This window comes from Rhinoraja longicauda, chromosome 24 (genome assembly GCF_053455715.1).
Source record: "Rhinoraja longicauda isolate Sanriku21f chromosome 24, sRhiLon1.1, whole genome shotgun sequence".
In the NCBI taxonomy this organism is placed as follows: Eukaryota; Metazoa; Chordata; class Chondrichthyes; order Rajiformes; family Arhynchobatidae; genus Rhinoraja; species Rhinoraja longicauda.
The window spans coordinates 32,955,077-33,098,177 of NC_135976.1; the positions used below are offsets into that span (position 1 = coordinate 32,955,077).

General features: G+C 49.0%; 1 protein-coding gene across 1 annotated transcript; it reads right to left on the minus strand.

The window, feature by feature from the left end:
- Positions 1–3,897: 3,897 nt before the first annotated feature.
- LOC144605595 (solute carrier family 45 member 3) lies at positions 3,898–94,042 on the minus strand. The gene is made up of 6 exons (XM_078421030.1): positions 93,956–94,042; positions 22,264–22,700; positions 17,831–18,652; positions 14,410–14,675; positions 10,040–10,564; positions 3,898–7,804 (listed from the first exon to the last, which is right to left on the minus strand). The coding sequence occupies exons 2-5, from the start codon at positions 22,421–22,423 to the stop codon at positions 10,094–10,096; spliced, it is 1,719 nt and encodes a 572-aa protein (XP_078277156.1). The 5' UTR covers positions 22,424–22,700; positions 93,956–94,042; the 3' UTR covers positions 3,898–7,804; positions 10,040–10,093.
- Positions 94,043–143,101: the final 49,059 nt, after the last annotated feature.

Genomic DNA, 143,101 nt, shown 5'->3' on the forward strand with positions numbered 1-143,101 from the left:
CATCTGTTCTTGGAGCAGAATTAGGCCATTCTGCCCATCATGTCTACTCCATTCTATCAATTCGGCCCATCAAGTCTACTCGCTCAATCAGGTCTAGTCTATTCAATCATGGCTGATCTATCTTTCCTTCTCGGCCCCATTCTCCTGCCTTCTACCCATAACCTCTGACACCTGTACTATTCTATCAATCTCCGCTTTAAAAATACTCAATGACGTGGCCTCCACAGCCGTCTGTGGCAATGAATTCCACAGATTCACCACCCTCTGACTAAAGAAATCCCCCCTCATCCCCTTTCTAAAGGTACGTCCTTTAATTCTGAGGCCGTGCCCTCTGGTCCTAGACTCTCCCACTAGTGGAAACTTCCTCTCCACATCCACTCTATCCAGGCCTTTCACTATTCTGTAAGTTTCAATGAGGTCCCCCCCTCATCCTTCTAAACTTCAGCGAGTACAGGCCCAGTGCCGACAAACGCTCATCATTCGTTAACCCACTCATTCCTGGGAGGGGGATGAATTCAACAGGTAGCAGTGTACTTTCGCCTGGACTGTTCAGCAGGAATTGTTTCCCATGATAAGTTTTCCATGAAGACTTCAAGTGCTGCAATTGAGTTTGTAATCGCTTCGATTGATTGGTTGTAAGATAGTTTAGTTTAGTTTATTGCCGCATGTGCCCAGGAGATGAATATGAATGTCTTTAGTCCGAGGGTGGTGAATCTGTGGGATCCATTGCCACAGAAGGCTGTGGAGGCCAAGTCAATGGATATTTTTATGGCAGAGATAGATTCTTGATTAGTACGGGTGTCAGGGGGTATGGGGAGAAGGCAGGAGAATGGGGTTGTGAGGAAAAGATAAATCAGCCACGATTGAATGGCGGAGTCGACTCGATAGGCCGAATGGCCTAATTCTGCTCCTGGAATTTATGAGCAAGATGGTTGTTGAAGTTAAACTTCATTTGTCTGATGCCTGGAGCCGCCACTAGGGGGCGGACATATGCAACCTATTTATTTTAGTCAATGACCATCCATCCATCCATCATCCGCACAGCCAGGTAGGTTCATGTTGCAGGTATTTTAAAATAGAGAACCCACACCACCCTGGCCATGCTCTCATTTCACCCCTGCCATCGGGAAGAAGATACAGGAGCCTGAAAACTGTAATGTCCCAAGTTCAGGAACAGCTTCTTGCCTCTAGCCATCAAACTATGAAACACAATGAATCCCAAATAAACTCCGAGCTATATCGACCTGGGAGTATTATTTTTGACGCTGAACTATTGATCAGCCATGATCACATTAAATGGTGGTGCTGGCTCGAAGGGCCGAATGGCCTACTCCTGCACCTATTGTCTATTATTTGTTTGTGTGTGTGTGTGTGTGTGTGTGTGTAAATACACATATACATACAGAATATATAATATATATGCTGAACTGTTTTTCTTATTTACTATGGTTTTGACAGACTACTGTGTTTACATACCTGTTGTGCTGCTGCAAGTAAGAATTTTATTGTTCCGTTTCGGGGCAGATGACAATAAAACACTCTTGAACAGCTTCTTCCCAGGAACCACCGACCAACATTCACCTCAGCAACTGTGACCTTCTTCTTTGGACTGTGTTTAAAATGTCGCTTTAACTCGTTTTCCTTTCAGGGCCAATACAGAGGTATACCTGCAGGTGAGGCACATTTGCCCAATGCACTCTTAATTCTCAATGTGCACCTGGTTAATCCCAATGCCGCAAGGGGCTGAGAACTTTGTTGTAAGGGGTGAACTTGGAAAGGGCGGCACAGTGGCACAGCGGTCGTTGCTGCCTCACAGCGCCAGGGACCCGGGTTCAATCCTGACTGTGGGTGCTGTCTGCACGGAGTTTGTACGTTCTCTCCGAGACCGTGTGGGTTTCCTCCCACATCTGATGGACATGCGGGTTTGTAGGTCAATTGGCTTCGGTAAATTGCCCCGAGTCTGTTAGATGCAGAACTGGGATGAACGGGTGATCGTTGATCGGTGAGCCGAAGGGTCTGTTTCCTCACTGTGTCTCTGAACTAAACTCAACTACTGGAAGTTTGGGATTTCTGGCTCCTGTACCGTGGTGAGTTCACGGGAAGAGCATCCCTCTGGTATGACGCTGTGGACATTTGAAATGTTCGATCTCTTTGCAAACTTGGTGAAAGTATCTTGTTGCGCAGTGATGCAAAAGAAAATGATTTCAGCAAAGTATAAGAACGTTTATTTGATTGGATAAATTATACAAGATGTGGGTAACACCTTTTGAAGGTTACAAAGGGGAGCTTCAACTTTGATACAGGTGGGTTACCTGGGGCTTGGTGCCAGGTAACAACACACAAAGCATCTTAAAGTGACGATCACATACATCCCTGTTAGACTTTCATCAACACATTCTGAAATTGAGCACTGGTGCAGGAGACAGGCAGAGCAGAGGGACTTGGCGTCTCAGGGCAACTCACAAGCTTCAGAAGGGAAGTGCGAGGCTGGGTCGGGCAAAGAGAGGAGTGAAGATATCACAGAAGAGAGATAGAGAGAGATACACAGGGGAAGAGAGAGGGAGGCAGGGAGAGAGGCAGGGATAGAGAGATAGGCAGGGATGGAGATTGAGACAGAGAGTCTGAAGAAGGGTCTTGACCAGAAACGTCACCTATTCCTTTTCTCCAGAGATGCTACCTGTCCCACTGAGTTACTCCAGCATTTTGTAGAGACAGACAGAGACAGACAGAGAGACAGACAGAGAGAGATAGACAGAGAGAGACAGACAGAGAGAGACAGACAGAGAGAGAGACAGACAGAGAGAGAGAGAGAGACAGACAGAGAGACACAGACAGAGAGAGACAGACAGAGAGAGAGAGAGAGAGAGACAGACAGAGAGAGAGAGAGAGACAGACAGAGAGACACAGACAGAGAGAGATAGACAGAGAGAGACAGACAGAGAGAGACAGACAGAGAGAGACAGACAGAGAGAGAGACAGACAGAGAGAGAGAGAGAGACAGACAGAGAGACACAGACAGAGAGAGACAGACAGAGAGAGAGAGAGAGAGAGACAGACAGAGAGAGAGAGAGACAGAGAGACAGACAGAGAGAGGGAGAGAGACTGACAGGGTCTTCAATCAGAAATGTATCTCCCCGCAGATGCTGCCTGACCTGTTGGGTGCTTCCAGCAATTCCTGATTTTTTTTCAGTTTTTCAGCATCTGCGTGTTCTTTGTTTTTAGAGACAGGCAGAGGGCAGGAGGTGCAGGGATTGTCACCTGGCAGGTACCTCTGCCCTCCAGCATCACAGGAGATACCCTGACTCACGCTAATTACCACGCAGGCTTCCAGACCATTCGTTGCTGGGTGCACGGTTTTCCCCGGCATTAAACACCCATGGAATGTTGGCCTTCGTAACAAGAGGAGTTGAGTATAGGAGCAAAGAGGTCCTTCTACAGTTGTACCGGGCCCTGGTGAGACCGCACCTGGAGTACTGTGTGCAGTTTTGGTCTCCAAATTTGAGGAAGGATATTCTTGCTATGGAGGGCGTGCAGCGTAGGTTCACTAGGTTAATTCCCGGAATGGCGGGACTGTCGTATGTTGAAAGGCTGGAGCGATTGGGCTTGTATACACTGGAATTTAGAAGGATGAGGGGGGATCTTATTGAAACATATAAGATAATTAGGGGATTGGACACATTAGAGGCAGATAACATGTTCCCAATGTTGGGGGAGTCCAGAACAAGGGGCCACAGTTTAAGAATAAGGGGTAGGCCATTTAGAACGGAGATGAGGAAGAACTTTTTCAGTCAGAGGGTGGTGAAGGTGTGGAATTCTCTGCCTCAGAAGGCAGTGGAGGCCAGTTCGTTGGATGCTTTCAAGAGAGAGCTGGATAGAGCTCTTAAGGATAGCGGAGTGAGGGGGTATGGGGAGAAGGCAGGAACGGGGTACTGATTGAGAGTGATCAGCCATGATCGCATTGAATGGCGGTGCTGGCTCGAAGGGCTGAATGGCCTACTCCTGCACCTATTGTCTATTGTCTATTGTCTATCCAAAGCCTTTTATCACCAGCCCTTTTCAATGAATGATCAGGAAAGCCTTGAGAATACTCAAATCTCCAAACTCTGAAGCTGTTTATAAGCTACTTTTAAACCCTATCACGTCACAGGTAACAATGAACAAAAACAAAAATCTGCAATTCAACAGGTTTTGAAGCTCTTTTCTTTTTTTTACACAAAATAAAACTTACATTTGAGATGGGGAAATCTAGGAAAAGCTTTCCCCATCCAGCCCAGAGTGGGCCGAGCTACTTTCATTGGCAAAGAGTTGACAATACAATGCTGCCCAGATTATGCCCAATCTTCAAATGTTAGTGTGGAGTGGCACACTGCCCAGCCCGTACCTGAACTCATTGAATAAATATCAAAATATATTAATTGCAATGGAATTAGCAAGAATCTTTGTGAACCTAAAACACTTAGATTCTATAAAAGTGCCGAACTTCATCAAAATTAAAGCAATAGCTATAAATTATATATTAAACTTATCTGTAATATTGCAATGATTACAGTGAGCCTGTGTGTTTTAACAGTTGACTCGTGCAAATCACTAAACAACAGTACAATAAGGTTGCTGAGAAAATAATATCCATCGTCCTTTAACTTGACACCTGACCCATTTTAACCCTTCACGCTGTCATGTCCGTCCCCACCCCCAGCCAGTTTACCCACCCGCATTGAGACAATCTCCAACACTCTCTTGTTTTAAAGCTTTGTTTAGTTTAGAGGTACAGCACAGAAACAGGCCCTTTGGTCCACCGAGTCCACGCCGACCAGCACTATCACACACGGGACCATTTAAACCTTTTTTACCAAAGCCAATTAACCTACGTCTTTGGAGTGCGGGAGGAAAGCAGAGCACCCGGAGAAAACCCACGCAGGTTCGCGGGGAGGACGTGCAAACTCCGTACAGACAGCACTCGTGGTCGGGATCGAACCCGTGCGGTCACAGGGAGAATGTGCTGCAAACTCCGCAGTCAGGATTGAACCCGGGTCTCTGACGCTGTGAGGCAGCAACTCTACCGCTGCGCCCTTTAGCTGGATAGCTGGTCCATTTTACCCCTCTGCTCACACTGTCTTGCCTATTCCAACCCTAGCCAGTCTACCTACTCTCATTAAGACAATCCCTGACACTCCAACACAGCTTTGCTTAAGTCCACTTGAGTACAGCAACTCTTCCTGACCATCGCAGTCCCTTGCTTGTCCAGGAGGGGGCGACATCCTCAGTCCCAGCTGCGGTTGCCAACTTCCCCACTCCCAAATACGGGACAAGGTGTGACGTCACCGCCCCGCGCCCCACGTGACCTCACCCAGCCAGCGACCACGTGCTCCCGGCCCGGGCGGCCGCCATTGGTGGAGCGGGAGCACGTGGCTGTTTGCTGGGTGAGGTCACGTGGGGCGGTGAGGTCATCCTTTGTCCCGTATTTGAGAGTGAGGAAGTTGGCAACCGTACCAATACGGGGACAAGGGCGGTCCCGTACAGGACAAACTAATTTAGCCCAAAAAATGGGATGTCCCGGCTAATACGGGATAGTTGGCAACACTACCTCCAACCTTTCTCCCTTCTCTCCTCTCCCTAATACTGCAGATGATAATCCCCAAACTGAACAGGTCCCTGTTCTAACAATCCACTCCCATGCTAAAGGATTCCCGTTAAACAGTCATTGAATTGAAGAGATCAAGAGTCCAGCGTTCTAAAGCTCATCGTTCACTGGCCCAGTCACCAACGCAAGTCCACCACCGATTTCCCAGCACCCTTGGGTGCAGAGCCTTACCGGATTATCCATTGTAATCATGATACAACGATACACCTTTTAGCGCAGTTTACAGGTACAGCGCGGAAACAGGGTTGGTGTGGACTCGGTGGGCCGAAGGACCCGTTTCCGCAAAGTGGACAATTTCTTTACAATTTTACCAAGCCAATTAACCTACAAACCTGTACGTCTTTAGAGTGTGGGAACAAACCGAAGATCTCGGAGAAAACCCACGAGGGTCATTCATGGGGAGAACGTACAAAGGCCTTAAAGACAGCACCCGTAGTCAGGATCGTACCCCGGTCTCTGGCGCTGTAAGGCAGCAACTCTACCGCTGCGCCACCGTGCCGTACCAACTATTGTCGAGGTATGTACATAGAGTCGCACCTGCCTTTGAGGGAGTCTAACGGAGTGGTGGAGAAGCAACCGTTTCAACACATTTAGGTTAAGACATCGCCTATCCACTGCGTGCACTGGAGAAAGATTTTCTGCCCTGCAAACTCTGCCAAGCACTTCTCGTTGTTGTACGCATTCACCGAACCATCTATCCTGAAAATAAAAACATTCATTGGTCTTTTTAGGATGCGCGTACAGGTTACATTGGCAGAGGGGTGGAGCTTGGGAACAGCTCATCAAAAGGCGGTGGGGAAAATTCATCTTTGGCTGTCAGCACCAAATACCAAGTGCATAGACGTCAATGGAATGAAAGTCAGAGGCGGGTACAACTGATGAGCATTCAGCACCATGAAGTAAAGGTGAGTTTTGCTCACAATGTACCTGAGGGTTGATGACGTTGATGGAGAGTTAAGCTAGATGGCAGGATGAGTAAAGCAAGGTTAATAGATGACGGTTTGGTCCTGCTTTTCATGGTGTGTAGAAAACTGTTGAAAGTGTGGTTGTTGAGGTGTACAAAATCATGAGCGGAAGCGGAGGTGTACAAAATCATGAGAGGAATAGATTGGGTAAAGGCACAGAGTCTTTTGCCCAGAGTTGGGGAATCAAGAACCAGAGGACATAGGTTTAAGGTAAGGGGAGAAAGATTTAGTAGGAACCTGAGGGGTAACCTTTTTTCAACACAAAAAAGGGCGATGCGTATATGGAACGAGCTGCCAGAGGAGGTAGTTAAGGCAGGTACTATCATAACATTTAAGAGACATTTGGACAGGGATAGGATGGATTTAGATGGTTATGAGCCAAGCGTGGGCAGGTGGGACTAGTGTAGATGGGGCACATTGATCGGCGTGGGCAGGCCCGTTTCCATGTTGTATGACCCTTATGAATATGACTGCAATGTTAGTCCAAAACACAAAAACTGTCACCATGGACAATCTCACACCAAATTGGTCCCATAATGGCATGGAATTATGTTTGCACATAATCGGACATTCATGAAGTCAACCTCCGTACCAATACCCATGCTGGATAGCTCACAGCTTCGTACGTACATCAGGCTTGTATGTAGCCAGCAATCTTCAACCCAGAGTAAACTTCTCCAACTAAAGAGATACTTTACAGGCAATGCAATGCAACTTTGACAGATGTACCATTCACACCAGCATTGGCAATGAAAGAGGTGGGGGGGAGGGGGGGGGGGGGGGGGGGGAGGGATGGGATGAAACAGTTGCACAGTCAAAGGTAAAAACACTTGCAGTTGTAACGAGAGACCAAAAGCATCAGGTTGTAAAATGAGAGGACCTTGTGATAGAACACGTTGGGAAAGATTTCCCTGACCCCCGGAGTGTCTTGACATTGGGAAGAGTTGAGATAACGGCCGTTAAAGGAGATATAAGATCAGGTTGGTGCAGAAGCGAGTCTAAGAACACCAACCAGGAGGGCGGAATGAATTTTGACCGGTGTAGCGAGGGTCCTCCACTGACGCCTGGTCCAGAGGACCTCCTTCTGTGCTGTAAACCTCAGGAGCCTTTGCTTCTGCATCAGGTCCTTGGCCAAAGACCATTTCTTCCGCCATGGAGAAAACGAGAACAGCGTCCATTTTCCTGTGGATTCCCTTTCCTTTATATATGGGATATAAATTGTCACTGTAACAAAATATCTCTACAATATAAATACAGTATTCATAGATTTTTAAAACAGTTGACAGGTCAGCAATTTTAACAAAAATAGATTTTTTTTTAAGGCAAAATTATCAATTCTACCAAAAATAATATACCTTTTTTTTCCCCAGGTGAATTATACAATTCTATAATTTAGCGATTGACTTATAGATATAAGGCAGCTAGAAGTGAGTGATATGGACACCAGTTATCACAACGGCAGGATCGACACTGCTGATTTACAGAAACCCAATTTGTGGACAGAACGAGAAGCCGCTCACACCACCAATCTCCTTAGTTGGATGAGGATGATGAGGGCGTCACGGTGGCGCAGCAGTAGAGTTGCTGCCTTACAGCGAATGCAGCGCCGGAGACTCAGGTTCGATCCTGACTACGGGCGCCGTCTGTACGGAGTTTGTACGTTCTCCCCTAGACCTGCGTGGGTTTTCTCCGAGATCTTCGGTTTCCTCCCACACTCTAAAGACGTACAGGTATGTAGGTTAATTGGCTGGGCAAATGTAAAAAAATTGTTCCTAGTGTGTGTAGGATAGTGTTAATGTGCGGGGATCGCTGGGCGGCGCGGACTCGGTGGGCGGAAGGGCCTGTTTCCGCGCTGTATCTCTAAATCTAAAAAAAGTCTAAATGACAAAATTGCCAGCTGAAGAAAGTTATTCGTTTAGTTTAGATTTAGAGATACAGCGCGGAAACTGGCCCATCGGCCCACCGAGTCCGCGCCGACCAGCGATCCCCGCACACTAACACCATTCTACACGCTCCAGGGACAATTTACAATTATACCAAGCCAATTAGCCTACACACCTGTACGTCGTTGGAGCGTGGGAGGAAACCGGAACACCCGGAGAAAACCCACGCAGGTCACAGGGAGAAGGTGCAAACTCAGTCTGTACAGCCAGCACCCGGGCGGGACTCTGGCGGTATAAGACTGCGACTACAGCCGAATCAAATCCTCAGAATATGTTTTGGTCCATTTTCCAAAGTAATTACAGGTTCAAATTTGTAGAGGATGCAGGCAAAACCTCTTCAGACCAGATATTTGCATCTTCCCCTAAACATTAGGCTCAGCAGCTTGAGAGGCCGCAGAAGGGTCCCGGCCTGAAACGTCACTTACCCATGTTCTCCCGAGACGCTGACTGACCCGCTGAGTTACTCCAGCATTTTGTGTCTTTATTTGTAAGCCAGCTACTGCAGTTCCTTGTATCGAGCTTAGAATCCCAACTTATTATATAACATGATTTTACAAAGATGGGATGCTTGAATGGGATCCAAATGTGAATTTGATAAGTGGCAGATCTCTGAGCTTAAAAGCCAAACTTATATAAAATGGTTTTACGGAGGTGAGATATATGAATTAGTCCAAATACCAATTTGATAAAGAATATAGAAACAAAGAACGGCAGATGCTGTTTTTTCCCACAGATATGATGGCAAGGTCCCAAGGAAGGAAGGGTCACGATCTCAAACGTCACCCTTCCTTTTTCTCCAGAAATGCTCCTTGACCCGCTGAGTTCATAAGTTGCAGGGGCAGAATTAGGCCGATCGGTCTACCAAGTCTACTCCGCCTCTCAACCATGGCTGATCTATCTTTCCCTCTCAACCCCATTCTCCTGCCCTCTCCCCGTAACTCTCATACTCCTGCACTTTCCGTCTGCCTTACGAGTTTGAAAAGCCTCAGATGCCTGTGTACCAACAGTCCTTGAAAACTGAACAATGTTCAAGATTTAAAATTCAGATGGAGTTTTAAGACAGGGTGCAAAGTCAGCATTGTCCCGATTAACCCTGTGTTCGAGTTTCATCTGACAATTGTTGTTTCGTTTAGTTTAGTTTAGTTTAGGGATACAGCGCGGAAACAGGCCCTTCGGCCCACCGAGTCCGTGCCGACCAGCGATCCCTGCACACTAACACTGCCCTACACGCACTAGGGACAATTTTTACATTTGTACATTTATACCAAGCCAATTAACCTACAAACCTGTTTGTCTTTGGAGTGCGAGAGGAAAGCGGAGAACTCGGAGAAAACCCACGCAGGTCACGGGGAGAACGTACAAACTCCGTACATACAAGCACCCATAGTCGGGATCGAACCCGGGTCTCTGGCGCTGTGAGGCAGCAACTCTACCGCTGCGCCACCGTGTGTCGTGCTGATAACGTTATGGCCAAAGTCAATATCACTCACCTCCAGCCATTAGATCACCCCCCACAGCGGAAAGACATCAATCCCTTCATCGCCTCACACTAAATACTTCTCTAAATCATTTTTATCAAAAACTACTTTGGTTGCGAAATAAATCGCCACCATCCCAAAGGTAGCAGCAGAGATCATGTAAGCGGTCACTGTCTGTGTAAACTGAACGATGGTGCCCATTAGCAGAGATGGGATAACCTGAGAGAGCAGGAAGGCACTGTCCAGAATGGCTAGATCAAGGCAGATCCCTCTTCCCATCGTGGCCGGTTCCACATCGGCAGAGACCACCACCTCGCACTGGGACCCCCGGCTCTGCGGCCCCGGGCTTCTGTCAATGAGGGGCCCCTTGGGCGGCAAGAGGGGCCCCTTGGGCGGCAAGAGGGACCCGCTTGTGATCAGGCTGCCATTTTGATTGTAGGACTTGTGGTTCAATATTCTGTTCTGAGAAGACGGCTTTTTCTCCGCCTGGCAATTGGCATCTTCGAGTTCGGTAAACTTGTGCTTGCAAAAAAATACCTGTGGGGCGGGGGAGGCAAGCAGAAGAAACTTTCACAGGTCAACGATTTCTGTAATCCGAAGGAATACCTGATTGAACTATTTCAAATTACGAGTGGCACAGTGCAGTTTAGTTTAGGAACGAACTGCAGATGCTGGTTTAAACCGAAGATAGACACCAGGTCTCGACCCGAAACATCACCCATTCCTTCTCTTCAGAGATGCTGCCTGTCCTGCTGAGTTACTCCAGCTTTTTGTGTCTGTCTTTGTGTAGTTTAGTTTAGTTTAGAGATGCAGGGCGGAAACAGGCCCTTCGGCCCACCGAGTCCACACCAGCCAGCGATCCCTGCACACTAACACCATCCTACACACACTAGTGCCAATTGACAATTTTACCAAGCCAATTAACCTACAAACCTGTACGTCTTTGGCGTGTGGGAGGAAACCGGAGCTCCTGGAGAAACCCACACAGGTGATGGGGAGAGCGTGCAAACTCTGTACAGACAGCACCCGTAGTCGGGATCAAACCCGGGTCCCCAGCACTGGAAGGCAGCAACTCTACCGCTGCGCCACCGTGCTGCCGAGAGATAAGGCAAATGGTCAGAATGTTTTACCCCCAGGGTTGACAGGGTGTGACACATGGGGCAGCACAGTGTCACAGTGGTAGAGCCGCTGTCTCATGTGATTTTATACACCTCATCCTCCTGCGCTCCAAGGAATAGAGACCCCGCCTACTCAATCTCGGCCTGTAGCTCAAACCCTCTAATCCTGGCAATATCCTCGTAAATCTTCTCTGTACCCTTTCCAGCTTGACAACATCTTTCTGGTGCAGCGGTGGAGTCGCTGCCTTACAGCGCTTGCAGCGCCAGAGACCCGGGCTCCATCCCAACTACGGGTGCTGTCTGTACGGAGTTTGTACGTTCTCCCCGTCACCTGCGTGGGTTTTTCTCCGGGATCTTCGGTTTCCTCCCACACTCCAAGGACGTGCAGGTTTGTAGGTTAATTGGCTTTGTGTGAATGTAAATTGTCCCTAGTGGGTGCAAGATAGTGTTAATGTGCGGGGATCGCTGGTCGGCGCGGACTCGGTGGGCCGAAATGCCTGTTTCCGTGCTGTATCTCTAAACTAAACTAAACACAAAATTCTACAATGTGGTCTCAAAAAGTCTTGTTCTAGCAACCTGGGATGGTTTCTGTCCACAAGTGTGGTCTGTGTGTGAACTTTCCCCACCGCCTCCCTAGAGTTTTATTTTACTAACAACTCTGGTGTCTGCCGTTTCTTGTGTCTCCACTATTGATATTATCACCACAATACCTTTCAACATCTGCTTATTAAATACCGGCACTTAAGTCAATGTAAAGTGGTACTGACTGCAGCTATTGATCCAGTTGGCAAACCTTCTGCAGTAAATGTAATTAAAGGGCTCTCAGGAAAAGAATGTGCATCAGTTAGTAATATGTACTGAACCATCCTATCACCAACTACAGAGCGGTCCTGAGCCATTATTTACCTCATTGGAGACCCTTGGACTATATTTAATCGGACTTTACTGGACTTTACCTTGCAATAAACATTATTCACTTTATCCTGTATCTGAACACTGTGGACGGATCGATTGTAATTGAAATTGCAGTCCCACCTGCCTGTGTTTGGCCCATATCCCTCGAAACCTGTCCTGTCCAAGCTCGTTCCATACACCCACCACCCTTTTGTGTGTCTCCGCTGACTGTTTTGCACGCAACAAAAGCTTTTTACTGTACTTTGGTACACGTGACATTAAACTAAACTAATCTAAAGTGCTGAACAACGATCTACCTCTTTGGTGACCGTCAGACTACCCTTGATCGGACTTTGCTGGCTCTGCCTTGCACGAAATGTTATTCCCTTATCCTGCATCTGTACACTGTAAATGGCTCGATTGCAATCGTGTATTGTGTTTCTGCTAGCTGGTTAGCACGCAACAAAAAGCTTTTCACTGGACCTCGGTACACGTGACAAAAAACTGAACTCAACTAAAGTATGAACAGAGAACGTCACCGGCTGTAGACACAGAGCTGGAGTAACTCAGCGGAACAGGCAGCATCTCTGGAGAGAAGGAATGGGTGACGTTTCAGGTCAAGACCCTTCGTCAGGGAAGAGGTAAAACTAGAGATTTGGAAGTGTACAATGAGCATGTAAGGTGTGAAAAGGACAGATCAAAGCAGCTCAAGTAGTTCGAAGTCTGTCCTCGGTTCTATTGGGAGGAGTTGGCTGCGCCTAACGGCTGCGGCTCTCTGGCAGTCTGTTGTCTTTTTTTCTTTTTTTTTGTTTGTGTCGGTGTTGGGATGGTTTTTGTTTCTGTTTTTGGCTGTGTATGTGTGGTGGGGGTGTGTGGTGGGGGTGTGGGGTGGGGTGGGGGGGTGGGGCGGGGGGAAACCTTTCTTTTATTAGGTCTCTTCCCCAGGGCGCGGCTCGGCTGCGGGCCTTAACATTGCCGGCGCAGCTCGGCTGCGGGACGTTTCAGTGCCCGGTGCGGCTCGGCTGCGGGCCTTAACATTGCCGGCGCAGCTCGGCTGCGGGACGTTTCAGTGCCCGGTGCGGCTCGGCTGCGGGCCTTAACATTGCCGGCGCAGCTCGGCCGCGGGACGTTTCAGTGCCCGGTGCGGCTCGGCCGCTGGACTTAACATCGCCCGGTGCGGCCGCGGGACGTTTCAGTGCCCGGTGCGGCTCGGCCGCGGGACGTTTCAATGCCCGGTGCGGCTCGGCCGCTGGACTTAACATCGCCCGGTGTGGCCGCGGGACGTTTCAGTGCCCGGTGCGGCTTGGCCGCTGGACTTAACATCGTCAGCGCTGTTCGGCCGCGGGACGTTTCAGTGCCCGGTGCGGCTCGGCCGTTGGACTTAACATCGCCCGGTGTGGCCGCGGGACGTTTCGGTGCCCGGGGCGGCTCGGCCGGGGGGCCTTCCATCCCCTTGCGGGGGCTGTGCGTGTCGTTTGCCTCGGTAGGGGTCGAGCTGCCTGTCCGTGGGTGCGGGGGGAAGAGAGGGGAAGTTTTGTTGCCTCCATCACAGTGAGGGGGTGTTTGGAGTCACTGTGATGGATGTTTGTGTTGGGGTCGGGTGTCCTGTGTTCTTTTCTTTTTTGCTGTATTTTGTGTGACTGCTGAAATTTCGCTCGGTGTTGTGCCGAGTGACAATAAAGTGTTGTTATGTTATGTTATGTTATGTTGTTATGTTATTGAAAATTCATCGACCTGCAACGTTACAGCTTGATTGTAATCATGTATTGTCTTTCCGCTGACTGGTTAGCATGCAAAAGCTTTTCACTGTACCTCAGCACACGAGACACTAATCTAAACTGAACTGAACTAAACTAAACTACATTGAATTAAACTGAACTAAACGTCTTTCAAACCAGTCTGAAGAAGGGTCTCGACCCAAAACGTCACCCGTTCCTTCTCTCCAGAGATGCCGCCTGTCCTGCAGCTTTTTGTGTTTATCTTCGGTTTTTAGTTTATAGTTTAGAGAGCCCACCTGGTCCGCGCCAACCAGTGATCCCCGCGTATTAACACTGCCCTACACACACTAGGAACAATTTTTACATTTACACCAAGCCAATTAACTTACAAACCTGTACGTCTTTGGAGTGTGGGAGGAAACCGAAGATCTCGGAGAAAACCCACGCAGGTCACGGGGAGAACGTACAAACTCCGAACGGACAGCACCCGTAGTCGGGGTGGAACCCGGGTCTCTGGCGCTGCATTCGCTGCAAGGCGGCAGCTCTACCGCCGCGCCGCCGTGACCGCCCAGTTTAAACCAGCATCTGCAGTTCCTTCCCACACATCACCACCGGCTGTGGTGCGGGCTCGGGGTGAATGCTGCCCACTGACCTGTTTCTCCTTGTGGTAAAGGGAGTTGAGAGTGTAGGGCAGGATCTGCAGCGTGGAGTAGGTGAACCCAGTTAAGGCCGACATGGCTGTCACCAGCACCACGCTCTTCGAAAGGCACATGACGATGGCAGTCACGGTGAAGAAGGCAATGCTGGCCAGGTAGACAGCTTTGCTGCCAAACCTGGTCACCAGCCTGTCCATGATTGTGGAGCAGAAGATTGAGAACGCGCACTGCAGGAACAGGCCGATGCTGCCCATCCGTACCCCTGCAGGTGAGAAACAGGAGCGAGGGTCAGACACTGAAAAACGAAAATTAATCTCGGGCATTTGTTCAGTTACAGTACAATCTCCATGGAGAATAGATCAGCCTCCAGTCCTGGTAGTAAGAATGCAGAAGATATTTTTAAAAAAACACAAATAAAGTCATAGAGTCATATAAAGTCATAGAGCATGGAAGCAGGCCCTTCGACCCACCTCCTGACTTGATTGTTTTTGTGTACAGAGTCATAGAGTGAAACAGTGTGGAAACACCAACGCCTTTCAGCACTAGCTTGCCCACACACCGACCAACATGTCCCCTCTCCACTGGTTCCCTCTTGCCTGCCCTTTAGCTCATTTACACTGCAGGGGGTGGTGGTGGAGGCAGAATCAACAGTGGCTTTTGAATATAGAGTCATAGAGTCACACAGCGAGGTGAATCTATGGAATTCTCTGCCTCAGAAAGCAGTGGAGGACAATTCTCTGAATGCATTCAAGAGAGAGCTAGATAGAGCTTTTAAGGATAGCGGAGTCAGGGGGTATGGGGAGAAGGCAGGAACGGGGTACTGATTGAGAATGATCAGCCATGATCACATTGAATGGCGGTGCTGGCTCGAAGGGCCGAATGGCCAACTCCTGCACCTATTGTCTATTGTCTAAACAGGCCCTTCAGTCCAACTTGCCCACTCCGACCAACATGTCCCATCTACACTAGTCCCACCTGCCCATGTTTGCCCCATATTCCTCTAAACCTGCCCCATCCACATACCTGTCCAAATGTTTCTTAAATGTTGGGATCGTATCGGCCTCAACTAGATCCTCTGGCAGCTCGTTCCACACACCCACCACCCTTTTTGAGTAAAAAAGTTACCCCTCAGGTTCCTATTAAATCTTCCCCCCCCCCCTCACCTAAAACCGGTTCTCGATTCTCCTACTCTGGGCAAGAAACTCTGTTTCCACCGATTGCTTACCAGACTTTGCTTTCCCCCCCCATCTCTCTTTCCCTCCTTTTACTCCAATTAGTCTGAAGAAGGATCCCGACCTGAAAAGTCACTGTGACAAGATAGCACGCATCTAAAGCTTTTCACTTCACGTGACATTAAACTAAACTGAACTAAACTAAACCATTCCCTCCCCAGATGCTGCCTGACCCGCTGAGTTCCTCCACCACTTTGTGTTTCGCTCGAGATTTCTTCACATGGCTTTCAGCAGCCCTGGTTAATGTAGGTCCTGGTCAATATTCCCAGACTCAGGGACAGTTTCTTCCCAGCTGTTATCAGGCAACTGAACCATTCTACCACAACCAGAGAGCCGTGCTGAACTACTATCTACCTCATTGGAGAACCTCGGCCTATCTTTGATTGGACCTACCGTGCACTAAACCTTATTCACCTTATTCCCTTTATCACGTACCTGTACACTGTAAATGGCTCGATTATAATCATGTATTGTCTCAGCACGCAACACAAGCTTTTCACTGTACCTCGGTACACGTAACAATAAATAAACTAAAACTAAATATTTCACCTTTCTCCGCCCAGGGGCGGCAGTGAAGAAATTAATGTGTTTGCTCCAAGAACTGAGGGCGACACGGTGGCGCAGCGGTAGAGTTGCTGCCTTACAGCGCTAGAAACCCGGGTTCGATCCTGACTATGGGTGCTGTCTGTACTTTCTCCCCGTGACCTGCGTGGGTTTTCTCTGAGATCTTCAGTTTCCTCCCACACTCCAACGTTTGTAAGTTGATTGCTTTGGTACAAATGTAAAGTTATCCCCAGTGTGTGTGTGTGTTTGTAGGAGAGTGTTAATGTACTGGGATCGCTGGTCTCGGCGCAGACTCGGTGGGCCGAAGGGCCTGTTTCCACGCTGTGTCTCTAAACTAAACTAAATTAAACTAAACTAAATTGTGGTTTTCTCTGGTCCAATGCTGGATCTTGTTATGTGGACTGGCGCCAAAGAAAAATGGCTTACACTCCCCTTTCATGTGAAAAGAACTATCTGAATGCCAAGACCATTAGATTTCAATGCAAGCTGGGACACAATGTGCTGATTGAGTGTTAATTTTCAAAGTGACATTGCACAGACATGTAAAGAAAATTCTGAATGCTAACCTCTTTCAACACACGGGTGGTGAACTGGTATAGCAGTTTTGGGCCCCGTATCTGAGGAAGGATGTGCTGGCATTGGAGAGGGTCCAGAGTAGGGTTGCCAACTGTCCCGTATTAGCCGGGACATCCCGTATTTTGAGCTACATTGGTTAGTCACGTATTAGGCCCGGGGGGGAGGGGTGGTGCGGTGCTGGCCCGGGACGCTGTAGGCCCGGGACAGTGTAGGCCCGGGACAGTGTAGGCCCGGGATAGTGTAGGCCCGGGACAGTGTAGGCCCAGGGGCCACTGTAGATCCAGACAGTGTAGGTCCGGAGGCCCAGGCGCCGCCTAATGGAGGTTACGTAGTAACCCACCTCCCGGCCTGGGCAGCCACCATTGGTGGAGCGGGAGCACGTGGCCGCTGGCTGGGTGAGGTCACGTGGGGCGCGGGGCGGTGACGTCACCTTGTCCCTTATTTGGGAGTGAGATAATTGGCACCCCTAGTCCAGAGGAGGTTTACGAGAATGACACGGGGATGGTTTGGTTAATGTTTGCTGAGCATCTGGTGACACGGGGCCTCTACTCACTGGAGTTTAGACGGATGAGGAGGGGGATCTCATTGAAATTTACCGAACAGTGAAAGGCCTGGATAGAGTGGATGAGGAGAGGATGTTTCCACTAATGGGAGAGTCTTGGACCAGAGGGCATGGCCTCGGAAAGAAAGGATGTACCTTTAGAAGGGGGATGAGGAGGGATTTCTTTTGCCAGAGGTGAGTCTGTGGGATTCATTGCCACAGACGGCTGTGAAGGCCAAGCCAATGGATATTTTGAAGGCGGAGATTGACAGATTCCTGATTAGCAAGGGCGTCAAAGGATATAGGGAGAAGGCAGGAGAATGGGGTTAGGTGGGAAAGATAGATGAGCCATGATTGAATGGCGGAGTAGACTCGATGGGCCAAGTAGCGTAATTCAGCTCCTTTGATTGCCTCACAGCGCCAGAGACCCGGGTTCAATCCTGATTACGGGTAGCATCTGTATGGAGTTTGTACGTTCTCCCTATAGGTGCCGAGACCACCTACCTTCATCGTAGCGCCGCCTGGCGTCACTGCCGGGGTCCGCGTTGGGGACGCCCTGGTAGAGACCTTCGCCCACAAAGTCGGTGTAGAACATCATGAAGGTCATGAGGGCCATCCAGCTGTAGAACTCTGCCACCACCAGGTGGCGTGTCACTTTGGGTATGCGGCAGTACAGGTGGTAGAGCTGGGGGATCAAAGTGCAACAGTTCCTCAGGACCAGTACGGAGTGCCTGGCGCGGAACAGCGCGCTCGTGCTGCAGCAACAGTAGCGGCCCAGAGGCTTGATGACCTCCTTGGGCGAGAGGTCCACCAGCACGTCCGGCCCGCCGCTGTAGATCTCCTCCGACACGAAGAAGGTGGCGAAGATGCACACGACGAAGATGGTGGCCAGAAGCGCGAAGAGGCAGTCCTCGTGCTCGCCGAGGTAGGAGGACAGGAAGGTCTTCCTCCAGTCGATGGCCGTCAGCAGGTAGCCGATGCAGCCACCCAGGCTGATCATGAAGGAGTACATGGAGAAGGCCTGGCGGCACTCCTCGGTGTCGTGGAACAGGTCGGACAGCAGAGCTTCCAGCGGAGTGAAGCAGACCTGGCCACAGAAGTCCAGCATGCAGATGCCCACGATGAGGAAGACGATGTCCATCGGGTAGTCCTTCGGGCAGAAGGCGGTGGCCAGCCGGCTGGCATGGGGGATGATGAAGAGGCTCAGCAGCACACCGAGGCAGAGGCCCCAGATGAAGGGGCGGCGGCGACCATATTTACTGGTCCAGTGGTCACTGGCCGAGCCGATCATTGGAACAAAGATCAACCCCAGCACTGGTCCAATTCCTGAGGAGAAGAGACAAGAGTTTAATCAACACACATCCCAACACAGAACAAAGATTACATGGTGTGTAGGAAAGAACTGCAGATGTTGGCTTAAATCAAAGGTAGACACAAAATGCTCAGCGGGACAGGCAACATCTCTGGACAGAAGGAACAGGTGACGTTTCAGGTCGAGACCCTTCTTCAGACACAACGGCAGAGTTGGTGCCATCAGAGAGATGGAAAAGTTTTGGGTTTTGATTAGTTGAGTTTAGTTTAGTTTATTGTCACGTGTCCCGAGGTACAGTGAAAAGCTTTTAGATTTAGAGTTACAGCACGGAAACAGGCCCTTCGGCCCACCGAGTCCGCGCCGCCCAGCGATCCCCACACATTAACACTATCCTACACACACTAGGGACAATTTTTACATTTACCCAGTCAATTAACCTACAAACCTGCACGTCTTTGGAGTGTAGGAGGAAACCGAAGATCTCGGAGAAAACCCACGCAGGTCACGGGGAGAACGTACAAACTCCGTACAGACGGCGCCCGTAGTCAGGATCGAACCTGTGTCTCCGGCGCTGCATGCGCTCTAAGGCAGCAACTCTACCGCTGCGCCACCGTGCCGCCATTTTGTTGCGTGCTATCCAGTCAGTGGGAAGTCAACACATGATCACCATCCAGCCATTGACAGTGAACGGATACATGATAAGAGAAGAGCGTTTAGTGCGAGGTAAAGCAGCAAATCAAAATAAAGCCATCAAGGATAGTCCAAGGGTCACCAATCAGATACATGGTAGTTTTGGTATACCATTAAAAGGAAACCTAATTCTGATGTGAACCATGGACAAGCCGAACCACCCCCACAAGTAACACATTCTCAAGCTAGGCTGGCACGGTGGAGCAATGGAAGAGCTGCTGCCCCACAGCGCCAGAGGCCCGGGTTCGATCCTGACCATGGGTGCTGTCTGTACGGAGTTTGTACGTTCTCCCCGTGACCCGCGTGGGTTTTCTCCGAAAGATCTTCGGTTTCCTCCCACACTCCAAAGACGTGCGGGTTTGTGGGTTAGTTGGCTTGTTGTAAATGTAAATCGTTCCTGGTGTGAGTAGGATAGTGTGCGGGCATCGCTGGTTGGAGCGGACTCGGTGGGCTGAAGGGCCTGTTCCCGCGCTGTATCTCCGACACTAAACTAAACTACACCGCACTGGTAAAGATAAATACTGTAAGGCTAGAAGTATGGGTAAATGGAGAGGACACATTTGTTGAGAAAAATAGAAATGTTGATCATGCCTGTGGAGGCAGGAAATCAAGTGAGTCAGAGTCAAATGATGCAGGTTTACAGGTCAACAACTTCTATGAAAGGGACTTCACAGAAAAGCAATTGAAATTGTTAACAAAAGCACTTGGTGTTAATTCAAAAGTCATGAAACTGTGCTGTACCTACCTAGATCCGGTCAACTGCAGTTTGGAGATCAGAGCACAGGATCAATACCATAAATCAATGGTTAGAAGCATTAGGATCTGCACAAGAACATGTGATAGAGGCACTGCCTTACAGCGCCAGAAACCCGGGTTCAATCACGATCTTGGCTGCAAATTGTTGTGGACACGGCCCGGTCCATCACGGACACTGACCTCCCAACCATCGAAGGGATCTACAGGAATCGCTGCCTCAAAAAGGCAGCCAGCGTCATCAGAGACCCACACCACCCTGGCCACGCTCTCATTTCTTTTAGGAAGGAGATGAGGAGAAATTTATTTAATCAGAATGGTGGCGAATCTATCGAAAATCTTTGCCACAGAAGACTGTGGAGGCCAAGCCAGTGGATATTCTTAAGGCAGAGATAGACAGATTCATGATTAGTGAGGGTGTCAGAGGTTATGGGGAGAAGGCAGGAGAATGGGGTTAGGAGGGAGAGATAGACAACTCTTGTCTGTGTGGAGTTTGCACGTTCTCCCTGCGACTGCGTGGGTTTCCTCCGGTCTCCTCCCGCACCCCATAGACGTGTGGGTTTGTGGGTTAATTGGCCTCGACAATGTCGTGTAGGGAGTGGATGAGATAGGGGGTGAACACAGAACTAGTGTGAATGAGTAATCAATGGTCAGTCTGGTCCTGGTTGGCATGCTGTCAACGAAAATCTACCGCTGAGCCACTGTGCCTCCCACTTCTACCCCATTGCGGGCATTGCTCTTTGTCTCTGGGACTGATGCGCTCCAGTGCTAAGAACTATATTCTGCACTCTGTGCCTTCCCCTTTGCTCCACCTATCGTACTTATTTCCCTTGCTTGTTTTTACCTGATTTCCACACTGCATCTTCAAAATTAAAACCAAATATAAGCCTGAGTTCTTATATTGCAAAACATCAGATGCTGGAGTCTTGGCCAAAAAGTGCTGGAGTAGCTCAGCGGGTCAGGCAGCGCCTCTGGAGAAAAAGGAATAGGCGACGTTTCGGGTCGGAACCCTGGTTCGTTAGGGGGAGGATGTACAAGGGGTGCCAGGCGTAATGGGGAGAAGGCAGGAGAATGGGGTTAGGAGGGAGAGGCAGATCAGCCATGATTGAATGGGGGAGTAGGCCTGAAGGGCCGAATGGCCTAATTCAGCTCCTATCACTCATGAACTTATGAATAATGTTCCAGCCAACCAAGGCATTCTTGCGTTGCCTAACAACAACTAAACTCACTGCCAACCGGATCTGGCTCTTGAGGTAACTAGCAATTGTTAGTATTAGCTGCTTAGAAAAAGGCCCACAAATTGTTTTTTGGGAAAACAATGTTAAAGTTAGAGGATAATTGGCGACCTTTAGTAACCATAGCAACAATGATGGGAAATATTTGCAAGTTGGCCACAGTTTGAAGACATTTGAACCTAGAGGGTTCCAAGACTAAGTCCGATCAGATTACTGGTAGCCTTACCAAACCAGTCTGTCGTTCAGTCACATCTGAAGGGGCCCATTTGAAGGGGTTCCATCTCGGCTTGCCATTAAAATGATATTGAGCTCTTTTAGTGCTCCAGCTTTTGAATGAGTTCAGCTGAAGGCTGAATGATGGCTTTGTGCTGGGAGGAACCGGTTTTATTGAGAAAGAGGGGAACTGCAAAACGGGAACCCTTCCCTCTGCTGGTTCTCTATGAAGCAAGCCTTCATCAGGAGTTGCTTCACGGGGCAGCACGGTGGCGCAGCGGTAGAGCTGCCGCCCCACAGCGCCAGAGGCCCGGGTTCCATCCCGACTACGGGTGCTGTCTGTACGGAGTTTGTACGTTCTCCCCTGACCCATGTGGGTTTTCTCCGAGATCTTCGGTTTCCTCCCACACTCCAAAGACGTGCAGCTTTGCAGGTTAATTGCCTTGGCGAATATAAAAATTGTCCCTGGTGTGTGTAGGATAGTGTTAATAAGCAAGGATCGGTGGTCGGCGCGGAATCGGTGGGCCGAAGGGCCTGTTTCCGCGCTGTATCTCTAAACTAAACTAAACAGCAACATGACCTCCCAACTTCTAAACTCAATGCTCTACCTGATGAGTTAAACTAAACTAAACTGCAGCGTGACCTCACAACCTCTAAACTCAATGCTCTGCCTGAAAGCCATTTTGAGCACCCCGACCCACCTGCGTTGCGGTTGCCGGAGTTACGGTACTCACCCAGCACCATGGTCATGTACTTTTCTTGGACTCCAGCTTTGAGAAGCAGTGGCGGAACGAAGGTGATTCCAGCGGCCACACAGATCTCCAGGCCACACGTCAGGGTGTTCAGGAGCAACAGCTGAGACTTTTTCTTGTGGGAGAGCTGGGGCCTCTCCATCACGAGGAGACTTCTAGATCGCGTCGGAGACAAAGTGCAGAGTTAAAATCTCCCGGCCCCATTTCACAAATGTCCCACAGTCGCTGGCGCCACAAACGTGGAGAGTTCTTCTCGCGGTTGGCATGGCAGTGAACGGCCCCATGTTCAGGCACTGGAGATCCAAGAAGGTCGGCCGCCCGATCGCTGATGTACACAGTCCATGGTCCCGGCAGAAAAAAAAACTTTTATTCCCCCCCCCCTCCAACCTCAAGAGGTCAGAAGGTTCGTGATGGAATCTCTGTGGGTAAAAAGAAAGAGAAGTTAACTGGTGGTGTTTGCTCCCAGCAGTCGCCCATTCATTATCCATTTACTGTCAAGAGTCAGGAGCATTTTATTTAGACTTTAGACTTTAGACAAGAACAAGACTTTAGACTTTAGAGAGACAGCGCGGAAACAGGCCCTTCGGCCCACCGAGTCCACGCCGACCGGCGATCCCCGCACACGAGCCCGATCCACACATTAGGGACAATTTACAATTTTTTTAACCGAAGCCAATTAACCTGCAAACCTGCATGTCTTTGGAGAGTGGGAGGGAACCGGAGCACCCGGAGAAAACCCACGCAGGTCATAGGAAGAACGGACAAACTCTGCACAGACAATAGCTGTAGTCAGGATCGATAGAGTCAGGCGGTGGTAGAGTTATGCCTCACAGCGCCAGAGACCCTGGTTCGATCCCGACCACGGGTGCTGCCTGTACGGAGTTTGCACGTTCTCCCTGTGACCATGTTCTCCGGGTGCTCCGGTTTCCTCCCACACGCCAAGGACGTGCAGGTTTGAAGGTTTATCTGAGAGCAGAGGATGTGGAGGAGGATGTGGAGAGGGACAAGGCAGAAACCGGCCGTTCGGCCCACCAAGTCCGCGTCGACCAGCGATCGCCCTGATCACTGGCACTATCCCACACACACCAGGGACATTTTACAACTTCTTTTTACCGGGGCCAATTAACCTACAAGACTTTGCGTCTTTGGAGTATGGGAGCACCCAGAGAAAACCCACATGGTCACGGGCAGAACATACAAATTCGTCTACCGAGTCCACACCGACCAGCAATTCCTATCCACTAACACTATCCACACTTTGGGACAATTTACAATTTCAACCAAAGCCAATTAACCTACAAACTTGTACGTCTTTGGAATGCGGGAGGAAACTGGAGCACCCGGAGAAAACCCACGCAGGTCACGGGGAGAACGTGCAAACTCCGTACAGACAGCGCCCGCAGTCAGGATCGAACCCGGATCTCTGGTGCTGTGAGGTGGCAACTCCACCGCTGCGCCACCGTGTTAAACACATTGAACCTAAAAATATTTGACGGTGCTTTTTTACAGCGTAACATGGTCTGACGGGCTGGGTTTCAAGTAATCCTGGTCTCCAGCACAACACCCTTGGAGTCTCAGCCGTACGTACCCCAGCCAGCCACGCAAGACGAAATGATCACTCATCACCACACACTATATAAACCGTGCTCCCAAAGTATCTCGCGTTAATGGCACATCATCGCCTGGCTCCACACATGTAACTCGAGAGGCCGACGCATTCTCAGAATAAATGGGAGAAGCACACAGCCTCAGCGTATTATTGTGATCAAACAGCCAGCTTCCCGTTGCAGCTTTGTGCACTTGCACGTTCTAATCCCCCTCACGTCCTTCAATTTTCCTTCAGATATATATGTCTGCTCTTTAGAACTGGGGCGGCACGGTGGCACAGCGGTAGAGTTGCCGCTTAACAGCGCTAGAGACCCCGGGTTCGATCCTGACCACGGGTGCTGTCTGCACGGAGGTTTAGATTTAGATTTAGAGAGAGAGAGAGATTTAGAGATACAGCGTGGAAACAGGCCCTTCGGCCCACCGAGTCCGCGCCGCCCAGCGATCCCCGCACATTAACACTATCCTACGCACACACTAGGGACAATTTTTACATTTACCCAGTCAATTAACCTACAAACCTGTACGTCTTTGGAGTGTGGGAGGAAACCGAAGATCTCGGAGAAAACCCACGCAGGTCACGGGGAGAACGTACAAACTCCGTACAGACGGCGCCCGTAGTCAGGATGTACTTTACAGGTGTGGAGGTGGCAGGATACCTTTAGACTGCAGAGGTGGAGGTATTTCATTTGAAACTTACCGAATAGTGAACGACCTGGATAGAGTGGATGTGAAGAGGATGTTTCAACCCATGGGGGAGTCTAAGACCAGAGGCCACAGCCTCAGATTAAAAGGACGTATCTTTAGGCTGGAGATGAGAAGGGATTTATTTGGCCAGAGGGAGATGAATCTGTGGAATTCATGGCCACAGACGGTGGTTGAGGGCAGGTCAACGGATATTTGTAAGGCGGAGATTGACAGATTCTTGATTGGTACGGGCGTCAGGGGTTGTGGGGAGAAGGCGGGAGAATGGGGGTGAGAGGGAGAGATCGATCGGCCACGATTGAATGGCGGACTCCATGGGCTGAATGCAGGGTTGCCAACTTCTTCGCTCCCAAATACGGATGTTGGCTGGTGTTTGTACTTTAGTTTAGGGTTACAGCGAGGTGTACCAACTATCTCATTCCAAAATAAGGGACAAGGTGACTTCACCGCCCCGCGCCCCACGTGACCTCACCCAGCCAGCGGCCACGTGCTCCCGCTCCACCAATGGCGGCTGGGCGGGTGTCGTCACGTCTTTGGGAGCGAGGAAGTTGGCAACCCTACTAATACGGGGACAAGGGCGGTCCCGTACGGGACAAACAAATTTAGCCCAAAATACGGGATGTCCCGGCTAATACGGGACAGTTGGCAACCCTCGCTGAATGGCCTAGTTCTGCTTCCATGACGTTAACTTATGAAGATTGTAGGCCCGGACAGTGTAGGCCTGGTGGCCCGGGCCCTGCCTCCCGGCCCGGGAGGCCGCCATTGGTAGTGCGGGAGCACGTGGCCACTGGCTGGGTGAGGTCACGCGGGGCGCGGCGCGGTGACGTCACCTTGTCCCATATTTGGGAATGAGATAGTTGGCACCCCTCGATGCAGCATGGAGACATTCCCATGGGAAAAAAGGTTCTGACTGTCCTCCTTATTTGTGCCCCTCTACAAGGTCTCCTCTCCGCCACCGACCTTCCAAACCTTTTCCTGGCGGGAAACCAGCCTGGGGTCAGAATTAAAGGGCGGCATGGTGGCGCTGCGTGAGAGTTGTTGCCTCACAGCGCCAGAGACCCAGGTTCAATCCTGACCACGGGTACTGCCTGTAAGGACTTTGCACATTCTCCCTGTGACCCCGTGGGTTTTTTCCGGGTGCTCCGGTTTCCTCCCACACTCCAAAGAAGTGCAGGTTTGTAGGTTAATTACCTCTGGTTAAAAATAATGTAGATTGTTCCCAGTGTGTGCGTAGGATAGTGCTAGTGTACCAGGTGATCGCTGGGCGGCATGGACTCGGTGGGCCGAAGGGCCAGTTTCCGCACTGCATCTCTAAACTCTAAAAGCTTTAAACACCCGAGATTCTGGACACAAAGTGCTAGAGTAACTCAGCGGGTCAGGCAGCATCTCTGGATAGAAGGAATGGGTGACTTTCGGGTCGAGACACTTCTCTCTGCTGATCATCTCGAAACACCCTGCGTATTCCAACAAGGCAATGGCAAGAGTATGTATTTAAAATTAAAATATCCTTTCACGAGAAGAATGTTGGGATGGGACCCACCCATGGAATTTTGCTCCAGAAATAAAAACAAACTTTATTTATGACCGGGATGCTATTTTGAGACTGAGAGATTAATCCCGCCAAGCTCGTGGGTCGAGAAGAGCAGTCGAGAGCAGTGGAAATATTCCAAGATTCTCAGTCCACCCGCCCGCCCACCAAGGTACAGTATGAGGTGGGAGGAGACGAGAGGGATTAATGCTGCCGAGACCAAACACAAACTACAAGGCCAAGTACGAAATCATGATGGGGAATAGATCGGGTAGTAGGCTGGGACTCTATTTTTAGTTCAGTTTAGTTTAGTTCAGAGATACAGCATGGAAATAGGCCCTTCGGCCCAACGGCCGCCATTGGTGGAGCGGGAGCAAGTGGCCGCTTGCTGGGTGAGGTCACGTGGGGCGCAGGGCGGTGACGTCACCCTTTGTCCCTTATTTGGGAGTGAGGGAGTTGGCAACCCTATTTGTGATCGACAATGGAACAATTAAATTCTTACTTGCAGCAGCACAACGGGCCTATAAACACAATACACGCAGATAATATGTAATAACCAAAAATTCAATAAATTAATAACCGCAATACTAGTGCGTAAACCCCCCCCCCCCCCAAATTCCTTAGTACAGCCAAAGACAGTCCATGGAGGTTTTAGTTGAGGTTAGTGTTGTGTAGTGTTTCAGAGCCTGATGGGTGGAGGTCATGGTTTTCAGGCTCCTGTACCTTCTTCCCGATGGCAGGAGTGAAATGAGAGCATGACCAGGGTGGTGTGGGTCTCTGATGATGCTGGTCTCCAATGTCCATAACAACACTTTGATGATTATGGTGTGGGAAACACATATTACGATCTGTAATTCTCAAGAGTCAAGAGTGTTTTGTTGTCGAAGATAGGCACAAAAAGCTGGAGTAACTCAACGAGTCAGACGGGCATCTCTGGAAAAGGAATAGGTGGCGTTTCGGGTCGAGACCCTTCTTCAGACTGAGCGTCAGGGGAAAGGGAAGTGCGATGTGGAGAGACGGTGATGTAGAAAGTATAGAACAAATGAATGAAAGATATGCAAAAAAGTAACGATGATAAAGGAAATAGGCCATTGTTAGTTGTGGGCTAGGTGAAAACAAGTCATAGACAATGAGACTCAACAAGACGTCTTTGAAGCTGATGCAACTTGGGCGGAGAGAGACGGAGAGAGAGGGGATGCAAGGGTTACTGAAGTTAGAAAAATCAATAATCATACCACTGAGTTGTAAGCTGCCCAAGCGAAATATGAGGTGCTGTTCCTCCAATTTGCGTTTGGCCTCACTGTGACAAAGGAGGAGGCCATTGGTACCAAAATGGAAGAATGAGGTTCTGACCTGCAGCGTAGAGGACCGACTTAATAAATTTGGAAAAGATTTCACCAGACCACAGCAAGGTTGGCTTTTGCTGGACTAGGGAGTGGAAGGAGGAAGAAAGACAAGCAAATGTCCCAACTCAAGGTACAGTACACCAGTGCACTCAGTGAGCGAGTTATGGCCAATTCTCAGCTCCACCACTAGATGGAGCATCATGTCTCCAGCCATCTCAGGGAAACTTCAAATCACTATCCGACACACACTGGGGACAATTTACAATTATACCAAGCTAATCAGACTACATTTTCACACTTCCGTACCTTTTGCCTAGATGGGAGAGGGGAGAAGAGGGAGTGGCCAGGGTGCGACTAGTCCTTGATTATGCTGCTGTCCTTTCGGAGGCAGCGCGAGGTATGAATGAAGTGAATGGAGTGAATGGGAGGGAGGTTGGCTTGTGTGATGGTCTGGGCTGCGTCCACAATTTGCTGCAATTTCTTGCGGTCGTGGATGGAGCTGTTCCCAAACCATAATAATAATAATAATAATAATAAACTTTATGTCTCATATGTAGGTTGGCACAGGGTCAACGGTACAATGAAATGTATTTGACAAGACAACGGGTCAGCTCAGCAGTAATATTCCAAGGATAAATAAAAAAATTAAAAATGACATTAGTAAGGTAAAAAGACAATATTAAAAATAGTTAAAAAGACAATATTAAAAAATAATCAACATATATGATTTGAAATGTGTTTATAAGTTCAGAAGCCTGATGGCCTGATGGTAGAAACTGTTGTTAATTCTGGTGGTACGCGCAGCCATACTCCTGTATCGTCTGCCTGACGGTAACAAGGAGAACAGCCTGCGTGCTGGGTGGCTGTGGTCCTTGATGATGCTGCGTGCCTTCCGCAGGCACCGCCGGTAGAACATGTCCTGAATGGCCGGGAGACAGTTGCCAGTGATGTGATCTGTTAGGCAACCTTACGTTTTTTTAATAAAGCTTTTAATTACTAAAAATTCAATGAACTGTGGACGGTAAGAGAAACAGTGCAGGATAGGTATCCAAAACTGATAAAGGTGATTGAGCTGGTTACTAAGTGAACAATGAAGATTAGCAGAAAGATTTCAGATGTCGTTTACAGTGTGGCTAATGATTAAGCAGGACTTCAGAGTTTCATTATCATAAACACTTGGTCTTAAATCAGTAAAGTACACACGCACACACCCATCCCAATTCCCAAAGACAAATAAGCAAGACAATTCTGAAACCAATGTTCTTTCAATTAAACTTATTTAATCTCCAACTTCCTTCATTGTCTACATTTCACTATCACAGAGAAGGGCATTCAACCCATCTAGTGTACATACGATCTCATAGAGTAACCCACTCATAAGATCATCACGCTATGACGCTATAACAGGAGCCCAAAGTTCATAAGTTCTAGGAGCAGACAGGCCATTCGGCCCATCAAGTTTACTCCACCATTTAATCAGGGCTGATCTATCTCTCCCCCCTAACCCCATTTCTCCTGCCTTCTCCCCATAACCCCTGACACCCGAACTAATCAAGAATCTATCTATCTCTGCCTTAAATATATCCACTGACTTGGCCTCCACAGCCTTCGGTGGCAAAGAATTCCACAGATTCACCACCCTCTGACGAAATTCCTCCTCATCTCCTTCCTAAAAGAACGACCTTCAAATTCTGAGGCTGTGGCTTCTGGTCCTAGACTCTCCCACTAGTGGAAACATCCTCTCCACATCCACTCTATCCAAGCATTTCACTATTCTGTACGTTTCAATGAGGTCCCCCCCCCTCATTGTTATTTTTTCTCAATAACCTATTCTAATTTTCACACAATGCTGGAGTAACTCAGCGGGTCAGGCAGCATCTCTGGAGAGAAGGAATGGGTGACGTTTCGGGTCGAGACCCTTCTGGTCTGAAGAATGGTCACCCATTCCTTCTCTCCAGAGATGCTGCCTGTCCCGCTGAGTTACTCCAGCATTTTGTGTCCATCTTCTGTTTAAACCAGTATCCTGCACACTTCCCATTTTCAAATTCACTTTCACAATGAGCGACACGGTGGCGCAGCGGTAGAGTTCCTGCCTCACAGCGCCAGGGACCCGGGTTCGATCCTGACCACGGGTGCTATCTGTATGGAGTTTGCACGTTTTCCCCATGACCGCGGGGGGGTTTTCCAGGTGCTCTGGTTTCCTCCCACTCTCCAAAGACGTGCAGGTTTGGAGCTTAATTGGCTTCTTTATATTATCTCTAGTGTAGGATAGAAGTAGTATTTGGGCGATCGTTGGTTGGCATGGACTCGGTGGGCAGAAGGGCCTGTTTCCATGCTGTACCTCTAAACTAAAACCCCTCCCTTCCCCAGATTCCACCACTCGTTAGGTGTAATTTATAGAAGTCAATTAACCTACTAAACTACACAGATAAGGGAGGAAACCGGAGTGCCCGAATAAATTGACATATACCCATCACTCTCTCTATGAAAAGGTTGCCCCTCAGGTCCCCCTCTCACCTTAAAGGTATGTTTAAGCCTTAACCTCAAACCTGTATGGCTCTTAATTCCCCTACTCTGGGTAAAAGACCATGTGCATTCACCCTATCTTTTCCCCTCGTGATTTTATACACCTTGATCTTATAGAGGTGTACAAAATCACGAGAGGAATAGATCGGGTAGATGCACGGAGTCACTTGCCCAGAGTAGGGGGATCGAGGACCAGAAGACGTAGGTTTAAGGTGAAGGGGAAAAGATTTAATAAGTACTTGAGGGGTAACATTTCACCACAGAGGGTGGTGGGTGTATGGGACGAGCTGCCAGAGGAGGTACGAGGCAAGTACTCTCGCAATGTTTCAGAAACAGTTAAGACAGGTACAGGGATAGTACAGGTTCAGAGGGATATGGGCCAAATGCAGGCAGGTGGGACAGGTGTAGGTGGGGCATGTTGGTCAGTGTGGGCAAGTTGGGCCATCGGGCCTGTTTCCACGCTGTATCACTCTATGGCCTCTATAAATGCACCACTCAGGTCTCAGCCTCCTGTGGACCAAGAAATGAAGACCTAGCTTGAGAGAGAATAAACTGAAATATAAATATAATGCTGACAGAGAACAGATAAGCGGTAGAGTTGCTGCCTCACAGCGCCAGAGACCCCGGTTCGATCCCGACTACGGGCGCCGTCTGTACGGAGTTTGTACGTTCCCCCCGTGACCTGCGTGGGTTTTCTCCGAGATCTTCAGTTTCCCACGCTCCAAAGACATACAGGTTTGTAGGTGAATTGGCTTGGTATGAATGGAAATTGTCCCTAGTGTGTGTCGTACAGTGTTAATGTGTGGGTGATCGCTGGTCGGTGCGGACCCAGTGGGCCGAAGAGCCTTGTTTCCACGCTGTAAACGTACACTAAACTAAAATAAAGTAAAACATAAATGTGCACCTCTCAAGAGCAGCTGGTAGAATACTTACCTGAGGCAGAAATCCATGGATTCCAGTCCCAGTTCCGCGAACCAAGAACTAAAATAGCCACGGCAATAAAGCATTGCACTCCTCAGGCAAAGTGAGTTTGGCGCAATGTTATCTATCAGCTGAAGCAAACGTGCTACAGACTGGCGAGGCTATGATAGGATACAAGCCCTTCTCAAATGCAATGCCGAGGCACTGTTATCACTGAAAGGCAACATACAGGTGTAATGAGCAATTAGAAAGGCAAATGGTGTGTTATCCTCTCTGACAAGAGGAAATGAATGCAGGAATGAGGATCTTATTGCGATTATGTAGATCCCTGATGGGGCTACACCTGGAGTACTGCGTGCAGTTTTAGTTTAGTTTAGTTTAGAGATACAGCGCGGAAATAGGCCCTTCGGCCCACCGAGTCCGCGCCGACCAGCCATCCCCGCACACTTTAAACCTACACGATTTACATTTACACCAAGCCAATTAGCCCACAAACCTGTACGTCTTTGGAGTGTGGGAGGAAACTGAAGGTCGTGGAGAAAACCCAAGCTGGTCATGGGAGAAGGTGCAAACACCGCACAAACAGCACCCGTAGTCAGGATCGAACCCGGGTCACCAGCGCTGTGAGGCAGCACCTCTCCCACTGCGCCACCCACTACCCTGGTGGATGTTCAGTCATTGAGTTCATTCACAACTGAGATCTATAGATTTCTGGACATAAATGGGATCAAGGGATGGAGGGAAGACTGCGGGAGGAAATGCCACTGGGTTCAAAGATCAGCAATGATCCTAATAATCGATGAGTAAGAAAATAACTGCAGATGCTGGTACAAATCGAAGGTATTTATTTCACAAAATACAGGAGCAACTCAGCAGGTCAGGCAGCATCTCAGGAGAGAAGGAATGGGTGACGTTTCGGGTCGAGACCCTTCTTGAGACTGAAGGAGGATCTCAACCCGAAACGTCACCCATTCCTTCTCTCCTGAGATGCTGCCTGACCTGCTGAGTTACTCCAGCATTTTGTGAAATAAATACTAATGATTGATGAGGCAGGCTAAATGGGAACATGTGCCTTATGGAACTCACTAAACCAGACAGAAGTAGTACTGTTTTCAGAAGAGAGACACAAAATGCAGGAGTAACTCAGAGGGTCAGGCAGCATCTCTGGAGAGAAGGAATGGGTGACGTTTCTGGTCGAGACCCTTGTTCGTCTGAAACATCACCCATTCCTTCTCTCCAGAGATGCTGCCTGTCCCTCCAGCATTTTGTGTTTATCTTTGGTTTAAACCAGCATCTGTAGTTCTTTCCTACACGGAATTATTTTCAAATGGTAGCATGAAGCAGACTCTGTAATGTTACAGCCATTAGTTTAGTTTAGTTTAGATTAGATTAGATTAGAGATACAGCGCGGAAACAGGGCCTCCAGCTCACCGAGTCCGTGCCGACCAACGACCCCTGTACACCTGATTAGTACGGGTGTCAGAAGTTATGGGGAGAAACCAGGAGAACGGGGTTAGAAGCGAGGGATAGATCAGCCATGGCGGAGTAGACTTGATGGGCCGAATGGCCTAATTCTGCTCCTATCACTTACGGCCAGCATAATGACTGGCACTATCCTACACACTAGATACAATTTACAATTTGTACCAAAGCCAATTAACCTTCAAACCCGCACGTCTTTGGAGTGTGGGAGGAAACCGGAGCACCCGGAGAAAACACATGCAATCACAAGGAGAACGTACAAACTCCGTGCAGACAGCACCTGTGGTCAGGACCGAACCCGGGTCTCTGGCGCTGTGAGGCAGCAACTCTACCACTGCGTCCCAGGATTAAACATTGGCCAGGTGGTGAGGGAAAATTCTGCTGCAGTTCTTTAAAATAGAGTCATGGGATTTTCATAATCAACTTACAAGGAACATTTTTTTTTAAAGTTAGGAGCACTCTTGGATATTTTTCAACATGCGCCACCGTGCCCAGAAGATCAACCGGCACGATGGCGCAGCGGTAGAGTTGCTGCCTTACAGCGAATGCAGCGCCGGAGACTCAGGTTCGATCCCGACTACAGGTGCCGTCTGTACGGAGTTTGTACGTTCTCCCCGTGACCTGCGTGGGTTTTCTCCGAGATCTTCGGTTTCCTCCCACACTCCAAAGACGTACAGGTATGTAGGTTAATTGACTGGGTGAATGTAAAAATTGTCCCTAGTGTGTGTAGGATAGTGTTAATGTGCTGGGCAGTGCGGACTCGGTGGGCCGAAGGGCCTGTTTCCGCGCTGTATCTCTAAATCTAAAAATCTAAAAAATCTAAATCTAAAAGATCAACGTTCAGCGCGGAACCTTGTCAAGGTTCGGAGCACAGAGGTCACACTCAAAGAGCTAAAATGGACCAAACGTAAGCAGCCCAATCCAAGCCCACTTGCCAAAACAAAGTGACCAGTGAATCAATAATGTGTAAGAAAATAACTGCAGATGCTGGTACAAATCGAAGGAAGAAGGGTCTCGACTCGAAACGTCACCCATTCCTTCTCTCCTGAGATGCTGCCTGACATGCTGAGTTGCTCCAGCATTTTGTGAAGTGAATCAATAATGAATTACTCTGCTGCCGACCAAATATGTTATTCCTTCCCTTTTTAGAAAGAAACCACCCCATTAACGCTTTAGAAAACGCTCTTGACAGAGGCACATCACCCCAGGGACTGGAACTAAAGAGGGAGCATCGATTGTGGTTCCATCCGAGTGGCAGTCTTGCATTTGGAAACTTGTATCGTATGAAGTTCCCCGAAGCATAAAAGGTCTTGTCGTCAGACAGGCCGTCATCCTAAGTGCATCGGTCCAAGGCTCGGATTTCAACCTTCTCGACAAGGCCGAGTTTAGTTTAGTCCAGAGATACAGCGTGGAAACACGAGTCCAAGTCCGCCCACCGAGCCCGCGCCGACCAGCGACCCCCACACAATTGACCAGTACACGTGTCAGGGGTTATTGGGAGAAGTCAGGAGAATGGGGTTATGAGGGAGAGATAGATCAGCCATGATTGAATGACAGAGTAGACTGGATGGGCCGAATGGCCTAATTCTTCTCCTATCAATTGCGACCTTATGACTGGCACTAGATACAATTTACCATTTTTACCGAAACCAATTAACCTACAAACCCGCATGCCTTTGGAGTGTGGGAGGAAACCGGAGCACCCGGACAAAACCCACGCAGGTCACGGGGGTGAACGTACAAACTCCGTATAGGCAGCACCCGTGGTCAGGATCGAACCCGGGTCTCTGACGCTGTGAGGCAGCAACTCTACCGCTGCGCCACCGTGCCACCTTTGTATTCTATATATCAGGGCAGAGTGTGGGCTGGGAGGCAGATGTCACGGGGAGTCTTCAAGGAGGTGAGGTAGAAATCCGGGGGGTTTGAGGGAAGGAATTCCAGAGTTTAGTTCGGGGGTCAGGGGTTATGGGGTGAAGGCAGGAGAAGGGGTTGAGAGGGAAAGGTAGACCAGCCATGACTGAATGCCGGAGTAGACTCGATGGGCCGAATGGCCTAATTCTGCTCCTACAACTTTGGGCTCCTGTTATAAGAGTCATAGAGTGTGATACAGTGTGGAAACAGGCCCTTCGGCCTAACTTGCCCACACCGACCAGCATGTCCCAGCTACACTAGTCCCACCTGCCAGAATTTCCCTCCAAACCTGTCCTATCCATGTACCTGTCTAACTGCTTCTTAAATGTTGCAATAGTCCCTGCCTCGACTACTTCCTCTGGCAGCTTGTTCCATACACGCACCACACTTTGTATGAAAAAATTACCCCCTCAGATTCCTATTAAATCCTTTTCCCGTCATTGTTCCGTGAAGGCGTGCCCCAATCATGCAGCGATTAACCCTCGGGATGTTGACGAAGGGTGGAATGGGAGGAGCGTGGAATTGCCAGCGGGATGTGGAAGGTGATGGAGATTGGGGAGGGGCGAGGCAGCAGAGAGACTTCAAAACCAGGGACGGAATCGTGTGTGAAAACTCTGGAGATGGTATTAGCCTTCATGGAGCAACGGAGGGGAAAGATTTAATAAGAATCTGAGGGGTTCACTTTTTCACCCAGAGAGTTGTGAATCTGTGGAATTCTCTGCCACAGAAGGCAGTGGAGGCCAATTCACTGGATGTTTTTAAGAGAGAGTTACATTTAGCTCTTAGGACTAAAGGAATCAAGGGATTATGGGGAAAAAGCAGGAACGAGGTACTGATTCTGGATGATCGGCCGTGATCATGTTGGGCGGTGCTGCCTCGAAGGGCCGAATGGCCTACTCCTGCACCTATTTTCTATTTCCTGTGTGGGGTTATTGTTTACTAGACCAAGTGGACCCGTTGGGCCCAAACCACTCCTGCATTGGTGCAGCACCCTCCCCTCCCCTCCCCCCCTGCCTCCCCCCCACCCTCCCTTCTCCCCCCTCCCTCCCCTCCCCCCTTTCCCTCCCCCCTACTCCATCCCCTCAATCCCCCTTATCCTCCCTCCACCCCCTCCCTCCCCCCTCCCTCCCTAGGAGATAGATTTATACTTTAAAATGTGAATAACTTAAAAAATATAACACCGATTTCAATGAAACCTCTTCCATTAGCACCAAAGGGGCGATGGTGAGTAAGGTGGGCCAAAATTGTTGCACTATCGTGTACTGTTTTGGCTGTAGTTCAGGAACAAACAAACAAACAAACGAGAGTTTTCGTACATAGATAACCTAAATATTCCTGTTTACATATAAATGGGTGTGAAGAAGGGTCTCGACCCAAAACGTCACCCATTCCTTCTCTCCAGAGTTGCTGCCTGCAGTCACTCCAGCTTTTTGTGTCTATCTTCGGTTGAAACCAGCATCAGCAGTTCCTTCCTCTGCACCTACTTTCTATGTTTCTATCGAAGGTAGACACAAAATGCTGGAGTAACCCAGCGGGTCAGGCAGCATCTCAGAAGAGAAGGAATGGGTGACGTTTCGGGTCGAGACCCTTCTTTATGTCTCCATGCTTCCAGTCAGCGAGGGTTGGGGCACTCTCTGTTGAAATGCTGCCTAAGTAAATACCGCACACAGTTCCACATCACGATGATGATAAGAGTGGTTATTTTTTTGAAGCTTACCTCTGGCGGGGAAAGTCCTCTGGTCCTTTAAGGGTCGGAGAGTCAAGGTGCTGGGGCGAGAGGGCAGGATCACGGAGAGGACGGGCGGCACGAACACAAACTGATTCAGATCGCAGCTTCTAATCATCAGACCGACTCTTTCTACTCGCCATTTGAATTCAGGAACTAACTTGTGTGGGAAAGTTATGTAAGATTCTGTGTGTTGCAACATTATCACGCTACCGATAGATGGGACAGGAGAGAGAGAGAGAGAGAGGGGGGAGAGAGAGAGAGGGGGGAGAGGGAGAGGGAGGAGAGAGAGAGGGGGAGGGAGAGAGAGAGAGAGAGAGAGAGGGGGGAGAGATAGAGGGGGGGAGAGAGGGGGGAGAGAGAGGGGGAGAGAGAGAAGGGGGAGAGAGAGGGGAGGAGAGAGAGAGGGGGGGAGAGAGAGGGGGAGAGGGGGAGGGGAGCGGGAGGGGGAGAGGGAAGGAGGGGGAGAGAGAGGAGGGGAGGGGGAGAGAGAGAGGGAGGAGGAGAGGGGGAGAGAGAGAGGGGGGGGAGAGAGAGGGAGAGGGGAGAGAGAGAGAGGGGGGAGAGGGAGGGGGAGAGTGAGAGGGGTGAGAGAGAGAGGGAGGAGAGGGGGAGAGAGAGGGGGGAGAGAAGGAGGGGGAGGGGAGAGAGAGAGAGCGAGGGGGGATAGGGGAGAGAGAGAGGGGGAGAGAGGGATTGAGGGAGAGAGGGGGAGAGAGAGGGGGAAATAGAGAGGGGGAGGAGAGGGGGGAGAAAGAGGGAGGGAGGCACCAACCCACACATATATAAAGGGGCAGGAGGGGTTTATGGAATTCTAGACAAACTCTTGCTCTCTGAAGACGCCCCAGTTTAACACTGACACTGCTGTACCAGATGGAGCCTCTTAATATTAAATGAACTTTAAAATGGACTATTTCCCTCTCTCCCCTATCCCTCTCCCTCTCTCCCTCTCCCCTCCCTTTCACCCCTCTGACTCCCTCTTCCCTCCCTCTCTCTCTCCCCTCCCTCCAACTCCACCCTCCCCTCTTTCCTCTTCCTTTCCCTCTCCCTTGCTCCCCTCTTCCCCACCCTCTCCCCTCCTTCAGTCTCTCTCACCCTCCTTCCCTCCCAACCTCCTTTTCCTTCCCCCTTCCCTATCTCTCCTCTCCCTCTCCCTCTCCTCCCACTCCCCCCCCCCTCTCTCTCACACCACCCTCTCTCCCTTCTCTCATTTCCCTCTTGCTCTCCTCTCCCCCTCTCTCTCCACCCACACCCCCCCCTTCCCTCTCTCCACCACCCCCCCTTCCCTCTCTCTCTCCCCCCCCCCCCCCTTCCCTCCCTTTCCCCCTCCTCACTCTCCCCATTTAACGGGGAGCTTCTCACTTTCAGGCTGCTAAGCTCCACGCTTGTTGGTAACAAGAAAAACTACTGGTCCAAAGAGGAGACAAACCAGAGTCTTTTCGTTTGTTTTTACCTTAGAGATACAGCGCGGAAACAGACCCTTTGGCCCACTGACCGGCACTATCCTACACACACACACACACACACACACACACACACACACACACACACACACACACACACACACACAACACACACGCACGCACACACACACACACACACACACACACACACACACACACACACACACACACACACACACTCGGGAGAATTTACAATATTACCACAGCCAACCAACCTACAAACCTGAACATCTTTGGAGTGCGGGAGGAAACCGGAGCGCCCGTAAGAAAACCCACGCAGGTCACATGGAGAACGTACAGACAGCGCCCCCGTGGTCGGGATCGAACCCGGGTCTCTGGCGCTGTGAGGCAGCGACTCTACCGCTGCGCCACCGTGCCAACCTCAAGAGCGCTTCAGACAACAGTGGAATTTGTACTGGATTGTCACCACCAGCTTTAACACGACTGTCACCACCATGCCCACAGATGAGGTATAATAAACTTTGTAAAGGATTCTATAAAAGCCGACATTCCTCTCACACCAAAACACGCACCGTCAAACTGCACCCTTCGGCTGATGGGAAGAGGCTCTCACGTAGACAGCAGATGCTCAATGACCTGGTTTTGGAACATCGCTGCTCCTATTTCATTTATGCGCCGTGACAAGTGTTGAAATCAAGTTCCCAGGACAATCCTTCCTCCTGACTCGCTGAAACTGTCACTGCCAACGTGGGAGGCGGATTAACTACCTGACGATCCAAGTGCAGCAGCCCTGCCGCCTCCCACCACACCTCCCCACCCATCCCTCCCTCTAACGAGCAGCTTCCTTTAGTTTAGTTTAGTTACAGCACAGAAAAGGAAAAACTTTTTCAGTCAGAGTTGTGAATCTGTGGAATTCTCTGCCTCAGAAGGCAGTGGAGGCCGATTCTCTGGATGCTTTCAAGAGAGAGCTAGATAGAGCTCGTAATGATAGCGGAGTCAGGGGGTATGGGGAGAAGGCAGGAACGGGGCACTGATTGTGAATGATCAGCCATGATCACATTGAATGGCGGTGCTGGATCGAAGGGCCTACTCCTGCACCTATTGTCTATTGTCTATAAAACAGGCCCTTCGGCCCACCGAGTCTGTACCGACTAGCGATCCCTGCACACCAACACTATCCTACACACGCCAGGGACAATTCACAATTTTTAGCGCAGCTGGTGGGGTAGACTTGATGGGCCGAATGGCCTAATTCTGCTCCTGTGACTAACACTATCCTACACACACTAGACACAATGTACAATTTTTACCGAAGCCAATTAGCCTACAAACCTGCAAGTCTCTGGAGTGTGGGAGGAAACCGGAGCACCCGGAGAAAACCCGCACAGGTCACGGGGAGAACGTGCAAACTCCGTGCAGACAGCGCCCGCAGTCAGGATCGAACCCGGGTCTCTGGCGGTATAAGACTGCGGCTGCCCGGCCGAATCTAATCCTCAGAATACGTTTTCGTTCATTTTCAAGAGTGATTTATTTACAGGTTCAAATTTGTAGGGAATGCCGGCAATGCCACTTTAGATCAGATACCTGCATCTTCCCGTAAACATTAGGCTCACCAGCTTACAAGGAAGGAGACACCAAATGCTGGAGTAACTCAGCGGGTCAGGCAGCATCTCGGGAGAGAAGGAATGGGGGACGTTTCGGTGACGCCTTCAAACCTAATCTAGAGGTACGTGTTTTCAAACTTATAAAGCATTAAAAAAAAACATACACACATGCGCACACAGATACACACACACACAGATACACACACAGGCAGAGAGACACACAGGCAGAGAGACACATACACAGGCCCATGTACGTCTGAACCTTACCTATCCATGTACCATTCCAAGACTTTTATTGCATCTGCCTCAACATTGGTTTAGGTGTACTATTATTGCCACCTGTACAATGTGTGTGTGTGTGTGTGTGTGTGTGTGTGTGTGTGTGTGTGTGTGTGTGTGTGTGTGTGTGTGTGTGTGTGTGTGTGTGTGTGTGTGTGTGTGTGTGTGTGTGTGTGTGTGTGGGTGTGTGCATGCGTGCGTGCGTGCGTATGTGGAGCTGTTGCATAAGTTACCTCGCATTGTCCCTGATTTTTCCGAATCTATTTCCTCATTGACTGTACAATCCGGGCAAAGTCAGCATCTTTCCCCAAGGTTATTACTTCACGCGTAACGCACACCATGCAAATATTGCCATTTTCAGTAAGACACATGATTCCATTTGCATGGTCCCATTGATTTCACCTTACATAATTTGCTTACATTACACTAACTGTCCAAGCCGAGACTACATGGGTGGTGCCCTGCATTGTGAATTAGGGAACGTTAAAGGTGCTGTTTCCACTAGTGGGAAAGTCTGGGGCTCGAGGCCACAGCCTCAGATTTAAGGTCATTCCTTTAGGAAGAAGATGAGGAGGAATTTCTTTAGTCAGAGGGTGGTAAATCTGTGGAATTCTTTGCCACAGAAGGCTGTGGAGGCCAAGTCAATTTTCTAGGCAGAGATAGATAGATTCTTGATTAGCATGGGTGTCAGGGGTTATGGGGAGAAGACAGGAGAATGGGGTGAGCAAGGAGAGAAAGATCAGCCATGATAGTATGGCGGAGTGGACTTGATGGACCGAATGGCCTAATTCTGCTCCGATCACTTACGACCTTCTAATGCTACAAGAAACAAAAATTGTAGCTGAAATTTCAGGGCAGAAATGTCCTGAGCCTTTTCAGTAAATTGGAGGCACAGCAGTTAGAGCTGCTGCGTCACAGCACCAAAGACCCGGGTTCGACCCCGACCTCGAGTGCTGTCTGTGCGGAATTTGCACGTTCTCCCTGTGACCGCGTGGGTTTCCTCTCCCACACCTAGGGCTGCCAACTTCCTCACTCCCAAATACGGGACAAAGGGTGACGTCACCGCCCCACGTGACCTCACCCAGCCAGCGGCCACGTGCTCCCGCTCCACCAACGGGAGCACGTGGCCGCTGGCTGGGTGAGGTCACGTGGGGCGCGGGGCGGTGACGTCACCCTTTGTCCCTTACTTGGGAGTGAGGAAGTTGGCAACCCTACTGATACAGGACAAGGGGCAGCCCCGCACGGGACAAAACCATTTAGCCCAAAATACGGGATGTCCCGGCTAATACGGGACAGTTGGCGACCCCTTACCCACATCCCAAAGACACGAGGGTTTGTCGGTTAACTGGCTTCTGTGGGAAGTGTGTCGGGAGTGGATGAGAAGGTGGAATAACACGGAACCAGTGTGAGCGAGTGATCGATGGTTGGCGTGGATTCGGTGGGCCACAGGGCCTGTTTCCCTGGATGTGTCTCTAATAGACTTAAAGATCTGCCTTGGGCTGGCGGTGTATCAAAGAGACAATGAACAAAGGCAAGAACCAACGCAGAACGATGTAAATTAAAAAAAACAATGGAAAGAGACCGTGGACTTGTACAGAAAGGGCAAGCTGACATCACAGGGCTGTACACTTGAGTGCGTTCAAGGTATACAGATCCTTTTCATTTTACAGAATGGAAGCTGGCTCATTTCCAGCACTTATTATTTCGTTTTCAGGTTTGGGATTGTGCGTTCATTGTTGGGAGAAGGATATAGGTGCACAAACAGCCAACAGGATGCGCAGCGGTAGAGTTGCTGCCTTGATGGGCCTAATGGCCTACTTGAAGGTATGTATTCACAAAATGCTGGAGTAACTCAGCAGGTCAGGCAGCATCTCGGGAGAGAAGGAATGGGTGACGTTTCGGGTCAAGACCCTTCTTCAGACTGACCCTACTTGAAGGGCCTAATGGCCTAATTCTACTGACCTTATGAGATATGATAGGGGACAATAGTGATCCGGGACCATTAGGGGAGTCCCCTTTCACCATCCTCCAAAGATGTTGCCTGACCCATACTGCCAAAGTACTCCAGCACTTTGTGTTCTCTGCAAGATTCCAGCATCTGAGGTTCCTGGTTTCTAAACCCTGCCTCGTACGCAAAGCGGCAGAATGGACCCAATTTCAAATCCTTCCAAGAAACTCTAAGCCAAAAGATTGGACCAGTAAACATTCACACTAGCCAAATTGGCCAGTCGTAGATAGCGCGTATTCACCACACATAAATTTAAATTTAACAAAACAAAATCAGCCTATTCAACCTGACGCGGTCAATGCAGATCAGGTCACACCAACCACTCACTCAAATTTATGACTTTAGAGAACGTTAGCGTTGGAAGGCAAAATGTGGCCCGTTTCCACCATTAACAAGAGATATGGTGGCACGGTGGCGCACGGTTGCTGCCTTAGAGGCCCTTCGGCCCAACTTGCCCACACCGGCCAACTTGTCGCAGCTACACTAGTCCCAGCTAGTCCCACGCTTGGTCCATATCCCTCCAAACCTGTCGTAAGCATGTACCTAACTGTTTCTTAAACATTGGGATAGTCCTCCTCTGGCAGCTTGTCCCATGCCCCCACCACCAAGTTAATCTTCACTTTAAAAATACCCATTGGCTTGGCCTCCGCAGCTGCCTGTGGTAATCATTTGCATGAATCTACAACCCTCCTCCTCATTTCTGGAGGCTGAGACCTCTGGCGCTGTAAGGCAGCAACTCTACTGCTGCTCCACCCAAATCTGGTCAAACTGATCTGGTCAAGGGTCCCGACCCGAAACATCACCTGAGTCATAGTCACGCAGCGTGGAAGCAGGCCCTTCGGCCCAACTTGCCCACACCGAACAACACGTCCCAGCTACACTAGTCCCACCTGCCCGCGTTTGGCCCATATCCCTCCAAACCTGTCCCATCCATGCACCTGTCGAACTGTTCCTTAAACGTTTTCTCCAGAGATGCTGTCTGACCCGCTGAGTTCCTGCAGCCTCTTGTGTCTATTTCCTGCACACACCTCGCTGGTACACCAACGCTTTTCCTGAAGGGAACTGCAAGAGGCTTTGGAATAAACGAGAGGACAAACTAAATGCAAGTTATCACTGCGGTCCTTCACCGCGTTGAAGTTTCTATCCATAAATAGGCCGTAGATTCTAAGCTGCCACACCCTGCATCAGTGCTGATAGTGGTATTTAGGCGACCACTAAACATTGGTCGACCGCAGTAAGGGAATTTTTAGCATCGTGCATAATTTACAAGTGAACAAAACAAAAGAACTTTGAGCGGCGCGGTGGCGCAGCGGTAGTGACGCCGCCTTACAGCGCCAGAGACCATGGTTCGATCACGACCATGGGTGCTGTCTGTACGGAGTTTGTACGTTCTCCCTGTGACCGCGTGGGCTTTCTCCGGGTGCTCCGGTTTCCTCCCACACTCCAAAGACGTACAGGTTTGTAGAATAATTATTTAGTCAGAGGGTGGTGCATCTGTGGAATTCTTTGTCAGAGATAGATAGATTCTTGATTAGTGCAGGTGTCAGAGGTTATGGGGAGAAGGCAGGTGAATGGGGTTGGGAGAGAGAGAGATCAGTCATGATTGAATGGCGGAGTAGACTTCATGGGCCAAATGGCCTAATTCTACTCCGATCACTTATGATCTTATGAATTGGCTTTGGTAAAAATTGTAAAATTGTCCCTAGTGTGCAGGATAGTGCTAGTGTATATGTACAGCAAAATGCTGGAGTAACTCAGCGGGCCAGGACAGCATCTCTGGAGAGAAGGAACTGGTGACGGGAGATTGCTGGTCGGCATGGACTCAGTGGGCCGAAGGTAGGGTTGCCAACTGTCCCGTATTAGCCGGGACATCTCGTATTTTGGGCTAAATTGATTTGTCCCATACGGGACCGCCCATGTCCCGTATTAGGCCCGGGGGGGCACTTGTAGGCCCGGACAGTGTAGGTCTGGACACTGTAGGCCCGGACACTGTAGGCCCGGACAGTGTTGGCCCGGACAGTGTTGGCCCGGACAGTGTAGGTCCGAACAGTGTAGGTCCGGACACTAAAGGCCCGGACACTGTAGGTCCGGACAGTGTAAGTCCGGAGGCCCGGGCGCCGCCTAACGGAGGTTGCGTAGCAACCCGCCTCCCGGCCCGGGCGGCCGCCATTGGTGGAATGGGAGCACGTGGCCGCGGGCTGGGTGAGGTCACGTGGGGCGCGGGGCAGTGACGTCACCTTGTCCCTTGTTTGGGAGTGAGATAGTTGGCAACCCCTAGCCGAAGGGCCTGATTCCGCGCTGTGAGTCTAAACTAAACTAAACTAAACTAAACTAAGTAACATAGGGCTCTGTACACAAGTGGAATCAGCCTGTGTGACCTTGAGAGTGGATCCTCTGTCTTTTATCTCCTCACCGAATTATTTAGGCTCTGTTGCTTCGATTGTGACTGGAACTTACTCAGTTTTTAAAAAGTACAATGAGTTTTACACCTCACACTGCCTCGGCAAGGCCAGCAGCACAATCAAGGACCACTCATCTGCACTCAGGTGACGTTTCGGGTCGGGACCATTCTTCAGTTTCTCGGTGGATTGGAGATTCACAACCATGTTAATAATAACCTTTCTCTATTTTTTGAAAATGTTCTCATTTCATTCTCCCTGATCTTAAAATTACAGGTCTGGCGTCTCACGTCAGATTATAATCAAACTCTCCATTCTCTGCAATATACATTTCATTTCCAGGACACAGAACAACACTGTTATTGAATCCGAGCTCAACGCCATCATTATTTTTAAATGATCTATTTACCGGACTCCAGGAGTCATGAGTGTTCCATTGTCATCTACACCAAGAAAGGAATAAAGAAATTCTTCCCGCACTCCAGTTCATATAACAAACAAGTCCTCTGGAGTCTTGGAGACCGGTAAATAGCGTATTAAAACTAATGATCAAGTTGTACAATAATTCAGGACTGTACTGTCATTTGTCAAACGGAATCAAGGGCTTAGGGAGTAGGGTTGCCAACTATCTCACTCCCAAATAAGGGACAAGGTGACGTCACCGCCCCGCGCCCCACATGACCTCACCCAGCCAGCGGCCACGTGCTCCCGCTCCCCCAATGGTGGCCTTCCGGGCCGGGGGGGCGGGTTGCTACGCAACCTCAGTTAGGTGGCGCCCAGGCCTCCACTGTCCGGACCTACATTGTCCGGACCTACACTGTCCGAACCTACAGTGTCTGGACCTACACTGTCTGGACCTACAGTGACCGGACCTACAGTGTCCGGGCCTACAGCATTCGGGCCTACAGCGCCCCCCGGGCCTAATATGGGACAATGGCGGTCCCGTACGGGACAAACCAATTTTGCCCAAATTACGGGATGTCCCGGCTAATACGGGATAGTTGGCAACCCTAATGGGGAGAAAGCAGGAACGGGGTACTGATTTTGGATGATCAGCCACGATCATATTGAATGACGGTGCTGGCTCGAAGGGCCGAATGGCCTACTCCTACACCTGTTTTCTATGTTCTATGTTTCTATATTATGAAGGTCCGTCGACACTTATATAAGTACAGTGCCAGAAACCCGGGTTTGCTCCCGACTACGGGAGGTGTCTGTGTCCAGTTTGTGCGTTCTCCCTGTGACCGCGTGGGTTTTCTTCGGGTGCTCTGGTTTCCTCCCACACTCCAAAGACGTGCAGGTTTGTAGGTTAATTGGCTTGGTATAAAAATAAATTGTCCCTAGTGTGTGTAGGGTGGTGTTAGGGTGCTGGTCGGCGTGGACTCAATGGGCCGAAGGGCCTATTCCCGCGCTGTATCTCTAAACTGAACTAACTGATGAACTCGCCTTCAAGCTGACAACGGTTTGTTAGTCTTTCTCTTTACTTCCCCGCCCTTAATCTTTCTCCCTGCTCATTTCCATCTGAACAATAATTAACTTCTGACACAACTTAATAAGGGTTTTCTAAAGTCCAAATTAACCACTTGAACTACAACGTGGAAGGCAACAGGTGCACGACTTTCCCCGATCCCCATCATTTGTTTACATTTTATTTACTTTAATAATACTACTTATACCTAATTAGTATACAGTACTCAGAAAGGTTTGCCTGAAGCAAACATTATCTGAAGGGGACACAGCAGTAGAGTTGCTGCCTTACAGCGCCAGAGACCCCGGCACGATCACGACTACGGACGCTGTCTGTAGGGAGTTTGTACGTTCCTACCACCCCGACCTACGTGTGCTTTCTCCAGGTGCTCGGGTTTCCTCCCGCACTCCAAGCTCGTGCAGGTTTGTAGGTTAATTGGCTACGGTGACATTTGTAAATTGGCCCTAGTGCGTAGGATAGTGTACGGGGTGATCGCTGATCGGTCGGCCTGAGGGCCTGTTTCCACGCTGTATCTCTAAAGTCTAAACAGTAAAGGGTCCTGACCCGAAACATCACCATTCCACGTTCTCCAGAGTTGGTCATAAGGTCATGAGTGATAGGAGCAGAATTAGGCCATCAAATCTACTCCGCCATTCAATCACGGCTGACCTATCTCTCCCCCCTAACCCCATTCTCCTGTCTTCTCCCCGTAACCCCTGCACCCGTACCAATCAGATGCTGCCTGACCTGCCGAGTTACTCCTGCACTTTGTGTCCTTTTGTGCACTAATCAGCATCTGCAGTTCCTTGTTTCTACATTGTGATAAGTCGGGTCGGCCTTCATCAAACTATAATTAGGCCTCAACACCCGGGCATCTTTATTCTACACCGAGAAAGAGTTGATTAACTCCTGGATAGCACATTGCAATCGTGTTGGGCGGTCACGGTGGCACAGCGGTAAAGTTGCTGCCTTACAGCGAATGCAGAGCTGGGGACCCGGGTTCGATCCTGACTACGGGTGCTGTCTGTACGGAGTTTCCCTGTGACCTGCGTGGGTTTTCTCCGAGATCTTCGGTTTCCTCCCACACTCCAAAGATGTACAAGTTTGTAGATTAATTGGCTTGGTAAATGTAAAAAATGTCCCCAGTGGGTTTCGGATAGTGTTAGTGTGCGGGGATCGCTGGTCGGCGCGGAGCCGATGGGTCCAAAGGGCCTAGTTTCCGCGCTGTATCTCTAAACTGAACTCCCGGAAAGTACATTGCAATCTCACGGGTCTCCAAGGCCGACCCAGAACTCTTGGTAACCCTCTTGTTTTCAGTCTGTGTAAACACCATTAGCAACATGCAGAGGCATTGTTCTATGTTATGTCTTTATTTGACTGAAAATGATGGCAGAATTCCAGTCTGATAGCTTAGAAAAAAAACAGTAAATGGCCACGTTTACAAAATGCAAACACACTGAATGGAGTTACTGGAGACTTCATGATGTGTGACTTAGAACGAGATAAGTAGAACCTAGCCACTCGATGTTTAGTAGGAAAAAAACTGCAGATGCTGGTTAAAGTCGAAGGTAGAAACAAAATGCTGGAGTAACTCAGCGGGTCAGGCAGCATCTCGGGAGAGAAGGAATGGGTGACGTTTCGGGTCGAGACCCTTCTTCAGACTGATGTCAAGGGAGGGGGGGGGGGGGGGGCGGGAGGATGAGGGGTGATCTTATAGAGGTGTGTAAAATCATGAGAGGAATAGATCGAGGACCAGAGGAAATAGTTTTGAGGTGAAGGAGAAAAGATTTAATAGGAATGTGAAGGGGTAACCTTTTTCACAGAGGGTGGTGGGTGTATGGAACAAGCTGCCAGAGGAGTTGAGGCTGGGACTATCCCAACGTTTAAGAAACAGACAGGTTCATTGATAGGAAAGGTTTAGAGGGATATGGGCCAAATGCAAGCAGGTGGGACTGTTGTAGCTGGGACATGTTGGCTGGTGTGGGAACGTTGGGCCGAAAGGCCTATTTCCACGCTGTATCACCATGACTCTAGTACATCAGTGGTTGTGCAGCACTGTGGTGGTGGAAGTGTTCTAGAGAAACAAATCCTCCTTTTAACAGGCTGGACTGAAGAGTGTGAATCAGAGTATCACGGTGGCGCAGCGGTAGAATTACTGCCTTAAAGTGCCAGGAACACGGGTTCCATCCTGATTATGGGTGCTGGCCGTACGGGGTTTGTACATTCTCCCCGCTACCAAGTGGGTTTTCTCCAGGATCACCAGTTTCCTCCCACACTCCAAAGGCGTACAGGTGTGTAAGTTAATTAGCTTGGCAAACTTTAAAACTGCCCCTCGCGTGTGTAGGACAGAGTTAGCGTTCGGGGTGATCGCTGGTCGGTGCAGACTCGGTGGGCCGAAGGGCCTGTTTCCGCCCTGTATCTCCAAACTAAACTAAAGTGGTTGGCGTGGACTGGTAGGGCCGAACGGGCCTGTTTCCGTGCTGTAATTGTTATATGGTTATATGGTTATATGGTTAAAGTAAATTACAGCGAGCTGGCATGAGGAAATGCAAAGCAAGTCTGCTAAAAATACCCGGTGGTCAAACAAACATGCGTCGAAAGGAAATGAGAATTGGTTATTTGGGCAAAACTACCCATTAGGCAACCTGTAATGAACAAGAATGAAAAGGAACACAAACGTAGCAACATGGTTTTGGCAACAGGCCTCTTTGGTACGGGGTACAATTATTCCAGTTTCCTCCACCCCTCTTGGACGTACCTCACGAGAGGAAGACATCCATGGCAGCGCTCTGTTGAACAATCCAACATCTCCAAACCCTGCTCCGTCCCTGAACTCCTGCATCGGTCGGTACTCTCAAATGCCGACCCATTTTCCTTTCTGAATCACCGATCGTCTCCTGCCCCACGCTTACTCTCCACATCACCGTCTATACCTCTCCATTCCCTTATCCCTAGCCAGTCTGGAGAAGGCCCTCGACCCGAAACGTCACCCATTCCTTCTCTCCAGAGATGCTGCCTGTCCCGCTGAGTTACTCCAGCTTTTTGTGTCTACCATCGATAAAGACATAGATCTACGGTTTAAACCAGCATCTGCAGTTCCTTCCTACACACACCGGCCAGCGAGTTGTAGATCATTGTTTGCTGTACAAAAGCAACCCGCCAACTTTGAGGAAGGATATTCTTGCTATTGAGGGCGTGCAGCGTAGGTTAATTCCGGAATGGCGGGACTGCCATATGTTGAAAGACTGGAGCGACTAGGCTTGTATACACTGGAATTTAGAAGGATGAGAGGGGATCTTATCGAAACGTATAAGATTATTAAGGGGTTGGACACGTTAGAGGCAGGAAACATGTTCCCAATGTTGGGGGAGCCCAGAACCAGGGGCCACAGTTTAAGAATAAGGGGTAGGCCATATAGAACGGAGATGAGGAAAAACTTTTTCAGTCAGAGAGTTATGAATCTGTGGAATTCTCTGCCTCAGAAGGCAGTGGAGGCCAATTCTCTGAATGCATTCAAGAGAGAGCTAGATAGAGCTCTTAAGGATAGCGGAGTCAGGGGGTATGGGGAGAAGGCAGGAACGGGGTACTGATTGAGAATGATCAGCCATGATCACATTGAATGGTGGTGCTGGCTCGAAGGGCCGAATGGCCTACTCCTTCACCTATTGTCTATTGTCTATTGCCAACCTCTTCACCAACCTGTCCCAAACCTCTTTCCCCAAAGCCTTCAATCAACATCCACTAATCAATGTAACTTCAGCTAACAGCAAAAAGTCTTCAACAATTCGATGTGTCGCCAATTTCTTTGGAGCACCGGGCGAAAACCCGTGTACAAACTCCATACAACAGCTCCGTAGTCAGGATCAAGCCCGGGCCTCTGGCGTTATTAGGCAGCAACTCTACTGCTGCGCCACCGTGCTGTTGTGGTGAGGCCTGTGGGTGGGAGGATGGTTCAGTTGCCTGGTAACAGCAGAGAAAAAACTGTCCCTGAATCTGGAGGAAGTTCAGAAGTGTTGCACGGATTGTATTGTTGAACCCGGGTTCGATCCTGACCACGAGGGCTGTCTGTACGGAGATGTACGTTCTCCCTGTGGCTGCTCTGGGTCTTCTCCGGGTACTCCGGTTTCCTCCCACATCCCAAACATCTGCAGGTTTGTAGGTTAATTGGCTTCTGTAAAATTGTAAAATGTCCCTAGTATGTAGGATAGTGATCGTGTACGGGGATCGCTGGTTGGCATGGACTCGGTGGGCCGAGTGGCCTGTTTCCACATTGTATCTCTAAACTAAACTAAACTAAACTAAACTACTACTCAGAAGCAGAGGGTTAGACTGGTTTACTTTAGAGATACAGCGTGGAAACAGGCCCTTCGGCCCACGAGTCTGCACCGACCAATGATCCCCGCACATAAACACTATCCTGCACTCTTACGTATATACCAAGCCAATTAACCCAAAACCCCTTATGTCTTTGGAGTGTGGGGGGAACACGAAGATCTGGGAGAAAAACTCACGTAGGTCACGGGGAGAACGTACAAACTCCGCACAGACAGAACCTGTAGTCGGGATGGAACCCGGGTCCCTGGCGCCGTGAGACAGCAACTCTACCGCTGTGCCACCGCGCCGCCCGAGACTGATGGTTAGGGATTGGACCTCATTTAACCAACTGTGCAGGTTTGTTCCAAACAGTCTGCCTCTGTGTATTGGAGACCCAAATATTTAGTTCACACGGTGAGTCTGACGTGGTGCAGAGAGCAGTAAGACTTGCTTCCCCATCTGGACAACATTTCAAGCCCAAAGTGAAATGATCTTAAAGAAGTGCGTTCAGCATTTTATATTTTTTCTGCTCGATGTTTGATCTTGCTGTTTATTCAGTTTCCACATGACTCAACCACGAGCGCCTGTTCTAACTCTTGGCCCTACTTCCTCTTTGAACGAAATTCACCCACAAGAACGACCGTCGACAGAAATCTCTGTTGACAGAGTGACGTCGTTCTCAAAGACAGATGCCCAGGGGTCTTGCACGCGAGGGCCAGATTTTAGTGTCAGAAAATAACTGCAGATGCTGGTACAAATCGATTTATTCACAAAATGCTGGAGTAACTCAGCAGGTCAGGCAGCATCTCGGGAGAGAAGGAATGGGTGACGTTTCGGGTCGAGACCCTTCTTCAGACTGATTTTAGTGACGTGTTGTAGGGAAAGACCAACTCTACTCTCCGTGCAGTACAGTGGTGTGGCGGTAGAGCTACTGTCTCACAGCGCCAGAGACCCGTGTTCGATCCTGACTACGGGCGCTGTCAGTGCGGAGTTTGCACCTTCTCCCCGTGACCTGCGTGGGTTTTCCCCGAGATCTCCGGTTTCCTCCCACACTCCAAAGACGTGCGGGTTTGTAGGTTAATTGGCTTGGTGTAAATGTAAATTGTCCCAAGTGTTGGTGTGCGGGGATCGCTGGTCGGTATGGAATCGGTGGGCCGAAGGGCCTGTTTCCGCGCTGTATCTCTGAACTAAACTACCAGCCGCATGTGTCAGGTCCACCACCGATTATCCAGCACCCTTGGTTTGGTTTAGTTTAGAGATACAGAGCGGAAACAGGCCCTTCGGCCCATCAGGTCCGCGCCGACCAGCGGCCCTCGCTGACTGACACTTGGCGTCTCCGGATTATCTGTTGAGCCGGACCAACAGAAGTCGTAGCCTGAGGAAGCCACGACATTTAGCCCTGGCCGACCACCCATCGCCCGTTCACACCCGTTCCATGTCACCCCACTGTCTCATCCACTCCCTACACACTGGGGGGCAATTCTACAGAGCACCAATTCACCCACAAACCCGCACGTCTTCGGGATGTGGGAGGAAGCCGGAGCACCCGGAGGAAACCCACGCGGTCATGGGGAGAACGTGCAAACTCCACACAGACAGTGCCCGAGGTCAGGATCGAACCCGGGTCTCCGACGCTGTGAGGCAGCGGCTCGACTTACTGTGCCTTTCAGTAGTAGATCAGATTTACAAATCAATATTAGAGCCAAGATTGTTTTATGATTATATATCCCGAAACAGAGCAATTAAATTCTTTCTTGCAGCAGCATAAAATATATCCAAACACATCTTTCCTGTGCTGCAGGTTTGATGACGTTCCTGGCACAGGTACAACAATAACAAGCATTTTGGTTGTATATCTAATGGCTCGTGTTTGTGTTTGCCACATTGATCAGCCGTTGCTGCTTATAGAAGGTGGTTGGCTTTTTGACTGCATCACCCCCGTATATCGGTCTGGCAACCCTGCAAACGGAAACCAGCTGGTGCCTTAAACCCATTGCAAACATAACTTGAACTGAGAGACTAAAACACACCCGGTCAGACCTACTTGGATAAAAATCAGGTCAAACCCCTTGCTGCTAAAACAGTCCCGATACTCCAACCCACCCCATTACGAACGGTGAACTTTTCCTCTGGAATCCTTACGTACAATGTTTAGTTTAGGACCCTATGACTCCACTCCCACCTGCCTGCCTCGGGAGCTGTCTGAATGGAGTTTGCAAGTTTTAGTTTATGGCTTTTCGTTGTTTTTTGTTTGCTTTTAGTTGGGTTTTGCAATACCGCGTGGAAACAGGACATGACTGTTTTCTTCCGGGTGCTTCGGATTCCTTCCACATCTCAGCTTAATTGGCCTCTGTAAATTGCCCCATGTCATAGATTCACACAGCATGCAATGGCCCTTCGGCCCAACTTGCCCACGCCGACCAACATGCCCCTTCTGCACTAGTCAATTTAGTTTTAGCTTTAGAGATGCAGTGCGGAAACAAGCCCTTCAGCCCACCGAGTCCGGGCCGACCAGCGATCCCCACACACTAACACTACCCTACACTACACACACTGGGGACAATTTACACATACACTCAGCAAATTAACCGACATACCTGTACGTCTTTGAGTGTGGGAGGAAACCAAAGATCTCGGAGAAAACCCACGCGGTCACGGGGAGAACGTACAAACACCGTACAGGCAGCGCCCGTAGTCGGGATCGAACCCGGGTCTCTGGCATTGCAAGCGCTGTCAGGCAGCAACTGCGCCAATTTACAGAAGCCAATGAACCTACAAACCAAATGCAGGCCGGTGGGAGAAGTGTTGATTATTTGCCTGATGTAAACGGTCCCTAGGGTATAGAACAGAACCAGTGTTAACGGGTGGTCACTTGTCGGCACGGACTCAGTGGGCCGAAGGGCCTGTTTCCACTCTGTATCTCTAAACCAAACCATAAACCGAACTAAAACCGAAAAATAAAATCCAAACTAAACACCAAGAATGGCAACTGAACCAAAAACAAAACTACAAGTGTTCCTAATTGTGTGTACATTGAGGACATTTATTGATTAAATGGTTGCTCTGGGTGGTGTTAAAGTCACCAGATTTAAGCCAGATTCCTTCCACTGATAGACCAGAAGGGATTCTTGATCAGTACGAGTGCCATGGGGTTACGGGGAGAAGGCAGGAGAATGGGGTTGGGAAGGAGAGAAAGATCAGCCATGATTGAACAGCGGAGTAGACTTGATGGGCCGAATGGCCTCATTCTGCTCTTATCACTTATGACCTTGTGAACCAGGTGGGTTTTAGAATGACAATCTGGTGACTTTGTGGCCTGATCACCCCCCCCACCCCCTTCTCCCCTAACTACTGAACCCCACCCATCCCACCCTCATTTGTTTATTAAATTCTACAGTTTTACTTAATTGCTCCAATTTAAAGTCGTCACGCTGCAGTGTTGCAGTGTAAACTCAGCGCTCCAAACCCATGTAGGTCGTTCAGTAACCTAACTAACTAACACTCCGGTAGCCCAGCAGCATGTGGGGAGACAGGCCCAGTGTCACCACAACAAACCACAAGGCAACAGAGCGATTTAAATTCCTGCAGGTAGACACAAACTCTGGAGTGACTCAGTGGGTCAGGCAGCATCTCAGGAGGGAAGGAATGGGTGACGTTTCGGGTCGAGACCCTCCTTCAGACTGATGTCAGGGGGTCTTGCCACCTCCCCAGACATCAGTCTGAAGAAGGGTCTCGACCCGAAACGTCGCCCATTCCTTCTCTCCCGAGATGCTGCCTGACCCGCTGAGACACTCCAGCATTTTGTGTCTACCTTCGATTTAAACCGGCATCTGCAGTTTTTTTCCCTTAAATTTCTGCCCATGACATTGGATTCTATTATTAATGTTTCTGGAAGAAGCTCGCCAAGTTCGGTTATTGCTGAGTTAAAAAGCAAATCCCAGTAGCTTTATGCAATTCAGATTTTTTTTTAAGATAATCACCACAGGAAAACAGAGAGCTGCCAAGTGGTTAAGTCTTAGACTGCAGTTACACCCAAAATTACATCACTTGTTAATATTTTTTTAACTTAAGGGGCGGCACGGTGGCGCAGCGGTAGAGTTGCTGCCTCACAGCGCCAGAGACCCGGGTGCTTGTCTGTACGTTTGTACGTTCTCCCTGTGTCCTGCGTGGGTTTTTCTCCAGGGATCTCCGGTTTCCTCCCACACTCCAAAGACCTACAGGTTTGTAGGTTAATTGGTTTGGTATAAATGTAAAATGTCCCTAGTGTGTTTAGGGCAGTGTTAATGAGCGGGGATCGCTGGTCGGCGTGGACTCGGTAGATCCACTAACAACACACTTTTGACAGTGCCAATTCCACCTCCTTTCTTCTGATCACTTTTCCTCACCGGTGGCATTCCCGATCACTTTTGGGATTTAATCTGTTCTGCCTTCAAAGCCTTTACCAAAACATTCCCCTTCCCACTCTCTTCCCTCTCGCTCACTCATCTCTGCACTCCCCCTCCCCCCTCCCCCCCTGCCAAATTGTGCTCACCTTGGCCACACTGCTAACTGATCAAATATTTCCATGAGACCATAAGATCACAAACAGCTCAGTCCCATGTGGGGAATGGATAATCTCAATGCACAGTCTGTTGTGCAAGGGAACCAAAAACCGGAGGACTTGGGTTTAAGGTGAGGGGGTGGGGGTGGAAGATTTATTAGGAACCTGAGGGACAACTTTTTTTACACACAAGTTGGTGGGTGCATAGAATGAGCTGCCAGAGGAGGTAGCTAGGGTGGCAAACTGTCCCGTTTTAGCCGGGACATCCCGTATTTTGGGCTAAATTGGTTTGTCCCGTATTAGGCCCGCGGGCTAGGACAGCGTAGGCTAACGGAGTGTGTTCGGGGAGTGGGGCCGAGTGTGTTTGCCTAACGGAGGTTGCGTAGCAACCCGCCTCCCGGCCCGGGCGGCCACCATTGGTGGATTGGGAGTACGTGGCCGCTGGCTGGGTGAGGTCACGTGAGGCGGTGATGTCACCTTATCCCGTATTTGGGAGTGAGATAGTTGGCAACCCCTAGAGGTAGCTGAGGCAGGTACGGTCATAATATTTAAGAGACATTTGGACGGGTGCATGGATAGGAAAGGTTTAGATGGAAGATAGATACAAAATGCTGGAGTAACTCAGCGGGTCAGGCAGCATCTCTGGGTCCCGAAACCGACCCGAAACGTCACCCATTCCTTTTCTCCAGAGATGCTGCCTGACCCGCTGAGTTACTCCAGCATTTTGTGTCAAGATCATAAGCCATTCGGCCCATCGAGTCTGTCCCGCCATTCAATCGTGGCTGACCTATTTTTCCGTCTCAATCCCATTCTCCTGCCTTCTCCCCATAATCTTTGGAGCCCGTACTAATTAAGAACCTACCAGTCTCTCCTTTAAAGATACCCAATGACTTGGCCTCCACTGTCTGAAGAAGGGTCTCGACCGATTTAAACCAGCATCTGCGGTTCTTTCCTACACCCTTGGCCTCCACCGCTGTCTGTGTTTAGAGATACAGCGCAGGAACAGGTCCCTCAGCACCGAGTCCGCGCCAACCAGCAATCACCCGTAGGCTGATTATATCCCACACACGAGAGACAATTCACAGAAGCCGATTAACCTACAAACCTGCACGTCCTTGGGATGTGGGGGGAAACCGGGGCAGGCGGAGAACGTACAAACTCCGTCCATTCAGCACCTGTGGTCAGCATCGAACCCGGGTCTCTGGCGCCGTAGGGCAGCAACTCCACCGTCTGTACAGAGTTTGTACGTTCTCCCCGTGACCTGCGTGGGTTTTCTCTGAGATCTCCCACACTCCAAAGACGTGCAGCTTTGTACGTTGATTGGCTTGGTATAAGTGTAAATTGTCCCTCGTGTGTGTAGGATAGTGTTAGTGTGCGGGGATCGCTGGTCGGCGCGGACCTGGTGTACCGAAGAGCCTGTTTCCGAGCTGTACCTCTAAACTAAACTAAACTAAATACTGACAAACTTGTACTAACATGTTCGATAACTTTTACTGAAAAGGACTTGATTTATATTTAATGTGCTGGAAGGAACTGCAGACCGAAAATAGACACGAAAAGCTGGAGTAACTCAGCGGGTCAGACAGCATCTCTGAAGAGAAGGAGTAGGTGACGTTTTGGGTCGAGACCCTTCTTCAGACCCTTTGTTTTTAAATAGGAATATTTAGGTTACAAACAAAAACCCTACACAGGCAAACATGGAAAATAATAAATAGGTGCAGGAGTAGGCCGTTCGGCCCTTCGGGCCAACACCGCCATTCAATGTGATCATGGCTGATCATCCAAAATCAGTACCCCGTTCCTGCCTTCTCCCCATATCCCTTGATTCCATTAGCCCTAAGAACTAAATCTAACTCTCTCTTGAAAACATCCAGTGAATTGGCCTCCACTGCCTTCTGTAGCAGAGAATTCCACAGATTCACAACTCTCTGGGTGAAAAAGTTTTTCCTCATCTCAGTCCTAAATGGCCTACCCCTTATTAGGAGAAAGTTTATCATGTGCGTAGGATAAATGAGTGGAATTTACTTTAAAATCAGTGGATATGAAATTAGCCTCCACACATGAGACTAATAATCACACTGTTCAGACAGTGCTCAGAATAAGACAGTTCTTATTCACGAGAGATTTTTATTTCCACGGATTTTACCGCTAGCTCATCAGCGGGACTTCGGGAGGGTCAGGAGAGGTCAGGTCAGGGATCATATTGTTCAGGACCAACACGAAATGCTGGAGTAACTTAGCGGGACAGGCTGCATCTCTGGAGAGGAGAAATGGGTGACGTTTTCGGGTCGAGACCCTTCTTCAGGCTGAGAGTCAGGGGAGAGGGAGACACAGAGATATGGAAGGGCAAGGTGTGAAAACACAGATCAAAGGGGGACGATGGTCAGGGCGGATGTAGAATGGATCGTGATTAGCTGAGGGAAAGGTGACCACGAGGCGTACAATCAGTAAAATGTAATCAGGAGGACAGTGAAACTAGTCGGAAAACCAGGATGGGCGATGGAACCGCTCAGGAAACTGATTCAGAAACCGGTGCTATTTTTGTGCGGTGCGTTTCATGGGAAGCGGAAGCTTCGAAATAGAGAGAGGGGAGGGACTGGTGTCTTCCCCCTCCCCATCAGACGGTGGGAGAGGGTCGGGGGAGGAGGGGAGGGTGAGGGGGGGAAGAATTGCAAGAGCTGAGGTTCCTGCTCACAGCAAGCCCACCTTCACCAGTCAGAGTTGCAAACAATACCAGGCAGAGTCGTTCACAGAGAGGGCTTTAGACCACAGTTGGTGGTGAGAGAACAGAAAGGGTTTGAGGAGCAAGAGGTGGCGGTGGGAGAGGGAGAGGGGAGGGGGACGAGGGGGGTGGGGGTGGGGGGGTTGGGGTGGAGGTCTCCAATGAAAGACCAGTGGGTCGATAATCCCGGCACATTTTGAAACGGCCTCAATTAAAGGATTAAGCACCAGCCGCCTTTCAAAGCGATTTCTGAAGAATTATGGATTTCAAGTGAAAGGAAACACAGAAACGTCACCCGCTCCTGGTGATGGCGTTTTGTGCTACGTGGGAACGCGGGTTTAACGGTGGAATCCGGTGCGGAAAATCCATTGTGACAATCGTCAGTGTTGGTGTCACCTTCAGGGATCTGCGGAAATTCTTCCCACAAAATTTGAGCGGCTGAAACAAAAATCCCTTTGAAAACGCTTTGTCCTTTCAGTTCCCTAAATCAAGCACGGCAACAGTGGCTTGGGTTTACTGTGCTGCACGCACACGCACACGCTCACACACACTCACGCACGCACACACTCATACACACACACACACACACGCGCACACTCACGCACACACTCGTGCACCCACATGCACGCGCACACTCACGCACCCACGCGCACATTCACGCACAGACACGCACGCACACTCATACACACACACGCATGCGCATATTCACGCAGTCACGCACGCACACTCATACACACACGCGCACGCGCGCAGACACGCACGCACACACTAATACACACACGCATGCGCACACTCACGCACACACACTCGTGCACACATACCAAAGCCAATTAACCTACAAATCCGCGCGTCTCTGGGATGTGGGAGGAAACCGGAGCACCCGGAGGAAACCCACGCGGTCACAGGGAGGACGTACAAACTCCGTACAGACAGCACCGATGGTCAGGATCACACCTGGGTCTCTGGTGCTGGAAAGCAGCAACTCTACCGCTGCGCCACCGTGCCACTCCAATTTTACTTACAGATAATTAAGCAACCATCTAAACAGGATGAGAAGACACCTGTGAACAAGCCAACCAGACTGAAGCTGAACCAATTATACCCCGGGCCTCAGTTTGTAACGCTGTGCACATTCATAAATGGAAAGCAAAATAAAAATATAAGAGATAAAGTTTTCGTTTTTTCAGTGTCAGCAATGATGGAACAAAATGGTTTCACTGCCAGAGGAGTTGGTTGGCAGTAATAGTGAATTTATAGAGTTATGGAGCCATGCAGCGTAGAAACAGGCCCTTCAGCCCAACTTGCCCATACCAACCAACATGCCCCATCTACACTAGTCCCACCTGTCTGCATTTGGCCCCAATCCCTCCAAACCTATCCTATTCATGAACATTGTGGTAGTCACTGCCTCAACTACCTCCTCTAGCAGCTCGTTCCATACACCCACCGCTCTTTTGTGTAAAAAAAAGCTGCCCCTTAGGTTCCTATTAAATCTTTTCCCCTCACCTCACCTTATATTGAAAGACTGGAGTGACTAGGCTTGTATATACTGGAATTTAGAAGAATGAGAGGGGATCATATCGAAACATATAGGATTATTAAGGGGTTGGACACGTTAGAAGCAGGAAACATGTTCCCAATGTTGGGGAAGTCCAGAACCAGGGGCCACATTTTAAGAATAAGGGGTAGGCCATTTAGAACGGAGATGAGGAAAAACTTTTTCAGTCAGAGAGTTGTGAATCTGTGGAATTCTCTGCCTCAGAAGGCAGTGGAGGCCAAGTCTCTGAATGCATTCAAGAGAGAGCTCGATAGAGCTCTTAAGGATGGCAGAGTCAGGGGTATGGGGAGAAGGCAGGAACGGGGTACTGATTGAGAATGATCAGCCATGATCACATTAAATGGTGGTGCTGGCTCGAAGGGCCGAATGGCCTCCTCCTGCACCTATTGTCTATTGTCTATTCTCTATGCCCTCAAGCTCTTGATTCCACATACTCTGGGCAAAGGACTCTGTGCGGTTACCCGAAGTATTCCCTTCATGATCTTATAAGATCCCCCCTCGTCCTCCTGCGCTCCAAGGAATGAAGTCATAGCCTGTTCAACCTCTCACATTAATTACATTTACAGCTTCGTTAGAAGGAAGGGGCTGTGACCTTTTCCAATGTTGTGGTTCATCTCACTTATCATCTGTGGCGGGGAACAATCAGAGTAGCGACGCTTGTGAATTCAGGCAGGAACTTAAGGACGGTCACGGTGGCGCAGCGGTAGAGTTGCTGCCTTACAGCGAATGCAGCGTCGGAGACCCGGGTTCCATCCCGACTAAGGGCGCTGTCTGTACGGCGTTTGCACGCTCTCCCCGTGACCGCGTGGATTTTGTCCGGGATGTGTATGATAGTGTTAGTGTGTGGGGATCACTGGTCAGTGCGGACTCAGTGGGTCAAAGGGCCTGTTTCCGCACTGCATCTCTAAGCTAAACTAAACTAGACAGACAGCTTGGCATACAGTAACTCCCTCAATTAATGCAGGTTTGCCAATAACAAATTCAGTTACATTTCAATGTTGTAATTAGACTTAGCAGAATTCATTTGTTTTATTTAATCATCTCCACAAATAAAATTACTTTGTTTCGATGGTCGATTTATTTTCATGGTTATTATTCTGAACTTTTGTGACCCCACAAATTTAAGTTAGTTGTAATATTGTCATATGTACCGAGGTACAGCAAAAAGATATGTTTAGCTTGCTATTCAATTAGACCAGATACTACTGTACATAAATATATTTACCACAGAAGGTTGTGGAGGCCAAGTCAATGGATATATTTAAGGCAGAGATAGATAGATTTGTGATTAGTACAGGTGTCAGAGGTTATGGGGAGAAGGCAGGAGAATGGGGTTATGAGGGAGAGATAGATCAGCCATGATTGAATGGCGGAGTAGACTTGATGGGCCGAATTCTGACTACGGGCGCCGTCTGTACCGAGTTTGCACGTTCTCCCTGTGACCTGCGTGGGTTTTCTCCGAGATCTTCGGTTTCCTACCACACTCTAAAGACGTGCAGGTATGTAGGTTAATTGGCTAGGTAAATGTCAAAATTGCCACTAGTGGGTGTAGGATAGTGTTAGTGTGCGGGGATCGCTGGTCGGCGCGGACCCGGTGGGCTGAAAGGGCTTGTCTCCGCGCTGTATTTCTGAACTAAACTAAACTAAACTAAATTAAACTAAGCTCATCATGGAGGTGCTAGCGGCTATAACAGACTAAATCCCCACCAGCAGAGATGACTGCACAGCTTTAGCATTTAGTTTAATTTAGTTTAGTGATGCAGCGCGGAAACAGGCCCTTCGGCCCACTGTGCCCGCACCGACCAGCGATCCCTGCACATTAACACTACCCTACACTAGCTAAAAATTATATTTATAGAGCGCCAATTAACCTACAAACCTGTGCGTCTTTGGAGTGTAGGAGGAAACCGAAGATCTTGGAGAAAACCCATGCAGGTCATGGGGAAAACGTACGAACACCGTACAGACAGCTCCCGTGGTCGGGATCGAACCCGGGTCTCTAGCGCTGCAAGTGCTGTAAGGCAGCAACTCTACTGCTGCGCCACCGTGCCGCATTTCCTGTAATGGGGAGAGCAGAACTACACAATACTCCACTCGTGACTTTAGCCTCCATTAACATCAGCTGAAGTCGACACTCCTGCCAATATTTTGAAGAAAAATCTGGGAGGAAGAAGTTAAAATCTGTGAGGATGTGGAACAAGCTTGTTCAAATAAAGTTCCAGTGGGATTAGAACTATTTGAAAAGTCCCTCCTCAATAAATATTTCCTCTTTCCATGGATATTACCGATGTTAGTCACCAAAACATATTTATTTAGTATGACAAGGATTGATGTGAAGACATATTAAGAGCCAACTACAACATCTGATAAGCGTTGTTTACACACAAGAAAAGGGAGGCTCGGGAGAAATGGCGACACGGAGGCGCAGCGGTAGAGTTGCCGCCATCCAGCGCTCACAGCACCAGAGACCTGGGTTCGATCCCGACCACGGGTGCTGTCTGTACGGAGTTTGTACGTTCTCCCCGTGACCTGCGTGGGTTTTCTCCGAGATCTTCGGTTTCCTCCCACACTCCAAAGACGTTCAGGTTTGCAGGTTAATTGGCTTGGTATAATTGTCCATAGCGTGCGTAGGATAGTGTTAGTGTGCGGGGATCGCTGGTCGCTGGGGACTGGAGTGTGGGAGGAAACCAGAGCACCCGGAGAAAACCTAAGCAGGTCACGGGGAGAACGTACAAACTCCGTGCAGACAGCGCCCGTAGTCAGGATCGAACCCAGGTCTCTGGCACTGTGAGGCAGCAACTCTACCACTACACCACCATCCTCAGGCAGCATTTCCCACACACCCACCACCCTCTGACTAAAAAAGTCGCCCCCTCAGATTTCTGTTAAATCCTGTTCTTCGCACCTTAAACATGTCCTCTTGTTTCTGATTCCCCTATACTGGGCAAAAGGCCCTGTGCACCCACGCTATCAATTCCCCTCATGATTTTATACACCTCTATTAGATCGCCTCTCAGCCTCCTGCGCTCCAAGAAATAAAGTCCTAGTCTGCCCAACTTCTCCCTGGAGCTCAGGTTATGGCAGTATCCTTGTAAATCTTCCCTGCGCTCCATCCGACAATGGCATCCTTCCCACAGCAGGGTGTCCAAAGCTGAACACAGTAGCCCCTTCCAAAGAAGGAGTCTGAAGAAGGGTCTCGAACCGAAACGTCGCCTATTCCTTTTCTCCAGAGATGCTGCCTTTCCCAAGCTGAGTTACTCCAGCATTTTGTGTCTATCTACTGTGTGAACCAGCATCCGCAGTTCCTTCCCACACAGTGCTCCAAATGTGGCCTCACATATGTAAACCAGGTGCTGAGCCAGTTGATTATTGAGCCAGTTTTCCATCAAAGACCTCCTGACTCATTCAATTCCTCTCCAACCACCATCTTGAGTAATCTCCCTCCTCCACCACTGTCTACGTTCTTAAAGGAGCAACCACTTAGCTGGTTATTTCACAAAATGCTGGACTAACTCAGCGGGTCAGGCAGCATCTCAGGAGAGAAGGAATGGGTGACGTTTCGGGTCGAGACCCTTCTTCAGACTGATGTCAGGGGGGGCGGGACAAAGGAAGGATATAGGTGGAGACAGGAAGATAGAGGGAGAACTGGGAAGGGGGAGGGGAAGAGAGGGACAGAGGAACTATCTAAAGTTGGAGAAGTCAATGCTGCCCAAGTGAAATATGAGGTGCTGTTCCTCCAATTTCCGGTGGGCCTCACAATGGCACTGGAGGAGGCCCATGACAGAAAGGTCGGACTGGGAGTGGGAGTGGGAGTGGGAGGGGGAGTTGAAGTGCTCAGCTACCGGGAGATCAGGTTGGTTAAGGTGGACTGAGCGAAGGTGTTGAGCGAAACGATCGCTGAGCCTGCGTTTGGTTTCGCCGATGTAAAGAAGTTGACATCTAGGCTTAGTTTAGTTTAGTTTCGAGTCTCCGGCGCTGTATTTGTTGTAAAGCAGCAACTCTACCGCTACGCCACCGTGCCGTCTCCTGTCACAATCCAAACAGTGTGCACTTCCAGCCTACTGAGCGGAGAAAATCCACTGGGAACATTTTACGGGTTAGGTTTATTATTGTCATGTGTACCGAGGTACAGAGACTCATTGTTCTGCATGCGGTCCTAACCGATCCGACACACCACACTCAGATACAATCAGTCCCAACTCAAGTACAATAGATGAGCTTAGTTTATTGTCATTTGAGGTACAGTAAAAAGCTTTTGTCCAGTCAATAGACAATAGGTGCAGGAGTAGGCCATTCGGCCCTTCGAGCCAGTACCGCCATTCAATGTGATCATGGCTGATCATTCTCAATCAGTACCCCGTTCCTGCTTTCTCCCCATACCCACTGACTCCGCTATCCTTAAGAGCTCTATCTAGCTCTCTCTTGAAAGTCAGTGGAAAGACAATACGATTACAATCGAGCCGTCCACAATGTGTAGATGCGTGACAAAGGGAATAGCGTGAATAATGTTCAGTGCAAGATAACGTCCGGCACGGTGGCGCAGCGGTAGAGTTGCTGCCTTACAGCGAATGCAGCGCCGGAGACGCAGGTTCGATCCTGACTACGGGCGCCGTCTGTACGGTGTTTGTATGTTCTCCCCGGGTTTTCTCCGAGATGTTCGGTTTCCTCCCACACTCCAAAAACGTACAGGTTAGTAGGTTAATTGACTGGGTAAATGTTAAAAAAAAATTGTCCCTAGTGCGTGTAGGATAGTGTTAATGTGCGGGGATCACTGGGCAGTGCGGACTCGATGGGCCGAAGGGCCTGTTTCCGCAGTGTATCTCTAAATCGAAAAAAAATAATCCAGTAAAGTTCAATCAAAGATAGTCGAATAGTCTGAAAATGAGGTAGATGGTATTTCAGGGCTGCTCTCTAGGTGATAGGATGGTCCAGTTGCCTGATAACAGCCGGGAAGAAATTGTCCCTGAATCTGGAGGTGCGCATTTTCACACTTCTGTACCTTTTGCCCGATGAAAGAGGGGAGAAGAGGCTGGTCCTTGGTTATGCTGCTGGCCTAGCCGAGGCAGCGTGAGGTGTAGATGGAGTCAATGGGAGGGAGGTTGGTTTGTGTGATGGTCTGGGCTGCGTTCACAATTCCCTGCAATTCCTTACGGTCTTGGATGGAGCTGTTCCCAAACCGAGCTGTGATGCATCCCGATAAAATGCTTTGTGCGGCGCATCTGTAGAAGTTGGTGAGAGTTGGGGACATAGATAGAGAAAAGGGATTGAATGAGTCAGGAGGTCTTTGATGGAAAACTGGCTCAATAATCAACTGGCTCAGCACCTGGTTTACATCTGTGAGGCCACATTTGGAGCACTGTGTGGGAAGGAACTGTGGATGCTGGTTCACACAGTAGATAGACACAAAATAGATAGAGATACAGAGTGCAGAATCTAGGTCTCAGCACTGCAGTGCATCAGTTTCAGAGACAAAGTCCAATGTCCTCAGTGGGCCAGAGGTAAGTCTGCAGGACATGGATAGGCAACGTTCTGAAGAAGGGTCTCGACCTGAAACGTCGCTTCTAAAACTAAAACAAAAAAGCTAAATATAAGCCTGTGTTCTGGAGAGACAAGGAACTGCAGGTGCTGGAGTCTTGAACGAAAGAAAAAAGTGCTGGAGGAACTGAGCGGGTCAGGCAGCATCTGTGGAGGGAATGGACAGGCGACGTTTTGGATCGAGACCCTTCGTGAGGCTGATGAGAGTGGGGGGGGAAGCTGGAATCCAAGACCGAAGTCTGAAGAAGGGTCCCGACCCTAAAAGTCGCCAATCCGAACCGTCCAGAGATACTGCCTGACCCGCTGAGTTACTCCGGCACTTTGTGTTTCCTCAAAAATCACTGCCACGCTGGCAACAGAAACAGTCATCACTTTTCTAAATAGTTAATTCTCAGCTTGAACCACAAGGGACTGCTGACATTTCATTGGCAGCCTGCATCGTCTAATTCTTAATCTCCCTCAAATTTCTACATTGGATGCTTTCTTTGGTGGGATCAATAGCCAGAAATCTTACTTCTAAAATCCGTGAAGGTAAATTGAGGCAAGAGGGCAGCACGGTGGCGCAGCGGGTAGAGCTGCTGCCTCACAGTGCCAGAGACCCTGGATCGATCCAGACTACGGGTGCTGTCTGTACGGAGTTTGTACGTTCTCCCCGTGACCTGCGTGGGTTTTCTCCGAGATCTTCGGTTTCCTCCCACACTTCAAAGGCGTACAGGTTTGTAGGTTAATTGGCTTGGTATAAGTGTAAAGTTGTCCCTAGTGTGCGAAGGGCAGTGTCAGTGTGCGGGGATCGCTGGTCTGAAGTACTGAGGTACAGTAAAATGCTATTGTTGCGTGCTATCCAGCCAGCGGAAAGACAATACATGATTGCAATCGAGCTGCTTACAGTGCTTAGATACACAATAAGGGAATAACGTTTAGTGCAAGGTAAAGCCAGCAAACTCCGATCAAGGATAGTCTGTGTCGGAAAAAAACTGCAGGTGCTGGTTTAAATCGAAGGTAGACACAAAATGCTAGAGTAACTCAACGGGTCAGGCAGCATCTTGGGAGAGAAGGAATGGGTGACGTTTCGGGTCGAGACCCTTCTTCAGACTGATTAGTCTGAGGGTCACCAATGAGGTGGGTAGTAGTTCATCACAGCTCTCTGGTTGTGGTCGGATGGTTCAGTTGCCTGACAAACAGCTGGGAGGAGAAACTGTCCCTGAATCTGGAGATAGACACAAAATGCTGGAGTAATTCAGCGGGACAGGCAGCATCTCTGGAGAGAAGGAATGGGTGGATGTTTCGCCTCGAGGCCCTTCTGCATCTGGAGGTGTGCGTTTTCACACTTCCTTATCTTTTGACTGATGGGAGATGGGAGAGGAGGAGAGCGGACAGGGTCTTAATAATGTGGCAGCAGGCGGTGACGTTGGGCTTTAAGTGTAGAAGGAATGCTGGCAAAGTTCCTTACTGTAGCACGGGAACAGATGCAGTATCTGCTGGCTAATGAAAGTGCTTGTTCTAACATGCAGCCTAACGCAGAGGGAAGGGAAGCACTATCAATGTGTGTGTGTGTGTGTGTGTGTGTGTGTGTTGTTGTTTTAACACAACTTGATGTATGAAGTGTTAACATGAATCCAGACCTTTAATGCACTGGGAAGACAGACTCAGGCTGCATGAAAGCTTTATCCATGTGTGCCACTTCACTTCAGACAAATACCTCTCCAGTTCAGTGGCTTTGCAAAGAAGCAGAACGCAAGAACCCCAGGTGCACATTTTTAAAGGCCCGTTTGACAAATTCGCAGAGTTTTTAACAGGTGCCGATCATGTCAGCTTATAGAAACATTTTTAACTTTTCCTTTTAGGGACAGAGTGCAGAAAGAGGCACTTCGGCCCACCGCGTCCGCGCCGACCAGCGATCCCCGCACGCAAGCACGGTCCCACACACACCGGGGGCAATGTTTACAGTTCTACCCAGCCCAATGAACCGACAAACTTGCACGTCTTTGGAGTGTGGGGGGAAACTGAACATCTCGGAGAAACCCCACGCAGGTCACGGGGGAGAACGTACAGACAGCACCCGTGGTCAGGATCGAACCTGGGTCCACAGCATTTTGTGTCTATCTTCGGTCTAAACCAGCAGCTACAGTCCCTTCCTGCACATTTTATCAACAAAACCAAACTCAACTAAACAGGGAATATCTCCACCTGCAACTGCGCATTAACCTTATTGGGAAATGTATTGCCTTTCCGTTGTCATGTCTGGACCCGAGCCCAGAAGCTCTCTCACAGCTACACTGTGGGGGCACATTCATCGACGTACTGGAAAAACAAGCTGAGGAAGGCTGGCTGACTCAGAGTGAAAGCGAGACTGTTCCACCTAGCCCAACCGCACATGATTAGAAGTTGTTTGCACTGCACTTCCGAATGCTCGATTGGTGGCGAATGCCATTCGCACTGCTCCTGAACTTGGGGAGGTCAGGGATCAGGGACCTCCAGGGGTCAGGCGGCATCTGGCGTCCTTCCCACAGAGGCTACGATTCCCCCCCCCCCCCCCCCCCCAACCACCTGGCCAACTCTGAAGATAGCCACAAGATGCTGGAGTGTCTCGGCGGGACAGGCAGCGTCTCTGGAGAGAAGGGATGGGTGACATCTCGGGTCGAGACCCTTCTTCAGTCTGAAACGTCACCCATGCCTTCTCTCCAGAGGGTGCTGCCTGTCCCGCTTTCCGTCCCACCTCACTGGCGTTGGGGCATGTGCCGATGGAATGGTTTTGATCGGAGATTTCCAACAGGACCTCATTCAAGACCAACCAGTCTCCACTCTTTCAACGGAGACACAGGGAACTGCAGATGCTGGAATCTTGAGCAAAACACAAAGAGCTGGAGGAACTCAGCGGGTCGGGCAGCGTCCGTGGAGTGAATGGACAGGCAACGTTTCGGATCTGGGCCTAAACTCCTCCAATAGACAATGGACAATAGGTGCAGGAGCAGGCCATTTGGCCCTTCGAGCCAGCACCGCCAAATCTATGAAATCCATAACCATCCTTCTAGATAGAGAAGAACGTGCTCCAATATCTTCCCCCGACTCCCTATACACTGGGATCAGCCAATCTTCCCTGTCCCGCCTGCAACTGGTCCAAAACGCCGCAGCAAGACTCCTGACGGGTACCCGTAAAAGGGACCACATCACCCCGATTCTGGCCTCTCTCCACTGGCTCCCTGTACGGTACAGAATCAACTTCAAGCTCCTCCTATTCACGTATAAAGCCCTAAATGGACATTCCCCCCCCCTACATCAAAAATCTTCTAACCCACCTCTCTAACTCCAGGTCCCTCAGGTCGGCCGACTTGGGGCTACTCACTATCCCGCGGTCTAGGCTTAAGCTCAGGGGTGACCGCGCTTTTGCGGTTGCAGCTCCTAGACTGTGGAACAGCATCCCTCTCCCCATCAGAACTGCCCCCTCCATCGACTCCTTTAAGTCCAGGCTCAAAACCTATCTCTATTCCCTAGCGTTTGAGGCTCATTGAGGAGGCGCTGTGAACTGTTTGTGTGCTACTGTATGTTTCATTTTTTCCTTAGTACCTAATCAGATGTACAGCACTTTGGTCAACGTGGGTTGTTTTTAAATGTGCTATACAAATAAAATTGACTTGACTTGACTTGACTCTAGAAGGTTGTGACATAAACTTTGTTGTCACACTTAATCATATGTTTATCCAGTGCCTGGGGTTCCGCCTTGTTATTTTGTGTGTTGTCCAAGTCTCAATTTTCCACACGTCTCATTGCTGGGGCTTCTGATGGGTTTGTGGCCTTGGAGATCCCAGACTTCTGGGAATTCTGCCCAGTGAGTATGTGCCAGGATAGGCCTGCCCTGGAAACAGCGAGCTCCTCCAATCGGATGGGAAGGAATGGGTTTTTGTTTGAGGAAGAGGCGGGAAAAAATGAGTTATTTCCGATTATCTTGTGCTTTGAAGGCTTTCACTGCATTTTAACTTTTAGCAGAAGATAGAGACGAAATGCTGGAGTGACTCAGCAGGTCAGGCAGCATCTCCGGAGAAGGGGAATAGGTGATGTATCAGATTTAGAGATACAGCGCGGAAACAGGCCCTTCGGCCCACCGAGTCCACACCGACCAGCGATCCCCGCACACTAACCCTAACCCTAACCCTACATACACTAGGATTCAGTTTACATTTTTTATACCAAAGCCAATTAATCTACAAACCTGCGCGTCTTTGGAGTGTGGGAGGAAACAGAAGATTTTGGAGAAAACCCACGCAGGTCACGGGGAGAATGTACAAACTCCGTACAGACAGCGCCCGCAGTCGGGATCGAACCCGGGTCTCTGCCGCTGTGAGGCGGCAACTCTACCGCTGCGCCACCGCGCCAGATCAGAACCCTACGTCAGACTGAAAGCTCGAGGCCAGAACAAAACAGATGACCACAGGAAGGGTCATAAGGGTCCGTTGTTTAACGGCATCAGTCAGAGGGTAGTGAATCGGTGGGATTCATTGCCACAGAAGGCTGTGGAGGCCAAGTCAGTGGATATTTGTAAGGCAGAGATTGATAGATTCATGTTTAGTGAGGGTGTCAGAGGTTATGGGGAGAAGGCAGGAGAATGGGGTTAGGAGGGAGAGATAGGAAAATAACTGCAGATGCTGGTACAAATCGAAGGTATCACAAAATGCTGGAGTAACTCAGCGGGTCAGGCAGCATCTCTGGAGGTTCCTTCTCACCAGAGATGCTGCCTGACCCGCTGAGCTACTCCAGCATTTTGTGATACCAGGAGAGAGTGGTAGATCATCCATGATTGAATGGCGGAGTGGACTTGATGGGCCGAATGGCCTAATTCTACTCCAAAATGTTATGAACTTATGAACTGTGATTTAAAATAAAATCTTTGACATTCCCCAACTTTCTGCCTCTTTGACGGGTAGACAATAGACAACAGATGCAGGAGGAGGCCATTCGGCCCTTCGAGCCTGTACGCACCACCATTCAATGTGATCATGGCTGATCATTCTCAATCAGTACCCCGTTCCTGCCTTCTCCCCATACCCCCTGACTCCGCTATCCTTAAGAGCTCTATCTAGCTCTCTCTTGAATGCATTCAGAGAATTGGCCTCCACTGCCTTCTGAGGCTGAGAATTCCACAGATTTACAACTCTCTGACTGAAGAAGTTTTTCCTCATCTCCGTTCCAAATGGCCTATCCCTTATTAACCATATAACCATATAACAATTACAGCACGGAAACAGGCCAGTTCGGCCCTTCTAGTCCATGCCGAACACTTTCTCCGACCTAGTCCCATCTACCTGCTCTCAGACCATAACCCTCCAATCCCTTCCCATCCATATACCTATCTAATTTACTCTTAAATAATAAAATCGAGCCTGCCTCCACCACTTCCACCGGAAGCTCATTCCATACAGATTCTTAAACCGTGGCCCCTGGTTCTGGACTCCCCCAACATTGGGAACATGTTTCCTGCCTCTAACGTGTCCAACCCCTTAATAATCTTATATGTTTCGATAAGATCCCCTCTCATCCTTCTAAATTCCAGTGTGTACAAGCCCAGCCGCTTGGTAGGAATGGTTGAAAGGGATGTGGGCCAAATGCAAGGCAGGTGGGACTAGCGTAGATTGGGCATCTTGGTCGGCATGGGAAAGTTGGGCCGAAGGGCCTGTGTGACTCTGACTTGTTGAGCCTGTTGGGATGGAGGCTTGGCGATATGGAAGATTCCCATGTGAAGCTTCTGCATTAATGCTGGGCAATAGATATTGCCTTTGGCACTGATGCCTGTGTGTCTTAATTCAGTATAGTTTAGAGATACAGCTAGGAAACAGGCCCTTCAGCCCACCATGCCATGCTGCCCAGCGATCCCTGCACTCCAGCACTATCCTACACACACTAGAGGACAACTTACAATTCTACCGAAGCCAATTAACCTACAAACCTGTACCCCTTTGGAGTACGGGAGGAAATCGGAACACCCGGGAAAAACCCACGCAGGACACGGGGAGAGCGTACAGACACCATACAGGCAGCACCGGTGCTCAGGATCGAACCCGGGTCTCTGCCGCTGTAAGGCAGCAACTCCACCGCCTTTTGTTGTTCCACTCTAACCTAAACGCTGGTCACATCCAGCAGACGGGGGGGGGGGGGGGGGGGGGGGGGATAAAGGCCGTCCCACAGGGTGAGACGGCCTGAAGCATTTGCTGGCAAACAAAGGAATCTCTGAGAGTCGATGTGGAAAGCAGGTCAAAGAGGGGAGCCAATCCTCTGACAAGTGTGTCAGTCACTGAGGGTCAGCGATTAGCTCCAGGCCATAAACACAACCCACTGAGGCACAGTTACTGTTCCCTTCTCCACAGCCACAAACCTTCACAGCCTCACGAGAGCAATAGTTCGGGTAGACGCACACACAGTCTCTTGCCCAGAGTAGGGGAATCGAAAACCAGAGGATGTAAGTTTAAGGTGAGGGGGGGGGGGGAAAGATTCTACAGGAATCCAAGGGGTAACTTTTTCATGCAAAGGGTGGTGGGTGTACAGAACGAGCTGCCGGAGCAGGTAGTTGAGGCAGGGACTATCGCAGCGTATAAGAAACAATTAGACAGGTACATGGATAGGACAGGTTTAGAGGGATATGGGCCAAACACAGGCAGGTGGGACTAGTGTAGCTGGGACATGTTGGCCAGTGTGGGCAAGTTGGGCCGAAGGGCCTGTGTCCACGCTGTACCACTCCACGACTTAATAAAAGCAAATGTTGTGGAGCTTCTACAACACGTTTTAGGGGGAAAAACAAGTGAACCAAACTCCAGACGGCACTGTGACGCAGTGGCAGAGACCCAGGTTCGATCCCGACCTCGGGTGTTGTGCAGGTGTGGAATTTGCACGTTCTCCCGTGACCGCGTGGGTTTCCTCCGGGTGCTCCGGTTTCCTCTCACATCCCAAAGACGTGCGCGTTTTGTAGGTTAGAGTCATAGTCAAACAGTGTGGAAGCAGGCCCTTCGGCCCAACTTGCCCACATTCCCCATCTACACTAGTGCCACCTGCCTGCGTTTGGCCCATGTCCCTCTAAATTTGTCTTATTCATGTACCTGTCTAAGTTAAAGTTATTTGGCTTCTGTAAATTGTCCCGTGTGTGCAGGGAGTGGATGAGAAAGTGGGATAATGTAGAACTTGTGTGAACGGGTGATCGATGATCGGCGTGGACTTGGTGGGCTGAAGGGCCTGTTTCCGTGCTGTAACTACGATTGCCAACTGGCCCATATTAGCCGAGACAATCCTTATTTTGGGCTAAATTAGTTTGTCCCATGCGGGACCACCCTTGTCCCGTAGTAGGCCCGGGGGGGCGCTGTAGGCCCGGACGCTGTAGGTCCGAACACTGTAGGTCCGGACAGTGTAGGCCCGGGTGCTGCCTAACGGAGGTTGCGTAGCAACCTGTCTCCGGACCTACAGTGTCCGGACCTACACTGTCCGGGCCTACACTTTCAAATAGAAGCAGCCACGTCCAGTGTTCATTTATCAACCCAACTCTCCCCGTTGTAGAGAACAATTGGGAGATTATTCTATCTGCTGGCTAAGGAAAGCACGCAGCCACATTGGGAAATGTTATTCCTAAAACATACCGGAGTTTAGTCAAACAAGCTACTCTCAGTCACACAATGTGCACAAAGTTGATTTTGTTAAGAAGGGATAAATTGTTTTTGTGATGCCAGATATTGTTCGTACGATTAGGAACGATCAGGCAGACTTCAGGAGGACCACTGTACCCATACTTCAGAAAGTCGTTTACAACCTGCAACTTATTACAGCAAGTTTCCGTCTAATGTGATGCCATTTATACGACTTGGATGGAAAATTGTACTCGTGTGCTCCTGGATTCACCCGGGCCACGGACTGCAGACTTTGTCGGCCATTGAAGCAGGTTTGTGCGTGGCTGTTTAGCAGCGAGATCAACCAGGTTTGAAGGGACTTCCTTGAAGGTGGCGTCACACGTACATTTTAGGTCATAGGTTGTAGGTGATAAGAGCAGAATTAGGCCATTCGGCCCACCAAGTCTACTCCATCATTCAATCATGGCTGATCGATCTCTCCCTCACAACCCCATTCTCCTGCCTTCTCTCCATAACCCCTGACACCCGTACTAATCAAGAATCAAGAATCTAACTATGTAGGAAAGAACTGCAGATGCTGATTTAAATCGAAGGTAGACACAAAATGCTGGAGAAACTCAGCGGGACAGGCAGCATCTCTGGAGAGAAGGAATGGGTGACGTTTCGGGTCGAGACCCTTCAGTCTGAAGAAGAATCTAACTATCTCTGCTTTAAAATAATCTACATTCTGAAGCCGTGCACTCTGATCCCAGAGGATCCCAGTTTAGTTTATTGTTCAGTGTACCGAAGTATAGTGAAAAGCTTTGATTGCGTGCTATCCAGCCAGCAGAAAGATAATACATGATTACATTACAGTGTATAGATCCATGATAAGCGAATAACGTTTAGGGCAAGGTAAAGCCAATAAAGTCCGATCAAGGATAGTCCGAGGGTCACTCATGAGGTAGATAGTAGTTCAGGACTGCTCTCTGGTTGTGGTAGGATGGTTCAGTTGCCTGATAACAGTTGGGAACAACCTGTCCCTGAATCTGAAGGCGTGCGTTTTCACTAGGGATGCCACTAATGGTGGCCGCCCCGGGCCGGGAGGCGGGTTGTTAAGCAACCTCCGTTAGGTGGAGCCCGGGCCTCCGGGCCTATGCTGTACAGGCCTACAGCGCCCCCCCCCCCCTGGGTCTACAGTGTCCTGGCCTACAGTGTCCGGGCCTACTCCGCCATTCAACCACGGCTGATCTACCTCTCCCTCCTGACCCCATTCCCCCGCCTTCTCCCATAACCCCTGACACCCGTACCCGTGCTGCCTGTGTGGAGTTTGCACATTCTCCCTGAGATGTGTGCTCCGGTTTCCTCCCACATCCCAAAGACGAGTGTGTTTGTAGCTTTGTAACTCTGTCGGCTCCCCATTGTGTATGGTACGCAAAACAAAGAACCTACCCGATCTATTCCTCTCATGATCTTCTACATTATTTGGCTGGTGTAAGCGGGTGATTGCTGGTCGGCGTGGACTCAGAGGGCCTGAGGGCCTGTTTCCATGCCACATCTCCAAAACTAAAACTATCCTCAGAATTGCTTGGAGCAATGTGATCTGGGCAGGGCCTTGTTTCTCCCGTGGGAACCTGATTGTACAAACGGACGGTGTATTTTCTAGTTTGCAACAAAGACTCTGTTGTCAAAATGCCTCAGGAAACCAAATGTCACAGATATTTGAAATCTGAAACAGAGGTTCGTCGAGTTGAGTTGAGTTTAGTTTATTGTCAGGTGCACGAAGTACAGGGAGAAGCTTTTGTCATGTGTGGAGTGTGCGTGTTCTCTCTGTGATCGCATGGGTTTCCTCACACATCCCAATGGCGTGTGGGTTTGTAGGTTAATTGGCCTCCGGTGCGTGGGGAGTGGACGGAGGTGAGAGGTAACGTAGAACTAGTGTGAACGGGTGATCCATGAGCGGCCTGGACTCGGTGGGCCGAAGGTCCCGCATCTTTCAATCAAACAAAAAGCGAATAAATAAACACCATTTCTCAACTTGCATTCAGTTTAGAGTTTCGTTTGGAGATACAGCACGGAAACAGGCCCTTCAGCCCACCGAGACCGTGCCGACCAGCGATCCCCACACACTAACACAATCCGACACACGCTGGGGACAATTTACAATTTCACTGAAACCAATCAACCTACAAACCTGTACGTCTTTGGAGCACGGTGGGGAACCGGAGCACCCGGAGAAAACATTCGCAGGTCACGGGGAGAACGTACAAACTCTGTACGGACAGCGCCTATAGTCAGGATCGAACCTGGGACCCTGGCGCTGTGAGGCAGCAACTCTACCACTGCGCCCACACGTTTCTTGACACATTCACGACGTGTCCATGTGTAATGGAAAACTGTGACTGGGACCGACCGCTCTCTGTGTACATCACCGCGCCCCTCTCTAATAGGGTATCTATCCAGTACTATTACGTTTTCTACCCAGCTACCACACTTTCAATTCACAAATCTTTCTGTGAGCAAAGCCAATGTCCTATTGATTTTAGCCTTTCTGCTGCTTGCCAACTGGGTGTATCGTGAGCAGCAGGTAAATAATTAATATTTGCAATACGATAAAAGGAAGCCGTGAGGACACTGGGGGGATGATCACAAACTACTAATCTAACACTCGGGTCGTTTAACACGTCTGATTAGTGCGCCCTGGCAGGTTCCTCTTCCCTAGAAACAACTGGCACGGTGGCGCAGCGGTAGAGTTGCTGCCTCACAGCGCCAGAGACCCGGCTTCCAACCCGACCACGGGTGCTGTCAGCACAAGGTTTGTACGTTCTTCCCGTGACCGCGCGGGTTTTCTCCGATTTCCGCCCACACTCCAAAGACATACAAGTTTGTCGGTTAAATCGACTTTTGTAAATTGTAAATTGTCCCGGGCGTGTGTAGGATAGTGTTAGTGTGTGGGGATCGCTGGTCGGCGCGGACTCGGTGGGCCGAATGGCCTGTTTCCACGCTGTATCTCAAAACTGAACTAAACAGATCATCTAGTTAAGAAAAGGCAGACTATATTTTGTTTCCAGTTATAGAGTCGTAGACATGTACAGTACGGAACAGGCCCATCAGTCCACCTTAACCAGGCTGACCCAGTGTAATATTGGGCTAGTCCCATTTGCCTGCATTTGCCCCATGGCCCTCATTTCCCTTCCCGAGCCATGTATTTCTACAAACGTCTTTTGAAGTAATAATTGTATCTAAGATAGACACAAAAGGCTGGAGTAACTCAGCGGGACAGGCAGCATCTCTGAGAGAAGGGATGAGTGACGTTTCGGATTGGGACCATTCATCAAACCGAAACGTCACCCATTCCTTCTCTCCAGAGACGCTGCCTGTCCCGCTGAGTTACTCCAGCATTTTGTGTCTGTCTTCGGGGTAAACCAGCATCTGCAGCTCCCTCTGCCACATCATTGTATCTGCTTCAATGACGTTAATCAGTCTCAAGAAGGGTTCTGAGCCGAAACCATGTTCTCCAGGAATGACCCACAGAGTTACTCCAGAATTCCGTGTCTTTCCTTGGAATAAACCACGCACATCCGGCCCTGGTATAGTCAGAGGGTGGTGAATCTGTGGAATTCATTGCCACAGGTGGCTGTGGAGGACAAGTCATGAGGTATTTTTTAAGCACGGTTCTTGATTAGTACGGGTGTAAAAAAAAAGGTTATGGGGAGAAGGCTGGAGAATGGGGTTGAGAGGGAAAGATAGATCAGCCACGATTGAATGGCGGAATGGACTTGATGGGCCGAATGGCCTAATTCTGCTCCTGTCACTTACGACCAATGTTATCCAAGACTCCGAACATCCCGGCCACTCATCACCCGTCTGTCTCCCTGCTGACCTGCAATCAATCTACGTTAAGCTACTCCCCCCCTGGTTTTCATCTCCATCCATGGCCTATCTCCAATCTCCTCAGCAGTATCTACATTCCTCAAATTCTGGAGCCTTGGTCAAATGCCAACAACACTGCAAGCCCAGCTGTCAAAACTAATCACAGCGCTCAAGAATCTTTTTCTGTACTTGTTCATATTTTTATTATCTTGCACGGCAAACGTCTACGGCTCATTCCCAACAGCTATTGAGAAGATTGTGGTGAACTGCATCCCCCAACGACTGTGGTCCATTGTAGAAGCAGATGCTGGTTTACACACGACAAGACACGATAAGTCGTGGAGTGACTCTGTGGGTCAGGCAGCATCTCTGGAGAACATGGACAGGTGACCTTTCGGGTCGGGACCCTTCTTCAGACAGCAGTGGGGCAATTGGGATTGGTCTACACAGTCTCGATGGGCCGAATGGAGTTCATTCCTGTCATAGAATTCACTCAAGATGACGCTACGGCAAGTTTGAAATGTTTCAAGAAAAGCATAAAAATGTTTAAGTGCAGGTCCACTGCTGGTTTTCCGGCACCCTTGGTTCCGTAGGCCTTGCCGGATTATCCGAGATACCGGCCTTGGGAGTCGGCTATGGGGACGGATCTGCCGGCTCCAGCTGGGCCGGAGTTCCAGAGCCTCGGCCGCAGGGGGCAGATTCCACCTGCCGATCGGCCGCGGAAGTCCCGATGAGGTCGAGATCGGCCGCCTCACCCGGCCTATGCGCCACGTTTTCAGGTGGACTTCCGGTGGGGATTTCAAGGTTCAATCCCGACTACGGCTCCTGTCTGTACGGAGTTTGCACGTTCTCCCCCGTGACCTGCGTGGGTTTTCTCCGACATCTTCGGTTTCCTCCCACACTCCAAAGACGTACAGGTTTGTAAGCTAACTGGCTCGGTATAATTGTAAATTGTCCTGAGTGTGTGTAGGATGGTGTTAGTGTGCGGGGATCGCTGGTCGCTGTGGACTCGGTGGGCCGAAGGGCCTGTTTCCGCGCCATATCTCTAAAACTAAAAGAAAACTAAAAAGCTCTCCTGCCTTCCATCGTCTTACAGACTTTCATCCAGTCCTTCTCCATCGCTTCCCATAAACCTTAACATCTTCAAACTTGAACTGAAAGATGCGACATGGAAACAGGCCATTCAGCCCACCGAGTCCATGCCGACCATCGATCACCACCCGTTCACAAAGTAGTTCCATGTTATCCCACTTTCTCAGCCATTCCCCACGCACTAGGGGGCAATTTACAGCGGGCCGATTAACCTACAAACCCGCATGTCTTTGGGATGTGGGAGGAAACCGGAGCACCCGGACGAAACCCACGCAGGTCACAGGGAGAACGTGCAAGCTCCACAGGGACAGCGCCCGTGGCCATGATTGAACCCAGGTCCTCTGGCGCTGTGAGGCAGCAGCTCTACCTACTGCCTCACTGGGCCACCCTTAGTTCAAAGCCTTTCCTCGGTTCTGTTGAAAATACATCGACCTGCAACGTCATGGCTCGATTGTAATCATGCATTGTCTTTCTGCTGACTGGTTAGCATGCAAAAACTTTTCACTCAACCTCGGTAGATGTGACAACCTCGGTAGAATTAAACTGAACTATACAGAAACAAAACTTAAAACGAAACTAAATTGAACTAAACTAAACTAAAACGTCTTTCAAACCAGTCTGAAGAAGGGTTTTTATCCGGTTTTTCGCCTCTCCCAGGAGATCACACGGTTCTTTCGGGTGGGAAGAAGGGCGATAGTGGGAAGGGGGTTGGGGTAGGATCAGCCATGATCGGATTGAATGGCGGGGCGGGCTCGAGGGGCCGGTTGGCCTGCTCCTGCTCCTATTTTCTTGTGTTTTTGTGTTCAATAGACAATAGACAATAGACGTCTCGACCCGAAACGTCACCCATTCCTTCTCTCCAGAGATGCTGCCTGTCCGACCCGCTGAGTTACTCCAGCATTTTGTGTCCATCTTCGGTTTAAACTAGCATCTGCAGTTCCTTCCTACACTAAATGTCTGTCAATCTTCACAGGCTGAGCAGGACTGAGATACTTCTAAATGTCACAAAAACAGTGCCAGGCTAAAGAAGGGCCTTGACCCAAAACACTGCCCGTTCCTTCTCTCCAGAGATGCTGCCTGTCCCGCTGAGTTACACCAGCTTTTTGCATCTGCCTTCGGTTTAAACAAGCATCTGCAGTTCCTTCTTACACAAAACAGTGCAACTGATGGTATCCTGAATTGGAACAGAAATTTCAGGAGATACGTAGCAAGTTCAGCAACATCAAAGATGGAGAGAGAGAAAGTTTAGGTTTCAGATCCATGACCTTCATCAACATTCAGCATTGTCTGGTTGTTTTACAGGCTTCCAGTCTTTGCAGTAGTTTGAACATTTTGTATTCAATTCTATTGATCAATTTTATTTGCAGTCGGTAACATGATTTCATAACAAAACACGTATTCAATAAATCAAGGTCCTTTAGTGTTCACGGAAAGACTGTGAGAATAGACAGGCAATCTGAGCAGGATGTTACCATGACTAGAATTAGTCTGTACAAAGGCTGTTCCTCCATATTTTGTATTTGTGTTATTTTATCAATTGTATATGTGTTATTTTATCAACACTATCCCAAGGTCAATAAAGGATGGGCATTAAATGCTGGTCTATTGGGCACGTCCAGTATTTATCACCCATCTCTCGATAAGACACAAAATGCTGGAGCAACTCAGCGGGACAGGCAGCATCTCTGGAGAGAAGGAATGGGTGACGTTTCGGGTCGAGACCGTTCTTCAAACTGGTTAGAGAAAAGGGAAACAAGAGATGTAGGCAATGATGTAGAGAGATAAAGAACAATGAATGAAAGATATGCAAAAAAGTAACGATGATAAAGGAAACAGGCCGTTGTTAGCTGTTTGTGTAGGAAGGAACCGCAGAGGCTGGTTTGGACAGAAGATCGATATAAAAAGCAGGAGTAACTCAGCGGGACAGGCAGCATCTCTGGAGAGGAGGAATTGGGACCTGAAACGTCACCCATTCCTTCGCTCCAGAGATGCTGCCTGTCCCGCTGAGTTACTCCAGCTTTTTGTGTCTCTCATTGTTAGCTGTTTGTTGGGTGATAACTAGAAGCTGGTGTGACTTGGGTGGGGGAGGGATGGAGAGAGAGGGAATGCCGGGGTTACTTGAAGTTAGAGACATTCATATTCATGGCACTGGGGCGTAAGCTGCCCAAGGGAAATATGAGATCCTGTTCCTCCACTTTGCGATTAGCCTCACTCGGACAATGGAGGAGACCAGGATCACCCATCTCTAATTGATCAAGACAATGATGGTGGGCCTCCTCCTTCAACTGTTGCCATTTAGTCACGTATAGTCTTTCCGCTGACTGGATAGCACGCAACAAAACTTTTTCTCTGTACCTCGGTACTCGTGACAATAAACCAAACAGTGCAAACTCTGCTGAAGGTGGTCCCACACCACTACAGGGGACAGACGTCGAGTAGCGGGGTGGCACGGTGGCGCAGCGGTAGAGTTGCTGCCTCACCGTGCCAGAGAACCCTGGTTCGATCCTGACTGCGGGTGCTGTCTGTGTGGAGTTTGTACGTTCTTCGTGTGACCACGTAGGTTTCCTCTCACATCCCAAAGACGTGCAGGTTTGTAGGTTAATTGGCTTCTGTAAATTGTCCCTCGTGCGTAGGATAGAACTGGTGTACGGGTGATCGCTGGTCGGCACGGACTTGATGGGCAAGAGGGCCTGGTTCAATGTTGTATCTCTAAACTAAACTAACCTAGACTTAGCAACTACCATAGATTTCCAAGTCCATCTGAATACAATACAATACAATACAATATATCTTTATTGTCATTGTACCCAGGGGTACAACGAGATTGGGAATGCGCCTCCCATACGATGCAATAATTTAGGTAATTTAGACAGCAGCAACCCAACGAAACGAACAGTTGTAACAGTTTTGGACAGGGTAAAGTGCAAGTTGATCTATGCGTTGTGGCCATCCGGCTCAGCAGGACCGGTTCATAGCAGCTATGGCCCTGGGGATGAAGCTGTTCCTGAGTCTGGAGGTGCGGGCATAGAAGGCCTTGTATCGTCTGCCCGATGGAAGGAGTTCGAACAGACTGTTGCAGGGGTGTGAAGAGTCTTTGTGGATGCTGGTGGCTTTTCTGAGGCATCGTGTGTTGTAGATGCCCTCCAAGTCTGGTAGCTGTGTTCCGATGGCCCTCTGAGTTCTATGGACTACCCGCTGTAGAGCTTTCCTTTCTGCCTCCGTGCAGCTGAGGTACCACACAGGGATTCCATGCGTTAGGATGCTCTCTATGGTGCAGCGGTAGAAGGTCGTCAGCAACTGATGGGGTAGACCAGACTTTTTCAGTGTTCTTAAGTAGAACAGTCTTTGTTGTGCCTTCTTGACCAGCGCAGCAGTGTTATTGGACCATGTTAGGTCCTCCGAAATGTGAGTGCCCAGAAACTTGAAGCTGGACACTCTCTCCACACTGACCCCGTTGATAGAGATCGGGGCATATTCCCCGTTATGTGACCTACGGAAGTTGATGATCAGCTCCTGGGTCTTGGTGGTATTTAGGGACAGGTTGTTATCCGAGCACCAGTCCGCCAGGTTCTGCACCTCCGCTCTATAGTTTGTTTCATCCCCGTTGGTGATCAGCCCGATCACCGTTGTGTCATCTGCAAACTTGACAATGGTGTTGGTGTCGAATGCAGGAACACAGTCGTGTGTGAAGAGGGAGTAGAGCATGGGGCTCAGAACACAGCCCTGTGGTGTGCCGGTACTCAGGGTGATAGTGGAGGACAGGTGCGGGCCCATTCTCACTGCCTGCGGTCGTTCCAGCAGGAAGTCCAGGATCCAGTCACATAATGACGAGCTAAGGCCTAGCTGGTGGAGTTTGGTGATGAGCTTGGTGGGGATGACCGTGTTGAAGGCGGAGCTATAGTCTATGAATAGCATCCTCACGTACGTGCCCTGTCTCTCTAGGTGAGTCAGGACAGTGTGAAGAGCCAGAGAGATGGCGTCCTCTGTAGATCTATTTGCCCTGTATGCAAATTGATGTGGGTCCAGTGAGTCAGGGATGCTGAATGTACATATGTAACACAGATCATACAGCAGTACAGCACAAAAACAGGCAGTCCAAACTCTCCCTGTTGCTAATAATTCCTAACCCAGGCATCATTCTGGCAAACCTCCTCTCCACCTTTTCCAAAGCCTCCACATCCATTTTGAAATGGGGGGTGACCAGAACTGCATGCAACACTCCAAATGCAGCCTCACCAAAGTCCTATTAAGCTGCACCATGACTTCCTAACTCTTGCACACACTGAAAGCAAGCATACCAGATACCTGGTGTGTGGCATGAAGTGAGGTTTGGGCAGGAACCTGCAGGTAGTGATGTTTCTATGCACCTGAAGTCATACAGCATGGAAACAGGCCCTTTGGCCCATCTCGACCATGAGATGCCTCATCTAAGCAAGTCCACGATTAGTCCACATCCGTCCAAACCTTCCCTATCCATATACCTGTCCAAATTTCTTCCAAATGTTGTTATTCTACCTGCTTCAGCTATTTCTTCTGGCAGTTCGTTCCCTACACCCACCACCTTCGGAGTGAAAAAGTCATCCCTCGGGTTCCGATCAAATCTCTCCCCTCCACCTTGATTGAGGCGGGTACGTTTAAGAAGCATTTGGACAGGCACATGGAGAGGATAAGCTTGGAGGGATGTGGGCTGAACAGGGGCAGGTGGAACTAGTGTAGATGGGGCATGTTGGGCGGTGTGGGCAAGTTGGGCCAAAGGACCAGTTTCTACACTGTATGACTCGATGACTCTATAACACGGGGAGGTGGGATTAAAGTAAATGGGGCATGTTGGTCGGTGGGTGAAGTTGGGCCGAGGGGCTGGTTTCCACACTGTTTACACTCTGTGACCAAAAAAAAACCTTAAAACAACCAGAAACTCGTGGCAAGTTGCAGCTGCTTGTGGACATCATATTGCACTGTGCTGGACGGTGAAATAGTGTGCAGTGTTTATTTGCTGTGCGTCAGGAATGTTTGAGGAGAAGAATCTAATGCACTGTGGTCATGGGAGCAGGGGATGGGGAGGGGGGGGGGGAGGGGGGGAGCGAAGGAAAGGGTTAACGCTGCAAGTTAAAACAAACTGTTGGCATCAACACTTGCAACGCTGACCTTTTCAGTTGGGAGTTGGACTCATCGAAATGATCACGTGAAAGATATGTCTTCTCTAAACCATAGATACGGAACTGGAAATAGTAACGCTGCAGTTCTACAACATTTCAGTCCGACTGGCCTCCCTCCATCTGCTGAAATCTGCCATTCTGGACAAGCAATTTACAAGTCCACTCTTTATTTTTCACAGGATGTAGGGTAGGACCCAACCCAAAGGAAGCAAGTGAAATAAGACACAAAGTGCAGGAGACACTCAAATATAACAGCAGGTAGCGCCAGCCACTGAATCACAACAGAGACCTCACGGTTTTTTTTAAACGTGCAGTTTAGTCCAACTATTTTATCTCACATAAGCCTGGCCCAGCTGTGGAACAGGCAGCTTCACATCACATCATTGCCAACTATGTCCCAACACTGCAGATTGGAACTCTGCAAGCCTAGGCTCGGTTGCGAAATGACAAACGGCAGGACACTAAAGAAAAACATTTAACTACTGCAAATAGGGTTGCCAACTGTCCGTATTAGCCGGGACATCCCGTATTTTGAGGTAAATTGGTTGGTCCCATACGGGACCGCCCTTGTCCCGTATTAGGCCTGGGGGGGGGGGGGGGTGGCGCTGTACGCCCAGACGCTTTAGGCCCAGACGCTGTAGGCCCAGACGCTGTAGGCCCAGACGCTGTAGGCCCAGACGCTGTAGGCCCAGATGCTGTATGTCCCGACAGTTTAGGTCCCAACACTCTAGGTTTCCGACATTTTAGCTCCGGACAGTGTAGGTCCGGACAGTGTAGGTCTGGAGGCCCGGGCGCCACCTCACGGAGGTTGCCTAGCAACCCACTTCCCGGCCCAGGCGGCCGCCATTGGTGGAGCAGGAGCACGTTGCCGCTGGCTGGGTGAGGTCACGTGGGGGCGCGGGGGCGGTGACGTCATCTTGTCCCGTATTTGGGAGTGAGAAAGTTGGCAACCCTACTAATAAGGGACAAGGGCGGTCCCGTATGGAACAAACCAATTTAGCCCAAAATACGGGATGTCCTGGCTAATACGGGACAGTTGGCAACCCTGGTGTCAGGGGTTATGGGGAGGAGGCAGGAGAATGGAGTTGAGAGGGAAAGATAGATCAGCCATGGTTGAGTGCGGAGTAGAGTTGATGGGCCGAATGGCCTAATTCTGCTGCTATCACTTATGACCTTGTGTCCGGGTGATCGATGGTCAGTGTGGTCTCAGTGGGGCGAAAGGTCTGTTTCCACACCAAATCTCTCAACTAAACTAAAGGGGCGATTATTTTTGTTGTCAAGGTTGTGCAAATTGTATTGTGAACAAAAACATTGTGGCGGCACCCGGGGGCTAGGCCACTCCCTTGGTCATTCCACTCGGCACTCAGTGGACGGGAGGGATTAGGTCACTTCCTGGGTCAGTCCCCTTGGGTCAGGTGGTCTGGGACTATAAAGGGTTTGGGTGTGTCGACTCACCTTCTTCTTCTTGAGTGCGGTGCTTGATACTACAGGTAATACAGTTATTAAAGTTATTGATTACTCACCTGGCGTCTGGCCTGATTACCGCGGTGACCGCACCCACTACAACATCATTGCATTTATGGGAGGAATATTGAAAAAAAAGGTTTGCTATCAAAGCAAGGTCTTCCACAATGAAAAGCAAAATATACTGCAGTTGTTTTGAGTCCGTAAGCACAGATACACGGCAGAAAGCACAAGGTTACATTCATCACATCCTGGGTTGAAAACAGCTCTGCCCAAGACCACAAAAAATTGCAGAGTTCATCACGGGACCTCTGTGATACATTGGGCGGCACGGCGGTAGAGTTGCTGCCTCACAGCGCCAGAGTTCCGGGTTCAATCCTGACCGCTGGTGCTGTTTGTACAGCGTTTCAACGTTCTCCCCGTGACCTACGTGGGCTTTCTCCGCTAGTGCTCCGGTTTCCTCCCACACTCCAAAGACGTACAGCTTTGCAGGTTAAGATGCTAACTGCATTTCGTTGTCTCTGTACTTGTACACTGCACAATGACAATAAAGTTTGTATTGTATATTGTATTGTAATCGGCTTGGTATAAATGTAAGTTCTCCCGAGTGTGTGTAGGGTAGCGTTAGTGCGCGGGGATCGCTGGTCGGTGCGGACTCGGTGGGCCGAAGGGCCTGTTTCTGCGCTGTATCTCGGAACTAAACTAAACTAAATTGTGGGTGTAGTCCAGCTTATCACACGGAACCAGAGTCCCCACCATTCACTCCGTCCACACGGACTCAGAAAACCAGTTGACATTATCAAAAGACATTTCCAAACTCAATCCTTCCCCCTTCTCCCCACTGCCATCTGGCAGAACGTACAGAAGCTTGAAAGCGCGCACCACCAGACTCAGGAACGGCTTCTTCCCCTCTGCTATCAGGCTTCTGAACGGCCCTTCCATAAGCGAGGGCACTGTCTGATTCACCTCTACCCCATTGCGGACATTGGACTTTGTCTGTGTATCTGGTGCGCTACAATGTTGAGAACTATATCCTGCTCTCTGAATCTTCCCCTTTGCTCCACCTCTAGTTTGGTTTCATCATTCTACTTATAGAAGCACGGGTGATACAAAGCTCAAAAGCACTTGAATCCGATTAGAGAGATTTCTTATGATTAGAGATAGCTGCACAATCTACCAGTAATACGTTCCTCCTGCACAGGAAGGAGATTAATTTAACCTTGAATTACCGTACATAGGATTATTATTCACAATTGAACAGCAAAGTGCGTTCGTGTGAAGTCTTTAATGCGGTAAATGATCCCAAACTGCTCAATACCACGGCTGGAGATAATGAGAGCTGCTGCCTCGCCGCGCCAGCGACCTGGGTTCGATCCTGACCTCGGGCGCTGGCTGTGTGGAGTTTGCACGTTCTCTCTGCGACCGCGCGGGTTTCCTCGGGGTGCTCCGGTTTCCTCCCACCTCCCAAAGACGTGCGTGCGGGTTTGTAGGTTGATTGACTTCCGGTAAATTGCCCCCCCCCTAGTTTGGAGGGGAGTGGGCGAGAAAGCGAGATTACATGGTTCGATGGTCGGCGTGGACTCTTTGGGCCGGGTCTTGCGCTGTCTGGCTCGATGGTTTTCGATTTCGCTACCCTGGGGGGAATAAAATGGCCACTTTGCCAGCCAATAATGGGCAATTGTGGGCTCTTCCCTTCGCGAGGACATCTGTTGGCGGCCCTGATTTGTTCTGGCCTTTTCTTCGGCACCAATTTCCCTCCCTAGCACCTCTACCTTTCAGTCTGAAAAAGGATTCCAACTGGGGCTGCCAACTTCCTCACTCCCAAATACGGGACAAGGTGACGTCACCGCCCCGCGCCCCCACGTGACCTCACCCAGCCATCGGCCACGTGCTCCCGCCTCACCAACGTCACCCTTTGTCCCTTATTTGGGAGTGAGGAAGTTGGCAACCCCTACTAATACGGGACAAGGGCGGTCCCGTACGGGACAATCTAATTTAGCCCAAAATATCTCAGCTGCACGGAGGCAGAGGGGAAAGCTCTTCAGCGGGTAGTCCATAGAGCTCAGAGGACCATCGGAATACAGCTACCAGCCTTGGAGGGCATCTACAACACACGATGCCTCAGAAAAGCCACCAGCATCCACAAAGACTCTTCACACCCCTGCAACAGTCTGTTCGAACTCCTTCCATCGGGCAGACGATACAAGGCCTTCTACGCCCGCACCTCCAGACTCAGGAACAGCTTCACCCCCAGGGCCATAGCTGCTATGAACCGGTCCTGCTGAGCCGGATGGTCACATCGCACAGTGAACCGGCACAGATCTACTTGCACTTTATTCTGTTTTAAAACTGTTACAATTTGTTTCATTGGGTTGTTTAAATTAATACTGACTAGCTAATTAAATTATTGCATCGTATGGGAGGCGCATTCCCAATCTCGTTGTACCCCTGTACAATGACAATAAAGATATATTGTATTGTATTGGATTTTATTGTCCCGGCTAATACGGGACAGTTGGCAACCCTAGTTCCAACCCTAAACGTCGCCTATTCTTTTTCTCCAGAGACGCTGCCTGACCCGCTGAGTTACTCCAGCACTTTGTGTCTATCTATGTTCTCCAGAGATGCTGCCTGACCCGCTGAGTTACTCCAGCACTCTGTGTCTATCTGCTGCATACATTCAGTTATGTGGCACTGAAAAGGCTTGCATTTATACGAGACTGGGATTTAAAACGTCGCCAATCATTTTAGTGAGGCCGTGATTTAGTTTAGGAAGGAACTGCAGATGCTGGTTTAAAACGAAGATAGACACAAAATGCTGGAGTAACTCAGCAGGACAGGCAGCATCTCTGGAGAGAAGTCTGAAGAAGGGTCTCGACCCGAAACGTCACCCATCTCCTTCTCCCCAGAGATGCTGCCTGTACCGCTGAGTTACTCCAGCAATTTGTGCCTATCCATGGTTCAGTTTAGTTTAGAGATACAGCGCGGAAACAGGCCCTTTGGCCCACCGAGTCCACGCCGACCAGCGATCCCCGCACAATAACACACTATCCTACACACACTAGGGACGATTTACATTAATACCAAGCCAATTAACCTACACATTTGTTTGTCTTTGGAGTGTGGGAGGAAACCGAAGATCTCAAGGAAAACCGATGCAGGTCACGGGGAGAACGTACAAACTCCGTACAGACAGCGCCCGTAGTCAGGATCGAACCCGGGTCGCAGATAGAGCGCAAACATGAATCACAATATTTACCGGAACACGAGCTCTTTATGCTCCGTATATTTCACCTCTCACATAGACCACATCAACAAACCTTTCCCTTCTCAATGTCCTTGCGAACTATGTTCATAGAAACATAGAAAATAGGTGCAGGAGTAGGCCATTCGGCCCTTCGAGCCTGCACCGCCATTCAATATGATCATGGCTGATCATCCAACTCAGTATCCCGTACCTGCCTTCTCTCCATACCCCCTGATCCCTTTAGCCACAAGGGCCACATTTAACTCCCTCTTAAATATAGCCAATGAACTGGCCTCAACTACCTTCTGTGGCAGAGAATTCCACAGATTCACCACTCTCTGTGTGAAAAAAAACTTTCTCATCTCGGTCCTAAAAGACTTCCCCATTATCCTTAAACTGTGACCCCTTGTTCTGGACTTCCCCAACATCGGGAACAATCTTCCTGCATCTAGCCTGTCCAACCCCTTAAGAATTTTGTAAGTTTCTATAAGATCCCCCCTCAATCTTATAAATTCCAGCAAGTACAAGGCGAATGTGTCACAGACCACACCATGGTTCATAACATTTCTTGTGCATTCCCCATTTAAATTATTTGTCGATGTTTTATATTTATAAATGTTTACATAAAATGGAAAAATGTGTTTAGGCGAATGGGAGACACGGCATAACACAGGTGCCTCAACTAAAAAAAGTTAAGTTGTCCATAAGTTCCAGGAGCGGAATTGGGCCATTCAGTCCATCAAGTCGACCCCACCATTCTATCATGGTCGATCTATCTCTCTCTCAACCCCATTCTCCTGCCTTCTCCCCAGAACCCCTGGCTTGGACCAGAGGTGATCGCCTCAGAATTAAAGGACGTTCCTTTAGGAAGGAGATGAGAAGGATTTTTTTTAGTCAGAGGGTGGTGAATCTGTGGAATCCATTGCCATGGAAGGCCGTGGAGGCCAAGTCAATGGATATTTTTAAGGCAGAGATAGATAGATTGTTGATCAAGACTTAGGTATGGGATTAATGAGAGAAGGGAGGAGAATGGGGTTAGGAGAGAGAGAGATAGATCAGCTATGATTTAATAACAGAGTAAACTTGATTTAGATTTAGAGATACAGCACAGAAACAGGCCCTTCGGCCCACCGGGTCCGCGCTGCCCAGCGATCCCCGCACACTAACACTATCCTACACCCACTAGGGATAATTTTTTACATTTGCCCAGCCAATTAACCTACATACTTGTACGTCTTTGGAGTGTGGGAGGAAACCGAAGATCTCGGAGAAAACCCACGCAGGTCACGGGGAGAACGTACAAACTCCTTACAGACGGCGCCCGTAGTCAGGATCGAACCTGAGTCTCCGGCGCTGCATTCGCTGTAAGGTAGCAACTCTACCGCTGCGCCACCACCTATCACTTATGAACATGAACAACCTGACCGATCAAGATTCTGCAAATCTCCGCCTTAACAATGACTTGGCCACGACCTTCTGTGGCAATGAATTCCACAGATTCACCACCCTCCGACGAAAAAAAATCCTTCACATCTCCTTTCTAAAGGTACGTCCTTTCATTCTGAGGCTGTGCCCTCTGGTCCTAGACTCTCCCACTTGTGGAAACATCCTCTCTACATCCACTCAATCCAGGCAAATAGTGTGGTAATGTTCCACAAACAAAGAGTTAACTGACAACTTTCGACTTTTGTTCAAGACTTTGACACAGAAAAAAATCATTGTTTGCTCAAAATTATAATACACATTCCATAAACCAGATAAATTGGCCACAAGTTGAAATTTAATCTGCCAGTGAAATCTGACTCGGCCAGTGTGTTCCAAGTGACTGAAAGTGCCAACATTCAGGAAAACCCCGGGATCCAGTTGTGCCGATCCTGCTCAAAGTTTGCCGATCACGGTCCGGAGGGTGGGCATAGCCTGCCCTGCCCGTCCCCCGAAGACCAGAGAGCGGGAGGTTGGTGGGAGCCGGTGATGACGACGGGCGTAGGGTTGCCAACTTTCTCACTCCCAAATAAGGGACAAAGGGTGACGTCACCGCCCCACGCCCCACCTGACCTCACCCAGCCAGCGGCCAAGTGCTCCCGCTCCGCCAATGGTGGCCGTCCGGGCCGGGAGGCAGGTTGCAAAGCAACCTCTGTTAGGTGGCGCCCGGGCCTCCGGGCCTACATTGTCCGGGCCTACAGTGTCCCCCGGGCCTACAGTGTCCGGGCCTACACTGTCCGGGCCTAAAGCGGCCCCCGGGCCTACAGTGTCCGGGCCTACAGTGTCCGAGCCTACAGTGCCCCCCGGGGCACCATTTACAAAGTCCAGTCCACGTTCCAGGACTAATGAGCGGTGCCCAATCCAGGCGAGCCCCAGGCTTCTGCGGGCCTCCAGCTGTTGCCTTTCTTGGCATGTGGATCGACCAGCGAACCGTCGTCCTTCTCCTCCTCGCCCGTCCACCTTCGTTCCCCGGGGTGGTGGGGGCATCCCACAGCCGAGCTGATACTGGGAGGGAGCGGTGGATGAGTTGGGCCGAAGGGTCTTTAGACTTTGAGACACAGCGCGGGAACAGGCCCTTCAGCCCACCGAGTCCGTGCCAACCAGCAATCACCTCGTACACTGACACTATCCTGCACGCTAGGAACAAAGTTACAATTTTAACGAACCCAATTAACCTACAAACCTGGTATTTATTCACAAAATGCTGGAGTAACTCAGCAGGTCAGGCAGCATCTCGGGAGAGAAGGAATGGGTGACATTTCGGGTCGAGACCCTTCTTCAGACTCAACGAGACCCTTCTGCAGCCCTTCTTCCAACCTACAAACCTGCACGTCTTTGGAGTGTGGGAGGAAACCGGAGCACCCGGAGAAAACCCACGTGATCGCAGTGAGAACTACAGAGACAGCACCCGCAGTCAGGATGGAACCGGGGTCTCTGGCGCTGTGAGGCAGCAACTCTACCGCTGCTCCACTGCTGTTTCCCCATGTCGTGTGGCTCTACACTGCCATGAGAAAGATGCAAGAAATGCAGGAATGATTATTCTGCAAAATATCAGTAAAGTGAGGAGGTGGGAATTCCTGAACAGTGTGAGTCGGGCCTGGCGAGGGATGCACATTGTGACCAGTGAGGGCATGTTTCCATGCAGGCGTATCTGGGCTGCAGCACAAAAGGCAGGCATGTTTGAAAATCTTTGTAGGTGGCATTGCAAGTCAAGGCATACAGCATGAAAATACAACAGTAAATATAGGACTCGTTAGAAAATGGAGGGGGGGGGGGGGGGGGGTAACAACAAGGAACTGCAGATGCTGGAATCTTGAGCAAAGCCCAAATCGCTGGAGGAACTCAGTACGGTGGCGAGGCAGTAGAGTCGCTGCCACACAGCGCCAGAGACCCGGGTTCCATCCTGACTACGGGTGCTGTCTGTACAGAGTTCGTACGTTCTCCCCGTAACCTGCGTAGGTTTCCTCCCGCACTCCAAAGACGTACAGCTTTGTAGGCTAATTGACTTTAGTAAAATTGTAAACTGTTCCCAGTGTGTGTGTGTAGGATGATGCTAGTGTAGGGGGGATCGCTGGTCGGCGCGGGCTCGGTGGGCCGAAGGGCCTGTTTCCACACTGTATCTCTAAGGTCTAAACATTCGAAACTTTACCTATCCATGTACTTCAGGAATGCTGTCTGACCCACTGAGTTACTCCAGCATTTTGCGCCTCTCCTATATAATATCCGTACCTATGTAAAAGCCTCTGAAACTCCTCTATGGTATCTCCCTCCATCACCACCCCAGCTCGTTGTATGCACCCACCACCCTCTGTGCGTATATCACCTACCCCATACATCTCCCTTAAACTTTGCCCCTCGGGCCTTGAAGTAATGCTTTCTGCAAAGATTCTGTATAAATGCAAGTTTCACTTCCGCCTATCCAATCAGAAGGGCACAGTTCCTTTACCGATGCAGGGTCAGGACCCAAAACGTTGCCTGTCCATGTCCTCCAGAGATACTGCCTGACCTCAATGGCCAATGGCTCCTTTCAGTTACTCCAGTGGTTACTCTACCTGTTACAATAAAGACAATGACCGCCAATGGCACACAGGGGCTGGGATGAGCGACGGAGAGAAGGGACGATGTTTGCACTGCGACAATCTGTACAGCACACAAACCTTCTGTGAACAAAGGAGCCTTAGAGTGATACAGTGTGGAAACAGGCCCTTCGGCCCAACTTGCCCACAACGACCAACATGTCCCAGCTGCACCAGTCCCACCTGCCCGCGTTTGGTCCATATCCCTCCAAAACTGTCCTATCCATGTACCTGTCCAACTGTGTCTTAGACTTCTTAAGAAGTTTAAGAAGATTAGTTTAACGCGGCATAATGTTCAGCACGGATATTGTGGGCCAAAGGGCCTGTTCCTGTTTCTGTTTCTGTGGTGTGCTATGTTCTATATCTTCACGATCTTGAGCGTTTAACAGTCATACTGAAGCAACTGTTGTGTAGTTGGAACCGTCCTTACTTAAGCCAGGGCACTGTCCGATTCCCCTCAGTCTGAAAAAGGGTCCCGACCCGAGACGTCACCTATTCCTTTTCTCCACAGATGCTGCCTGACCCGCTGAGTTACTTCAGCGTTTTGCGTTTGTCTACTGCCTGATTCTCCTCTACATCATTGCGGACATTGGACTTTGTCTCTGGAACTGATGCGCTACAATGCTGAGAACTTTATTCTGCACCCTGTGTCTTCCCTTTTGCTCTACCTTTTAATTTAGTTAAGTTTAAAGATACAGCGTGGAGACAGGCCCCTCGGCCCACTAAACCCGCGCCGACCAGTAATGATCCCTTACGCTGGTTCTTTCCGATCCTACATACAAGGGGCGATTTACAGAAGCCAATTAACCTACAATCCAGTGTGCAGAGTTTAGTTTAGTTTAGAGATACAGCCGGGCCCACAAATCCCACCGACCAACAATCATGTGTACACTAGTTCTATCTTGCATTCAAGGGGCAATATACAATTTTACCAATATCAATTAACCTACAAACCTCCAAGTCTATGGAATGTGTATGGGAGGAAACCAGAGCACCCGGAGAAAACCCACCCAGTCACGGGGAGAACGTACAACGTACCCGGGTCACTGGCGCTGTGAGGCAGCAACTCTAACGCTGCCCCTCTGCGCCACTGGATCTACTGTGCTCGAGTTTGACTCGATTGTATTTATTTAAGGTAGATTTGGTGGCTTTGAATGGGGCTGTTCCAGGGAGCGCAGTGCTGCCGGGGCTCATGGGAGTGCCGCACCGGCCCCTCTGTAAAGAAAAGCCAGAATAAACCAGGGAATTTTAACGAGCGGGGAATTTAACAGCGGCCGCTCCGGCACCAGTGGCAGCTCTGGCACCTAAAATATTAGCGCTGCCACACCGGGCTGTTCCCAGATTGCCACAGTCACAAAACCCTGGTACACGTGACAAGAATAAACCTAAACCCAAACCTTCACTGGTTGGAGATGGAGAGGGTGGGGACAGTGACCATTCAGTGTGAAGTAGAGTCCCGACCCGAAACATCATAGAAACATAGAAAATAGGTGCAGGAGGAGGCCATTCGGCCCTTCAAGCCAGCGCCGGCACTCATTGTGATCATGGCTGATCATCCACAATCAGTAACCCGTGCCTGCCTTCTCCCCATATCCCTTGATTCCACTAGCCCCTACAGCTCTATCTAACTTCCACTGGCCCCTAGAACTCCATCTAACATCTCTGGAGAGAAGTAATCACCCATTCCTTCTCTCCAGAGATGCTGCCTGACCCGCTGAGTAACTCCAGCATTTTGTGTCTGTCTTTGGCATTCAATATTATTCCATTTATTTGCTAACCTGGCAGAGTCACCCATTAAAGCACGCAGCAATGACATGGCATAAAAATCTAGTTGGAGACAGATCTCGGTAATACTTACTATTATTTTCACTGTAAACAAAATAAACCTGGTTCAAATACCTAGCTGTTGGCCGGATGCTATTAATAGGAGTGTAATTCTGTGCTAATTCATTTGGTCATAATCATAGTCATAGAGTGATACAGTGGGGAAACAGGCCCTTCGGCCCAACTTGCCCACACCGGCCAACATGTCCCAGCTACACTAGTCCCACCTGCATGTGTTGATATGTCCACATCCCTCCAAAACAGTCTTAAGGATAATGGAGTCAGGGGGTATGGGGAGAAGGCAGGAACGAGGTATTGATTGAGAATGATCAGCCATGATCACATTGAATGGTGGTTCTGGCTCAAAGGGCCGAATGGCCTACACCTGCACCTATTGTCTATTGTCTCTTGTCCTATCCGTGTACCTGTCTAACTGTTTCTTAAATGTTGGAATCGTCCCTGCCTCAACTACCTCCTCTGGCAGCTTGTTCCATACGCCCACCGTCCTTTGTGTGAAAAAGTTGCCCCTTCAGATTCCTGTTAAATCTTTTCCCCTTTACCTTAAACCTATGTCCTCTGGCCCTCGATTCGCCAACTCTGGGAAAGAGACTGTGAGTCTACCCGATCTATTCCTCTCATGGTTTTACACACCTCTGTAAGATCACTCCTCATCCTCCTGCGCTCCAAGGAATAGAGTCCCAGCCCACTCAACCTCCTCCCTGTAGCTCACACCCTCTAGTCCTGGCAACATCCTCGTAAATCTGCATTCGCAGTCTGAAGAAGGGTCTCAACCCAAAACTCCACACATTCCCTTCTCTCCAGAGATGCTGCCTGTCCCGCTGAGTTACTCCAGTATGTTGTGCCTATCTTCGGTTTAAACTAGCATCTGCATTTATTTCCTCACACACACCTCTGTTCCCTCTCCAGCTTAAGAAAGGGGGTGAGGGGGAGGAAGGGGAGGGGGAAGGAAGGGGGTGGGGGGGGAGAGGGGAGAGGATACAGGTTACATACAACCTCAGGAGAACATTAGTAGGAGAATCTCATGAAGTGACTCCAGATAATTTAGCCACAACATAATCTGCCTTCTTTTGTCACTAGCCTCTGAGACCCTTTCCTTTATATAGACATTAATAACCGCGTGTTAAATGATATTCGCTCGCACACCTATTCCCTGCAAGTTTGAAAATAACACAGAGAAAGAAACGGGAAGGAGAAATTAGAGGCGGGAGAGAGAGCGAGGAGAGAGAGGGAGAGGGAGGCAATTTTTAATCAATTTTAAACACCATCTTCATACTATTTCTTTTTTGTGTTGTGGCGAGATTTCAAGCCGGAGAAACCAGTGGGTATTAAGACCAACCCACCCTTTGAACACACAGCCCGTTTCAAATGACTTACAATGGGGTAAGCGTTCAACTTTGTCTTTTAACAAGACTCGCTAGCTTTTGTTTTCAAACAACAGCGTCGCGTTAAAAAAAAAAACACTACACGTTCTTCTCAAAATCCACCCATTCCCACCATCATCGACCCCCTCCCCTCCCCCCCCCCCCCCCCCCACAAACACCCACCCACCACACACACACACACACACACACACCTTCCATCGGAGGCAACAACAAAAAGAAATATAGCTCTCGACAAAAGAAAGTTTTAAGGAAAGTTTGGAGCAAGGCTGGTGGTATCTGGGGCTGGTTTCTTTACATAAATAGAGTGGGGGTGGGAGAGGAGATTAAAAAGGCAAACATGTAGAGGTAGTTAAACATAGAGAGTGTAAAGGCGTACCTGCAACGTGAGGCTGGTCTGTAGGATGTGGGATGTAGGCTGTCTTGTTCATTCACCGCTAGGATGAAACTAATGCCGGGGTGAAATGTAACAGACCGGCGCTTGCGTACAGTACGTACACACACACATAGACACACACACACACACACACACACACAGCCAGAAGGAAGAGGAAGTCGACGAGAAAATTGTCTTCGCCAGCAACTCTTGTCCCTGGCCAGGGAGACTATTCCAAAGGAGAGACTTCGTGGCTTCTCTTGTACTCGCCTCCACCCATGGACTGCCTGCAAATCCTGTCGACATTTAAAAACCTGAAACCCTTTTGAGGAATTAATGGGAGGAAATGTGTAGGGAGGAATTGCAGATGCAGGTTTACACACCGTACACAGTCACACAGAACAAAGTGTAGGAACGAACTGCAGATGTGCAGGAAATAAAACAGAGAGCAGATAGATAGATGCTGGTTTAAATTGAAGGTGGACCCAAAATGCTGGAGTAACTCAGCGGGACAGGCAGCATCTCTGGAGAGAGAAGGAGACTCTGGTGTGCCTACACTATTAGTACCGAGCTACAAAGCTAACACAGACATTTAAACACTGGGTTATTTCACAAAATAAGGCACCGTTTCAGGATTTGACAAAGGGTGTTTATGGAAAAGACCGCCAGCCAGACTGGCTGTAAAGGACACTTTATAAGGAAATTTCCATGGGACAATCTCACAGCACCGGAGACCCGGGTTCGATCCTGACCGCGGCTGCTGCCTGTACGGAGTTTGCACGTCCTCCCCGTGACGGGCCACAGTTTAAGAATAAGGGGTAGTGCCGTTTGGAACGGAGATGAGGAAAAACTTGTTCAGTCAGAGAGTTGTGAATCTGTGGAATTCTCTGCCTCAGGATGCAGTGGAGGCCAATTCTCTGAATGCATTCAAGAGAGAGCTGGATAGAGCTCTTAAGGATAGCGGAGTCAGGGGGTATGGGGAGAAGGCAGGAACGGGGTACTGATTGAGAATGATCAGCCATGATCACATTGGATGGTGGTGTTGGCTCGAAGGGCCGATTGGCCTCCTCCTGCACCACTATTGTCTATTGACCTGCGTGAGTTTTGTCTGAGATCTTCGGTTTCCTCCCACACTCCAAAGACGTGCAGGTTTGCAGGTTAATTGGCTTGGTATAAATGTAAAATTGTCCCTAGTGTATGTGTGGGACAGTGTTAATGTGTGGGGATCGCTGGTCGGTGTGGACTCGGTGGGCCAAAGGGCCTGTTTCCATGCTGTATCTCTGAACTAAACTAAACTAAACTTCAGAGAGAGGAGGAGAACTTCTTCAGGGTAGGCACACCTTGAGTAGATGTCCCTTGCATTCTTTTTTTGCACTCAGCTACCTCTCTGTGTCACCCCGGCCAACTAGAACTATGCTGTGTAATCAACTACTTTTCCACTTACTGAATCATCTGCAAACTTTACAATCTTGCTCTGTAGTCTGGGACATTTATAAACACTGCAAAGATTAATGAACTGGTGTCTTACCCTTGGGAGCTGCACCGTGAAACACTTCCTCGTCTGTAACCCATTCACTCAGCGCCATCTTTAGTTGGCAGTCCCTGAGCCAATTTTGTGTCTTTTACACAAATTCCTCATTAATTTCACCTTACTCAATGAGCCTCCTGTCTGATTCCAGCTTGAATCCTGGTTTGTGATAGATCTGGTATCAGCTTATAATTGTCACATGTACCGAGGTACAGTGAAAAGCTTTGTTTTGCTTGCTGTCGAGGCAAGATCATACCATGCACGACTACAGGCACAAGATGCTGGAGTAACTCAGCGGGCCAGGCAGCATCTCTGGAGAGAAGGAATGGGTGACGTCTCGGGTCGAGACCTTTCTTCAGACTATCTTCGATGTAAACCAGCATCTGTAGTTCCTTCCTACACACCATGCACACCTACATCATGTAGTGCAAAAGAGGAAATAAACTGAGTGTAGAATACAGTGTTACGGCATTAGAGAAAGTGCAGGTTAAAAAAAGTGCAAAGGCCGCAACGAGGTAGATTGGAAGATCGGGCATTCATCCTTGGCAGATGAGAGGTTTATTCAGAGTCTGGTAACAGCGGAGAAGAAGTTTAGTTTAGTCTAGAGTTTAGTTTAGTTTAAAGATACAGCACGGACACAGGCCCTTCGGCCCACTGAGTCCATGCCGACCAGCGATCCCCGTACACGAGCACTATCCTATACACTAGGGACAATTTACAATTTTTTAAACCGATATCTTTGGAGTGTGGGAAGAAACCGGAGCACCCGGTGAAACCCACGCAGTCACGGGGAGACCGTACAAACTCCGTGGTCAGGATCGAACCTGGTTCTCTGGCGCTGTGTGGCAGCAACTCTACCGCTGCCTCACCGTCAGTTGTTCCTAAATCTAGTGGCACGTGCTTTTAATCTTTGGCATCTTCTGCCCGATGGGAGAGGGGAGAGGAGGGAATGACCAGGGTGTTGTTGGTCCTTGATTGTGTTGGCTGCTTTCCCGAGGCAGGGTGAAGTGACGGGGTGGAGGGCAGGCAGGTTTGAGTGATGGAATGGGCGGTGTTCACAACTCCCTGTAATATCTTGCAGTCTTGGGCAGAGCTGCTGCCAAATCAAGCTGTGACACATCTGAACAGAATGCTTTCTCTAGTGCTCCTGCAGAAATCGGTAACGCCAGGAGAGAAGTGCTGGGTTTGCTCAGTTTATTGAGGGAGTCGGGGCACTGGTGAGTCTTGGCCACGGTCTCAATGTGGTTGGACATGAACAAGTTGCAGGTGATATCTACAACTTGAAGATATTCACAACCACACATTGAACTTGAGGTTCTCCATAGTTTAATTAAATATGGTTAAGTAAGTTGTTAAGTTAAGTTAAATTTAGTTTAGTTTGACTTCTCTAACTTCAGATAGACCCTGCTTTCCCTCTCCATCCCCTCCCCCTTCCCAGTTCTCCCACCAGTCTTCCTGTCTCCGACTACATTCTATCTTTGTCCCGCCCCCTCCCCTGACATCAGTCTGAAGAAGGGTCTCGACCCGAAACGTCACCCATTCCTTCTCCCCAGAGATGCTGCCTGACCCGCTGAGTTACTCCAGCTTTTTGTGCCAACCTTTAGTTTGGTTTAGTTTAGTTTGGTTTAATTTAGTTTGGCTTTCCTAGTTTGGCCTGGCTTGGCCTGGCTTGGCTTGGCCTGGCCTGGCTTGGCTTGGCTTGGCTTGGCTTGGCTTGGTCTGGCTTGGCTTGGTTTGGCCTGGCTTGGCTTGGCTTGGCTTGGTTTGGCTTGGCTTGGCTTGGCTTGGCTAGGCCATGCCTGGCCTGGCTTGGCTTGGCTTGGCTTGGCTTGCCTTGCCTTGGCTTGGCTTGGCTTGGCTTGGCTTGGCTTGCCTTGGCTTGCCTTGGCTTGCCTTGGCTTGGCTTGGCTTGGCCTGGCTTGGCTTGGCTTGGTTTATTATGGTCACATACACCAAGGTGCAGTGAAAATCTTTTTGTTGAGTGCTGTGTAGTTAGCGAGAAGACTGTACATTTACAATCGAGCCGTCCACAGGGCACAGATACAGGATAAAGGGAATAGCGTTCAGTGCAAGATAAAGTCCAGTAAAGTCCGTAAAGATATTTCAAACTTAAAGATAAGTTGACCGGGGTGAGACTGGTCCTTGATGATGCTGCTGGCCTTGCCGAGGCAGCGTGAAGCGTAGATGGAGCCAATGGAAGGGAAGTTGCTTTGTACGATGGTCTGGGCTGCTGGCCTTGCCGAGGCAGCGTGAAGCGTAGATGGAGCCGATGGAAGGGAAGTTGCTTTGTACGATGGTCTGGGCTGCATCCACAGCTCTGTGATTTCTCGTGGGGTTGGACGGAGCTGTTCCCAAACGAGGCTGTGATGTGTCCCTGTGTTGGCCTACTTCTGCTCCTGTGTTTTATTTTATCAGACTTGTTTACTTCCACATGAGCCAGCTTGTTTAATCCCACTCCCGCCCATCCCAAATGTTCCTTTTCACCGAGTGTTGAGAGCACCTTCTGAACTCTGTTATTAAGCAGTGATTTATGATTTAATCTCTGGGAAATGTTTATGCACCAGTGTGGGTGTAACTGGGCTGAAGGGAAGCGTTATTCCTCTGTACTTGCATCAGATCTGCTCCCTGTGGATTCAGGATGAGTTGCTACCACTCTGTGGATGCAATCGAGACCCCTACATCATGGTGGCGCAGCGGTAGAGGTGCTGCCCTACAGCGCCAGAGACCCACATTTCGGTCCCGACTAAGGTTGCTGTCCGTACGGAGTTTGTACGTTCTCCCCGTGACCTGCGTGGGTTTTCACCGAGATCTTCGGTTTCCTCCCACACTCCAAAGACGTGCAGGTTTGCAGGTTAACCGGCTTGCTATAAATGTAAGTTGTCCCCAGTGTGTGTCTTGGATGGCATTAGTATTCAGGGATCGCTGGTCGGCGCGGACTCGGTGGGCCAGAGGGCCTGTTTCCGTGCTGTGTCTCTAAACCAAACTAAACATATAAGATAATTAGGGGATTGGACACATTAGAGGCAGGAAACATGTTCCCAATGTTGGGGGAGTCCAGAACAAGAGGCCACAGTTTAAGAATAAGGGGTAGGCCATTTAGAACGGAGATGAGGAAGAACTTTTTTAGTCAGAGAGTGGTGAAGGTGTGGAATTCTCTGCCTCAGAAGGCAGTGGAGGCCAGTTCGTTGGATGCTTTCAAGAGAGAGCTGGATAGAGCTCTTAAGGATAGCGGAGTGAGGGGGTATGGGGAGAAGGCAGGAACGGGGTACTGATTGAGAGAGATCAGCCATGATCGCATTGAATGGCGGTGCTGGCTCGAAGGGCTGAATGGCCTACTCCTGCACCTATTGTCTATTGTCTATTGTCTAAACTCATCAGCAGTTAGACACAAAAAAGCTGGAGTAACTTAGCAGGACAGGCAGCATCTCTGTCTGAAGAAGGGTCTCGACCCGAAACGTCACCCATTCCTTCTCTCCAGAGATGTTGCCTGCCCCGCTGAGTTACTCCAGCTTTTTGTGTCTATCTTCGGTTTAGAGCAGCATCTGCAGTTCCTTCCTAAACTACTCTATACCCTGCTGCAGGTGGACCAGAGTGGATCTCGATGGTCGCTGGGGAACCATGGCCCCTCTTCCTTCCTTTGCCTCTGGCATCCATGTGCTTCTGATGTGGAACTTGCATTCACTGTGTCTTGCAGGGGTGGCACAGTGGCGCAGCGGTAGAGTTGCTGCCTTACAGCGCCGGAGACCCGGGTTCGATTCTAACTGCAGGTGTTACCTGTACAGAGTTTGTACGTTCTCCCCGTGACCTGCGTGGGTTTTCTCTGGGAGCTCCGGTTTCTTCCCACATTCCAAAGGCATGCAGGTTTGTAGGTGAATTGGCTTGGCATAAATGTGTGTCTCGAACCCAAATCGTCACCCGTTCCTTCCCTCCCTATCTGCCATCTTGTTGAGGCCCTGTTCCACAAAACCTCGTCTCTACAGCCAGCCGTGGAGCGATCGAGTCCAGCACGCTACTGAGGGAAGGAGCCCACAAGGAGATTCTGGGTATCACTGTGTCCTACAAGGTGAAGGTGAAGTTGGTCGTTTCTCGAGGAGGGTGAGTTTGACATTTTCGCTCTGTACTGTGAGGCTGGAGTGGTCAGGCAGGCAGCAAACACCTACAGAGTGGAGAGAGTGGACGTGAGAGGATGTTTCCACCAGTGGGAGAGTCTAGGACCAGAGGCCACAGCCTCAGAATAAAAGGACGACCCTTTAGGAAGGAGATGAGGAGGAGTTTCTTTAGTCAGACGGGAGTCCAGAACCAGCGGTCACAGTTTAAGAATAAGGGATTAGGCCATTTAGGACTGAGATGAGGAACAGCGTTTTCACCCCGAGACTTGTGAATCTGTGGAATTCTCTGCACAGAAGGCAGTGGAGGCCAATTCACTGGATGTTTCAAGAGAGAGTTAGATAGAGCTCTTAGGGCTAACGGAATCAAGGGATATGGTGGAAAAAGCAGGAACAGGGCACTGATTCTGGATGATCAGCCATGATGATATTGAATTGCGGTGCTGGCTCGAAGGGCCGAATGGCCTACTTCTGCTCCTATTTTCTATGTTTCTGTGTTAATCTCCTCCACCTCCAGTTGAACTTGAGGGACAGATTTTGTCTTTGACTGTGCACAATACGTACGATGCGTGGAAAGGGGTTGGCCTGTTGTGTGTTGAGAGCAGAAATCCAGCCGTCCAATTTAACGCCTGGCTGACGGAAGTAATTTTACATTTATTTGGGTTGCATCAAGAAAACGAGACAAAAGCAAGGAAAATATATATAATTACTCTCACGGTGAAGACTTTTCACATGTCCCCATTTTGGTCCCGGGATTAGAGGCTGTGAATGGGGGTCAGTGGTGGGGCAGGCCTCTCCATTACTGCAAATGCTTCAGATAATCCGTCGGTTATTGTGGGACTTCGACTCGGAGGTAAATGCTTTTGCTGAAAAGGATGCTAATTCTAGGAAACAAATTCTTTAATCAAAGGTCCCACAGTCTACCCACCTGGCTTCAGGTTACCACGCTGTCAATGGAGAATGAAGTCCCTTCCAGGAAGGTTCCAAGTCACGAGGAGCTCTGTGAATGACGAAGGTAGACACAAAACGCCGGAGTAACTCAGCGGGACAGGCAGCATCTCTGGAGAGAAGGAATGGGCGACGTTTCGGGTCGAGGCCCTTCTTCAGTCTGAACTCAGTCGACGAAGGGTTCCCACCCGAAACGTCACCCATTCCTTTTCTCCAGAGATGCTGCCTGACCCGCTGAGTTACTCCAGCATTTTGTGCCTATCTTCGGAGTAATTATTCGTGGAAACATAGAAACATAGAAATATAGAAAATAGGTGCAGGAGTAGGCCATTCGGCCCTTCGAGCCTGCACCGCCATTCAATATGATCATGGCTGATCATCCAGCTCAGTAACCTGTACCTGCCTTCTCTCCATACCCCCTGATCCCTTTAGCAAAAAGGGCCACATCTAACTCCCTCTTAAATATAGCCAATGAACTGGCCTCAACTACCTTCTGTGGCAGAAAATCCACAGACTCACCACTCTCTGTGTGAAGAAATGTTTCTCATCTCGGTCCTAAAAGACTCCCCCCTTATCCTTAAGCTGTGACCCCTGGTTCTGGACTCCCCCAACATCGGGAACAATCTTCCCGCATCTAGCCTCTCCAACCCCTTAAGAATTTTATATGTTTCTATAAGATCCCCCCTCAGTCTTCTAAATTCCAGCGAGTACAAACCCAGTCTATCCAGTCTTTCCTCATATGAAAGTCCCGCCATCCCAGGGATCAATCTGGTGAACCTTCTCTGTACTCCCTCTAAGGCAAGAACGTCTTTCCTCAGGTTAGGAGACCAAAACTGCACACAATACTCCAGGTGCGGTCTCACTAAGGCCCTGTACAACTGCAGCAGAACCTCCCTGCTCCTAAACTCAAATCCTCTTGCTATGAATGCCAACATACCATTCGCTTTCTTCACTGCCTGCTGCACCTGCACGCTTGCTTTCAATGACTGGTGCACCATGACACCCAGGTCACGTTGCATCTCCCCTTCTCCCAATCGGTCACCATTCAGGTAATACTCTGCTTTCCTGTTCTTGCCGCCAAAGTGGATAACCTCACATTTATCCACATTATATTGCATCTGTCATGCATTTGCCCACTCGCCTAATCTATCCAAGTCACTCTGCAGCCTCCTAGCATCCTCCTCGCAGCTAACACTGCCACCCAGCTTCGTGTCATCCACAAACTTAGAGATGTTGCATTCAATTCCCTCGTCCAAATCATTAATATACACTGTAAATAACTGGGGTCCCAGCACTGAGCCTTGCGGTACCCCACTAGTCACTGCCTGCCATTCCGAAAAGGACCCGTTTATTCCTACTCTTTGCTTCCTGTTCGCCAACCAATTTTCTATCCACCTCAACACTGAACCCTCAATACCGTGTGCTTTAAGTTTGTACACCAATCTCCTATGTGGGACCTTGTCGAAGGCCTTCTGAAAGTCCAGATATAACACATCGACTGGTTCTCCCTTATCCACTCTACTAGTTACATCCTCGAAAAATTCTATAAGATTCGTCAGACATGATTTGCCTTTGGTAAATCCATGCTAACTTTGTCCGATGATTTCACCACTTTCCAAATGTGATGCTATCACATCTTTAATAACTGACTCTAGCATTTTCCCCACTACCGATGTTAGGCTAACTGGTCTAGAATTCCCCGTTTTCTCTCTCCCTCCCTTTTTAAAAAGTGGGGTTACATTAGCTACCCTCCAGTCCTCAGGAACTACTCCAGAATCTAAAGAGTTTTGAAAAATTATCACTAATGCATCCACTATTTCTGAGGCTACTTCACGGTAGCGCAGCGGTAGAGTTGCTGCTTTACAGCGAATGCAGCGCCGGAGACTCAGGTTCGATCCTGACTACGGGTGCTGCACTGTAAGGAGTTTGTACGTTCTCCCCGTGACCTGCGTGGGTTTTCTCCGAGATCTTCGGTTTCCTGCCAAAGATGTACAGGTATGTAGGTTAATTGGCTGGGTAAATGTAAAAATTGTCCCTAGTGGGTGTAGGATAGTGTTAATGTATGGGGATCGCTGGGCGGCACGGACTTGGTGGGCCGAAAAGGCCTGTTTCCGGCTGTATGTGTATGGTATGGTACTTCCTTAAGCACTCTGGGATGCAGCCTATCTGGCCCTGGGGATTTATCTGCCTTTAATCCATTTAATTTACCTAACACCACTTCCCGACTAACCTGGATTTCCCTCAGTTCCTCCATCTCATTAGACCCCCGGTCCCCCGCTATTTCCGGCAGACGGTTTATGTCTTCCTTAGTGAAGACAGAACCAAAGTAGTTATTCAGTTGGTCTGCCATGTCCTTGTTCCCCATGATCAATTCACCTGTTTCTGACTGCAAGGGACCTACATTTGTTTTAACTAATCTTTTTCTCTTGACATATCTATAAAAGCTTTTGCAGTCAGTTTTTATGTTCCTTGCCAGTTTTCCCTCATAATCTATTTTCCCTTTCCTAATTAAGCCCTTTGTCCTCCTCTGCTGGACTCTGAATTTCTCCCAGTCCTCTGGTATGCTACTTTTTCTGGCTAATCTGTATGCTTCATCTTTTGTTTTAATACTATCCTTGATTTCCCTTGTTAGCCACGGATGCACTACCTTTCCTGGTTTGTTCTTTTGCCAAACTGGGATGAACACTTGTTGTAGTTCATCCATGCGACCTTTAAATGCCTTCCATTGCATGTCCACCGTCAACCCTTTCAGCATCAATCGCCAGTCTATCTTGGACAATTCACGCCTCATACCCTCAAAGTTACCTTTCTTTAAGTTCAGAACACTTGTTTCTGTATTGACTTTGTCACTCTCCATCCTAATGAAGAACTCTACCATATTATGATCACTCTTGCCCAAGGGGCCTCGCACAACAAGACTACTAACTAACCCTTCCTCATTACTCAATACCCAGTCTAGAATGGCCTGTTCTCTCGTTGGTTCCTCGACATGTTGGTTTAGAAAACCATCTCTCAAACATTCCAAGAAATTCTCTTCCTCAGCACCCCTGCCAGTTTGGTTCACCCAATCTATATGTAGATTGAAGTCACCCATTATAACTGCTGCACCTTTAGTGCACGCATTTCTAATTTCCTGCTTGATGCCATCCCTAACCTCACTACTGCTGTTAGGTGGCCCGTACACAACTCCCACTAGCGTTTTCTGCCTCTTAGTGTTTCGTAGCTCTACCCATATCGATTCCACTTCCTCCAAGCTAATGTCCTTCCTTTCCACTGCTTTAATCTCCTCTCTAACCAGTAACGCTACCCCACCTCCTTTTCCTTTCTGTCTATCCCGCCTGAATATAGAATATCCCTGGATGTTGAGCTCCCAGCCTTGGTCACCCTGGAGCCATGTCTCCGTAATCCCAACTATATCAGGTAGGTAGGTAGGTAGGTAGGTAGGTAGGTAGGTAGGTAGGTAGGTAGGTAGACAGACAGACAGACAGACAGACAGACAGACAGACAGGCAGGCAGGCAGGCAGGAAGGAAGGAAGGAAGGAAGGAAGGAAGGAAGGAAGGAAGGAAGGAAGGAAGGAAGGAAGGAAGGAAGGGAGGGAGGGAGGGAGGGAGGGAGGGAGGGAGGGAGGGAGGGAGGGAGGGAGGGAGGGAGGGAGGGAGGGAGGGAGGGAGGGAGGGAGGGAGGGAGGGAGGGAGGGAGGGAGGGAGGGAGGGAGGGAGGGAGGGAGGGAGGGGGGGGGAGGGAGGGAGGGAGAGAGGGAGAGAGGGAGAGAGGGAGAGAGGGAGAGAGGGAGAGAGGGAGAGAGGGAGAGAGGGAGAGAGAGAGAGAGAGAGAGAGAGAGAGAGAGAGAGAGAGAGAGAGAGAGAGAGAGAGAGAGAGAGAGAGAGAAAGAGAGAAAGAGAGAAAGAAAGAAAGAAAGAAAGAAAGAAAGAAAGAAAGAATATTTTCGGGTTATGGGGAGAAGGCAGGAGAATGGCGTTAGGAGGGAGAGATAGATCAGCCATGATTGAATTGCAGAGTAGACTTGATGGGCTGAATGGCCTAAATCTGCTCCTACTACCTATGACATTGTGGGCCGATGGGCCTGATCCTTACTGTTCTATCTTCCTTGTTTTATGAAATCCCAGAAATGTTCATAACGACTTAAGGGCAAATTAACTGAGGTTCAGTGGAACATACATAGAAACATAGAAAATAGGTGCAGGAGGAGGCCATTCGACCCTTTGAGCCAGCACCGCCATTCATTGTGATCATGGCTGATCGTCCACAATCAGTAACCCGTGCCTGCCTTCTCCCCATATCCCTTGATTCCACTAGCCCCTAGAGCTCTATCTAACTCTCTCTTAAACCCATCCAGTGATTTGGCCTCCACTGCCCTCTGTGGCAGAGAATTCCACAAATTCACAACTCTCTGGGTGAAAAAGTTCCTTCTCACCTCAGTTTTAAACGGCCTCCCCTTTATTCTCAGGCTGTGGCCCCTGGTTCTGGACTCGCCCAACATTGGGAACATTTTTTTTTCTGCACCTAGATTGTCCAGTCCTTTTATAATTTTATATGTCTCTATAAGATCCCCTCTCATCCGTCTAAACTCCAGTGAATTAAATTGAAGAGTGCAGAGTGAACTCCTGTCTGAAGAAGGGTCTCGACCCGAAACACCACCCATTCCTTCTCTCCAGAGATGCTGCCCGCCCCGCTGAGTTACTCCAGCTGCGTCTATCTGAAGTTTAACATAGCTCGGAGATTTCTTTGCGAGGAGTTGCAAGACAAGCAGTTATTGACAGGGGAGGTTGGTGTGATCTGTCAGGCCGCACAATAGACGGGCACACAGAAAATGCTGGAGTAACTCAGCGGGACGGGCAGCATCTCAGGAGTGAAAGCGGCACGGTGGCGCAGCGGCAGAGTTGCTGCCTTCCAGCGAATGCAGCGCCGGAGACTCAGGTTCGATCCCGACTACGGGCGCCGTCTGTACGGAGTTTGCACGTTCCCCCCGTGACCTGCGTGGGTTTTCTCCGAGATCTTCGGTTTCCTCCCGCGCTCCAAAGACGTGCAGGTGTGTAGGTTATAAATGACTGGGTAAAAATCGTCCCTAGAGTGCGGGGATCACTGGGCGGCGCGGACCCGGTGGGCCGAAGGGCCTGTTTCCGTGCTGTATCTCTAAATCCAAATCTAAAAATCTAAAGGGGTGGGTCGGGTCGCCAACCGTCCTGTATTAGCCGGCAGCATCCCGTATTTTGGGCTACATTCGTTTGTCCCTTACGGGGAACGCCCTTGTCCCGTAGTGGTAGAGTTGCCAACGTCCTCGCTGCCAAAGTAATGGACGAAGGACGGCCTCACCCAGCCAGCGGGCCACGCGCTCCCGCTCCACCAATGGCGGCCGCGGGGGGGGACGGGCGGGCGACGTCGCCCATTGTCCCGTGTTCGGGAGTGGGGAAGTTGGGGATTGGTGACACTTGGGATCGAGGCCACAACACTCTCTCCGCGCGCAGTCTCTCTCAGAGTTATTTGAACAGTGCAGATCCGATGGACAACGCCTCCGATGATTTGCTGATAATTGAATTTGTTCAAATAGTCTCGCTCCATCTACCCTGAGGCCAGACGCACCTGTATCCGGGCACACGGCAAATATTAGCAAGAGGCGCTGGTCGCTTATCTTTATTGAGCTGGGCAATGCCCTGCGGAGTTGTGACACCAGCGGTAACATAGCAGCTCAGTTTTATTATTCCTGCTGCCCTCGACTTTCGAAGGATGAGAGGGGGATCTCATCGAAACGTAATAAGATTATTAAGGGGTTGGACACGTTTTGGAGGCAGGAAACATGTTCCCAATGTTGGGGGAGTCCAGAACAAGGGGGCCACAGTTTAAGAATAAGGGGTAGGCCATTTAGAACGGAGATGAGGAAAAACATTTTCAATCAGAGAGTTGTGAATCTGTGGAATTCTCTGCCTCAGAAGGCAGTGGAGGCCAATTCTCTGAATGCATTCAAGAGAGAGCTGGATAGAGCTCTTAAGGATAGCGGAGTCAGGGGGTATGGGGAGAAGGCAGGAACGGGGTACTGATTGAGAATGATCAGCCATGATCACATTGAATGGCGGTGCTGGCTCGAAGGGCCGAATGGCCTCCTCCTGCACCCATTGTCTATTGTCTATTGACTGGAAACAATTTATTTCCTACAGCAGAAACCACAAAGTGATCACAAGTTCCCTCCCCCCACCCAAGTTGCACGAGCTACTCGTTTTCACAAAACAGCCAACAATGGCCTGTTTCCTTTATCATCGTTACGTTTTTGCATATCTTTCATTCATTGCTCTTTACCTCTTCCACACCACCATCTCTGTCTCTCGTTTCCCTTATCCCTAACCGGTCTGAAGAAGGGTCTCGACCCGAAACATCGCCCGTTCCTTCTCTCTCTCTCTCTCTCTCTCTCTCTCTCGAGGTGCTGCCTGTCCCGCTGAGTTACTCCAGCATTTTGGGTCTATCTTCGGATTAAACCGGCATCCGCAGTTCCTTCTTACACATAGGGTCAAAAGGAATAGGAGTAGGATTAGACCATTCGGCCCATGAAGTTTACTCCGCCATTCAATCGTGGCTGATCTATCTCTCCCTCCTAACCCCATTCTCCTGCCTTCTCCCCATTACCCCTGACACAAAATGCTGGAGTAACTCAGCAGGTCGGGCAGCATCTCTGGAGAACATGGATCGTGACGTTTCGGGTCGGGACACTGCTTCAGACTCAGTAGTTAGGTGGCAGTGATTTAAATTAATTAATGGAAGTATTAGAGGCAAGTTTAGTTTAATCTAGTTTAGTTTAGTTTAGTCTAGTTTAATCTAGTTTAGTTTAGTTTAGTCTAGTTTAGTCTAGTTTAGTTTAGTTTAGTTTAGTTTAGCTTAGCTTGTTTACATTTATACCAAGCCAATTAACCTACAAATCTCTACGTCTTTGGAGTGTGGGAGGAAACCGAAGCACCCGGAGAAAACCCACGCAGGTCACGGGGAGAACGTACAAACTCCGTACAGACAGCGCCCATAGTCGGGATCGAACCCGGGTCTCTGTTGCTGTGAGGCAGCAACTCTACCGCTGCGCCACCGTGCAACCTAAACCCTCCCACTTCAAGTACCCCCTGCACTCCCTCATTCTCCCCCTCCCCCACCCCAGTCATCCCACTCGGTCCACTGTTCGCAATCCTGCATCCCCTCGTTATCACCTCTTCCCCAACCAACATTGGGCCATTGTGGGCTCCACCCTTCCTTGGTCACCCATTACCGGCCCTGATTTGTTCTGGCCTTTTCCTACCTCCAGTTCTCAGTTCTCCAATTTACAATTACAGAAGCCAAGTAACCTACAAACCTGCACATCTTCGGAGTGTGGGAAGAAACCGGAAAGCCGGAGAAAACCCATGCAGGTCACGGAGAGAACGTACAAACTCCGTACAGACAGCACCCGTGGTCAGGATCGAACCTGGGTCTCTGGCGCTGTGAGGCAGCTGTAAGGCGGCAACTCTACCGCTGTGCCACCATGCCACCTCTCTCTGTGGCATAAACCAGCATCTGCAGTTTCTTTTTTTTACATGCATCGATGCATCTTGCCAGCGCATGCAATGCGACAGATTTGCATCCTTTTAGGTTTGATTGTCTATCCAATCAGCACCGAACAAAAGCTGGAATTACCCGATTTCAATAAATCTTCTCAAATTAATCAGAATGTTTTCATAACCTATACTTCACGTTGAAAGCATTTTTTAAAGAAATAAATCTGTTTCCTGAACCAAGCCACATGTTCTCTCCAAAAGTTCTCCTTCTCCATGTGTAGGAACTGCACACACTGGTTGAAACCGAATTAGACACAAAACTCTGGAGTAGCTCAGCATGTCAGACGGCCCCAGTCTGAAGAAGGGTCTCGGCCCGAAACGTCACCCATGTCTTTTCTCCAAAGATGCTGCTTGTCCCGCTGAGTTATTCCAGCTTTTTGTGCCTATCTTCCTTCTCCATGTGTAGGAAGGAACTGCAGATGCTGGTTTAAACCGAAGATAGACACAAAATGCTGGAGTAACTCAGTGGAACAGGCAGCATCTCTGGAGAGAAAGAATGGGTGTTGTTTCAGGTTGAGACCTAGGCTTGTCAACTGACCTGTATTAGCCGGGACGTCCCGTATTTTGGGCTAAATTGGTTTGTCCTTTACGGGATCGCCCTTGTCCTGTATTAGGCCCGGGAGGCGCTGTAGGCCCGGATGCTGTAGGCCCGGCGCTGTAGGTCCGGGCAGTGTAGGTCCGGACAGCATAAGTCCGGACAGCGTAGGTCCGGACAGTGTGGGTCCGGACAGTGTAGGTCCAGGCTGTGTAGGTCCGGACAGTGTAGGCCTGGAGGCCTGAGCGCTGCCTAACGGAGGTTGCGTAGCAACCCACCTCCCGGCCCGGGCGGCCGCCATTGGCGGAGCGGGAGCACGTGGCCGCTGGCTGGGTGAGGTCACGTGGGGCGCGGGGCAGTGACCTCACCCTTTGTCCCTTATTTGGGAGCGAGGAAGTTGGCAACCCTACTAATACGGGACAAGGCCGGTCCCGTATGGGACAAACCAATTTAGCCCAAAATACGGGGTGTCCCGGCTAATACGGGACTGTTGGCAAACCCTAAGTACAGTACAGGAACGAGCCCTTCGGCCCACAATGTTTATGCTGAACACGATGCCTAGACAATCTAATCACATCTGCCATATCCCTTTGTTCCATGCACCTCCATGCCATGCACCTCCATGCCATGCACCTCCATGCCATGCACCTCCATGCCATGCACCTCCATGCCATGCACCTCCATGCCATGCACCTCCATGCCATGCACCTCCATGCCATGCACCTCCATGCCATGCACCTCCATGCCATGCACCTCCATGCCAGGCACCTCCATGTGCCTGTCTAAAAGCCTCTTAAATACCACTATCGTATCTGCCTCCACCACCACCCCTCTCAGCACGTTCCAGGCCCCCACCACCCTCTGTGTAAAGAAACATGCCCCACACATCTCCATTAAACCTCCCCCTCTCATCTTATAACTCTGCCCTCCAGTGGCGAACATTTCCACCCTGGGGAAAAGGTTATGAGAGGCATAGATAGGGTAGACTTACAAAACTTTTTTATTTCCCGGGTTGTCCAACACTACAGGACATAGCTTTAAGGTGAGAGGACAAAGTTTAAAGGAGATTTCGTCTTTAGTTCAGTTTAGAGATACAGCGCAGAAACAGGCCCTTCGGCCCACCGAGTCCGCGCCGACCACCGATCCCCGCACACTAACACTATCCTCCACACACTAGGGTCAATTCACTTTTACACCAAGCCGATTAACCTACAAACTATTTGTCTTTGGAGTGTGGGAGGAAACCGAAGATCTCGGAGAAAACCCACGCAGGTCACGGGGAGAACGTACAAACTCCGTACAGACAGCACCCGTAGTCGGGATTGAATCCGGGTCTCTGGCGCTGTGAGGCAGCAGCTCTACCGCTGCGCCACCGTGCTGCCCAAACTTACTCCCACCCCCCCACCCCCACTTCAAGTCCCTCTCTCTCCCCCCCCCCCCCCCACACCTGCCGTCCTACACACCTGCCGTCCTACAAGTGCCACTGTTCGCATCCCTGATGTGCGGAGTTTTTTTACACAGGTGGTGGTGGGTGCCAGGGACGTGCTGCCAGGGGTGATGGTGGTGGCAGATAAGATGGTGGCGTTTTTAATGGGCGAATCTCAGAGTAACTCAGCAGGTCAGGCAGCATCTCGGAGTAACTCAGCGGATGTTGCCTGAACTAGATTCACAAATAGATGCAGGGAATCTCTTGCCCAGGGGAGGTGATTCGAGGACCAGCGGACAGAGATTTAAGGTGAAGGGGAAAAGATTTAATAGGGATCTGAGGGGTAACATTTTCACACAAAGGGTGGTGGGTGGATGGAACAAGCTGCCAGAGGAGGTAGTTGAGGCAAGGACTGATTGTAGATGATCAGCCATGATCACAATGAATGGCGGTGCTGGCTCGAAGGGCCAAATGGCCTCCTCCTGCACCTATTTTCTATGTTTCTATGTTTCTATGACTATCCCAATGTTTAAGGAACAGTTAGACAGGGACATGGATAGGACAGGGAGATGAACCAAATGCTGGCAGGTAGCTGGGACATGCTGGCCGGTGTGGGCAAGTTGGGCCGAAGGGCCCGTTTCCACACTGTATCACTCTATGTCTCTATGCTCCACTGAGTTATTCCAGCACTTAACACGAGAGGCAGAGAGAGGTAAGAGCAGGCGGTCGTAATGGGGCAGAGAAAGGCATGGAAAAGATTAGCACGGAGAATTTTTAACAACAGAAATTTGATGCGGTGAAATTATAGCAAACACATTATTCTGTAATCATAGCAGCTAGGAAATCATTAACGGTCGACTACAATTTGCAGCTTTATTGAATTCAGATGCTCCACTTTAATTGTAAAACTTTCCACATTAACCTTTGGCAACAGGGAAGACCAGTCTTGCAGGAACAAAGGGGGAAGGCAGAGACACAGACCTACAGGGTCGGCAGAGGTACACAGGGTCGTTCCTTACATTCATTCCACCATTCCTGTTCGGATCTTTGCATAGCTTTTAACGCTTCGTCGGGGAAGATGTTTTTACCAAGTTCACAGCAGTTTCTCCGAATACATTTATTTCCCGTGAGGATCCAGTTCCAAGAATGTCAAAACAAAGTGTCGACCGCGCTTCCAAAGTCTAAAATATTTACAAGGAAAAGTAACCAACTGGGATAAGAACATGGAAAAATGGAGGAGCACAGCACAGGAACAGGCCCTTCGGCCCACAATGTGGGTGCTGAACAACGATGCCGAGATAAACTGATCACATCCGCCTGCAAGTGATCCATAACCCTCCCATTCCCTGCATTTCCACATGCCTATCCAAAAGCTTCTTGTACGTGACGGTTGTATCTGCCTCCAACACAGGAGATGCCAACTTTCTCACTCCTAAATAAGGGACAAAGGGTGATGTCGCCGCCCCGCGACCCACGTGATCTCACCCAGTCAGCGGCCACGTGCTCCCGCTCCACCAATGGTGGCCGCCCGGGCCGGGAGGCGGGTTGCTACGCAACCTCCGTTAGGCGAACACACTCTGCCCCGCTCCCCGAACACACTCCGTTGGCCTACATTGTCCGGACCTACACTCTCCGGGCCTACAGCGCCTCCCGGGCCTAATACGGGACAAGGGAGGTCCCGTATGGGACAAACCAATTTAGCCCAAAATACGGAATGTCCCGGCTAATACGGGACAGTTGGCAACCCCACTCCATCACCACCCCTGGCAGCACAACCAACCTCCCTTCCATTGACTCCATATACACCTCATGCTGCCTCGGCAAGGCCAGCAGCACAATCAAGGACCAGTCTCACCCCGGTCACTCCCTCTTCTCCCCCTCTCCCATCAGGCAAGAGGTACAGAAGTGTGAAAATGCACATCTCCAGATTCAGGGACAGTTTCTACCCGGCTGTTATCAGGCAACTGAACCATCCTCTCACCAACTAGAGAGTGGTCCTGACCTCCCATCTACCTCATTGGAGACCCTCGGACTATCTTCAATCGGACTTTACTGGACTTTATCTCGTAGTAAACGTTATTCCCTTTATCCTGTATCTGTACACTGTGGACGGTTTGATTATAATCGTGCCTAGTCTTTCCGCTGACTGGTCAGCACGCAACAAAAAGCTTTTCACTGTACCTCGGTACATTTGACAATAAACTAGACTAGAGTGTCATAGAGTCAGACAGCGTGGATGGAACAAATGGGCCATGATTTGGGTGGGAACCTTCCTTCAGATCTTCAAGGGGCGAAGAAGGGTCTCGACCCGGAACGTTGCCTGTCCATCCCCTCCACAGATGCTGCCTGACCTTCTCAGTTCCTCCAGCAATTTATGTTTTACTTGAAACTCCAAGGTTTCTGATCCTCTATCTGTGAGGGTTTCAGCAAGTATTTAACCAAGAGAGAAAGTACAAAGTGAAGCAATGAAAAAGTGCTATCAAGTCAAGAGTGTTTTATTGACAAATGTCCCAGATCGAATAATGAAATTCTTACTTGCAGCAGCACAACAGAATGTGTAAACGTCGTACTTTGTAAACAATATAATAAACGAGAAAAAGAATCGGTGTGTGTGTGTATATATACACATACTCACACATACACACACTCACACACACCGATGTCTTTTCTCCAGAGGTGCTGCCTGTCCCGCTGAGTTATTCCAGCTTTTTGTGTCTATCTCCCTTCTCCATGTGTAGGAAGGAACTGCAGATGCCGGTTTAAACCGAAGATAGACACAAAATGCTGGAGTAACTTAGCGAGACAAGCAGCATCTCTGGAGAGAAGGAAATGGGTGACGTTTCGGGTCGAGACTCTTCTTCAGGCTGGTCTTCACCCATTCCTACTCTCCAGAGACGCTGCCTGTCTCGCTGAGTTACTCCAGCATTTTGTGTCTATCTTCGGTTTAAATCAGCACCTGCAGTTCCGTCCTCTCTCTCTCTCTCTCTCCCTCCCTCTCTCTCTCTCCCTCCCTCCCTCTCTCTCTCTCTCTCTCTCCACACACACACACACATGCGTACAAATAAAATAAAATAATAATAGTGGGATAATAATAGTTAGGTCGTTCGGAGCTTATTGGAGGTTGCAGTGTAGACTCCTGTAGTTCCCTTCGATGGTGGGGAGGTCAGTATCTCGATGGACCTTCGATGGTGGGGACGTCAGTATCTGTGATGGACCTTCGATGCTGGGGAGGTCAGTATCCGTGATGGACCTTCGATGGTGGGGAGGTCAGTATCTGTGATGGACCTTCGATGGTGGGGAGGTCAGTATCTGTGATGGACCTTCGATGGTGGGGAGGTCAGTACCCGTGATGGACGGGGCAGTGTCCCACCATTTTTCTGCTGTGAGATGAGGGAGATTCAAGGTTGTAAACAAACCATGGTGCTCATTCCCCAACAGACTCCTTTGTAACCCTAGAAGCAACTGCCCTGGGCTTCTTTAATAACGAAACGATTAAAACTGCAAAATAAGAATAGGGTATTCAGCATGAAATTCCATCCCTGTGAAGAATTGAGAACGTTGACATCAGAAAGAGGAGGTTTGCTTGTGGGGACATCGGCCTGCTGGACTCCTTCATCAATTATTCACGCCACTATTCCGGGTCAGGGGTAACCATTGAACTCCGTCCCAGGCAGAATGATTTGTGTCATGTAAGTGTGTGTGCTGTGCATTCTTCAGCATTTACAGCCTGCTCGAAGTCTTAGTTCAGTTTAGTTTTAGGGATACGGCGTGGAAACAGGCCCTCTGGCCCACCGAGCCCGCGCCGAACAGCGATCACCCCGTACACTGGCTCCATCCTGCACACACTGGGGGCAATTCACAATTATACCAAAGCCAATTAACCCACAAACCTGCACGTCTTTGGAGTGTGGGAGGAAACCGGAGATCCTATAGAAAACCCATGCAGGTCACGGGGGGAACGTACAAACTCCGTACTGACAAGCACCCGTAGTCGGGAACGAACACGGGTCTCTGGTGCCGTGAGGCGGCAACTCTACCGCTGCGCCACCGTGCCATCGGTAATTTAGACGTCCAGAGTGAAAGGAAGTTCTAACGAAGGCGGTGAATCTCGTCGAGCCTGTTTCCCCAAGCAACTGAAGTGAGGAGCCTGTGCAGAACGACAAATGGACACAATAGACAATAGGTGCAGGAGGAGGCCATTCGGCCCTTCGAGCCAGCACCGCCATTCAATGTGATCATGGCTGATCATTCTCAATCAGTACCCCGTTCCTGCCTTCTCCCCATACCCCCTGACTCCGCTATCCTTAAGAGCTCTATCTAGCTCTCTCTTGAAAGCATCCAGAGAATTGGCCTCCACTGGCTTCTGAGGCAGAGAATTCCACAGATTCACAACTCTGAGTGAAAAAGTTTTTCCTCATCTCCGTTCTAAATGGCCAACCCCTTATTCTTAGCCGCGAGGCCACACGCAAACTGGACAAACAGCACCTCATATTTCGCTTGGGCGGTTTACAACTCAGCGGTTTGAACGTTGATTTCTCACATTTCAAGTAACCCTTGTATTCCCTCTCTCTCCGCAACCCTCCCCCACCCTAGAACTCCCACTAGTTCCACTGTTCGCATCCCTGTATCCCTTCATTACCACACCTCTTCCCCGGCCAACAATGGACCATTGTGGGCTCCACCCTTCCTTGGTCATCTGTTGCTGGCCCTGCTTTGTCTTGGCTTTTTTCTCACCTCCAGTTCCCACCCCGCCCTCTACTTACGATGTGTCGTGACCCGAAATGGCGCCCGTCCTTTTTCTCCAGCGATGCTGCCCCGACCCGCTGAGTTACTCCAGCACTTTCCTTTGTCTATCTTTTAGGTACATTGACCATTGGATTAATGGCAGAAGAGACAAATGGCCTCACTGCCAAAATACGAAGAGTTCGGGCAACCAAAGCCAAGCCAAGAACGACATAGACATGCAGGAACAAAACCCTGGACCACATGCTGCTGCCCAGAATTGAAAGCCAATAATCTTCAAATGATCTGTTTTTTGTGTCTATCTTCGGTTTAAACCACTCCGAGATTTTAGATTTTAGATTTAGAGATACAGCGCAGAAACAGGCCCTTCGGCCCACCAGGTCCGCGCCACCCAGCGATCCCCGCACACTAACACTATCCTACACCCACTAGGAACAATTTTTACATTTGCCCAGTCAATTAACCTACAAACCCGCACGTATTTGGAGTGTGGGATGAAACCGAAGATCTCGGAGAAAACCTACGCAGGTCACGGGGTGAACGTACAAACTCCGTACAATATAGCACCTGTAGTCAGGATCGAACCTGAGTCTCCGGCGCTGCATTCGCTGTAAGGCAGCAACTCTACCGTTGGGCCACCGTGCCGTGTGTAGGAAGGAACTGCAGATACTGGTTTAAACCGAAGGTAGACACACAAAAAAGGGAGAACAGGGAGAAGGTGTAAACTCTGCACAGCCAGTTATGGTCACCCCCTTAGAGGGAGGACATAGAGGTTTTGGAGAGGGTGCAGAAGAGGTTCACCAGAACGCTGCCAGGCCTAGTTGGTACTCGCTGCAAGGAGAGGTTAGACGAATTTCGGATGATTTTCTCCGGTACGCCGGAGATTGAGGGGAGATTGATAGAAGTGTATAAAATGATGAGAGGCATAGATAGGGTAGACAGTCAGAGTCTTTTACCTAGGGTGGAAATGTCAAACCCTAGAGGGCGTAGCTTTAAGGTGAAAGGGGCAAAGATTAAAGGAGACTCGTGGGGCAGGTTTTTGCACAGAGGGTGGTGGGTGCCTGGAACGTTGTGGGCCAAAGGGCCTGTTCCTGTGTTGTGCTTTAATGTTTCTTAGTGTATTTATGACTTTAGACTTTGGAGATACAGCACAGAAACTACATTGACCCACCGAGTCCATGTCAACCAGCGATCACCCCGTACACTAACACTATCCTACACGCACAAGGGACAAGTCACAATTTTTACCAAAGCCGACAAACCTGCACGTCTTTGGAGTGTGGGAGGAAACCGATATTTTGAACCGCTATGGATATTTTTAAGGCAAAGTTAGATGGATTCTCGGTTAGTGCGGGTGTCGAGGGTTATGGGGAGAAGGCAGGAGAATGGGGTTAGGAGGTAGAGATAGATCAGCCATGATTGAATGGCGGAGTAGACTTGATGGGCCGAATGGTTTAATTCTGCTCCTATCACTTATGACCTTATGAGCACCTGGAGAAAGCCCACGCAGGTCACGGGGAGAACGTACAAACTCCGTTCAGACAGCGCCCGTAGTCAGGATCAAACCTTGGGTCTCTAGCGCTGTAAGGCAACAACTCTACCGCTGCACCACTGTGCTGCCTGATTAGTGTACACGCCTCGATTTTTTTGATGATTATTATTTTTTTTAACAAAGTTTATTTCCGATTTTTTATTGATACAGCTTTGACAATTAAATGCATGAATGCATTAGTACTGATAGATATCCCCACCACCCCCACCCACAATACCATTCAGAGAGTATACAACTTAAGATATGCAAGGAAAATAAGTAAATAAGTAAACATAAACATAAGCATAAAAATAAAACTTAAATAAATAAATAAATATATATTTTTTAAAGAGGACAAAAAAAAAGAATAAAAAATTTAAGTAAAAATAAATAAATAATAATAATAAATAAAATTTAAAAAATAATAATAATAATACACGTCTCGATTTTGTTCCCAAATTATGACTTAAATCTACAAGTTACCTCCTCAGAGTCAAGACCTACTGTTGACACAAATTCGAGTGGAATAGTTGATCTGGCATTTCTAGAAATTGGCTTATAAATTAAACCACAATCCAAAACCTTGTCAGTGGAAATATTCTGCGTACAAGGAGCTTCAGTTAACTATTTCTTTCTAAGGAGCATCCACAATTCAAGGTCTTCTTATAATCATACAACATCTTATAGAAACGTACAAAATTATAAAAGGATAAGCTAGATGCAGGAAAAATGTTCCTAATGTTGGGGGAGCCCAGAACTAGGGGCCACAGTCTGAGAATAAAGGGGAGGCCATTTAAATACTGAGGTGAGAAAACACTTATTCACCCAGAGAGTTGTGAATTTGTGGAATTCTCTGCCACAGAAGGCACTTTCTCTGCCCAAATTCCCTGCCGGGCCCGGGCGGCCGCCATTGGTGGAGCGGGAGCACGTGTCCGCTGGCTGGGTGAGGTCACGTGGGGCGCAGGGCGGTGACGCCACCCTTTGTCCCTTATTTGGGAGTGAGGAAGTTGGCAACCCTAACCCTGCCAGACAGTGAAGGTGAGCAGATAGTTCAGATAGGATCCAGGCGTAGAGATTCCATTTATATATGTTGTGTAGTTGTGCACAAATGAAGTCATTAGGCCCATGGAGTCCACACTGGAAATCCAAAACCTACTTTTTCAAAGCCCTGCACTTTATTTTTCCACATCAGTTAGTCAATTGAACGTCCAGGAGTGGGAGAAAGACTGCAAAAGGTTGTGGGCACTGCCCAGTCCATCGACAGCCCTGATCTCCCAACCATCGAAGGGATTTATCAGAGTTGCTGCCTCAAAAAGGCAGCCAGCATCATCAGAGACCCAGGAAGTTCTAGATGCAGTGAAGGTGAGGATGTGGAGTACTTTCTGTGGAAACCAACTCTCAGGGAATTGAGTCAAGATTCAAGAGGGTTTTATTGTCGTGAGCCAGATAGAACAATGAAACTCTTACTTGCTGAAGCACGACACGACACGCCAGAGATGAGGAAAAACTTTTTCAGTCAGAGAGTTGTGAATCTGTGGAATCCTCTGCCTCAGAAGGCAGTGGAGGCCAGTTCTCTGAATGCATTCAAGAGAGAGCTAGATAGAGCTCTTAAGGATAGCAGAGTCAGGGGGTGTGGGGAGAAGGCAGGAATGGGGTACTGATTGAGAATGATCAGCCATGATCACATTGAATGGTGGTGCTGGCTCGAAGGGCCGAATGGCCTCCTCCTGCACCTATTGTCTATTGCCTATTGTCTATTGTCACCCTGGCCATGCTCTCATCTCACCCCTGCCATCGGGGAAAAGGTACAGGAGCCTGAAAACTGTAACGTCCAGGTTCAGGAACAGCTTCTTCCCAACAGCCATCAGGCTGTGAAACACCACAAGCTCAAATAAGCTCTGAACTACAATAGACTCTTATTATTATTATTATTATTATTATTATTATTGTTTACAGTGTACTATGTTTACATATTCTGTCGTGCTGCAGCAAGTAAGAGTTTTATTGTTGTATCTGGGACACACGACAATGAAACCCTCTTGATTCTTAACTCAATTCCCTGAGTTGGTTTCCACAGAAACTACTCCACATCCTCACCGTGGCTGCATCTAGAACTTCCTCCTCATAACCCCATTTACTGTTTAGCAAGTACTTTGAGTCCAGGCCTCTCCGCCCCTGAACCCTCTGTCGCCACGGTGGCGCAGCGGTAGAGTTGCTGCCTCACCGTGCCCGAGGCCCTGCTTCCATCCTGACTACGGGTGCTGTCTGCACACCCATGGTCGGGATCGAACTGGTACGGGTGTCAGGGGCTATGGGGAGAAGGCAGGAGAACGGGGTTAGGTGGGAGAGATAGATCGGCCATGATCGGCCATGATTGAATGGCGGTGTAGACTCGATGGGCCGAATGGCCTAATTCTGCTCCTATCACCTATGACCTTACCACCTTAAGTATGGAGTTGGTACGTTCTTCCAGTGACCGGGTGGGTTTTCTCCGGTTGCTCCGGTTTCCTCCACACTCCAAAGACGTGCGGGTTTGTAGGTTTATTGGCTTCTGCAAATTGCCCGTTGTGTGTGTTGGATAAAACTAGTAAATGAATGATCGCTAGTGTAAGAAAATAACTGCAGATGCTGGTACAAATCGAAGGTATTTATTCACAAAATGCTGGAGTAACTCAGCGGGTCAGGCAGCATCTCAGGAGAGAAGGAACGGGTGACGTTTTGGGTCGAGACCCTTCTTCAGACTCAGGCACGGGCTCGGAGGGCCAAATGGGCCTGTTTCCACGCTGTATCCCTAAACTAAACTACAATCTACAAACTAATGGGAGAAATATTCCTCTCTTTATTCACCGGTCTTGCCTACCGTTGTCAAGTCTCCGTTCCACAGGGAACAGCCCCCACTTCACCAGACTAACGGTGAACTAATATTGCTTATTCAAGCAAAATGTATTTGTTTTATTAAAGCATAACAGGTCGAGAAAGATTGAACAAATGTTGGCCTGTCTGGTACCGCCTGCAGGCCCAATGCTGTTTGCATAATTGACATGAAAATTGTGCCAAGTGCCCAGAGTATGGGACAAAATATTGAAAGGAAAATGAAATTAACTATCTGTGTGTATGTGTGCGTATGCGTGTGTGTGTGTGCGTATGAGTGTGTGTGTGTGTGTGTGTATGAGTGTGTGTGTGTGTGTGTGTATATGTACGAGTGTGTGCATGGGTATGTGTATGTATGTACGTGTGTGTGTTTGTATAAGAGTGTGTATGTGTATGTTTGCATGTGTGTGTGTGTCTCTCTTTGTGAGTGTGTTTAGTTTATCATTCATATCATATCATATCATATATATACAGCCGGAAACAGGCCTTTTCGGCCCTCCAAGTCCGTGCCGCCCAGCGATCCCCGCACATTAACACTATCCTACACCCACTAGGGACAATTTTTACATTTACCCAGCCAATTAACCTACATACCTGTACGTCTTTGGAGTGTGGGAGGAAACCGAAGATCTCGGAGAAAACCCACGCAGGTCACGGGGAGAACGTACAAACTCCTTACAGTGCAGCACCCGTAGTCAGGATCGAACTTGAGTCTCCGGCGCTGCATTCGCTGTAAAGCAGCAACTCTACCGCTGCGCTACCGTGCCGCCCATTGTCATTGTCACTATCATTGTCACGTGTGTGAAAAGCTTTTTGTTAGGTGCTGACCAGTCGAGCCGTCCTGTGTACAGATACAGGATAAAGGGAACAGCTTCATACACGATGTGTCCATGTGTGATTTATTTGTGCGCTGCGTGTACGTGTGCTTGCATAATCGTGCTGAGATAAAATCATGGAAGGCGTTTGTTTGCTAACTTCAGTATCAAATGGCCGACCACACCTGGCCACAGGTGTGTCCTTATGCACACCTTGAGCACACCCGATAAACGACACTGTGTTTCGACACAAAGTGCTGGAGTAACTCAGCGGATCAGGCAGCATCTGTGGAGAGACAACGTTTAGGGTTGAGACCTTTCTTGCGTCTGATTGTTGAACACACACACACACCTATTACCTGTCTGCTACCTGCCACACTTTGTCCTGCCTCTCACCTTTTCCAGCTTCATTCTTTCCCCCACTACAATCAGTCTGAAGAAGTGTCCCGATCCGGGAACGTCACCTATCCACGTTCTCCAGAGATGCCGCCTGACCCGCTCAGTTACTCCAGCACTTGGTGTGTTTTTTAAAAATAAACCAGCGTCTGCAGTTCCTCGTTTCTCTCTCTAATATTTTCTGTCGCTCTCTCCACCTTGCCAAACAAATTCCTCTCGCGCGGGGGAGAGATATCTTTTCTTCATCCTGAAAATACTTAAAATAGTAATGCCTGTACATACAGGCCAATATTCCGGTCTGTCACTGGGGAACTATGTGAGGGCCACAGGAGTAGACATGTGGTGGAGCCAGAATGGGGCCGGTTTGCAGGTAGCTGGTATTTGATACCAATAACGGCATGTTAATGTGGATGGCTCGATTGTAATCATGTATAGTCCTTCTGCCACCGTGCCGCCACGGTGGCGCAGCGCTGGAGTTGCTGCCTCGCAGCACCAGAGTCCTGGGTTCGATCCTGACCACGGGTGCTGTCTGTATGGAGCTCGTACGCACTCCCCATGTCCTGCGTGGGTTTTCGCCAAGATAATAATAATATATTCCTTTATTCGTCCCGCACCGGGGAAATTTACAGTGTTACAGCAGCAAAGTGGAGAGCAAGAGATCATTCATTATAAATAAAAGATACATAAATTGTCATTTGTTTCCGTGTGTTCTTAGCTGTTATTGTTGACTCGTCCGCTGGGAGCAGTGCTGGTTGTGCAGTCTCACAGCAGCGGGAAGGAAGGGCCTCCTATATCTCTCCTTCACGCACTTGGGGTGAAGGAGTCTGTCACTGAAGGAGCTACTCAGGGCAGTGACAGTGTCCTGCATGGGGTGGGAGTCGTTGTCCAGCAGCGATGTCAGCTTTGCCATCATCCTCCTCTCTCCCACCACCTGCACTGAGTCGAGGGGGCAACCCAGGACAGAGCTGGCCTTCCTGACCAGCTTGTCGAGTCTCTTCCCTTCCGCTGCTGAGATGCTGCTGCTCCAGCAGACCATTCCATAGAAGATGGCCGATGCAACCACCGTGTTGTAGAAGGTCCTTAGGAGTGCCCCCTGCACTCCAAATCTCCAGATCTTCGGTTTCCACCCACACTCCAAAGGCGTACAGGTTTGTAGGTTAATTGGCTTGGCGTAAATGTAAAATTGCCCCTAGTGTGTGTATGGTAGTGTTAGTGTGCTGGGATCGCTGGTCGGCACGGACTTTGTGGGGCCGAACGGCCTGTTTCCACGCTAACTCAGAGGATCAGGCAATATCTATGGAGATGTGGATACAAGGAGAACTTGGACTTTGAGTTTAGTTTATTGTCACGTGTACCGAAGTACAGTCAAAAGCTTTTGTTGTGTGTTAACCTGTCAGTGGAAAGACGATACATGATTACATTCAAGCTATCCACAGTGTACATGGTAAAGGGAATAACGTGAATAGCATTTAGTGCAAGATACAGTCCAGTAAAGTCCGATCAAAGATAGTCCGAGGGTCTCCAGTGAGTTAGATAGTAGCTCAGGACTGGAATTTAGAAGGATGAGAGGGGATCTTATCGAAACGTATAAGATTATTAAGGGGTTGGACATGTTAGAGGCAGGAAACATGTTCCCAATGTTGGGGGAGTCCAGAACAAGGGGCCACAGTTTAAGAATAAGGGGTAGGCCATTTAGAACTGAGATGAGGAAAAACTTTTTCATTCAGAGAGTTGTGAATCTGTGGAATTCTCTGCCTCAGAAGGCAATGGAGGCCAATTCTCTGAATGCATTCAAGAGAGAGCTGGATAGAGCTCTTAAGGATAGCGGAGTCAGGGGGTATGGGGAGAAGGCAGGAACAGGGTACTGATTGAGAATGATCAGCCATGATCACATTGAATGGCGGTGTTGGCTCGAAGGTCCGAATCGCCTCCTCCTGCACCTATTGTCTATTGTCTATTGACTGCTCTCTAGTTGGTGAGAGGATGATTCAGTTGCCTGTCCCAACCCAAAACATTACCCACCCTTTTTCTCCAGAGATGCTGCCTGACCTGCTGAGTTACTCCAGCACTTTGTGTCTATCTTGGGTACATACCAGCATCTGCAGTTCCTTCCGACACACGTTGTTCTGCAGATAGACACAAAATACTGGAGTAAATCAGCGGGCAGGCAGCATCTCTGGAGAGACGGAATTGGTGACGTTTCAGGATCGAGACTCTTCTTCAGACCAGCATCGTCAGTTGCTTCCTACACGTTACTGCAGTTGGATGTCAATTCCTACAGCAAGATTAATACACTTTTGTTATGGCATCAGGATATATAAAGCTTAGGCGCAGATTAGTCATGATGGATGTCAGTTTCGGTGTTCCAACTCGATGGTTTATGTAATCCTTCCACATCATTAAGTCTGCCCTCATCCACCCCAGGGAGCCTCTGTCAATGCCCAAGTGCTATCTCTGACAGTGACACTTGGAGAATCTTAACCCCAGCAACATAATTTAGCCACATCGAATAAGTGAAAGGCTTGGATAATGTGGATGTGGAGAGGATGTTTCCACTAGTGGGAGAGTCTAGGACCAGAGGGCACAGCCTCAGAATTAAAGTACCTCCCTTGAGAAAGGAGATGAGGAGGAATTTCTTTAGTCAGAGGGTGGTGAATCTGTGGAATTCGTTACCACCGACGGCTGTGGAGACCAAGTCGATGGATATTTTTAAGGCAGAGATAGATTCTTGATTAGTACGGGGGTCAGGGGTTATGGAGAGAAGGCAGGAGAATGGGGTTGGGAGGGAGAGATAGATCAGCCGTGATTGAATGGCAGAGTAAACCTGATGGGCCGAATGGCCTAATTCTGCTCCTAGAACTAATGAACTCATAAAACATCCTGCTGCGTTATTGGCTACGAGGAGGATATTTCAATGAAGACAGGAGAAAGACAGCTATAAACCGGTGAAATGTGTAGTGCGTCAAGCTGAGCTTACGCCTGTGTGTAAAGTCAGGGCTGTACAGTTGGAGCGCTGCCCAGAATGTTGCCAAAACAGCTGCTAAAAGACAAGAGTCTTTTGTGAATCGCGATTCCAAACAGTGGTGAGATTGTTAGCTTAATCGTGCCCTCCTGCAGAGTAAGGGGAGGAAGCGAGAGCAGTCCCTAGTCAACACCCATTGTTGCAGGTGGCCTGGGTTCCTGGGCGGCACGGTGGCGCAGCGGTAGAGTTGCTGCCCTACAGCGCCAGAGACCCCGGTTCAATCCCGACCACGGGCGCTGTCTGTACGGACTTTGCACGTTCTCCCCGTGACCTGCGTGGGTTTACTCTGAGATCTTCAGTTTCCTCCCACACTCCAAAGATGTGCAGGTTTGTAGGTTAATTGGCTTGGTGTCAATGTAAATGGTCCCTAGTGTGTAGTAGGGCTGTGTTAGTGTGCGGGGATCACTGGTTGGTGCGGACTCGGTGGGCTGAAGGGCCTGTTTCCACGCTGTATTTCTAAACTGAACTAAACTAAAAAAAAAGCAGGGCGCACAGCCCCGTCACTAGGAAGGGATTAATGTCGACATGGTTCACCAAGCCCCGCGTTTTCCAGTTTATCAGTCCAGTTTATTGTCACGTGTGCCAAGGTACAGTGAAAAGTTTTTGTTGCGTGCTATCCAGCCAGCAGAAAGACAAGACATGATTACAATCACAGTGTACAGATACATGAACAGGGAATAATGTTTAGTGGAAGGTAAAGCCAGCAAAGTCCGATCAAGGATTGTCCGAGGGTCACCGATGAGGTAGATAGTAGTTCAGCACCGCTCTCTGGTTGTGGTAGGATGGTTCAGTTGCCTGATAACAGCTGGGAAGAAACTGTCCCTGAATCTGGAGGTGTGCGTTTTCACACTGAGGGTGAATAGTCTTTAACGTTGGGACTTTACATGCTCGCCACCAGAATACAGAGAAAACCTTCGGTCCAATTGCATGGAAATCCAAGATGTTCCAAGACACACACACGCACGCAGGCACATGCACACGCATGTGCATTGACACCTACACGTGTGCATGTATACCTACATGTGTGCATGCACACCTACACACACACCCACACATACACACACGTGGCAGTGGCATGTGCTTCTGCTGCAGGTCCTACACATACACACACATGTGCATTGACACCTACACGTGTGCATGTATACCTACACGTGTGCATGTATACCTACATGTGTGCATGCACACCTACACACACACACCCACACACACACGTGGCAGTGGCATGTGCTTCTGCTGCAGGTCCTACACATGCACACATACGAGCACGCACACACATGCACACATATGAACACACACACACACACAGGCACACACATGCACATGAACACAAGCATGCACACACGTGCAAACACACACACACACATGCTGATGAACATAAACATGCACGCACATGCACACACAAACACACACACACACACACACACGAACATGAACATGCTTAAGAATAAGGGGGTCGGCCATTTAGGCCTGAGCAGCAGCAGCAGCCAGCGGCCTGGGGCCTGTACCCGTGGCCTGAGCAGCAGCAGCAGCCAGCAGCCTGGGGCCTGTACCCGGGGCCTGAGGGGCAGCAGCCGGCGGCCTGGGGCCTGTACCCAGGGCCTGAGCAGCAGCAGCAGCCAGCAGCCTGGGGCCTGTACCCGGGGCCTGAGGGGCAGCAGCCGGCGGCATGGGGCCTGTACCCGGGGCCTGAGCAGCATCAGCAGCTGGCGGACGCGCTCCCCTCCCCGCCCGTGGGGCTATGGACCACCGCCCCGGTCTCGACCGTCCCCCGCGCCGTGGGATCAGCTGCAGGACTACCCCCGCCCCCACGATGTCTCCACTGTCTTGTGTGCATGCCACAAGTACAGTCGGCAAGTCGTTGGTTTAGCGGCTTTAAGGCTTGTCTACCTAGCATGTGAAGCATGTGTCTACCTAGGATTGCGCGGAGGAAACCACCAGAAGGTTCAACGGGCAGAAAGACGATCCCAGCAAAGCGCCGTGGAGCGCAAACAGGGCAGAGTGAGATGCGTAGGACACTTCTGACCATCCACTGCATCATGACCTGTCCCCAGCCGCCTCCACTATGTCTTGCTGCTGGGCCCCGATAGGCCGGGACGAGAGAGTGAGGCCGACGATCTGCGTAACTCCCCCTCACTTAAATCCAAGTCAAACGCAAGTCGTGACCTCAACCTCGGCCAGCGTACCGCGGCTGACGGGGATCCCAATCAGCGGGCGAAAAGTGAAGTCATGGTCATCTTCGAACCCGAAGGACGATCAACAACTGGCCATTTAGGACTGAGATGAGGAAAAACTTATTTACCCAGAGAGTTGTGAATTCTAGGAGATAGATTTAAACTTTAAAATGTGAATAACTTAAAAAATATAACACCGATTTCAATGAAACGTCTTCCATTAGCACCAAAGGGACAATGGAGAGTAAGGTGGGCCTAAAATTGTCGCGCTATCGTGTACCGTTTTGGCTGTAGTTCAGGAACAAACAAACAAACAAACGAGAGTTTTAGTATATAGATGGTCCAAACAAAGGCAGGTGGGACTAGTGCAGATGGGGCATGTTGGTCGGCATGGGCAAGTTGGGCCGAAGGGCCTATTTTCCACGCAGCATGACTCCAGAACACAGTTTGAAGGACCCCCTTTACCCGAGAACTCTGCAGAGAATTTCTCAAGGGCAACCAGGGACGGACTTGAAGCATTGGCCTTGTTGGGAACTCCCACAGTGCGGCTGAAAGCAAGAAAGAGGATGGATTGTCAGCACTTGGGAAGAAAAATAAAGTAATTACGTTAACAAGGTCACCGAATGTGGACCTCTAATTGGTTTATACGCCAGTGGCAACTTCGCATGTGCAATGGTGACAGAGAGAAAGATGACTTCATTCCTGTGCCCATCCCCACCCTCCCCTCACAGAGACCTTGCTTGCGAAGTTACTTACGAAGTTGAAAGCAAACTCAAAGTTGAAAGGCATGAGACAAGCACGTCCATTTGTCAGCCGGTGGAGCCAGGGGCGAGGGAGGGGCTGTGGTTGAAGCTGGGCGGTGGGGAGAGCTCGGTGCAGTAGCGGTAGAGCTGCTGCCTCACAGCGCCGGAGACCCGGGTTCGATCCTGACCTCCGCTGCTGTCGGGTATGGTTTTTGTACCTTCTCTCTGTGACCGCGTGGGTTTTCTCTGGGTGCTCCGGTTTCATCCCACACTCCAAAGGCATGTGGGTTTGTACATTAATTGGCCTCTGTAAATTGTAGGATAGTGCTAGTGTGCGTGAATCTGGCTTGGTGTGTGTAAATCGCCCCTAGTGTGTGTAGGGTGGTGTTAGTGTGCGGGGAGGGGGTCATTGGTCGGCGTGGACTCGGTGGGCTGTAGGGCCTGTTTCCCTGCTGTGATCGCTAAAGTCTAAACTCCACAATGTATTGGCACGGGGGATAATAAAGTCCACGTGGAGATGCAGAAACAGGGAACTGCAGATGCTGGTTAATTCACCAGATGACACAAAGTGCTGGAGTAACTCAGCGGGTCGGGCAGCACCGCTGGAGAACATGCTCACATGACATTTTGGGTCAAGACCCTTCTTCAGACTGATTGTAGTGGGGAGAGGAGGCTGGAAAAGAGATGTTGGGGGTTGGTGGGGGAGCAAAGAATGCCAAGTGTTCTATGTTTGATGTTTATGTGGCAAAATAATTGCACTGTTGCGTAGCGGTAGAGTTGCTGCCTCACAGCGCCAGAGACCCGGGTTCGATCCCGACCACGGGTGCTGTCTGTACGGAGTTTGTACGTTCTCCCTGTGGGTTTTCTCCGAGATCTCTGGTTTCCCCCCCCCGTGCTCCAAAGACGTGCAGGTTTGTAGGTTAATTTGCTTGGTGTAAATTGTCCCTAGTGTGTGTAGGATTGTGTGAGTGCGCGGGGCTCACTGGTCGGTGCGGACTCAGTGGGCCCAAGTGCCCGTTTCTGCGCTGTATCTCTAAACTAAACTATTGATTGCTGTAAGCAAATGGAAGTGCAGACTTTGGTGTGATGGGGAGGAAGGTTTAGAAGGATGAGAGGGGATCTTATAGAAACATATAAAATTATAAAAGGACTGGACAAGCTAGATGCAGGAAAAATGTTCCCAATGTTGGGGAAGTCCAGAACCAGGGGCCACAGTCTATGAATAAAGGGGAGGCCATTTAAAACTGAGGTGAGAAATAACTTTTTCACCCAGAGAGTTGTGAATTTGTGGAATTCTCTGCCACAGAGGGCAGTGGAAGCCAAATCACTGGATGGATTTAAGAGAGAGTTAGATAGAGTTCTAGGGGCTAGTGGAATCAAGGGATATGGGGAGAAGGCAGGCATTGATTAGGGACATCAGCCATGATCACAATGAATGGCGGTGCTGGCTCAATGAGCCGAATGGCCTCCTCCTGCACCTATTTTCTACGTTTCTATGTTTTCATGTACTGCAGATGCTGGTTTCCACCGAAGATAGACACAAAATGCTGGAGTAACTTCAGCGGGACAGGCAGCACTCTGGAGAGAAGGAATGGGTGACATTTCGGGTCGAGACCCTTCTGGTTTGAGATCATTCCTTCTCTCCAGAGATGCTGCCTGTCCCGCTGAGTTAAGTCAGCATTTCGTGTCCAACTTTGGTGTGTGATGGGACAGCTTGGAATGCCTTGATTTGTTAAAGATCCCGATATACGTGGAAACAGTTGCTGTTGTTGGTATTCCCACGCAGAGGGTTAATGTATTTGTATCATTACTAACTGACCTGATGCAGTGTTTCTGTCCAACCTGTCGAAATGCTGCCAGCATTTTCTGTTTTTATTTCAGAAGTCCTGCCAAGGCATTACATAGCGTTCACCTTAACTAATGCAGTTTATACTACCAGGGGATTGTTATGGAACTCAATGAGGCCATTTGGCCCATCGCCGATTCTTTAGTTTAGTTTAGAGATTCAGTGCGGAAACAGGCCCTTCGACCCACCGAGTCCGCGCCGACCAGTGATCCCCGCACACGAACACCACCCTACACACACGCTAGGGACGATTTACACACACCAAGCCAGTAAACCTACAAACCTGTATGGTCTTTGGAGTGTGGGAGAAAACAGAAGATCTCGGAGAAAACCCATACAGGTGACGGGGAGAACGTACAAACTCCGTACAGACAGCGTCCGTGGTCGGGATGGAACCTGGGTCTCCGGCGCTGCACGCGCTGTAAGGCAGCAACTCTACCGCTGCGCCCGATTCTATGGTTTTCTAACTTGCACAGCCCATTTCAGCGCCTTATCATCCAATGCTGATGGGTGACTGACGTTTAGTTTAGAAATACAGCAAGGAAACTTGCCCTTCGGCCCACCGAGTCCATCATCCGTTCATTTAGTGACAGGTGACAGGGAAACAAGTGATATATATGGTGATATTGAGGGATATTTTCTTCATTTTATTCCATATCATTCTATATCACCGTCTCTATCTCTCGTTTCCCTTTCCCTTGACTGTCAGGCTGAAGAAGGGTCTCGACCCGAAATGTCACCTGTTCCTATTCTCCAGAGATGTTGCCCGACCCGCTGAGTTGCTGCAGACAAGCATGGATGTTCTTTTAGGAAGCAGATGAGGCGAAATTTCTTTAGTCAATTGAATCTGTGGAATTCTTTGCCACAGAAGGCTGCGTCAGTGGATTTTTTTAAGGCAGTGATCGACACAGTAGATTCTTGATTAGTACCGGTGTCAGGGGTTATGGGGAGAAGGCAAGAGATTGGGGTTAGGAGGGAGAGATAGATCAGCCATGATTGAACGGTGGAGTAGTCTTGATGGGCCGAATGGCCTCATTCTACTCCTATGACCTTATGACCTTATGACCTGATGACTCAAAGGAGGGGGAAAAAATAATTGCAGTTGTCAAAGTGTCTGAAACTGCGTTCACCAGCGGAGCTGGAAACTCACCAATGCTTCTTTGAAAGATCAAAGATCACGGGTCTCGGACGACTAAGTAGTTAATCCTTTGGGTGGAACTTTCCTGGCCGTGACCCCCTGAGGCGAGTGAAGTCAGGAAAGGAATGCAGCCGCCACTCTGGGTTCCCATTCAGGACGTCACTGTCGAGAGGAATCATAGATGTCACTCTAATCTTCACCCTTTCCGTCACCACAGATGTCTCTGTCTGAAGGCAGCCAGCCAACAATGGGCCATGATGGGTTTCACCCCACCACCACTTGGTCATCTGTTGCCCGACCTGCTTTGTTCTGCTCTATCCTCACCTCCAGTTCCCTCCCGTCCTCCACCCTCGGTCTGAAGAATGGCCTTGACTCGAAACTTATTCACTTTTTCCATTTTCTCCAGAGATGCTGCCTGCCCCGCTGAGTTACTCCCGCATTTAATGCCTATCTTCGGTGTCAACCTGCATTTGCAGTTCCTTCCAACACCACCGATGTCTCGATTATTTCCACCATTCTGCGTTTCGATCTCACTTTTCCAGTGACTGCTCCACGGAATTATACTGGCGTTTTAAATGAGAACTGGACTCAGCGTTTTCTGTTTGACCCAGAGTTTTTGTGCAGCACACCCGAAACACCTCTAAGATGTATTCTGACTGCATCAAAGAATTCACCAGCCTATCAACATTTTTTTTGTGCTGGAAGGAACTGCAGATGCTGGTTTACACTGAAGTTAGACACAACTTGCTGGAGTAACTGAGTGGGACGGGCAGCATCTATGGAGAGAAGGTCAGGGTGACGTTTCGTCTCGACCTGAAATGTCACTCATTCCTTCTCTCCAGAGATGCTACCTGTTCTGCAGTTACTCCGGCCTTTTGTGTCTATTAACTTTTCTCTCCAACCAAAGATCTCCAGCAAAGCAATATCATCAATGGTTCCAACCCGAAAAAAAATCACCTATCCATGTTTTCCAGAGATACTGCCTGACTGGCTGAATTACTCCAGCACTTTGTGTCTTTAATGTTGTCAGACGGCATCTGCAGTTCCTTGTATCACCAACCATGTCAACTGCTGCTCAGCAGCACCACCTTGTGGTATTACATTGCATTGACTTTCAAGGATTACCCAAGGAAAAGAAGACTACGCCCACATAAAAGACATTGGTGCAGAATTAGGCCATTCGGCCCATCGAGTCTGCTCCACCATTCGATCATGGCTGACCTATCTCTCCCTCTCAATCCCATTCTCTCCTGCCTTTTCCCCGAAACTTTTGACACCCGTACTAATCAAGAACATGTCAATCTCCACTTTAACAATACCCATTGACTTGACCTCCACAGCCGCCTATGGCAATGAATTCCACAGTTTCACCACCCTCTGGCTAAAGAAATTCCTCCTCATGGAGCAGTGCCAAACAATTATAATAAATAGCTAACATTGTCCAGAAATTCTGCTCCCCAGTGTCAGAGAAAAAAATTGAACTTAGGCAATAGACAATAGACAACAGGTGCAGGAGGAGGCCATTCGGCCCTTCGAGCCAGCACCACCATTCAATGTGATCACGGCTGATCATTCTCAATCAGTACCCCGTCCCTGCCTTCTCCCCATACCCCCTGACTCCGCTATACATAAGAGCTCTATCTAGCTCTCTCTTGAATGCATTCAGAGAATTGGCCTCCACTGCCTTCTGAGGCAGAGAATTCCACAGATTCACAACTCTCTGACTGAAAAAGTTTTTCCTCATCTCAGTTCTAAATGGCCTACCCCTTATTCTTAAACTGTGGCCCCTTGTTCTGGACTCCCCCAACATTGGGAGCATGTTTCCTGCCTCTAACGTGTCCAACCCCTTAATAATCTTATGCGTTTCGATAAGATCCCCTCTCATCCTTCTAAATTCCAGTGTATTCAAGCCTAGTCGCTCCAGTCTTTCAACATATGACAGTCCCGCCATTCCGGGAATTAACCCTAGTAAACCTACGCTGCACGCCCTCTATAGCAAGAATATCCTTCCTCAAATTTGGAGACCAAAATTGCACACAGTACTCCAGGGCCCTGTACAACTGCAGAAGGACCTCTTTGCTCCTAAGGACTTCTTTGCTCCTAACTTTTCCCTGAGACGGTCACAGTGGCGCAGCGGTAGAGTTGCTGCCTTACAGCAAATGCAGCGCCGGAGACCCGGGTTCGATCCTGACTACAGGTGCTGTCTGTACGAAGTTTGTATGTTCTCCCCGTGACCGGCGTGGGTTTTCTCAGAGATCTTTGTTTTCCTCCCACACTCCAAAGTCGTGCAGGTTTGGAGGTTATTTGGCTTGGTATAAATGTAAAAAATGTCCCTAGTGGGTGTAGGATAGTGTTAATGTGCAGGGATCGCTGGTCGGCACGGACTTGGTGGGCCGAGGGGCCTGTTTCTGTACTGTATCTCTGAACTAAACTTATGTCATTTTATCCACAAACATTCTTGCACATCCACGAGACATTTGTGAGAGATTAAATAGCCCAGGATACTTCCCCAGTATTACCAAACTGTGGTAGCAACACTAACAAACAATTTTTCAAAAGCCAGAAGTACTCAGAAAGTCCATGTCCCACCTGGACTTGCGTCCATTTCTCCCCCTTCCCATCCTCTTCCACTTACATTCATTCCTCTGGCTTCACAATTTGTAAGTCTTTTCTTTCCTTTCCTTTTGTCTTTTCGTCTCTGGCCTTTGTCTAACCATCTGCCTATCAAAAAACCTCGCTCGCTTGTATCCACCTATCACTTGCCACATTTTGTCCTGCCACCACCTCTCTTCCAGCTTTCTTCAGTCTGAAGAAGGTGCCTGACCTGAAGGGTCCCAACCCGAAACATCACATTCTCTTTCTCCAAAGATGCTGCCCGACGCACTGAGTTACTCCAGCACTTTGTGTCGATCTTGATCCAAAACATCACCTATCCTTGTTCTCGAGAGATGCCGCCTGGCCCGCTGAGTTACTCCAGCATTTTCTGTGTTTTTTTTAACAATCTCCATCTTTTTCTCCCCCATCTGACTCAAGCTCTTCACCCGGATCTGCCTAACACTTGTGTAGGAAGGAACTGCAGATGCTGGTTACACCGAAGATGAAACAAAATGGTGGAGTAACTCAGAGGGACAGGCAGCATCTCTGGATAGAAGGAATGGGTGACATTTCGGGTCGAGACCCTTCTTCAGACTTGACCCGAAACGTCACCCGTTCCTTCTATCCAGAGATGCTGCCTGTGCCAGTGAGTTACTCCAGCATTTTGTGTCTATCTGCCTAACACTTGCTAGCTCTCACCTCACCCCTTCCCCTCTTTTAACCAGGTTCTACTCTATCAGCCTGAAGAGGGTTTAGTTTAGTTTAGTTTAGTTTGTTTCGAGACAAAGTGCGGAAACAGGCCCTTCGGCCCACCGAGTCTGTGCCGACCAGCGATTACCCCGCACACTAGCATTATCCTACACACTCGGGATCATTTACCATTCTTACCTATTAACCTATAAACCTGTACGTTTTTGGAGTGTGGGATGAAACTGGAGCACCCAGAGAAAACCCACGTGGTCACAGGGAGAACATACAAACTCCATACAGAGGGCACCCCTAGTCAGGATCGAACCCAGGTCTCTAGCGCTGTAAAGCAGCTACTCTACCGCTGTGCCACCGTGCCGCCCTGGGTCTTGACCTGAAAGACCTCTCCATTTCCCTCCACAGATGCTGCCAGACCCGCTAAATTCCTCTACAGTTAGTTGTTTGCTCCAAATACAATGTGTTCTCAGTCTACAGTGACTAAGTGTAGAGCATATGGTACACAGATGAACAGTTGGCCCCAGCACCCATCATTGCAGCCAACACTCCACTTCCAGGCTAGTGCACGAAAAAAAGATTCCAAGCAAGTGTCAATGAAACAACAATTTCCACTTGGTTAGCAGAACCTTTACTAAAAGCACCTCAAACTGCTGCTTGAGATGGCGCAGCAGCAGGAGGGTTGCTGCCTTACAGCGCCAGAGACCCGGGTTCAATCCTGACTCCGGGTGCTGTCTGTACGAGGTTTGTACGTTCTCCCTGTGACCTGCGTAGGTTTTCTCCGAGATCTTCGGTTTCGCCGGGTGCTCTGATTTCCTCACACATTCCAAAGACATACAGGTTTGTTGGTTAATTGGCTTGGTAAATTGTCCCTGGTGTGTAGGGTAGTGCCAATGTGCGGGGATCGCTGGTCGGTGCGGACTCGGTGGGCCGAAGGGCCTGTTCCTGCGCTGTATCTCTAAAACAACAAAAAAAGACAATAAAACACTCTTGACTCATTAGCACAATGCCATTAGAAGTTGGGGATATTGGTCAGTGTCTTTTTAAAGCTCCTTGACTCTCAGTTCAAGTAATGCTGGCAGTAAAAGACTGGTCTCAAAATGATACTGTATAACAGCACCTTGTGTTTAAATTTGCAATTCAGAATAAAGTAAAATTTATGTGAAAGTCAATTTTAACTTGAGCCTGCATCATGGAATAATAGTCTGAAGAAGGGTCTCGGCTCAAATCTTGTATACTGCCAGAGTGTACCGTTCCTCGGCACTTGTATTGAATCTAAGATGTGCTTATGTATAGTAATAGTTTTACTGAACTGTACGCGAAAAATAATTTCACTGTACCTCGGTACACTTCAGTTTCAGTCGATTTAGTTTATTGCCACAAGCTTTTTTGTTGCGTGTTAACCTGTCAGCAGAAAGACAATACATGATTACAATCGATCCATTTACAGTGTGTAGATACATGATAATTGAATAACGTTTAGTGCAAGGAAAAGGCAGCAAGTTAAGGAATTTAAGAAGATCATAGTTAAAGTAAGAAATGTTGCTGTAGGAATAGAGATTGGAGAGTGTGGAGTGATCGTAATATGTGATTGTAGATCTGCTTCTGTGGTAAACACGCAAACAGTCGCCTGTGTTGGGCGCCATCTTGGGTATATGTACTATTGAACTATTGAAACGTCTCCAGAGATGCTGCTTGACCCGCTGAGTTACTCCAGCACTCTGTGAAACGTCACCTATCCATGTTCTCCAGAGATGCTGCCTGACCCGCTGAGTTACTCCAGCACGTTGTGTCCTTGCAGAGAATTAAAAGCCCATTGACAGCACAGGTCTATTTCCCTATGCAAATAAAACAGATGGGGAAAATGAGGAGGGGTGGTGCGGTGTGGGCGGAAGAGGGTGCGCCTTTATATTTAATTGACCACCCACCATTAAAGCAAAGTAACCTCCTATTTTAGTGTATTAATCTTGCAGCAGGTGTCAAAATACAGCTCGTATCAAGTCTCCATCACTAAACCAGTGTGATTTCTTTTACTGAGTAGGAAGGAACTGCAGATGCTGGTTTAAACCGAAGATAGACACAAAATGCTGGAGTAACTCAGAGGGACAGGCAGCATCTCTGGAGAAAAGGAATGGGTGCCATTTCGGGTCGAGACCCTTCTTCAGACTGAAAGTCATGGGAAAGGGAGAGATATAGACGATGATTTACTGCTAAGATACAAGTTTAAAAATGTAGAATTGCATTAGGTGCTAAATATTGCAGGGCAGTGTTCAATTCTAACTAACTGTTATACATTAAGAGAAACAAAATGTAAATTAAAACCATACTTCCAAAAATCATTTTAACTGTTGTTTCAGATTCACATTAACCAAATCCCACTGTGTAGATATTGCTTCTGCTGCCAATTACCAAAACCTATTACAGCAGACAGGATACAGACTCACACTGAAGATAGACAAAATGCTGGAGTAATTCAGCAGGTCATGCAGCATCGCTGGGGAAAAGGAATAGGTAGGTGGTGTATAAAATCATGAGAGGAATAGACCGGATAGATGCACTGGGATTCTTGCCCTTGACTAGGTGAATCGAGGACCAGAGGACAAAGGTTTAAGGTGAAGGTGAAAAAATTTAATTGGAATCTGAGGGGTAACTTTTTCACACAAAGAGTGGTGGGTGCATGGAACAAGCTGCCAGAGGAGGTAGTTGAGGCTGGGACTATCCCAACATTTAAGAAACAGTTTGACAGGTACAAGGATAGGACAGGTTTGGAGGGATGTGGGCCAAACACGGGCAGGTGGGACATGTTAGCCAGTGTGGGCAACTTCGACCACAAGGGCCTGTTTCCGTGCACTATCACTATGACTTTTCGGGTCCAGACCCTTCTTCTGACTTCAGAAATGCTGAAGAGCCCTGTCCCAAAACGTCACCTATTTTTTTTTCTCCAGCAATGCTGCCTGACCCGCTGAGTTACTCCAGCTTTTTGTGTCTATCTTTGGTGTAAACCAGCATCTGCAGTTCCTTCCTACACACTCACATTGATCGTTACAACTATCATCGTACTTTTGTGTTGCTCTGCATCTAACGCGCTTTTTAATTTTGGCCATTAACCTCAGATCCCCCTCTGCTCGAGTCTTCCACACCACCCACTGAACTTACCGAGCGTCCATAAGCAGGGGTAACAAAGGGTTAAACGTTTTTTTTAATAAAGAAAAGTGTGCAGCGGTGGAGTTGCTGCCTTACAGCGCTTGCCATGACGGAGACCCGGGTTCGATCCCGACTACGGGCGCCGTCTGTACAGAGTTTGTACGTTCTCCCCGTGACCACCTGGGTTTTCACCGAGATCTTCGGTTTCCTCCCACACTCCAAAGACGTACAGGTATGTAGGCTAATTGGCTTGGTGTATGTGCAATTTGTCCCTTGTGTGTGTGTGTAGGATAGTGTTAGTGTGCGGGGATCGCTGGTCGGTGCGGACTCGGTTGACCAAAGGTGGCTGTATTTCTAAACTAAACTAAAAAGGTGAAATGGTAGCCAAATGCAGCTTTACCGCAAACATCCAGAGAAAAAAGCTGGAGATGTGGGCATGATGGCGATACTTTAATACAAAGCTAGTGTTATTGTAAGACATATTTTCCATTTGGTTATTTATAGCGAGAAATGTATTTTGCATTGCAAGTTGCTACAAATCTTGAAAATGTTCTATGTTTCTATGTTTCTAAAACTGTTATAGGAAAGATGTTGTCAAGCTGGAAAAGATGCAGAGATTTGAGGATTCTGCCAGATCTCGGGGGCCTGAGCTACAGGGAGAGGTGAAGCAGCAGCTGAGAAATTCCATTCGGTTTTCGTCTTTAGACTTTTGAGATACAGTGTGGAAAGAGGCCCTTCGGCTGAAGTCCACGCCTTCCGGCAATCACCCCATACACCAACACCATCCAACACATGAGGGACAATTTTACAACTTACCAAAGCCAATTGACCTACAAACCCGCGCATATCTTTGAAATGTGGAGGAAACCGGATCACTTAGAGAAAACTCACGCAGGTCACGGGGAGAACGTACAAACCTTTAGTTGAAGATGAAGTCAAGTAAAACTGGACTGCACAATAATATAAACAAGTAACATGCAAGAATAGATTTGCTGTGGTTAGTGTGCATCAAATTTCAGTGAGACTGAGATTTAACCGACTGAAGTCAGTTAGATTTCCTTTGCCAGCACATTAATTAAATAGTAAATTAGTTTCGTTAATTTATTGTCACGTGTACCGAGGTACAGTGAAAAACATTTTTAGTTCCGCGCTATCCAGTCAGCAGAAAGACTACACACGATTACAATCAAGCTGTCCACAGAGTACAGATACAGGATGAAGGGTGTAAGGTTTAGTGCAAGATATGTTCACACTTGAATGAAAAATTTTAAAATTACTGTTGTTGAAAATTTGAAAGGCAAGACCCAAAACTGGATAGAGCTCTTAAGGATAGCGGAGTGAGGGGGTATGGGGAGAAGGCAGGAACGGGGTACTGATTGAGAGTGATCAGCCATGATCGCATTCGCTGGCTCGAAGGGCTGAATGGCCTACTCCTACACCTATTGTCTATTGTCTATAAAACATTAATTCTGCTTCTTTCCACAGATGCTGCCAGACCTGCCGTTTCCAGCAATTAAAACAAAAATAATCTCCCATTCATACATTACTTGCCATTCCCCCCCCCTTGTCAGCCGGCACCTGTCGATCAACCTCCCCTGCATCCTTCCCTCCGAGAAGGAAGTTCTGATGAAGGTTCACTCATCTGAAATATTGACTATTTCTCTCTCTGCGAATGTTGCTTTTTCTCTCGAGTATTTTCTGCATCTCTGCTCCTTTGGTTTTGAGCAAAGATACTAGAGGAGCAAGATAGACCACTCGACCCTAAAAACCGTAGGAGGTCACGGCGCCATTTTAGTAGGCAGAAATTTGCAGAAACATTTTAAAAGAAAAATAACAAAAATCTGTGAATTGATAGATGAGATATGTTCTGCATTTTTATGGTATCATCACACATACTGTTCCCCCAAAACACTGATTACACTACGAGAGGCAGAGCGAAAGGAGGGTTTTGCCTACTAAAATGGCGGACTTTATGCACTACACTTCAGTATAGGCGATTCCCACGGAGTGGTTCATCTTGCTCCTCTAGTATCTTTGGTTTCGAGCCATGCATTTTGAAGTCTCCTAGTAGATGCAGTTGCTGCCAATTGCATGCTTATTAAGATTGCAGCAATTCCAATTGTGAATAGCTATATTTAATTTGGGAACGTTCCAGTTCAACATAGCTGTAAGGCTTGTTGGGCACCTAGAATAATAAAAAGTGTATAATTGCTGATAGGGTGTATTCTATCGGTATGGACCAAATACTTATTAACCAATACTCTTGTTAAATGACTTTCACAGCTTTTGGACAGGCCAAACTATTTCCTGGCCAATAAAAGTATAATTTAAGTTAATTACTCTAAATTCAAATGCAGTAATTTAGCAAACTGCAAGATCTCACAATATTAGGCGAAACGGTGGCGCAGCGGTAGAGTTACTGCCTTACAGCGAATGCAGCGCCGGAGACTCAGGTTCGATCCTGACTACGGGCGCCGTCTGTTCGGAGTTTGTACGTTCTCCCCGTGACCTGCTTGGGTTTTCTCCGAGATCTTCGGTTTCCTCCTACACTCCAAAGACGTACAGGTATGTAGGTTAATTGACTGGGTAAATGTAAAAATTGTCCCTAGTGTGCGTAGGACAGTGTTAGTGTGCGGGGATCGCTGGGCGGAGCGGACTCGGTGGGCCGAAGGGCCTGTTTCTAAATCAAATCAAATCAGATTAAGGCCTCTTCTCTTGACATTGTACCAGGGGTTCTCTCATGTCCTGTGCCCCTCCTGAGAAATAGGTTCTGACTGCGTACCCTATCTTGAAGCTTAAAAAGGGTAGACAGTCAGAACCTCTTTCCCGGGATATCAAATACTGGGGGGGGGGGGTGAGAACTTTAAAGCGAGAGCCGTAGAGTTTAAAGGAGATGGGCGGGGCAAGTTTATATTTACACAGAGGGTCGTGACTGCCTGGGACACGCTACAGTGGTTGGTGGTGGAGGCAGATACGATAGAGGCATTTAAGAGACTTTTGGATAGGCAGATGGATATGGAGGGAATATGGATTAAGTGTAGGCAGATGAGAGTTGGTCGTGGCATCAGGTTTGGCACAGATATTGCGAGCCGAAGGACCTGTTCCTGTGCTATATTAATTAGGTGTATTTATGGTTAATTTGTACTCCAGTAGACACAAAACGATGGAGTAACTTACCGGGACAGGCAGCATCTCTGGAGAGAAGGATTGGGTGACGTTTCAGGTCGAGAGCCTGCAGGAAGGTTCTCGACCTGAAAGTCTGAAGAAGGGTCTCGACCCAAAACGCCACCCATTCCTTCTCTCCTGAGATGCTGCCTGACCCCGCTGAGTTACTCCAGCATTTTGTGTCCACCTTCTCGACCTGAAACGTCAGCCATTCCTTCTCTCCAGAGATGTTGCCTGTCCAGCTGAGTTACTCCAGCATTTTGTGTCCATCTTCGGCGTAAACCAGGGTCTACAGCTCCCTCTTGCACGTTAAAAAATCCCCATGGTGCTTCATTGCGGGTTACAGAGCTCCCTCCCACCCCAGGCAATGTCATTTGTGCCGCCACCCACAGTAGACACGGGCACTGCACAAACACGCCCTGATTCCACACAAACCTCACTTCTCCTCCCCTACGCCGCTCCCGGGGACGGCGGTGCCAACAGAGGCTGTGGTCACCAGCGCTGGCTCCCTGTAGCCGGTTGTCTGGGTCTTGCTCCCTCGATCACACCCACGCTGCGTGTTTCCGATTGCAACATCTGTAACCTGACTCAATCCTCACAGCTGCTGTGAGTGGTCCCTGGGACAGGCGGGCATATACCTCCCAGACCTGTCGAGTTACAGACTCTATGATGGCAGTATAAAATGGGACCATCCACCGTTGCCTGGGGCAGATTGGGCCTTTTTTGGGCCTTTTTTGGGCCTTTTTGACTGTGGAGTCGATGGTGGCACCCCATTTAAGGTCCCTGGAGATGATGGTTCCAAGGAACTTAAATGACTCCACAGATGTGACTGTGTTGATGGTGAGTGGGGGAGGGGAAGGGGAGCTCTCCTAAAGTCTACAATCAATTCCACTGTCTTAAGAGCATTGAGCTCCAGGTTATTGTGATGGCACCAGGACTCTAGCTATGCCACTTCCTGTCTGTAGGCAGATTCTTGGGGTACGTAATCAGAGATTGTCTTCATGCATGGCTGTAATCGCACTGATCTGTATGCAAAAAATGTATTTCACTGTAACTTTGGTATGCATGACAAAAGAAACATTGTACGTACACCCAACCAGAATTAGAAGACAAATCAGAAAAGCTGACTTTGGAATAAGGTAGTGCAATAAATTAAAGCTCCTCGGAGAATAAAATAGGAGCTTTTCTCAGAGGTTAGCACCAGGCTCTAGTTTCAAAAACATTCAGTGATGATTAAAAGTATTTATACATGACAAAACCTTTTTCTTGGCCAATTTAAGGACCAACCCTCAACAGATTGTTGCAATATTACAAAAATATAGTAATGTTACAAAGCAATTTCCTGTGGAAATCATGGAAAAGCATGCAGTGGTAATTAACTAGGTATCGCACAAGGATCTGGAACATCCAAACGATATTGAATAATCTTAAACCAATTTACCTACTTAAACCAATTTACCTTTAAAGCTAGGTCAGATATTTCTTTACTTCTTGCAAAAAACACTCCAATGTGAAAAAAACCAAACAACAGGTAATATAGGAGCTGGGACAAAATTTAGTTGGATATTTAAGAAATTATATTTAAGTATTATTTCAACGAGTTTAAACTTTGATAACATGGATGTAAATTGTTTGACTGGGTCCCAAGCTCAATTATGAAACTTTGTACACACACCAGATTCAGGGGCAGTTTCTTCCCAGCTGTTATCAGGCAGCTTAACCATCCTATCAATGACTAGAAAGTGGACCTAGGCTACTATCTACATCATTGAAGACTCTCGGACTACCTTTAAATCTGACTTTATCCGAAACGTAATTCCCTTTATCATGTATCTGTAAAATGTGGACGGCTCGATTGTAATCATGTAGTCGTTCCGTTAACTGGCTAGCATGCAACAAAAAGCTTTTCACTGTACCTCGGTACACATGACAATAAACTAAAATAAACTAAACCATCCCCAAACACCCTGAATGGTGGAAATAAAACAAGTTCAATGTCAGAACCTGCAAAAAGGCCAATTTTTATCTGCACATGAATCTTAGTGTTAAGTGTTAAAGTAGTGATGTGTACCCGGCAAATTTTCCAAGACCTCTCAAAGTAGATTTTAGTCCATTTGACACCCGCTCAACTATTTATTTATCCACGTCCAAATTAAATGCCCTCCACACCTATCAGATGCTTTTTTGAAAGGGGTTATGGTGCCAAGAAAGTCATAAGATCAGTATCTATTTGCACTCCAGTCTGCATAACTTCAACAACTGAACTTTGCATTCTCCCAAATGTTTCTTTTGAAGAAACCTGCAGAAACCAAAATAAGGGAGTTTGATACACAGCAGGGTGGTAAATGGATTTAAATTAAACAGGTAAAAGCAATATGTAGACAGAGTTCATACGAAACCTCAGTGTACTTGAAAGCTTAAACGCTTGCATAATTAATTAGTTATTGAAAAAAATACTGTGGGGTATTAAATACATTCAAAACTCTTTTATTCACATCTCTCAGTAATAGAATCTGCTCAATTTTTACAAGTGGCAGAAACATTTCTTTAGTATTTACTGTGGAAACGTGCAATGCAACTCATTAAGCTGATAAGTTTACTGATTTACTTTGTCCATTCCCAATATCATTGCCTCTCTGCCTCCACCACTCTTAATTCCACACTGCTTTTTCTTAGCTGCACAGAATCAAATCCCTTTGCGTACATGCAGAGCAACTGCCGATGATTGTAAATAGCCAGCACTACACTAAAAACACTGAACCGTACACGGGTGTCTCACTTACAACACTCGCTTTGGAGAGTTTTCTTAAAGCTTAAAGTTCCACGTCAGGATTCTTGTCACGGGGACCTTCATTTTGTCCAAATGGCCCCAAGAAGAAACAGCCTCTTGCAGAGCACAGCTCCTGCATCTTTCCCAGCTCTTGCGAGTCCACGTTTTTGTTTTGTACAAAGGATGCAGAATCACCTGCGCTGTTAAGTCTCAAAATGTTTCAGAAGCTCTCAGCATCAATTTTAAATTATCTGCAATTCTTCAATTTATTTGTTTTCAGAGAAACCCAAATCAGCCCTTGTTACAAGAGAATACAGTGGTATTTTGTTAGAAGGGAAAAATGTTATTATCAGTCTGAACCAGCCAATCAATAACTGGTCGATGGCAGCACTAGTGTCTGAGTCATTCATGTAACCAGTAACATTTCAGTTTTAAAACAAAACTATACTAATCTGTCAATGTGAAAATAGACTTGGTATTATTTGTATTTCGATAACCAGCAAGATTTTGGTCACATCCATGCAATCAAAAACTCCTGACATTTCACAAAATCCATAAGAAATGAGGGAATTGGTAAAAGCCACTAGCTTTTCAAGGCAAAATACAATCCCAAGTAGTGAAATTCTCAGTCTGCGGTATCCGAACTATAGTATATTACCAAAGGTAGACACGAAATGCTGGAGTAACTCAGCGGGTCAGGCAGCATGTCTGGAGAGAAGGAATGGGTGACGTTTCGGGTCGAGACCCTTCTTCAGACTGATGTCAGGGGAGGGGGGCGGGACAAAGATAGAATGAAGTCAGAGACAGTAAGACTAGTGGAAGAACTGGGAATGGGAGGGGATAGAGAGGGAAAGCAAGGGCTATCTGAAGTTAGAGAAGTTAATGTCCATACCGCTGGGGTGTAAACTACCCAAGCGAAATATGAGGTGCTGTTCCTCCAATTTGCGCTGGGCCTCACTCAGGACAGAAAGGTCAGATTGGGAATGGGAGGGGGAGTTGAAGTGCTGCGCCACCAGGAGATCAGGTAGGTTAAGACAGACTGAGCAGAGGTGTTCAGCGAAACGATCGCCGAGCCTGCGCCTGGTCTCGCCAATGTAGAGAAGTGGACACTTGGAACAGTGGATACAGCAGATGAGGTGCAGGTGAATCTCTGCCTCATTACCAACATGTTCATGCTAACCACTTATCCTACGTGGTATTTTACAAGTGATATTGCAAACACCCGTTAAAATTAATAAGGATGTCAGAATTCAAAGTATTTATCACATTTTTCACCGTTAAAAATGTTGTACCAGCATCTGCAGTTATTTTCCTAAAAATCAGGTTTAGTACATCATCCTCACCCAATGTCGGGGAGGCAAATTGGA

What these genes read in the sequence shown, in the direction of transcription:
- LOC144605595 (XM_078421030.1), bottom strand. Translation starts at nt 22,423, where the DNA reads ATGGAGAGGCCCCAGCTCTCCCACAAGAAAAAGTCTCAGCTGTTGCTC. An exon ending in GTACATGACCATGGTGCTGG is followed by an intron (nt 18,653 to 22,263) that starts GTGAGTACCGTA and finishes TCTTCTCCTCAG; the next exon opens with GAATTGGACCAGTGCTGGGG. An exon ending in CAGGCGGCGCTACGATGAAG is followed by an intron (nt 14,676 to 17,830) that starts GTAGGTGGTCTC and finishes TCTCACCTGCAG; the next exon opens with GGGTACGGATGGGCAGCATC.